Here is a 144179-nt window from a genome sequence, read left to right on the forward strand (position 1 = left end):
GAAGTGATGCAGAGCGAGAGGAGCAGAACCAGGAGAACATTGTACACAGAGACTAATACACTGTGGTATAATCGAACGTAATGGACTTCTCCATTAGGGGCGGTGTAATGTCCCTGAACAACTTTCAGGGATCCAGGAGAAAAAAAAACACCATTCATAAGCAAAGGATAAACTATGGGAGTGGAAACACCGAGAAAAAGCAACTGCCTGAATACAGAGGTTGAGGGGACATGACAGAGGATAGACTTTAAATGAACACTCTAATGCAAATACTATCAACAAAGCAATGGGTTCAAATCAAGAAAACATCTAATGCCCAGTGGACTTACGCGTCGGCTATGGGGGGTGGGGGGGAGGAAAAGAAAATGATCTATGTCTTTAACGAATAATGCTTGGAAATGATCAAATAAAATATATTTAAAAAAAAAAAAAAAAAGAATCACATTATTTCCCGCAGGCTACACCCAATCTCATTAGGTATTACATGTGTCCTTGATCAGAATCTATTTCCAAGTTGTTGGTGTTTGCAGTAAGATGTTCATTTAGAGTATACATTCCCAGTCATATCCCCTCAACCCATGTATTCAAGCAGTTGTTTTTCTTCAGTGATTCTGTTCCCACAGTTTTTCCTCTGACTGTGGATAGTGTTTTTTATCTTAGATCCCTCCAGATTGTTCAGGATCACTGCATTGCCACTAGTGGAGAAGTCTATTACATTCTATTGTACCACAGTGTATCAGTCTCTGTGTACAATGTTCTCCTGGTTCTATTCCTTTCACTTTGCATCAATTCTGGGAGGTCATTCCAGCTCCCATGGAATTCCTCCACTTCGTTATTCCTTTGAGCAAAATAGTATTCCATCACCAACAGATACCACAATTTGTTCAGCCATTCCCCAATTGAAGGGCATCCCCTCATTTTCCAATTTTTGGCCACCACAAAGAGTGCAGCTATGAATATTATTGTACAAATCTTTTTCCTTATTATCTCTTTGGGGTACAAACCCATGAGTGCTATGGCTGGATCAAAGGGCAGACAGTCTTTTATCGCCCTTTGGGCATAGTTCCAAATTGCCTTCCAGAATTGTTGGATCAATTCACAACTCCACCAGCAATGAATTAATGTGCCGACTTTGCCACATCCCCTCCAGCATTCACCATTTTCCTTTGCTGTTATGTTAGCTAATTTGCTAGGTATGAGGTGATACCTCAGAGTTGTTTTGATTTGCATCTCTCTGATTATCAGAGATTTAGAACACTTTTTCATGAGCTTATTCAGTTTTGATTTCTTTAACTGAAAATTGCCTATTCATTTCCCTTGCCCATTTATCAATTGGAGGATGGCTTGATTTTTTGTACAATAGGTTTAGCTCTTGATAAATTTGAGTAATTAGACCTTTCTCAAAGGTTTTTGTTATGAAGATTGTTTCCCAATTTGTTGCTTCCCTTCTAATTTTGGTTGCATTGGTTTTGTTTGTACAAAAACTTTTTAATTTGATGTAGACAAAATTATTTATTTTACATTTTGTGACTCTTTCTAAGTCGGTTTTAAAGTCTTTCTCTTCCCAAAGATCTGACATGTATATTATTCTGTGTTCACCTAATTTACTTATAGTTTCCTTCTTTATGTTCAAATCTTATACCCATTCTGAGTTTATCTTGGTGTAGGGTGTAAGGTATTCATACAAGTCTAATCTCTCCAACACTGTCTTCCAATTTTCCCATCAATTTTTGTTGAAAAATATATTTTTGTTCCAAAAACTGAGATCTTTGGGCTTGTCATAGACTGTTTTGCTGAGGTCACTTACCCCAAGTTTATTCCACTGATCCTCCTTTCTGTTTCTTAGCCAGTACCAATTTGTTTCGATGACCACTGCTTTGTAGTCTAGTTTGAGATCTGGGACTGCAAGGCCACCTTCCTTTGTATTTTTTTTTTCATGATTTCCCTGGATATCCTCGATCTTTTGTTCTTCCAAATGAACTTTGTTATGTTTTTTTTTCCAATTCAGTAAAAAAGTTTTTGGAAGTTTTATGGGTATGGCACTAAATAAATAGATAAGTTTGGTTGGGATGGTCATTTTTATTATGTTAGCTCATCCTACCCATGAGCAGTTAATGTTTTTCCAATTGCTCAGATCTAGTTTTAGTTGTGTGGAAAGTGTTCGTATAGTTCCCGTGTTTGTTTCAGCAGATAGATTCCTAAGTATTTTATATTGTCTAAGGTGATTTTGAATGGAATTTCTCTTTCTAATTCTTGCTGCTGAGATGTTGGAAATATATAGAAATGCTGATGACTTATGTGGCATTATTTTGTATCCTGCAACTTTGCTAAAGTTGTTGATTATTTCGACTAGCTTTTTAGTTGATTACCTAGGACTTTTTTTAAACCCTTACCTTCTGTCTTGGAGTCAATACTGTGTATTGGTTCCAAGGCAGAAGAGTGGTAAGGGCTAGGCAATGGGGGTCAAGTGACTTACGTAGGGTCACACAGCTAGGAAGTGTCTGAGGTCAGATTTGAACCTAGGACCTCCCATATCTAGGCCTTGCTCTCAATCCACTGAGCTACCCAGCTGCCCTCTGATTATCTAGGATTTTTTAAGTAGATCATCATATTGTCTGCAAAGAGTGATAGCTTGGTCTCCTAATTGGCAATTCTAATACCTTCAATTTCTTTTTCTTCTCTAATTTCTACTGCTAGTGTTTCTAATACAAGATTAAATAATAGAGGTGATAATGGGCATCCTTGTTGCACTTCTGATCTAATTGGGAATGCATTTAGTTTATCCCCATTGCAGATGATGTTGGCTGATGGTTTTAGATAGATACTGTTAATTGTTTTTAGGAAAGTCCAAGGATCTGGTTTGAACAGGGACTGGGTGAGCTAGAGAGAGCACCAGGGTAGGCCAGGAACAACAGGAACACAGGCAAGCAGGGCCGGGAACCGGAGCGGGCACCCAGGGTGGGCAGGTGAGCTGCAATCTGCAAACAAGTCTAGAGTGGGGGTTGCAGACAAGGACGCACGCAGGCAGGGAGAAGTGGTCGTCCAAAGCGGATGGTGGCGGCAGGCAGGCAGGCAGGCAGGCAGGAAGGCAGGCAGGCAAGCAAGCAGGCAGGCAGGCAGGGCTGGGAGCGAGCTATCTACTGGCTGGAACAATCAGCAGCTTTGCAAGGGTAAAAAACCTCTGCCAGAGAAATGTGCTTAAAAAAAATTCTAGGCAGTAGCTATGAAAAGCTGAACTAAAGATCAGTAAAGAAAAGAATAAGAAGATTGAGAGTATTTCATTTTCCTGACAACTGTAAAGATTAAAATTTTGGGGAAGCTGAGGCAGGAAGAAATTAGTTTCTCTCTGCAAGGAGTATGATATTTTAGAGGTCTATTAAAGGTTAAAATATAAAGAAACACAAGTAAGAAAGGCACGTGTCTAGGCCCAGAGAGCCTATTCATGACCACTCACATCTTGCCTGCTAGGTGGAGAGCCGTGTGTGCTCCGAAGTGGAAGTAGAAAAAAAAAGGGCAGAACCTATTCACAACCAGGTTAAATACTCCATCTCGCTCTTGGCCCAGGTGAGGTTTCAGTGAGATTAGAGGGCATTCTGGGGAAGTGGAGCAAGGACTTCTGGGGATTGAAGTCCTGGATTCAAGTCCATTTTTACATATATGGTCAATCTTTGTGAATGTGCCATGTGCTGCTGAAAAGAAGGTGTATTCCTTTTTGTCTCTATTTATTTTTCTCCATATATTTATTAACTCTAATTTTTCTAAGATTTCATTCACCTCTTTTACCTCTTTCTTATTTATTTTTTTATTTGATTTATCTAAATTTGATAGTTTTAGGTTCAGGTCTCCCACTAGTATAATTTTACTATCTGTTTCCTCCTTCAATTCTACTAGTTTCCTCTTTAGAAATTTGGGTGCTATACCATTTGGTGCAAACATGTTGATTAGTGATATTTCCTCATTGTCTACACTCTCTTTTATGAGGATGTATTTACCTTCCCTGTCCCTTTTAATCAGGTCTATTTTTACTTTGGCTTTGTCAGATATGATTGTAATTCCTGCCTTCTTTCTTTTCTTTTCTTTTCTTTTTTAGGCTTTTGATCTGAGCTTTTTTTTTTAAAACATCTTATTTGGTCATTTCCAAACAGTATTCATTAGAAACAAAAATCATTTTCTTCCCCCCCCCCACCTCCCACCACCTCTCCCATAGCTGACACATGATTCCACTGGGTATCACATGTGTTCTTGACTCGAACCCATTTCTGTGTTGTTGGTATTTGCACTAGAGTGTTCATTTAGAGTCTCTCCTCAGTCATATCCCCTCCACCCCTGTAGTCAAACAGTTGCTTTTCTTCAGTGTTTTTACTCTCACAGTTTATCTTCTGCTTGTGGATAGTGTTTTTTAGATCCCTGCAGATTGTTCAGGGACATTGCATTGACACCAAATGAGAAGTCTATTACCTTTGATTATACCACAGTGTATCAGTCTCTGTGTATAATGATTTCCTGATTCTATTCCTTTCATTCTGCATCACTTCCTGGAGGTTGTTCCAGTCTCCATGGAATTCCTCCACTTCATTATTCCTTTGAGCACAATAGTATTCCATCACCAACAGATACCACGATTTGTTCAGCCATTCCCCAATTGAAGGGCATCCCCTCATTTTCCAATTTTTGGCCACCACAAAGAGTGCAGCTATGAATATTCTTGTACAACTTTTTTTCCTTATTATCTCTTTGGGGTACAAACCCAGCAGTGCTATGGCTGGATCAAAGGGCAGACAGTCTTTTATCGCCCTTTGGGCATAGTTCCAAATTGCCCTCCAGAATGGTTGGATCAATTCACAACTCCACCAGCAATGAATTAGTGTCCCTACTTTGCCGCATCCCCTCCAGCATTTATTACTTTCCATAGCTGTCATGTTAGCCAATCTGGTAGCCTGCCTTCTTTCTATCAGTTGAGGCCCAATAGGTCTTGCGCCAACCTTTAATTCTGACCTCGTGAGTATCTAACCACCTCAGGTGTGTTTCTTGTAGACACCATATGGTAGGATTTTGGATTCTAATCCACTCTCCTATTCATCTACGTTTTATGGGTGAGTTCATCCCATTCACGTTCAAAGTTATGATTGTCACTTGTGAATTTCCTAGCATTTTGATATCCTCTCCTAATTCTTTTTCTTCTTCTAAGTCCTTTCTTCTTTTGCTATATCCTTTTAACCCCTTGGTTTACTTTTAGTCAATCCCCCTAATCCCCTCCCTTAATATGCTTCCCTTTCTGGTCCCTCCCTTTTTGTTCCCTTCTTTTTTTTTTAGGGTCTGTTAAGTTCCCTCCCCCCTCTCCTTCCCTCCCTTTTTTTGAACTCCCTTCCCCCTACCCCACTTAGTTTTCCCTTCTTTCTTACCCTGTAGGATAAGATAGACTTCAAGATGCCAGTGGATCTAGATGTTCTTCTCTCTCAGAATTGATTTCACTGAGAGTAATGTTTGAGTATTACCTATTAGCACTCTCTTCCTCTCCCTCTTATAAGAGTATTCCTCTCCTCCCCTTCCCATGTGTATCTTTGTGTGATAAAGATTATTCTATTTATTTTATTTCTTCAAGTATCTCTTGGTACCATCATTGATTCTCCCCACCCTTTTTTGCATATCATTTTATAGCCTTTAATGCCACAATCTTTTCCTATGAATGATTCTTCTATTTACTATAATAATGAATACAATTTTTGAGAGTTACAAAGAACATTTTGCCCATATATTAATAAATGCAATTTAATCTAATTGTAGCCCTTAAAGAAGAGAGTTTGAATGAAAACAAATTTTTTCTCCTTTTCCCTTTTTCATATTTACCTTTTCATGTTTCTCTTGATCTTTGTGTTTGGATATCAAACTTTCCACTTAGTTCTGGTCTTTTCTTTACGAATACTTGGAAATCTTCTATTTTGTTGAATGCCCATACTTCCCCCTGGAAGTATATAGTCAGTTTTGATGGATAGGTGATTCTTGGTTGAAGATCCAGTTCTCTTGCCTTTCTGAATATCGTGTTCCAGGTCTTGCGGTCCTATAGTGTGGAAGCTACCAGGTATTGTGTGATCCTGATCGGTATTCCTTGGTATCTGAATTGTCTCTTTTTGGCTTCTTGTAGAATTTTCTCCTGAGATTGAAAGCTTTGTAATTTAGCAATTACATTCCTGGGAATTGTCTTTTGGGGATTTAGTGTAGAGGGTGTTCTGTAAACTCTTTCAATGTCTATTTTGCCCCCTTGTTCAAGAACATCAGGGCAATTTTCTTGGATGATTTCTTGTATTATGATGTCAATATTTCTGTTTATTTCTGGCTTTTCAGGTAGACCAGTGACTCTCAAATTGTCTCTCCGTCCTCTGTTTTCCTGAGCTGTCACTTTGTCAGTGAGATATTTTATGTTTTCTTCTATTTTGTCAGTCTTTTGACTTTACTTTATTAATTCTTGCTGTTTTGCAAGATCATTGTCTTCCATTTGCCTAATTCTGGTCTTTAAAGACTGGTTTTCCTTTTTAGTTTGGTCTATCCTGCTTTTTGTGGCTTCCAGCTGTTTTTGAAATTGGGAGTTCTTGTCCCTTAGATTGTTGTTTTCTCTTTGAATTATTTCCCACTTTTCTTGCCAGAAGGCTTCTATCTTTCTGATAAGCTCCAATTTGAATTCTTCCAGAGATTGTGGACAATTTCCATTTTGGGGGGAAAGTTTTGATGTTGTTTGAATTTCTTCCTCTTTTTTCTCTGTAGCCTGGGTTTTCCCTCCCTAAAAAGTTTCCAGGGTCAATGCATTCTTCCTGTTTTTCTTGGAGGGTATTTGCTTGTCCTGGGCAGAATTAGCCATCCCTATGGTGGTTTTTCCTTCCCTTTTTAGTCAGAAATCTGAGTGAGATGGGCAGGGTCTCTATTTATGGAGTTAAGGAGCAAGGTTTTTGCCTGAGACAAGCTCTGGAATCTCCGCAGCCTCTGTTGTTCACAAGAGCACCCACAGTCTGCGCTCCTCAGTGCACAGGGGTTTCCAGTGTAACTGCTCTCAGGGGTATGCCTTAGGCAGTCCTACTCAGCTCCCAAGGACCTAGAGGTGCTGCCTTGCTCACTTCAGAGGTGTCCCTCCCTCACTCGCTGTTTCTGGTGTGTTCTGGCTCTGACTCTGGCTCCATAGGTGGGGTGGGGGAGGGTAGATCAGCTCATGTTTGGGTGGGAGCTTTTTTACCCTCTAATAGTGTGGAAATGCTAAAACCCCATGTACCTTCAATGCTGTGCCCTACTGTTGAGTCCCTCCATTCTTCTGAAAATGGTTTTTATGTTCTTTTTAGTTAGTCTATTTCATTGGGTGGTGGGGAGAGGAAGCATCCCACATCTAGACTGCCGCCATACTTACCTGGAAGTCAGCTATGTTGATTTAGATGTGCAAAATCTTTTGAATTTTATGAAACCAAAATTACATATTTTACCTCCTAATTTCTTTTTTTTTCTGCTTTGTCTCAAACTCTTACTCCAGCCATCTATCTGATAGATATTTTATCTTGTTCCCCCCCAATTTGCTTATGTATCATACTTAATATCTAAAAAATTTACACATTTTGACTGTATCATGATGTATAGTATGAGAGGTTAATCTCTTCCTTTTTCTGCTACATTACTTTCCAGTTCTATATTACCTTCCAGTTTCACCAGCAATTTTTGCCATATAGTGAGTTATGGCCTTTATAGCTGAGTTTGTTAGATTTATCAAACACTATGCTACTATGTTGTTTGCTTCTACAAATTGTGTAGCTAATCTGTTTCTCTGATCAACCTCAAGTTATTACCAAGTAACAACCATTTTGATAATGATAGCTTTGATTTGTAGTTTGAGATCTGGTATTGTTGGGCCCTCTTTCTTCCTACTTTTTTTTCATTGACTCCTTTGATATTTTTGACTTCTCTGTCCATGCAGATGAATTATTATTATTTTTCCATCCTGATAAAGTAATTCCTCGACAGTTTGATTTGTAAGGTACATAATAAAATAGTATTGTCATTTTTTGGAGATTGACTCTACCTACCCTTGAACAATTAATATTACTTCAATTATTTAGACTTTTACTTGTTTGGATAGTAATTGGCTGGACTGTAATTGTGTTCATCTAATTCCTGTGTGTGATGTGTTAGATAGACTCCCAGATCATGTCTATTGTTCTTTTAGTGGAATTTCTCGCTCTGCTTATTCCTGTTGGGTTTTATTCATAACAAACAAAAATACTGATAATTTGTGTGGGTTTATTTTGTATCTTGCAACTTTGTTTGTAATACTCACTGAAGTTTGTAATTATTTCAATTAGTTTTTTAGTTGACTCTGTATTTCTCTAAGTAAACTATCATGTCTTCAAAAAGTGGTAGTTTTGCTTCCTCATTGTCTATATTTATTCCTTCTATTTCCTTTTCTTGATTTATTGCCATAGCTACCATTTTTATACCAATATTGAATAGGAATTATGATGATGGACACCTTTACCAGAATCATATTAGAAAGGCTTCTTATTTATCTCCATTATAGATAATGATTTTTCTTGGTTTTACATACTATTTACAATGTTTACCAAAAAAACACATTCGAAATAGAAAAATACACAAAGTTAAAATAACGGGTTTGAACAGAATCCATTGAACTTAAACTACATAAAAAAGGCAGGAATAGTAATCATGATCTCAGATAAAGGAAAAGTAAAAAAACAGACTTAATTAAAAGAGAGAAACAGGGAAACTATATTAAAGGTACCTTGGTCAATGAATTAATATCAATTGTGAACAAATTTTCACCTACTGGCATAGTATTTAAATTCTTTTTTTTTTAAACCCTTACCTTCCATCTTGGAGTCAATACTGTGTATTGGTTCCAAGGCAGAAGAGTGGTAAGGGCTAGGCAATGGGGGTCAAGTGACTTGCCCAGGGTCACACAACTGGGAAGTGTCTGAGGCCAGATTTGAACCTAGGACCTCCCATCTCTAGGCCTGGCTCTCAATCCACTGAGCTACCCAGCTGCCCCCCCCATAGTATTCAAATTCTTTAAATAAAGATTAAATGAATTATGGGGAGAAAGTAGTAAAACCATAATAAATCACAATAGTGCTTCAATTTATTCTTCTCTGATCTAAACGAATCTAACCATAAAGTAAACAAGAAAGAAAGTAAGGAGATAGATAGAATTTTTTTTAAGTTGGATAGAATATCAGCCTCTGGAGAATGTTGAATAGAAAAGTAGTAATAGCTATTCTCATCTATATTTAACACCTTCATAAAAATTCACAAAATTTTAGGATATAAAATCTCACAAATATAGTATGCAGAAATGTTAAATTTATATTTTCTAACCACAGTGTGATAAAATTACATTTAAAAATGGGCATTCCAAGCATAAATTTCAACTTGGAAACTAAACAACTTAATCCTACAGAATGAGTGTGTCAAAGGCAAAAAAGGCAAAAAATGGGTCAATTATTTCATTAAAGATAGTTACAATAATGGGAAAATATACCAAAATTTGTGGGATGCAACAAAAGCAATACTTAAAATACTTTTGTGTAAACACTTACAACAATAAAAGAGAAAAAGAGCTGACCAGTGAATTGAGCATGCAGCAAAAAACAACTCCCTAAGAAAAACAACAAATTAACCCCCCCCAACAAAATACCGAAATGTAAAACCTGAAAAGAAAAGGAAAAATTAATAAAACTTAAAGAAAAAATCACATTGAACTAATAAATAAAATTAGAAGTTGTTTTATGAGGGGAAAAAACATAAAGTGGGTAAACCATTGAGCAACTGGATTTTAAAAAATATTTTATTTTCCAATTACATGTAATAACAATTTTCAACATACAATTTCTGAAATGGTAAAATCTAAATTATCTCCCTCTCTCCCTTCCCTTTCCTTTCTAGGAGACAGTAAGCAAGTTGACTGGATTATACATATATTTTCATGCAATACATACTTTCATAATGGTCATTGTTGTAAGAGAATATTCATAGAAAACCAAAACTCCCAAACCCCCAAAACATAAATAAATTAAAGTGAAAAATAGTTTGCTATAATCTGCATTTCAACACCAATAATTGTTTCTCTGGAGGTACATAGCATTCTTTGTTACAAGTCCTTCAGAATTTTCCTGGACTGTTGTATTGCTAAGAGTAACTAAGTTTTTCACAGTTAATTATCTCACAATATAGCTGTTACTCTGTACAATGTTCTGGTTCTGCTTATTTCACTCTATATTAGTTCGTGTAGACCTTTCCAGCTCTTTCTGAAATCATCCTGTTCATCATTTCTTACAGCACAGTAGTATTCCATCATCATCATATACCACAATTTGTTCAGCCATTGCCCAATTGATAGGCATCCCCTCAGTTTCCAATTCTTTGTCACCACAAAAATAGCTGCTATAAGTATTTTTGCACAAGTAAGTTCTCTTACACCAATTTTTAAAAAAGAAAACCAAATTATTAGTTTCAAAAATTAAAACAATGAATGTACCAACAATGAAGATAAAACAAAAACAATTATTAAGAGCTATTTTACCAAAATACATGTCACTAAAATGGATTGCTTTATTGAAATGAATATTTGTAAAAATATAAATTGCCCGGATTAATAGAAGAGGAAATAGAACATTTTAATGACCCCCAACTTGGAAAAAGAAGTGGAATAACTCAGATAAATTCCCTAAGGGAAAAATAAGACTCAGGACTTGATAGATTTCTAAGCAAATTCTACCAAATATTTGAAGTAAAATTAATTCTAATACTACATAAACTATTTGAAAAATAGATTAATAAATTATTTCTATGAAACAAATATGGTCCTGATATATAAGCCAGGGAGAACAAAATAAAGAAAGAAAGCAAATTATATGCCAGTTTCCCTAATGAATATTGCTGCAAATTTTTAAATAAAATATTATCAAAGAAACTATGGTGACATTGCAGAGATGATTCACCATGGATTTATTTCAGGAACTCAGGATTAGTTCAATATTAGGAAAACTATGAGCATAACTGACCATGTCTTATGTATTTATATATTTTTAAACTTTTACCATTTGTCTTAGAACAGATACTAAGTATTGGTTCCAAGGCCAAATAGTGGTAAAGGTTAAGCAATTGGGGTTAAGTGACTTGTCCAGGGTCACACAGCTAGAAATAGTTGGGAGGCTAGATCTGAACCCAAAGACCTCCTATCTCCAGACCTGGTTCTCTAGCCACTGAACCATCTAACCATCCTTTAAGTACCTATCTTTTCCTCCACCCTTGACAAGACTAAATTATTTTATTATTTATTTTAAATCATTCCCTTTTTTTCTTAGTCCAAGGTTTCAAGGCATAAGAGTGGTAAGGGCTAGACAACTGGGGTTAAGTGACTTACCCAGGGTCACACAACTAGGAAGTGTCAGAGACTAGATTTGAATCTAGGACATCCTATCTCCAGGTCTGGTTCTCTATTCACTGAACCACCTAGGTGCCCCTTCCTAACCCCAGTTAATTGTAGTGCCTGCTTTCTGTGGATTACTTCCTTTTTATCTTACATATAGCTTGCCATGTTTGCATATTTCTTCCCTCATTAGATTATAAACTCTTAGAACAGGGATTATCTTCTGCTTGTTTTTGTATTTGCTACATTTAGCACAGTGCCTGGCACCACTTAATAAATGTTTGTTGATTGATATCAATAACATAAAACAAAAATCATATATTTTTTTCAATAGATGCAGAAGAAGTTTTTGACAGAATACAATATCCATTTCTGCTTTGTTGTTGTTTTAAATACTAGAAAGAACTGGAATAAATGGAGCTTTTCTTATTGTGATAAATTATATTATCTAAAACTAAACAAGCATCAACCGCAAAGTAGATAAATTAGAAGCCATTCTAATAAGATTAGGGGTGAAGCAAGAATGTCTATTATCACCATTCCTAATCAGTATTGATCTATAAATGTTAGCTATCACAGTAAGTCAAGAAACGGAAATAGAAGGAATAAGCATACAACATTTTGCAAATGACAGATGGTTTACTTAGAGGACCTCAGAGAATCAACTAAGAAATTAATTAAAACATTTACAAACTTCAGCAAAGTTGCAAAATATGAAATAATCCATATAAATCATCACCATTTCTTTAGAGTACTAATCAGCAGGAAGAAAGAGAACTAGAAATTTCATTTTAAGTAACTACGGACAGTACTTGGGAGTCTACCTGCCAAAACACATAGGAACTACACATTAGTCCACCCCCTACTCCCTTTTATAGTGAAAACAGAATAGCTTTGCATTATTCAAATATTCTTTCCTTTGCATTTGAAGGTCTTGAGTATTTGAAAACCCTTAGGTTGTCCCTATGCATCCTGTCTTCTAGATCCATATGTTTTGCTGACATAGAGAAGATATTTTCTTTTATAGCTTGTTTTTTCCATCTAGATTGCCTTTTGTTTCTGTATATTTGCCATCCCAATCTATTCTTTATTTTGTTTCTTTGGTGAAGTTTCCCATTGCAGATCAAGTTTTTCTTTTCTGCTTGTTATTTTTGCTGTGCAGAACATAAATTCTGCTTCCATAAGTCATTTCTCTTTGACACTGCTTAGGAAACAGTGTGGTTTTGTTTCATATTCTTAAATTCTACCTAATTCTGTGTCATATCAAGTGTTAGATCTCTTTCCTTCATTTTGCAGTATTGATTCATAGATGCCTGATCTTGTTTAATAGATTTGGAAGCCATATTTCCTTCTTTTGTTACCTTTTTATGTTGATTTATCTATTTATTTGAAAGGTCTGAGATTTGTTTCTCCTGGAATCTTTGATATTTTCAATCCTCCTGCCCTATTTATTTTGCTTTTTTTTTTTCCACTTCTAACTCCCTTCCCTCTGTGATATCCTTAGGGGATTTCTGTCTAAGAAAATGATCAAATATTTAATGGGGTATATTTTGCTTTAAATTTATTTTTTTAATTTAATTTAAAATTTTGTTTTAAAAAATAAAATAAAAAATAAATGAAATAAACAAATAATGACAGTTGTGAGGGAAAAATTCAAATGATCTTGTAAATTCTAATTGTCTGTGAAGTTCTTTGAGGACTTGCCAGGTTCCTTGGGACCTTTTATTTGGAAAGGTAAAAAAAATACTATCAATTCTGTGGAGAAAGAAGCTTAAAAAATGACTAATGAGAAAGTTGTAAAATCTAAGTCACTAAATTAAATTACTAAACATAAATCTGTGGAATTTGAATTGGGTTTATCTTTATTTTATTTATCTTTAGTGTATATATACACATATATAAGAATGAAAGTTTTTTCCCCTTTTAGGAAGATCTTTCATGCGTAATGAATACTAAAGATAAATGTTTTTAGTAATTGTGGCTTAATTTAACTGAATGTTATTGCAACAATAAGATAAACAACCATACCTTGTGCTAAGCTGTGATTTAGGGAGTAAAAAAAATGGGAATTCAATTTGATCTGATTCTAATTTTGAATTTAGCTAAAAATGTTTAAATTATTGTGAAGCCAGTACTCTATCATTCAAGGGAAATGTCATGAGCTGTTCAAAAGTTGTGTGATCTGAGAAATGCTACAGAGGAATGTATGTACCTGGCAAGGGTAAGAATATGGTCTTATTAAGGTAATGACAGGATGCCATGGACTCATTCTTCCTATTAGGCTATTTCTTTTCTGAAGAGAATATTTTCCACCTTGTTGACTTTGACACTGGATTATACCCTGTGAATAATGTGGAATTCTGTTGAATGATTGGCTGTTCCATAAGGTATCTGGGATTTTTTTCTGAAATCAAACAGAGCTGAGGGACTTTTCCCCCTGGTATACATATAATTCAGTCTGTGACTTTTTGGCTTAGCCCAGAGGAAAAGTTCTGATTTTGTTACAATTGTGTCCTATTTCCTTACAAAGCAAATTTCTATAAACATGATTCTATAAACACTGTGAAATTGCATGCATGTTTCAGAATAAATTCTATTTATTTTTAAATATTCTTTTCTTTTTTAAATGTTAAGTTCTTGGTTCTCTCCCTCCCTTTCCCCCCTCCCCCACTCATTCAGAAGGCAAACAATATGTATGAAATCATAAAAAATATAATTCCATATTAGCCACATCCCAAAACAAACCAAAAAGAAAAAAAAAGGAAGAAAATGATGCTCCAATTTGCACTCAATCAGTTCTTTCTCTGGAGATGGATAACATTTTTTGTCATGAGTTATTTGGAATTGTCTTGAATCATGGAATGATCAGAGTAGTCATGTCTTTCACAGTTGATCATCATTACAACATTGCTGTTACTGTGTACAATGATCTCCTGGTTTTTCCCATTTCACTTTGCATCAGCTCATATTGGTCTTGCCATGTTTGTCTGTCATTTGCCCTTGTCATTTCTTATAGTATAAAAGTACTCCATCACAATCATATACCACTGCTAGCTCAGTCATTCCCCAATTGATGAGCATACCCTCAGTTTCCAATTCTTTGCTAATGCAAAAAGAGCTGCTTTAAATATTTTTGTACATATCATTTTTCCCCCTTTTCTTTTGATCTCTTTAGTGTGCAGATCTAGCAGTGGTGTTTCTGGAGGAAAGGGCATGCACTGTTTTATAGTCCTTAGGTCACAGCTCCAGATTGTGCTCCAGAATGATTGTATTAGTTCACAACAGTTTTATTGTGCACATTTTCCCTCGTCCCCTCCAGCATTTATCTTTTCTGAAAGGTATCATTTCTGAGGTAATACCTCTGAGTTATTTTTATGTCTTTCTCCATAGTGACTGCATTTTTTCATGATTATGAATATCTTTAATCATCTGTTCATGTCCTTTGACCAGTTATCAATTTGGGCCAGCCATTCCCTTAGCAGTCTCCAGGAGAGAAAGGCCTAGAGATGGCCTTCTAAGAGCTCTTGATTCCTCTAAAAAGCCTCCACTTCCTCCCACTATTCCCTTTTATTCTTAGTGAAATCTTTTCCAGTTGGAGGATTCTGACTTTACTCTGGGCAAGAGGTACCTCTTCTAGAAGCCAGGAGTCATAAGATTTTTAGAATGGTTGCAGAGTACACATGTTCACTTTCCTGTGCCACTATTTTTCCTCTACCCTACCATCTAAAGAGATTTATTTACAGATAAAGAGGTTTTGTTTGCATTCTTATTCAATGTGTGTGCGTGCATGTGTTTGTGTGTTGAGGGGGAGAAGAAATTTTGTAACTTCAATCTTAAAATGTCAACTTTCTCCCTTTTAAAATTCAACTTGTCTTCGGGTGCCAATTAAAGGGGCAAAAGTTAGTGTTCAATTTCCCCAGAGGAAAGGTTCTTTTTTTTATAAATGTAACTCAGTTCTCAACTTGAGAAATGAGACCTTTCTCAGAGAAATGCTGTAAAGGTTTGAGATATTTCTTCATTGTCTAAGGTTGCTGTTCAGTTGGGTCAGATTTTTTGTGACCCTATTTGGGCTTTTTCTTAGCAAAGACACTGGGGTGATTTGCCATTTCCTTCTCCAGCTCATTTTAGAGATGAGAAAACTGAGGGAAACTAAGTGGCTTGTCCAAAGTCACACTGATGTTAAATGTCGGGGGTCACATTTGAACTCAGGAAATGTCCTGGCCCTCTGTACACTGTACCACTTGGGGGCCCAAAGTATTTCATTAATACTCTTTTATCAAACACTCTGTGCAAGGCATATGATACAAATAAAACATTAATCTCCTGACATTACCTTAAAATTTTAAGAGCAGAAAAATGAATCAGAATTTGTGTCAAAGCACAATGGAGTCAATGATTAAAAAAAAAAGTCTACTAACTCGGCAAATTGAATTCACAATTAAAATTTGTTCCAGGGTTTTATATAAAAGAAATGCCATATAAAAACAGTTCTTTGATCCAACCACCATCTCGGTCAATAAATAACCAAGGACCCTTAGATACATACATACACACACAGATGAAGGATGGTGAAGGGGCGTTTAGGGTCCCCAGGGGTAGCTAACCCAAACCCCGCCCCAAGCTTAGAACAGAAACAGATGAGCACTTCGACAGCACAGCAGATGCTCTTCCCTCTCTGCTACTACCTATCCCAGATAGGAAGGCTAGGAGGATCCCTACTCAATTGCGCTACGTTGCTATTGGATGTTCTCCCAGAAGCCAATCAGGAAGAGCGTCAGTGCGCAAATTGAGGGGAGGGGAGCATTGTTTTTTACAAGTGGAGGTCTGCCTTTTTTTTCCTTCTGTCTCCCTTCCTCTCCCCTGTTGTTTTGTTTCTCCTAGATTTCTTTAGGAGCCTGAGAAGTGATGCAAATCTCTGTAGCTTAAAGAAGGCTCCAGCATCTCTCCCTCATCAATCTTTTCCTCTTCTCCCGCTATGGGGCTAATTTGGGGCTCATAGGAGTTAATGGGTTTCCCAAGTGCTCCCAGCCAGTCAAACTCCAGCCAGGAGATGGCTTAAGAATCAAAAGGAGTTAACAGACTGAGTTTGAGGAGGGAAAATTAGGAAAAAGAAAGACCAAAAATAAAAACCCCATTAAATACAATTTTAAAAAAGAGCAAAGAGAAGAAGGCGAGAGGAAGGAAGAAGATGAGTTTCTCCGAGGACGAGTTGAGCAGCCTTTGCCAGGAAGCGCTGCACATCGTCGCGGAGCTCTGCTTCGCGGGACAGGTGGAGTGGGAGAAATGCTCTGGCATCTTCCCCCCAGATAAAGCCAACCGGGGTGGAGACAACACAGGTAACAAAAAAAGAAAAAGAAAGAAAGAAAGAAAGAAAGAAAAAAAAAGAAAGAAAAAAATGGGCCGGAGGACGGGAGGGCTCTGCCTACTTCCTTCAGCATCTCTGTCCTCCCTGTCTCCAAACTCCGAGGTCTGCTTGTTGCCTTCCCTCCCCAGGCTCGGGTTTCCTTCTTTCTTTCTGTATTCTCTTCTGACATCTGCTCGCGGTTTGTCTTGCGGTTGAGCTTTTCTAAGTCTCACTGTCTTCCAACCTTTTCCTAGGAAGTTCTCGCCAGAATTAAATCGCCCCCCCTACTTTTCTTCAGGGTTCATTTTCTACTGCTTGGCTGAGGTGTGCCGCTTTCCCCTTTCCTTACATCTTTCGTGCCTTCCCCCCTGCGACTCAAACTAGAGCTGTCAAAATGATTTCCTGCCAGAGCGGGTGTGAGCACGGGTTGGAGGCCAGTGCAGTGGTTGTTGCCCAGATTGTACTCTGAGGTGAGGTTTGGGAAGTTTGAACTTTGTTCCTTCCTCTCTCCCTCTCGGATAAAAGCAGAGGGGCCATAGGTATGCAACTAGAGAACGCTCCAATACAAACAACAATAGCCGCAACAACAAAAATCCTTCCAAAATCGCAGAGCCCCGGGAGCACTCTTTTTGCCTCTGAGTGTAACCAATCTCTGGAGAAAAGTAGCTTTAGGGACTCAGAAGGGAATTAGGGACAGGTAATGTATTACAGCGATAATAGTGATTTACATTTCAAAAAGTGATTTTCACATTTTAAGATATTCGCAGGCACTAACTAACTTGCTTTTGACTGTAGCTTCATAGAAACCAGCAGGGTAGGTGCTACTGCCTCTAGGTTACAGAGGAGATTGAGGATCAGGTGTAATGTAACCAAGTGGACTTGATGCAAGTCACTTCCATATCCAGGCGTAGATGGTAAATGATGGAGCTGAAATAAGAACCTAGGTTGTCTGACTCCTGGTCTAGCCTTTCAGGAGCCCTAGTAGAAGGACAAGCAAGGGACAGCAGTGGGAAAAAGCACTAACTCTAGAATCAGAGAATCCAGGTTCAAATCTCACTTCTGTTGCAATCCCATCCAGGACCAACCACAGGCAAATCAAAAAGAGAAGTCAGTAAGTATTTATTAAGTGACTGCTATGTGCCGGATACTGGACTACATTGTAGTGACAAAAATAAAGACAAAATGAATTACTGCTAAAAAGAAGCTCATAGTACAACGGGAAAGATAAGATGAAAACAACTATCTACAAATAGGGTATCTACAGGACAAATTGGAGCTAGCCCTAAAGGAAAAACACTAGTATTAAGGGAGAAAGTTTGGAAAAAGACTGTAGAAGGGAAGATTTGAGCTGGGGCCTGAGAGAAGCCTAAATGTAGAGATGAGGAGGAGAGACAATGCACAAGTAAGGGGATTTTTAAAGAACAATAAGGAGGCCAGTGTCATTGCAAAGGCAGTTGACTTAACCTCTCTGGGCCTTAGTTTCTTCATCTATAAAATGAAGGAGTTGGATTAGATAGCCTTTGGAGGTCCCTTCAAAACTTGATGTATGATCCAGTGAAATAAGGCAGAACTTGTAGAGCAAATTGTGTTGTGCGGGGGCATAGAAGGAAGTAGGAGAGAATGAGAAGATAACCCCATAAAATACAAAGTTGCCTGGTGCTTATGGATTAGTACTTTGAAATTTTGAAAGTTACTTTTTGCATTAAGAGGCAAATTGGGTCTCAGCTTTTGCAGCACCATTCTCCAGAGCAATTTGTTGTTGTTGTTCAAAGGGCTTTGTTAAAGAACAGGATGAAGTAAATTACTGTGAAGACTTCTTTGTAAGGACATTTCCCTCCCTTATCACATCCTACCTATCTACCCCTGGGATGTTCCTATTGGTTGAGGTTAGGCACTAAAGTATCAGATTGTGTGAAAACATGACCTCAAAGCTGAAAATAGTATGATCATTTTAGGTAAATTTTGATACCCTTTGGAAAAGGAGGAAGGCAATCCTTTAAGAATTGAGTTATCTTTTGTTTTTAAGAGACAAATTGGTCATAAGTATTATTATTAACCTAAAATTCATGACTATGACAATAATATTGAAAAGAAATTTTTTTCTATACCTTAGCACTATCTAAACAACCTAATGAGGTAATGATTCCTGAGGTATATTGTTGAATCATATCTAATTGCTGTTATAAAAATATTTTATAAGATTAAACAAAATTTTAAAGCCCTTACCTTCTGTCAAAGAACCTAAGTATCAGTTCCAAGGTAGAAGTGCATTAGGTGCTAGGCAATTGGGATTAAGTGACTTTCACAGGGTCACACAGCTAGGAAATGTCTGAGATCATATTTGAACTGAGGACCTCCCCACTCCAGTCTTGTCTCTCTAGCCACTGAACCACCTACCTGCCTCAAGATTAAGATTATTTTTTAAGAAACACAGTTTAGGGTACTTTCCCCATTTCTCCTATACATTTTAAACACCCAGAAATACATGGGACAGCTGGTTGCATGATGCTTATGAACAGCAAATGTACGATTATGAATATACAACATAAACACAGAAGTAGCATGGCCTCAGAGTCACTAAAGTAATTTAAAATGACATTCAACTAAACAAGCCTACAGCTCTGTAGCAAAGAGGTTCATTTTTTTCTGAGAATTAAAAATCCATATTTGGTTGGGGGGAAGGGATACAGTTTGGATAGATACAAGGACTTCTGCCCGCCCCCCCCCCCAGACTGGAGGAAGGTACAGGCTTATGTAAGTATTTCAAATCAAAGGGAGAGGAGAATCTTTTAGGATTAGGGATTGTGGGAAATTTCTATCCAGCATATACTGTCACTCCTTTGGAATATACTAAAATGCAACTTCAGTGAGATTAAGGAAAACATGGTCACTCCTCAGGGAATACTGACTTGGGCCAGAACATTGCAAAGTTATTTCCAGTTGTAATCCTGATATTCCAAAGTAATTATAAACATCTCAAAAGACATTAGAAACTTGCTAACCCTTAATATTTCTCCCATTTCTTTCCCCATTTTTTTTTGAAAAAACTTGGTGAGACATAATTTTTGGTCACAATCCATTATGAGTATCTTGACACAATATCCTTGATAGGATATCCATGAAACCATTAAGGAATAGAAAAAGAAATCAGCAGACAAATGCAATGAAGTAAAAGACCAAACCAATACAATAATGAATATCAACATTAACTAACTTCAAGTCTATTTGCATTTTTGTAGCCAATTTCCACAAATTTTAGTTCATATTTCAGATGTCTTATGTGGTTGGTTTATCTTTAAAAACATCTTCTCTTGGACATCTTGGGATAGGTCTCACTAGTAGATTTGAGTCTTCAGTTCCAAGTTACTTGTAGAGATTCCTTAGCTATTATTGCTGAAATATTTTACAAGGCAAATCTCAATATAAATTAGTTCAACTTTAAACATTGTTCTTCTTCAACCTGTGGTTCTCAACTTATTAACAATAGAACAAATAAATTAAAATTTAGAGATTTTAGGATTTTACATGCTCATTAGAATCATTTACATTTAACATTCAGGATTATCCAGCCTATTTTTTTCTCAAAGTTTTTATTCCACTCCATTTCTTTTTGGGTTGATTAGATGCTATTAGGGATAGAATTCGATAATAAAAAAAAAAAGCAACAACATTTTTGCAAATAAATTTCTGTACCTTCTGGTTCAATGACTATACGAATGAGTTAACTTCCCAGAGACTGACTGTACTCCAATTGAAACAAAAACTTGGAGTGGGAAATGGAAACACTTAAGCAATTCCCAATTGTATATAGAGAACAATGCCTACCAAATAAGTTGTGTGTAGTAAAAGATGTTCAGTTGTTAAACACTTTCAGATGGACTTAATCTTATACATGACTGTGTATTAATAAGCAGATGACAAGTCCAAATGCTTATTTACTTTAATTGTTTGGGATGTGGAATGGCTATGCTTTCAAACTGAAAACAGCTTACATATTTGCATTGTTCTTATATCGTCTATTAAACACTTGCTCTGATTATAGAAACTTGCTTTAAAAAAGAAAAAGCAGGGGCAATATTAAACAATATCAAAACTGCTCCTCTTAGGCATAAGCTTTAAAAGCATTGAGTGATTCATCACAAGTATACTAGAATCTTTAGCTTTGAGTTCAGGTAAGAATCACAATTGACAATCAATCATACAGTAACAATTCCACCTCACAGTCAGACTCAGGAATAATCAGGTGGGGACATTGCTATTAAGAGAAGTCAGAAGGGTTCCCATCTCAGCTGTGCTGAGATGATCTCCTCAACGTTTCCCAAATAAGGACCTCCACCTATAATAATTCAGGATCATGCTCCTTCTGAGTGAAGTGCCCAGTTAATTGATGCCAAGGATGAAACAAGGACCAACAATGTAACATACAGGAGGGAGTTTATTAAACAAACTGCAGTTTGGGCTCAGCACTCTAAAAATGGCTGGGCCCCGAGACTGGGGCTTGCAGGCTTTTTATACACTTTTGTGGTAGGGGAAGTGCACAGGAATTCCTGGTGTTAGGGTCATTATGGCTCCTGGCATATGTCAGGAGGGGGAGTGACAGGAACTCCTGGGGTTAGGGGTCAGGGAGGGTAAAGAAGGGGTTTGGGAGATGGCTCTTCATGTGTAACTTCTGACTTTTTCTCATATGATGACAATGATCCATCAGACAACTATACCTGAATTCAAAACTCAAAATAATAAATAATTACAGTCCCAACAGCTTTTACCTCCAAAGACAAGTTTCAATAACCACAGCTTAGGTAATTCAATTAAGCTTGTTTTCATAGAGTAAACAGTAATAATAAAAGTTTGCCAGTGTTCACACACATATGAGAGATTTCACTTAGTTCTCTTCTCTTATTCTTAATTATAAACTCATCCTGGTATAAAAATAAATCACTAAAAATAATTCTACATTTAGAACAGATTTTATATTCTCAGTACAGTGTTTTAGAAATTCCACAACCCAAACAAGCTATTCCCCCTCCAACCCCCCTCCCCCCTGCCCCACAGGGCTGGTGACCTTGTTCACACTGATTGAAAACTTAAGAGATCAAGGAATTCCGCAAGGTTTTGCCATTTGGCTTTTCCACATAGTGATTATAAATTTTTCTTACTTTTCTTTTTCCAATATTTTTTCAGTCCTTACTGTGTCTCACCATTCAATAATGGAACTAACTGATAGAATTTTGCCCATGCTATTACTATTCATCTATCTGGGAATTCTTAGGAGGGCTTGGACTTCACCTCCTTTTTACCCAGAAAAAGTTTCTCTTTTTGCAGTGGGAACCAAGATGGTTCTTAAAACTCAATTGAAGAAATCACAAAATAAGTGAGAGTTAATAAATTAACCTTTGCTGAACACTTATTTTAACATTTAAAAACATTCAAATTTTTATAGTCAAATTGACTGTTCAAAGTTTACAACTTTCTTTCTGCCTTAATTTCTTACATCCCTACTTGTTTAGAACTTACACATTACATTTCTCCCAATGGACTTTAATTAAAAACCTTTTAATGTTCAAATGGACTTCGAGTAAAGTTCCTTAACCTGCTTCTTTCTTATTCTAATTCAAGACTTCTCTCCTTTTACATGCTTTCATCATCATGTTTCAAATAATCTTCACTTCACTTCAATTCAACACTTACAAAACTTCTTGTGACACAGATGTCTAAGAACTTGTGTTTTCAATGTAAAAACAGTATTAAACCTTTTACATTTCCAAAAAGGACAGTTTCAAACAATTTACACTATTCTTTCACTATTTAGAACTATAACAGTATAATCAGTAACCCAAAGGAATCCAGATTTTAAAAGAATTTACCATTCAACCACTATTTCCAAGAGAGACTAATCAAATTCATGTCAGGCATTAATTCTGTCAATAGTAATTCAACTGGTAATATGAAATAACTTTTTATAAGATCATATAATTAACAAAATTCCATATATATATATATATCATATTGAAAACCATGCAGAATTATCCAGTGCAAGACTTTTATATTTAATCAATAAAATAACACAGCAAAGATGTCTTATCATATTCCAGGTTCTGTGTTAAACAATGCACAATCGCCAAAGTGGCAGTCATATATTAAATGTTAATCTATCCCAGTTAGTGTTCTTTTCAAGCACACACAATTAAATTTAGTTCAAATTTGATTTTCAGAAGGAACTCAGTGATTTCAGGACAGTGCTAATTCAGTATACTTTCTACTTTATAATACCTTCAAATTAAACTGCAATCTTTAGTGCTATTGTCCCCAGTAATATAAGCATATGAAATTCCATACTTCCTGAAGGTAAAATTTCCATCAAATATTCTCCTAGCAATATTTTTTATTATAATAGCATTTTAAACTGACTAATAGATCTCTAATCTTTAGTTTACTTATTTTCTTCTCTATGATATTAGTATGCAATATAAACTTTTGAATTATTCCCAATTCTACTATTCACAAGATAGAAGAACCAAAATTATTTAGATGCATTTTAGCAAATATAAAAAAACTTTTAAAGGACAATTAACTTCTGAAAATTTATCAGTGGGAATAACAGAATTTCCTCTTACGGGAGGAGACAAAAATAATTCTTAACTATTTAAATGGATAATAGCCATATAACTTCCAGTAGAATCTCCAGTCAATATGAGAGAGTAATTTCTATTTCACTTCAGTGTTTGGGAAACATCCAATTAAATGTCTTAATGCAGAAGAATAATCTTGCTTTCTTGGCTGTTTAAAAAAAAAAACAAATCTAGCATTCGGAGAGTCTTTATTTCTCCTGATAAAATGATTTCACTTAAAGTTTAAGGAATATCACCTCAAAACTCATTATAGGGTACTTCTGATTTTATGCAAATCATCTCAAGCACATTTTAGGTATTTAAAGCTTAGCACCCAAGTTCTTTTTAACCCTTTTTCTCACTCTTGCTTTCTTGTCCTCCAGACATCCTTAGCATTAAAGAATACAAGGAGGGAGAGAAAGAAAAAAGTTCTAAAAGCAGATCATAAAACACAGAAGCTTTCCCTTTAGAAATCCTAGCTTGCATACACAGTCAGAATAAAACACATATTTACAAAGACAGACATGAAACAACTAACACTCTCCCAAGTCCTCCTTGACTAATTGACTTGATTTCTTTTAGGAAAAGTTTTACTGGCTATTTCCACTGACTGAAATAAACTTACACACAGATGCAAACAGACAGACACATATAAACAGATATGAATCTGCAGGTGTTTTTTATTTGGGGGTCAAATTTTAAAATATTCAATTTTCAAGAACTGAATTTACAGTTAAATTTTTTTTTAAATTTTATTTAATTGATTAATTTAGAGTATTTTCCCAGGATAACAAAAATCATGTTCTTTCCCTCCCCTGCCCTCACCCCCTCCCATAGCCAAAACACAGCCGACACACAATTCCACTGGGTTTTACACAGGTCATTGGTCAAGACCTATCTCTATATTATTGATATTTGTACTAGGGTGATTGCTTAGAGTCTACATCCCCAATCATATCCCCATCAACCCATGTGATCAAGCAGTTATTTCTCTTCTGTGTTTCTACTCCCACAGATATTCCTCTGAATGTGGATAGGGTTCATTCTTATAAGTCCCTCAGGATTGTCCTGGATCATTGCATTACTACTCATAGAGAAGACCATTATGTTCCATTGCACCACAGTATATCAGTCTCTGTATACATTGGTTCTTCTGGTTCTGCTCCTTTCAATCTGCATCAATTCCTGGAGGTTGTTCCAGTTCACATGGAATTCCTCCACTTCATTGTTTCTTTGAGCACAATAATATTCCATCACCAACAGATACCACACTTTGTTCAGTCATCCCCAATTGAAGGGCATCCCCTCGTTTTCCAATTTTTTGCAACCACAAAGAGCGCAACTATGAATATTTGTATACACATCTTTTTTCTTATTATCTCTTTGGAGTATAAACCCAGCAGTGCTATGGCTAGATCAAAAGGTAGGCAGTCTTTTAGCACCCTTTGGGCATAGTTCCAAATTGCCCTCCAGAATGGTTGGATCATTTCACAACTCTAGCAGCAATGCATTAATGTCCCAATTTTGCCACACCCCTTCCAGCATTCATTACTTTCCTTTGCTGTCATGTTAGCCAATCTGCTAGGTGTGAGGTGGTACCTCAGAGTTCTTTGCATTTGCATTTCTCTGATTGTAAGAGATTTAAAACATTTTTTCATGTGTTTATTGATAGTTTTGATTTCTTTTTCTGAAAATTGTCTATTCATGTCCCTTGCCCATTTATTGATTGGGGAATGGCTTGATTTTTTTGTACAATTGATTTAGCTCTTTCTAAATTTGAGTAATTAGACCTATGTCAAAGTTTTTGTTATGAAGATTTTTTACCAATTTGTTGCTTCCATGAATAAGAACTCTCTCAGCTCCAGGTATTTTCTTTGGCTATTCCTCATCCATTCTGCCTACTAACCTCCTTGGCTTCCTTGTAATTACTAAAATACCAGCTCCTACAGGAAGACATCTCTAACCTTTATTAATTCCAGTGCCTTCCCTGTTAATTATTTCCTATTCATCCTGCCCATAGTTTGCATCATATGTATTTTGTTTGCATGTTGTCTTCCCCATTAGATTTTAAGCTCCTTGAAGGCAGAGACTGCTTTTGCCTCTTTATGTATCCCTAATACTTAGTACAGTGCCTGGCACATAGTAGGTATTTAATAAATGTTTATTGATTGATTAATTTGTTGTGATAATGGATAAACTATTCTAAAATAATAGAAAATAAATATCAGAAGTTTAGTTAATTTTATAATGACAATAGTCAAAAGATCAAAAGGAGTTAAATTGTATGTTCTCAGAGGTGACCTTTTATATCCTGTAAATTGTAATGAAGGAGAGGATTATAATATATTCAGTATTTGTGCCATTCCCAGTTTAGGTAGGACCAACCTAATCATCACCATTAAATACTTACTTCTTTTTATATAATTTCATTAATATTTAACTTGAATGCCCTAACCAGATTTAGGTAATTTTGCCCATTTGATTTTAAGTCTTTCTTTTAGTATGCTGGCTTTGCCTAAACATGAACAAAAATATATTTTGCCCAGTATGAAAGTGTTCTTATGGAGTATGAGTAGTGATTGAATCTCATATGTGACTCAAATATCCACACTTTGGAGTCAAAAATCTCATTTCACATTTGTTAAAAAACAAACAAATTAAAAAAACTAGTTTAGAAAAATAAGTTTTTTTACCTTCTTTGTTTAAAAGGGAAAACTTGTATTTGTGTGTGTTTGTGTATATGTATGTGCCTATACATGTATACACATATACTCACCTACATACATATTGGAAGTAGACATATAATTTAAAAAGAATGTTACTTGAAATAATTTTGTATTAATTTATAGTATATATTAAGTATGGTATGGCAATGACTGACCACAAAAACCCTGGGAGTTATAGTTTTCTTGACTTGGGTAGAGAGGAAATTAACACAAGTTCAGGGCTGAGGGGAAAGGTTTCCCCCATTCTTCACAAGAAGAGCAGTGGTTTTGAAGGACTTTTGAGAGAGAATGAGGACAGGAAAATGGAGAAGTTGCAGATATCTTTCTGGAGCATTGTAACCATGGAAACAGGAAAGGATTCTTGTAGGTAATGATTGAGGTGAATCTTGAAGCTCTAGCTTCTCTAGATGTCAAACAAGAAGTGAAGAGGGACAGTATTTCAGACCAGTGCAAAGGTATGGATATAGTTGATGGAATGTCAGGTGTAGGGAACAGTAAGGAAGGCATTGCTCAATCATAGTAATATGTGAAAAAATGGAAAAATCATTAAAGACCAAATTGCAAAGATCCTTAAATGCCCAGCAGAAATTGATATTCGATCCTTGAAGCATAAATTAAAGGTTTACTTTGTTCTAACAAGGATACAATAGCTCATAGTTTTCCTTCACCTACCCACCCCTCATGACCCACAATATGGAAATAGTTCTGGTCAGCAGCAAGGCAAGTATACTGTGGATGACTCTCATGATCTTCAAAAATCTGTGAAGTAGATGTAGTTTTACTGCATGTTGGCAAGACCTTTTATGCTCTTTGGTGACTAGGAAACTCTCACACAAATAAGTCAGTTGGATCCTTGGAAAGATTTTGAAAACTAATTACTATCATAAGAGTTTCGGAAAGGAAGAGGCAAGGACCTAACCTATATCGTTCATAGATACTAGTCCTATCACATACCATTCCTTAATGGCAAGGTCCTAAGGATTTCTAGAGGACATTCTACTGTTTAAATATATTTAGGGCTTTTAATGGACAATCCCACTGGCAAGGGGGAAAAAAGTTTCAAAGATATCAACCACCACCACCACCACACACATAAAAACACACACACACAGTTTATAGACCTCTTCTCCCTACTACCCCAAGGAATAACCCTGATTAGAAAGGTGGGGGAAACACTTTGAAGGAGGGGAAAAGCCAGAGATCCTAAACTTTTCTTTCATCCTCCAAAGGGACCAAGTCTTAAGTTTCAACACACTGGTCCTTGTGTTGGGTGATGCCACATCTTTGAAATTCATAGTTAGTCTCAGTGTAAAGAGGTGATGTTATGAAGGTAAAATTGACAAGACTTAGCAATGGATTCATTATGGTTGGGAGAGTGAGAGGTCTAAGATGATAGCAGCTAAGTTGCAAGACTGAATAGAATAATTGGGTCCTCAACAGTTAATAGGGACATTTTAAAGGAAAGTGTTTGAGGACAAAGACAATAAGTTCAGTTTTGGACTTGTTGAATCCATTAAACATTTAGAGACTGAAGGTCAACGAGAAATTATTATTGTTGTCTGGTTATTCATTCATGTCCAATTCTTGGCTCCATGGTCTAAATTGTCCATGGAGTTTTCTTCACAAAGATACTGGAGTTATTTGCCATTCCTTCTCCAGTGGTTTAAGGCAAATAGATGTTAAATTACTTGTCCAGGTCCACACATCTATTAAGTATATGAGGCCAGATTTAAATCAGGTCTTGACTCCAGGCCTAGTGCTCTAGGTCATCTAGTGTTTTAAAGCCCTCTATCTGCCTCAATGAAGAAATTAGGGCTGGATAAATAAGGTTTTAAAATCTTATTTGAAAGTAGAAAACTAGAAAATAGAAATAGTGAAATAGTATTGTAAACCTCAAAATTCCTTAGACTTATAAATGTTGGAAATTTCACCATTGGGATATTTCATACTTGGAAAATTTCTTACTGATAGTCTATTGGAATGGGGAATTTTGAGGTTTACAGTATGAAGGGAGAAGAAATGGGATAGAGTCCCAGGGAAGGACCCCATGGTTAGCAGGAATGACCTGAATGAAGATCCAGCAAAGGGAAATAAGAGTAATTATAAATAATTAGGAAGAGAACCAGAAGAGCGGTATCCCAAAAACCTACAGAGAAAAGTTTGAAGGAAAAAAGGCTACAAAGAGGTCAAGAAGGATGAGGATTGAGAAATGTACATTAGATTTGGTGGTTAAGAGATTATTAGTAATATTGGAGAGAGCAGTTTCAGTTGAAGTTGGAAGCTAGATTGTAATAAGTTAAATGAGAGAAAAGGGAGTGGAGGCATTCATTATAGATGACTTTTGCAAGGAATTTAGTTACAAAAGGGTAAAGAGGTGTGAAATGATAGCTAGTGTTATTGGATAGATCTATTGAGTTTTTTATGAGGATGGGAAGACATGGACATGTTTGTAGGTAGCTAGGAAACTAGACAAGAAGAAAATAAAGTTAAGTGAGAGAGTGTAGGTAGAAGAGTCAATATGCTGGAAAAGACAGGAGAAAATGGGATCATGTTTATATAGAGAGGTTATTTGTCTAGTAAATATTAGCAGAAGGCATCTAGATGAAGTGAAAAGAGGAAGAGAGAAGAGGCAGTTCTCAGCTAGTAGACCTAATTTTCTTTACTTAAATACAAAGCAAGATTCTTAAAGAGTAGGGAAAGAGAAAGACATGGTAGATTTGACAAGGAATGAAAATATTTGGAAGAGCTAATGGTAGTGGAATAGGGAGTTAATCAGAAAGTTTTTTTTTTCATTTTCATTAGTGAGGGTCCAGTTGAGATTATGTAACAGATATTTGTATTGGATCCAGTCATCAGTTTTATGATTTTCTTTAACTTTATTCAGCTGCACATGAGTGGGAGAGTAATGTAGTAGATATATGGGTGGGAGTGAGGCTTTAGAAGGCAAATTCAATGATACAGTGGCAAGGGGCTCAAGAAAAGAGGACAGTATAGGGTTGAACCGATTTATCAAGGGTACAGAATAGGGAAGGGTAGAGAGTGTAACTAATTCCCAGGTGATGTTCTTGGAAAGAACTATGAGGCTGAAAGAACTAGAGATCATACAGAAAAGATAAAGAATAAGTCTTGGATTTGCAAAGCAGTAGGAGAGTTGAAATGAAAAATAAATTTCAGACCTCATGACCATGGATATGGTACTTTTGTTGGTGATGGTCATCGTTGAGTATAGCAGAGGTGTAGGTGTTGGCCATGAGAAATCAATATATAAAAGTATTGTGAAGCTAGAGTGTTTGAGGAAATATCAGTATATATTTTAAAGTTCTAAACTATGAGGTCATAAGTTGGAGAGGAGAGAAAGATTGAACCACAGGCACTGATTGAACTCATTGAGGAAACAAAGGCAATATCTTGGAGGTTGATAAACAACATCCATGAGAACTTTTATTGGGTGCTATTTAGTGAATCTTGAAGGGGGATGATTACCAAGTGATGGGGAGAACTTACAAGTGGCAATGGGGAGCAAGAAGTTTCCAATTCCTCCATTTTGAAATGTAGAATGTTAGGTAGAATGAGTAAAAGTGCAACCAGTTCTAGAAACTAAGGCAAGAGAGGCTATTTTATGAAGAACGAGTCAAGTTTCAGGAAGATTCAGAAGATGGAAAGAGTAGGAAAGAAAAAGATTTAAGATATAAGCTTATTATATATGGCATGTGGAAGGGGTTGGTAGTTTTTCAGTTGAATGGTGGGAGTGGAGACTTGGTTTGAGGGCTCTGGGAACAAGAAATCAGGTAATTGGAGTGGAGATTTGTGTCCTAATGATACTGGCTATGGTTGCAGAATCACTGAGGTGGAGAAAGTATCACTAGGTGGGAATTTATTAATCATTGAGGGATAAGTTAAAGTAGGTTAATCATTGAGGAATATATTTAGGTAGATTATTGGCATCCATAGGAATTTGGCCTTAGAGTGGAATCCTCTCAGGGTCTTAGCTTTTTCAAATGAGGGGGATAAGTGTGAAGTGCTGAAGAAATTTATGTTACTTCCTTTTGGCAGAAGGCAGGAGATGATGAAACTGTTAAATGAGGTCATCACAAGGAGCTATCTTGACCTCACTGACTTCATGGTTAGAGCAGGTCTTGTGATATCTCTGGAAACTTGCCTCTCTTAGCCTTTGATATCATCAAATGTCAATCCTATCTAGAGCCTCTAATCTCATCAGATATAATGCTATCTAGAGCCTCTGACATCATTAGGTGTTAATCCTATTTAGAGCCTCTGACATCAACAAATTTTAGTTATTCCTGTCTGTCAAGTTTATTTAAACCCTCTCCTTCTGCCTCCAAGTGAGCATACCTGTATTGTTTGGTGACTCCAAACTGCAGTACCTCTTCCCTGATCAAAGACCCTTGTCATTCCTTACTCCTTTGTTTGACCTCTTAATTTCAGGTAGACATATCTGGTGTCAGTGATTGGGATTCAGAGACCCTTGCCTGACCAGCCACAATGTTTGACCTCAGGTGGATGCACAGGACCCTTTTGTATCTAGTCCAGATTCAATTAGGTGACTCAGTTTGGGTGAGTCTCTCAAATTCCCAAACCCTCCTCTGTTTTTCAGTTGAGTTCCTGGCTTTTTAACTGAGGTTGTTAAGACCCCTGGGAAATTTTGGATCCATTTGGACAGTTGCCCCTAAAGGGAGAGCTACTGAATATATATTTTCAAATTATGGACCATGTACTTGCAAGTATTTGAAAGTTGTTTTACTCTGTCTCCTTGTTAATTCCTTCACTCCTGAATTCATTTTGTGGTGATATTTTAGTCTTGGTTGGAGAGGATTCGCATAGTGGCACAGAGCTGCTGAGGATTATTCTGCCATCTTGGATCCACTCCCAGAACTTTCCCCAATTCTAATTTTTAAGGCATAATTTTATTGAATGGGCTTTTGTATTTCTATTTGGCCAGGTCTAATTTTTTAAAAGTTCTTTTCCTCAGGGAATTTTTGGGCCTATTTTTCCAAAGGGCCAATTCTGTCTTTCAAGAAGTTTTTCTCTTTAGTGCATTTTTGTATATCATTTTCCATTTGACCAATCCTGCTTTTTAAGAAGTTCTCTTCTTTGGACTTTTGTGCCTCATTTACCGATTGGCCTATTTTATTTTTAAGGTATTAATTTCTTCAGTACTTTTCTGTGCCTCCTTTACTAAGCCCCCTTTTTTGATTGATGATTTTCCTGTTTCATTCTCATTTCTTTTCCTAGTTTTTCTTCTACCTCTCTTATTTGAATTCTGAAATCCTTTTTGAGCTCCTCCATTAATTGTTTTTGGCTTGAGAGCAATTCATATTTTTCTTGGAGGCTTTGAATGTAGTAGTATTGATTTGGTTGTCTCCTTCTGGGTTTGGGTTTTGGTCTTCTCTGTTACCAAAGTTTCTTTTTTTGTTGTTTGTTCATTTCTCAGCTTTTTTCTTTTTAACTTAAAAAAATAAAAACAAACAAACAAACCAACCTCTTAAAATTGAGCTTCGTAACTGTCACAAAGTGAGCACTATTCCAAGCTTCAAGTTCTTTGTGGAAGTGCCTTGGGACCTAGTTTTGGGGATCTATAAGCTTTCAGTTCTTCCATGGTGGTATGATGTAAGGAAATGTGTGTTCAATTCTCTTCTGACCTGTATTTTCTGTGAGTAACCACAAGCACTCTTTTCTCCCTTGGAAATGTGACCAGGATCCCTTATTCTCCTAAAGCCATAAATGGTGGTATGTAGTCATGCTCCTTCTCACTCCGAGAGTGAGACCCATAACTACAACCTGGATTTATGTAGGGCAATACTATGTATGAGAGTCTTGTACCCATAGCCAGCAAAGAAACCCTTGCAATCTCCTTCTGAGGTGGGATCTGATCATCCCCCTGCCCCCACCCCTACACTCTATGGTTGAGAGCTCCAAAAGCCTTTGCTACTGATTCAGTTATCCCCAAGGTCTATTGCTGAGATGGAGCTTGCCTTTGTAAGGGGTAAATTTAGGGGTTTTTGACTGAATATATTATACTAGTGGTCACCAGGGGTTAATTCAAATCCCAATAAAAATACTCAAGTCAGTTTGGGAATTTTATGGTGGTTTAATTAATATAGGGGGAATGAATTAAGAAGAAGAGAGAGAAAGGGGTATAAGGTTTCTCCAGCCCAGCCTAAGCCAAGGGAAGTTCAGGAAACTCAACCACAAGGCCTCCTTAGAAGATTAGGGGCTTCCTAAGAAGATAGTGTTTTGGAAGGAAAAGGACAAAGGAATCAGCCTAAACTCACTCACTTAGCACTCTCGCACCAAGCCACCAAGATGCCAAGACCCAAGATGCCAAACACTGCCCAGCACTCCCCACATTGCCAACAGAGACCACTAGTGAGAGACAGAGCAAGAGCCATGTCTCCGTGAGAGAACCAGAGCCATGTCCTGTGAAAGAGCGAAAGCCACATCTCCATGAAAAGAGAGCCAGAGAGAGGAAGAAACGTGAAATATATAGACTCATTTTTTACATCACTTCCTGCATCTCACATGTACCAATTGTAGCTTAAGTTTGATTTAGGACAGCCCAGGGGGTCCATCAGTTGTTTCTTATTTGTCACTTGCTAGCACATGTTGATCATAGGCCATCCTCCTCAACACTTAATCCTTAAGTAGGGGTGTAGACATTCCAGGTTGCTAGGATTTTAAAGACTAATCATGGTGGAGAAAATCTAAAATTCACACCTTTGAGTGTTGCTTTGTGCTCTTCTTCCACCCTAATGCAATAGATCTTTCATACTGGCCTTCTAAGATGTTTGGGGATGAAAAATTATTTTACCTCAACTTTTTGTGGAATATGCTGCCCAGAATTCATTTTGAAGTATTATATCATAATTTTTTAGAGATTAATTTGTTAGCGATCAGGTGGGTCCAGGTACTTTCTCTGTCATCTTTGCATGCTAAATTATTTTAAGCAGCTTCACCATTACTGTTTGCTCTCTTTGTGTCTATCCTTGTGGAGTGGTAATTGTGTTAAAGTGTATATGCAAATGTGTGCTCATCAGTAGAAAGAAAACAGTTTTTTCTCCCCTCTTCCAATCCCAAGCAAAAGGAATAGGGAGTAGGTGTGGGAACCAATGGCCTGATGCTCCCTTTTCTTTCACCTAGCAATTAATTCAAATAAACCCCTTACCTTTGCACTAAACTATACAAATCTTTGCCATTCTGCTTTAACTGCAGAGAGAGAGTGAGAATAACTACAACTTGATTTCTTTTTTACCTGCTTTTAAGTAATTTATTAAAACTTTAATTGGGAATTATTCTAAAATATTAGAAATTATAAATGCAGATTTAAATGAACCTCAAAATTAAAGTTTGTAGCTTATATACAGTTTAAATCTGGGAATTGTCTGGCTTTTTGGTCACCAAACAGTGTGCCTTTGAAAATGAATTTATTGATAATAAAGAGATCTCCTTTTCAAATGCTAACAATAGATGGGCCTTAAATAAGTTGTGAATAATATCATTTGGCAATATAGAGTCAAGTATAATTGAATTTATTCTGGTCTTATTTTAAAGGAAACGTGTCTCTCCTAATAAAATGCTTTTGATAAGTCAATTGATTGTGCTATTTGGTATTAAGATAAAGAGTTAAAAAATATATGGGTCTGGGCATTTGCTAATGTTAACCCTTAAAAAATGAAGATTCACAGACATTATACCTATTAGCCTTGAAGAACCAAATGAGCCAATGTGCTTAGTAAATTTGTTTATTTCCTTTAAGAGAGAGAATTCAAACACATGTGTGAGGGGTTGGATTTACCCAAGTCTGGAAAGGAGAAGGAGGTTATAGCTGTTACAGTGTTTGAACAAAGTGGAGACTGGGCAACAAGGGAGAACCTTCTGCCCAACAATAAGAGATGCTCTTCAGCAATTTGGAATGCAGACCAGACCATAACTGTGATAACATGGAAAAAGACAGCCCTTCAATTATCTGCCTTGCTGTTATCTGCAGGGACTGTGTGACCTTTCAGAGCTGAACTGGACTATTCTTATGCAGAAACATTGCAAAGTTACTTCCTTATGTGTCATTGTTTTATCAGATTAATCCTGATGTTCCAGTGCAATTCTAAATATCACAAGACCCTTAGAAACCTGTTAACCCTTGACAGGAATTGTGAGATCTCAGAATGAGTTGCTTCCATTTACAATAGGTAATGCAGATATTTGATGATTTGGGGTCAGTATTCTTTTGGATTATAGATTAAATTGTTATAAATTGTTAAAAGAAAGATGTTAAAATACTTGAAACTGCTCATTTTAAAATGCCATAGATATGTATAGTTTTTATTATGCATTTGGAATAGCAGGAATCTATTTAAGATATTCCCATCAGTGAAAAGTTGAGTCCTAAGAACTTACCAACCCTGATAATTAAGTACAGTGGTTTGATTTTAATTAAGGAGCGTTTTGAATTCTTAATAGCCTAGTCTATTACAAGTTAGTTGGGTGCTTAGTGATTCTGCCTATCGACCTTAGCAATGAGCTTTGCTCATATCAAATATCTTTTGACCAAACTCTTTACAAACTATTATTCTTAATGCTATTGGGCAGTTATGAGTTTGCTTCAGCTCTGTTTTTGATAAGGGATAAGGCTTCATAGTGCTTAAATCTGTCAGCTGTGAAATTTAGAGGTAGAAGAACTATGGGGAAATATACAAATCAACTCAATGTACACTTAAGAAAGTAAGCTCCACCTATATTTATTTAGCTGTACTAAAGTCTTGTCTTAATTTAAAAGCAAAGACCTCTCCCTGCTATATTTCCTTTCTTGAGTAGCTCTGGGGAAGAGGAGAGCTACTGGACTGGGAAAACTAGGCTGGTTTATTTCATCTTATTAAGTATTTATATGATAAATAGTTTTTAGGAAGCTGAAGGCTTCCAAATAGAATCAAAACCTGGGAATCTGAGCCTACCTTGCTAAGGTTATCAGGCATTGGAGAAGCCTGCTTGGTTTGGAGACTGAAGATAGTATAGAAAACACCTTGGTTTAAGTCTGTCCTCTGAGATACACATCTTGTGTGACTGGAGAAAACAGGATCTCAGTGTAAATAGTAAGAAAAAGAAAAAAGAAAACTAGAGGTTTCTTTAATAGGCCCAGAAAACTTGTATTCCATTTAGCCTTAACACTGTTTGACAGGATTTTGGGGGGAATTTTTTGGTTTGTTTTTTTCTCAAAAGCTCCGTTAAGAAATCAGATATGAACACAAATCTGAATTTCTGAGGACAAAATTTCTATTTAGAGCAATAAGGAATTTTGGTGCTAACTTATGTGAAGAAGCTTTTGATCTTTTACCCTTTAATATACTTGAGTGTCACATATTTTACCCTTTTATGTAAATGTGTTTGTTCTTTTCATTATGACTATGGGCAACACCATCCTCCAAGTCCCTCAGGCTTGTAATCATCTTGGATTCCTACCTATCTTCATATTTCCCCACATCCAAGCCATTGCTAAGACCTGCCAGTTTCACTTCGTAACATCTCAAATCTCTCCACTTTTATTCTCTGACATTGCCATCCCTCTCGTGTAGGTCCTCATCATTTCATGCCTGGACCATTATATTAGCCTGCTAGTGAGTCTTCCTGCCTGATCTCTCCCCACTCCAGTCTACCCTCCATTCAGTATTTAAAGTGATTTTCCTAAAATGTGAGTCTGATTATATCACCTCACACATACCCCATGTCATAACTTCAGGGATTTTCTATTGACTCCAGGTACAAATACAAAATGTTCTGTTTGGCATTCATAGCTCTTTATCCTTCAATCCCCTCCTACCTTTCCAAGCTTCTTACATTTTACTCTTTAACATGTACTCTTTGATTCAGTGATATCCAATGATATTGGTCTCCTGGTTGTTCTAAGAACAAGAATCCATCTCTCAATTCCTGGCATCCTCTCTGACTGTCCCTCATGCCTTGGAATGCTTTCCCTCTTTTCATTCCAACTATTGACTTGTTGGCTTCTTTTAAGTCGCAACTAAAATCTCACCTTCTACAGGAAGCCTTCCCCAGCCCCTCTTAATTCCAGTGTCTTCCCTCTGTTAATTCTATTTATCCTATCTATAGTTTATTTTATATATATTTGTTTGTATGTTGTCTTCCCCCATTAGTTTGTAAGCTCCTTGAGAGCAAGGAATATCCTTTTGCCTCTTTTGATATCCTTAGTGCCGTAGCACTGTGTTTGGAACATAGTAGGTGTTTAAGAAATGTTTATTGAATTGAAGTCTTCCAGTATATTATGGATATCAGCTATGGAGAGCCTCTGATCATTGCCTCCATTCAGCCATATCCTCAGGAACCATTCCTCCAGTGATTTAGCTGGGGTTTATTTGAATCTCAGCCAATACCCAATTCCTTGTTAGAGAACGTATGCTACCCCCTGCTCCCCAAGGGCAGGGAATCACCCTTTTTCTGGAAGTAGTTGTAAGAAAAGGCTAGAGCTCTCTGGTAGGAGTGGGAGTTGAAAGTCTTTGCCTCCTGTTTGATTTGTCTCCTTTTTGGGAAGTTTAATCCTCATTCTAGCAGTGAAGAAAATATTGGCTGAACCCACATGGTGGGGAAATTCTGGTAAATAATAGCCCTGATACAGTCCTGGAGGTAATAGGAGGCCATTGGAGTTTATTGAGCAGGATTATGAGCCATAATACCTATGCTTTAGGAGTTCACTTTGGTAACTAAGTAGAGGATGCCCTGGAGTGGGGAGATAGGAAGTTGGAATACCAATTAGAAGGTAATTGCAATATTTCAGGGAAGATGGTCAGAACTTGGGTAAGGCTATGAGAGTGAAAGAACATGTATAGGAGAGCTGTTGTGAAGGTAAAAATTGCAAGATTAGGTAATGGCTGTAATATATGGGGTGAATGATAGGATTTGAGGATGCCTTAAGATGCCACATCTGGAGGACTGAAAGGTTGGTGGTGCCCTTGCAAGTTCAGAAGAAGGGAAAGTTTGAGGGGAAAAAGTAAAAAGTTCTGTTCTGAGATACTTGTAAGATATCTCTTTTGAAATATATAGTTCTAGCTGCTTCCAACCCTGCAGCGCCCATCTCCCACTGGTGAGTTCTTCCCAGAGCTTCTTTTTTGAGGGAGGACCCCAGACATCGTGAGAATCAGGATTTGAACCTGGACTTCTGACTCCCAGGATAGTCCTTTCCCCATCGTACTCCATTTCCAGCCTGTGCTGGTCAAAAGATGAATTTTTTTTAGGCATGCATACTTCTGCTTGAGTTGTATAAACCCACAAAATGCTGGAGAAAGGTCAGATAAGCTTTCAATAGTCAACTGCTAAATTTTCAGTGTATTTATTCTTCAGAAATCAGTAAATGCTATAAACCAGAGCTTGACTTTTATTTTATTGATTGTTTAGACTTAAGGAAGTGATGGAGAAAACCTTAAAAGTATGTTTTGGGCAGATTTTTTTCCCCTGAGAAAACCAATTATTGAACATTTTGCACCCCTTCATGCACATGATCTTTTAAAATAACATCACATAGACTTAGCTACTCTCAGCAATACAATGATCCAGGAAAATTCTGAGGGATTTATAACATAGGATGCTTTCCACCTCCAAAGAAAGAGCTGTTGGAGTAGGAATAGAGATGAAAATGTATGACTTTTTCTTGTTTCTTTGGGAGTCTGTCTTTATATGATTTTTCACTTACAAAATGAACGATATGAAAATATGTTTTGCATGATAATACATGTATATCCCAGATTGATTGCTTGTCAGCTCTGGAAGGGGGAGAAAACAGAGGTAGGGCGACAATTTAGATAATAGAATTTCAGAAAATTTATGTGGAAATTTTGTGAAAATAAATTATATGTAATAAAATTAGTAAAAATAAAATAAAATAGCACCACAATTTTTCTTCTAAGTTTAAAAGTGGATAAGATATTCTAAATTATTTAGATAAGCATATCTAAATAATTCTAAATATCCTATAATCGGTGGACTATAATCATCACAAAGCATAAAACTTTGTAAATAATGGATACTTAATTTTTAAAACTAAATTTTTGTCTATATATTTTATATTTACATCCTCTAGATTTATCTGTTTATGCCTTCTAAATAATAAAATAAATGTTTGTACTTGAATCAAATGACAGTAAGAAGGTTTGATTTTTTTTTCACTGTTTTATCTCAATCACATAGACACAAATGGTATAATTCTAGTGAAGGTCCACTGAACTTTAGTGAAACATTTTCTTAAATATTTTAAGTTTTAAGAAAATGAATTTGAATATAGCTTTCAATCTCTTGTCATTTCAGAGGAACAGGTAGGACTTAATCTAACGAAAGAGAAAAAGTAATTTCTAATTCCTCTTCCTTTATTTTTCATCATCTTCATAGATGGCAAGAATATTGTTTCCCTCCCTTTGCAGTGTCATTGATAATAAACGTTTGCTATTTTGTAACACTGTAAGAAGATGAATAAATGCATTACATAGTCAAATCTCTGCAAACATCCATTTTTCTTAATTTAGGGTCTATCATTCTTTTGACAATATTTATTGTTGATTTTGTTCCTCAGACTTTTCTTTTAGTGAAGCAAGAGACTTGTTTTCATCTTTAAATGAACTGTCTGTCCTTTTCTGACATGGGTGCTTAAGGGAATTTTTTTAAACTAAATAAAATTTTATTGATATTCCATTTTGCTTAAAGGTGAACTATTATTATGTACTTTCTCATTTGTCATATCATTTTTGAGGAAGAATGTAATTCTATTTATAACTCAGGATTAAATCAGTCAAATCATTTATGCTAGACAACCAATAATGTATGATACAATATTAAATGGCTTAGATATTGGAAATCCAGCTCTGTTTCATGATGAAAACAAATCCTCTACAGATTTCTGTCTTATATTTGGAAGTCACTCAATAGATGTTTGTTGACAATTTCAGAAAAAAAAATGTCTGAAGATAAATATGTGACATAACATGTACCTAACTTTTAGAGAATAGCACATTTATATAAAGGCAACTGAGCAACCTATACCTTTTTATGATTTCCCCCAAAAATATATAAAATGGCAAATATATATATATAAAATGGCAAAATATCATGCTTTAAATTGTTTCAGTTATTATCATAAGTTTTGGTAGTTTTAGATAAAAGAACATGCCAGAAAAATGAAAAATCTAAGAAAAAGATAATCAGGACACAATATACAGCTAAGAATAGCAAGTGTGAGAAATGGGGATGTCTGGATTACCTTCCATTCAAAAAGAAACTCAAAGAATTAAAATAGTAACTGGTTTGGGAAAAGAACACTAAAAGTAAATAATAATAAAGTCCTCCTGTTATTTTCCCTAAGAAAAACATACATATGCTGACATTCCTAAACAAAGCAGTATTAATTTGTTTAATATTTTACGTTTTGATCATGTGTGTGGGAAAATTTTTAGCTGAACTTCCTAATATGAAATGCAGAATTTGTGAAATCCAAATTCAGACACTGTAAAAATGATTACAAATGATAAAGCTTCCTCAGAGGGGAGAGAGAAGCTTTAAGGTAGGAAGATAGAGAAAGGATAGAAGTTTTAGATACCACGAGGGGGGTGACAGAGTCGAAGTAGAGATATGAGGTGGCAGGAATGAGTCTTTATTAATTACCAATAAGCCACAGCCAAGCTCTGATCAAAGGACCCTTCCGAAGGCTTTTACCAGTCCAGAGATCCAGATTCAATACCACACAGGTCAGAGATGATAGAGAAAGATTAAAGATGGAGCCTGGCCCAAGGCCAGGCTCCAGCAAGGACAGCCATCAGTGCGAGCTGGAAGGGAGCAAGAGCAGAAGAGAGTGAGGTGGAGCTGGCTGGACCCTATTTATATGCAAATATACACAGTACATAGGGATGATCATCATTGGTTAATGACAAGGTATAGGTGTGGTTTCTCTTAACCAGGTGAGCACAAAGAAACCTGTGTTCCTGCCTAACCTGGGGGAAGCTGGGGTCAAGGGTCAGAGGCTTTCCCAGTCATGTGCAATACTGGGCATGCTCAAGACTGAGCATGCTCTCTTCTAAGACAATCTGTACATACCAACTGTTTCCCTTGCCCATAGCTAGGGGTGGATTGCTACAAATGACTTACAAAGAAAGAAAACTATATTAAAGGAATGAATTCTTCTTCTGAAGACCATCATAGAAATCAACATTATCAGCCTGGATCCAACAGCACCCAAAGCACAAAGCTATCTGAGCAGTAAGCTTTCATTTCCAGCTAGGTGCCTTGGCCACATGTGTTTCCTATATGTATGTCTCTCTCATCTCCAAGCTCTAAATCTCATTATCTATAGAATTGCAATCAGTTTATATCAAACTATTGTGGAGCTGTTATGGAAGAGTCCATGAAACCATCACCATTGTCATCATCAACATCATCGTATTAGTAATAATAGCTAACATTAATATAGCACTTACAATGTGCCAGGCACTGAGCTAAACACTTTACAATTGTTATCTCATTTGATCCTCACATCCACCCTAGAGGGCAGATGCTATTATTATCCTCATTTTAACAGATGAGGAAACTGAGACAAACAGAGATTAAATAACTTGCCAAGGACTGTGAGACCCAGTTATTAATTGAGGCTGAATTTGAACTTAGGTCTTCCTGATTCTAAGTCCAGTGAAGAGTGCTACCTAGCTATTCTTAATTAAAGTGTTAATTAATGCTGATTAAATCTTAATTAGTACTTTCTAAGATTATTATATTGTAGTCTATTAGCTAACAAGTACTGGTAGAATAGAAGGCCTTAGCGATTCAACTTGGAATGAGCAGTATGATCTGAATGGAATTTCTCCACTGGCCAAATTGCATATTTACAAGAATTACAAGAATTAGAGCAATAAGATGTATGTAATAAATACTGAGTCTCTTGTAGACTCAATTTACCAGCTCAGTGCAGAGACTGAACTGAAGAAAGTGGTGAACTCTAGGTAAAGAAAACGAGATGAGCAAAGCCACAGGGACTGTTTGGAGGTGGTTCAGTTTGCTTATCGCATGTATAATGTCTAGAAATCGATATGTAATTAATTAGTATATGTTAGACAGAGGCCCTGAGAGGAGGAAATAGGAAAAATCCTTCTATTTGATATTGTACTCTTGTACTTAGAGTATCAGTGCACAATGGATTCATCAAATTAATATAAATTTAGGTAACAATATAAAAATTATAAAGTATTTTCTGTGTTTATGGATATATGCATAGTTTTTTAAAAACAAATTAACCTTTAAATATAGTAGGAATGAATACCTCGGTGTAAGGCAGGTAGATGGGGCATTGGATAGAAAAGCAGGCCTGGAATTAGGAAGATTCGTCTTTCTGAGTTGGAGTACATCTTCAGACTCTGCATAAGTCACTTAACCTAGTTTGCCTCAGTTTCTTCATCTGTAAAATGAGGTAGGGAAGGAAAAGATGAATTACTTTACTATCTTTGCCAAGAAAACCCCCAAGTAGAGTCACAGAATAGGAAATGACTAAAGAACAACAAATGAATAGATACATTTTGTAAAATGTTTTAAATTTGCAAAACTTATCTCAAATAATTTTTTGTGGTAGAGAGTGCAAAGATTATCTCTCCTTTATTGATGAGGAAACTTAGGCCCTGAGAGTCGACTTCTTCAAGGTCACAAAGCTAATACGTTTTTGAATCAAGATTCCAAACCTAGGTCTGACTCTTCACTTTTCCATGCTTTACCAAATTAGGCAAAACAAAAACAAAGGGAACATTATATTAGGCAATACCCCAAGGAAGTTTGTGTCTGGGTGAAAGAGGAAAATAAACATGAATTAACTGTGTGATTGTTTGCTTCATTTGTAGCCCTGCCACAGGAAAAACATGGATAATTAACATTCATGGATAGTACTAAGTTCTCATTTGAGTCTAAAATTTCTAAAATTTCTCTCTTAACTTCTTATTAAATTTGGTAATAAATGCTTTATCAAATTGAGTTGTTAAAACTTCTATTTTCAGCCTAGATAGTTTTAAAAAGCAGTGAGTCAGATCGTGGGAGAGAAGGAAAAAAAGACATAAGAGCCTGATAAATCCATGAATTCAAATAGTAAGAGACAATAGAAGGTTGGATATCCAGAAAAAAATAACACATTTGTACACTTTTTTTTTTCTTAAACCAGGTTTGGTAGCTGGGTGCTGTAGGGGACAGAGAGCCAAAATTACAGGGAAGAAAGTCTGAATTAAAATCCTGACCCAGATACTAGCTATATGACCTTGGGCAAGTCATCTAAACCTCTATCACATAGTTTCTTCATATGTAGGTTAGACTGGATAGTCTCTGTACCTAGATTAGACACCTCAGGAAGCTGTCCTAAACCTGGGCATCTGGATAGCATAAATAATTGACTTGGCATGAGAAAGTATATGTATTTGGGTGTATACATATACGTGTATATGGTGCTATATATGTTTACACATTTTTAAAGCTTACTTAGCTTGTAACTTATTTATAGTATAGAATAATACTAACTGCAATATTTGCAGTTTGTCCCCCACAATGAGACTTTTTCTAGGTTGCAATTGTGATAGCCAGAAATACCTAAGACTCTCATCAGATCAGAAAAGCAATGACTTTTTCCCAGCAAATGTTTTTATTTCCAGATACTGGATGTTGTACCAACCACTGCTCAGTCAACTGATGAGACAAAGTCTACGTGGCTAGAGGATTACCTTTTATCATCTTGCTTTTCCTGACTCATCCCATTCCCACTATTTTACCACCTTTTCTCCTGTTCCAACTTCATTAAATTTTTACCATGCCCACTGCCCTATGGCTGGGAGCTAGAGCTTGGCTTTACCAAAGCCCACCACTTGGTCTCCATGGTAGGAGCAACGTCTATTTCATAGATGTTGGGCTGTTTTTTTAAGGGGGAAAGAAGGCTATTTTTCTTCCTTGCTGCCTGACCTATGAAAGATTTTGCCCAGGGAGGATTGTCAGAACTTTTAGCTTACTAGTGAATGCTTATCTGGATATGTCCTATGCTGATTCTGCAGAATTTAATAGTTTTATGTTAACCTTCTGTCCCTTTAAAGTGTATTGTTCTAAGTAGTACAGTGGCTCTTAATTGGATTTTAATTGGTTCTGATGGGTTTAGTGAGTTTAAACCTTGAACCTGCCGGATTAGCCCAATTTAGGGTTGGTCCATAATAGCCTCTCAACAGAAAAATGGAAATTAAAAAAGAGTACAAAAAAACATAAGCAATGCCAGGCAAATCGGTTTGGGATTAAATAAATCAACCAAATACAGATTGAATCTTACTAATTTTCACTTAATTTCCTCCCTGAATTTTTATCCAAGGTAAGTGATACATGTCTTCTTTCACAACATGACAAACATGGATATATGTACTGGATGATAACACATGTAAAACCTATATCATAATACCTGCCATTTTGGGGAGAGGTAGAAATGGAAGAAAAGAAAAGAACATGAATTGTAAAATGTTAGAAAGTGGTTTTTGAAAATTGTATCAACATGTAACCTGGGGTTAAATGAGCTCAGTTTGTGATTAAATCATTTGGCCTATCCATTTCTCTGAGGACCACCTTCATGCTGCTTAAAAATGTTATGTTCTGACTTCCAGTCAAGATGGCGGCTTAGAGAAAGCTAAAGTTCAGATCTCCAGAAACCCTTCCCGACCGATCTCAAACTATAAGCTCCTAAGGCGCCAAAATTCAAAATGATCAACAGCATAGACCCTGGGAATCCTCCTCCTGGACCTGGACCTGGATCAAAAGGTACGGCCCCCCTCAAAAGCCAGAACCCGAGATCACTTGGACCTAAGGGGTAGGAGCACAGAATCCAAGGCTCCAGGAAGCCGCAGCCCCACCCCCCTCAGAAAGCAGGGTCCTCTGAAACAACAGCAACCCTCAGGGCCGACAAAACAGCCTCACGGCCAGCTATTCTGAAGGCAACTTCCGGAAAGCAACCCGACCCAGTCCAGTCGAGGGGGCACCTTAGCATCAGGGAAACAGAGAGAGCCGGGGGAGAGTGTGGCCCCTTGGTCTGACCCTTCCATTCCAGTTCCAGTGAAAGTCATTGCCTTAAGGCATACTCAGTTTAACCCAGGGAAAGCTCATAGAACCGACAACCTGCCCAGGACTAAAGCCTCTGAACACCAGACAGAGATAAGAAAAGCTAATCCTCCACATTCAGAGATGGCAAACTCCACAGAAACACAGAAGGCCCAAAATCCCAAGAAAAATAAGAAGAAAGGGGTGACTTTGGACACATTCTATGGAGCCAAAATACAAAATACAGAGGAGATAGAAGACGATACACAAGAAAATGCTCCGAAACCTTCCAAAGGAAATGGAAACTCTCCACAAACCCATGAAGAATTTGAATCAGAAATGACCAAAAAGATGGAAGCCTTCTGGGAGGAAAAGTGGGAGATAATGCAAAAGAAATTCATGCATCTACAAAACCGGTGTGACCAAACTGAAAAGGAAAACCAGGCTTTAAAGGCCAGAATCAGGCAACTGGAAGACAACAATCATGTAAAAGAGCAAGAATTAATAAAGCAAAGCCAAAATACCAAGAAATTAGAAGAGAACATAAAATATCTCACTGACAAGGTGACAGATCTGGAAAATAGAGGGAGAAGAGATAATTTAAGAATAATTGGACTTCCAGAAAAGCCAGAAATAAACACCAAACTCAACATCGTGATACAAGATATAATCAAAGAAAATTGCCCAGAGATTCTAGAACAAGGGGGTAATACAGCCACTGACAGAGCTCACAGAACACCTTCTACACTAAACCCCCAAAAGACAACTCCCAGGAATGTAATTGCCAAATTCCAAAGCTATCAAACAAAAGAAAAAATCCTACAGGAAGCCAGAAAAAGACAATTTAGATATAAAGGAATGCCAATCAGGGTCACACAAGACCTTGCAAGTTCTACTCTGAATGATCATAAGGCATGGAACATGATCTTCAGAAAGGCAAGAGAGCTGGGTCTTCAACCAAGAATCAGCTACCCAGCAAAACTGACTATATACTTCCAAGGGAAAGTATGGGCATTCAACAAAATAGAAGATTTCCAACTTTTTGCAAAGAAAAGACCAGAGCTCTGTGGAAAGTTTGATACCAAAAAACAAAGAGCAAGGAATACCTGAAAAGGTAAATATTAAGGAAAGGGGAAAGGAGAAAAAATGTTATCTTCTTCCTTTATTCAAACTCTCTTCTATAAGGACTACATTTATATCAATCTATATATACTAACATGTGGGGAAAATGTAATGTATAAATAGGGGGTAAAGAAAGACCAACTAGAATAATCTTTCTCAAAGATTCACATGGGAAGGGGAGGGGAAGAAAACTCCTATAAGAAGGAGAGGAAGAGAGGGGTTTTTTACTTAAACCTTAATCTCAGGGAAATCAACTCTGAGAGGGAAAAACATCCAGATCCATTAGGATCTTGAATTCTATCTTACCCAACAAAGGTAGGGAGAAGGGAAAACCAAGGGGGGAGGGGGAGAGGGAAAACAAAAAGGGAGGGAAAGAGAGGGGGGAGGGGGAGGGAACAAAAAGGGAGGGACTAAAAAGGGAAACATCAAGGGAGGGAACAAGGGGGACTGATTCAAAGTAAATCACTGGACTAAAAGGTAGAGCCAAAGAAGAAAAGGTTAGAATTGGGGAAGGATATCAAAATGCCAGGGAGTCCACAAATGACAATCATAACTTTGAACGTGAATGGGATGAACTCACTCATAAAACATAGACAAATAGCAGAATGGATTAGAATCCAAAACCCTACCATATGTTGTCTTCAAGAAACACACATGAGGCGGGTTGACACCCACAAGGTCAGAATTAAAGGATGGAGTAAGACCCTCTGGGCCTCAACTGACAGAAAGAAGGCAGGAGTGGTAATCATGATATCTGATAAAGCCAAAGCAAAAATAGACCTGATCAAAAGGGATAGGGAAGGTATTTATATTTTGTTAAAAGGGACTTTAGACAATGAGGAAATATCATTAATCAACATGTATGCACCAAATAATATAGCACCCAAATTTCTAATGGAGAAACTAGGAGAATTGAAGGAAGAAATAGACAGTAAAACCATATTAGTGGGAGACTTAAACCAACCATTATCAAATTTAGATAAATGAAATAAAAAAATAAATAAGAAAGAGGTGAAAGAAGTGAATGAAATATTAGAAAAATTAGAATTAATAGACATATGGAGAAAAATAAATAGGGATAAAAAGGAATACACCTTCTTTTCAGCACCACATGGCACATTCACAAAAATAGATCATACACTAGGTCACAGAAATATGGCACTCAAATGCAGAAAAGCAGAAATAATAAATGCAGCCTTCTCAGATCACAAGGCAATAAAAATAATGATTAGTAATGGTACATGGAAAACCAAATCTAAAACCAATTGGAAATTAAACAATATGATACTCCAAAATCGTTTAGTTAAAGAAGAAATCATAGAAACAATTAATAATTTCATAGAGGAAAATGACAATGGCAAGACATCCTTTCAAACCTTTTGGGATGCAGCCAAAGTGGTAATCAGAGGTAAATTCATATCCCTGAATGCTTATATTAACAAACTCGGGAGAGCAGAGATCAATCAATTGGAAATGCAAAAGAAAAAATTCAAAAGTGATCAAATTAAACCCCCCCCAGCAGAAAACCAAACTAGAAATCCTAAAAATTAAGGGAGAAATTAATAAAATTGAAAGTGATAGAACTATTGATTTAATAAATAAGACAAGAAGCTGGGACTTTGAAAAAACAAACAAAATAGACAAAGTACTGGTCAATCTAATTAAAAAAAGGAAGGAAGAAAAGCAAATTCACAGTATTAAAGATGAAAAGGGGGACAGCACCTCCGATGAAGAGAAAATTAAGGCAATTATTAGAAATTACTTTGCCCAATTATATGGCAATAAATACACCAATTTAGGGGATATGGATGAATATATACAAAAATACAAACTGCCTAGACTAACAGAAGAGGAAATAGAATTCTTAAATAATCCTATATCAGAAAATGAAATCCAACAAGCCATCAAAGAACTTCCTAAGAAAAAATCCCCAGGGCCTGATGGATTCACCAGTGAATTCTATCAAACATTCAGAGAACAGTTAATCCCAATACTATACAAACTATTTGGCATAATAAGTAAAGAGGGGGTTCTACCAAACTCCTTTTATGACACAAACATGGTACTGATTCCAAAACCAGGCAGGTCAAAAAAAGAAAGAAAACTATAGACCAATATCCCTAATGAATATAGATGCAAAAATCTTAAATAGGATACTAGCAAAAAGACTCCAGCAAGTGATCAGAAGGATCATTCACCATGATCAAGTAGGATTTATCCCAGGGATGCAGGGCTGGTTCAATATTAGGAAAACCATCCACATAATTGACCACATCAACAAGCAAACCAACAAGAACCACATGATTATCTCAACAGATGCAGAAAAAGCCTTTGATAAAATACAACACCCATTCCTATTAAAAACACTAGAAAGCATAGGAATATATCACCTCTACTATTCGACATTGTACTAGAAACACTAGCAGTAGCAATTAGAGAAGAAAAAGAAATTGAAGGCATCAAAATAGGCAAGGAGGAGACCAAGTTATCAATCTTTGCAGATGACATGATGGTCTACTTAAAGAATCCTAGAGATTCAACCAAAAAGCTAATTGAAATAATCAACAACTTTAGCAAAGTTGCAGGATACAAAATAAATCCACATAAGTCATCAGCATTTCTATATATCTCCAACACAGCTCAGCAGCAAGAACTAGAAAGAGAAATCCCATTCAAAATCACCTTAGACAAAATAAAATACCTAGGAATCTACCTCCCGAGACAAACACAGGAACTATATGAACACAACTACAAAACACTCGCCACACAACTAAAACTAGACTTGAACAATTGGAAAAACATTAACTGCTCATGGATAGGACGAGCCAATATAATAAAAATGACCATCCTACCCAAACTTATTTATCTATTTAGTGCCATACCCATTGAACTACCAAAATACTTCTTCACTGATTTAGAAAAAACCATAACAAAGTTCATTTGGAAGAACAAAAGATCAAGGATATCCAGGGAAATAATGAAAAAAAAAAACACATATGATGGGGGCCTTGCAGTCCCTGACCTTAAACTATATTACTAAGCAGCAGTCATCAGAACAATTTGGTACTGGCTAAGAAACAGAAAGGAAGATCAGTGGAATAGACTGGGGGAAAGTGACCTCAGCAAGACAGTATATGATAAACCCAAAGATCCCAGCTTTGGGGACAAAAATCCACTATTCGATAAAAACTGTTTGGAAAACTGGAAGACAGTGTGGGAGAGATTAGGTTTGGATCAACACCTCACACCCTACACCAAGATAAATTCAAAATGGATGAGTGACTTAAACATAAAGAAGGAAAACATAAGTAAATTGGGTAAACACAGAATAGTATACATGTCAGACCTTTGGGAAGGGAAAGACTTTAAAACCAAGCAAGACATAGAAAGAATCACAAAATGTAAAATAAATAATTTCCACTACATCAAATTAAAAAGCTTTTGCACAAACAAAACCAACGTAACTAAAATCATAAGGGAAACAACAAACTGGGAAAAAATCTTCATAGAAACCTCTGACAAAGGTTTAATTACTCAAATTTATAAAGAGCTAAATCAATTGTACAAAAAAAATCAACCCATTCTCCAATTGATAAATGGGCAAGGGACATGGATAGGCAGTTCTCAGATAAAGAAATCAAAACTATTAATAAGCACATGAAGAAGTGTTCTAAATCTCTTATAATCAGAGAGATGCAAATCAAAACAACTCTGAGGTATCACCTCACACCTAGCAGATTGGCTAACATGACAGCAAAGGAAAGTAATGAATGCTAGAGGGGATGTGGCAAAGTAGGGACATTAATTCATTGCTGGTGGAGTTGTGAACTGATCCAACCATTCTGGAGGGCAATTTGGAACTATGCCCAAAGGGCAACAAAAGAATATCTACCCTTTGATCCAGCCATAGCACTGCTGGGTCTGTACCCCAAAGAGATAATGGACAAAAAGACTTGTACAAAAATATTCATAGCTGCGCTCTTTGTGGTGGCCAAAAACTGGAAAACAAGGGAATGCCCATCAATTGGGGAATGGCTGAGCAAATTGTGGTATATGTTGGTGATGGAATACTATTGTGCTCAAAGGAATAATAAAGTGGAGGAATTCCATGTGAACTGGAATGACCTCCAGGAAGTGATGCAGAGCGAGAGGAGCAGAACCAGGAGAACATTGTACACAGAGACTAATACACTGTGGTATAATCGAACGTAATGGACTTCTCCTTTAGTGGCGATGTAATGTCCCTGAACAATTTGCAGGGATCTAGGAGAAAAAAACACTATTCATAAGCAAAGGATAAACTATGGGAGTAGAAACACCGAGGAAAAGCAACTGCCTGAATACAGCGGTTGAGGGGACATGACAGGAGAGACTCTAAATGAACACTCTAATGCAAATATTATCAACATAGCAATGGGTTCAAATCAAGAAAACATGTAATGCCCAGTGGATTTACACGTCGGCTATGGAGAGTGGGGGAGAGGAAAAGAAAATGATCTATGTCTTTAATGAATAATGCTTGGAAATGATCAAATAAAATATTTTAAAAATATAAAAAAATGTTATGTTCTTTTAGTAAGTCAGAAATGGGCTTAGAGGTAGCAAGATGGGTAAAACAGAGAGATGAAAGCTGGGAAGATATCTTTATAACATTAACATTTTAAGATTCCCCCACATTTTTCTCGCCAGAAAATTTCACTCTTGGTAGCACATGTGCTACCACATTTTGTGGCACATCATATCATTTCTTATGCGTTCAAATGAATTGCCAAACCTCCTTATGGAGCTTCTGAGACAAAATGTGGTAGCACATGTGCTACCAAGAGTGAAATTTTCTGGATGTTAATGTTATAAAGATATCTTCACAGCTTTCATAAATTTAAAACTATTACAAAGTTTATAAGGAAGGAGTAATTCATAAGGGAGAGGGTTGTTCTGTGAAAGATCACTCCTAATTTTAACTACTCTTGAAACTAAAGGTCACCTGAGATTTGGGGGCTCAATAGCCTCTCTAGCACATTTTCTAGACCAGAGACTTGCCCAAGATCTCACAGGGAGTAGAATAGGGTTAGGATTCAAAACCAAGTCTTTGGAGGCCAGAGCCAACTTTCATTCTTTTATGTCAGATTACCTCCTGGATTAGTAAAATTTAAATTCCAGGAGGGTCATAATCTTGTGTTATTTAGATTTGTCGTATATTGGGATCTCCCCACATTCCTTGCACATTGATTTGAGTAATAAATATTCGTTTGATTTGGTACAACATGAAAATCTGGTCTTATTTCCTCAACTCCCTTACATCTTTACTTTTTGTACCAGCTAGATTTCAGTCTACCTGCTAAAGGATTTCACAAAAGTGAGAATATCAACAGAAAATGTATATTAAATAGATACAAGAAATGAATGGGCTAGAGTAGCAGCTTCAAACTCAAATAGAAATGGGGTCATTAAGTTGTAAGTAAGAATTCCTGTGTGCTGCCTATTAACCTAGAAACCCACATACTAATATTACCCATGTTCCATCATATTTTTATGGATTTTGTTAAATATTTCCTAATTACATTTTAATCTGTTTATGTCTCCAATGTTGGCCTATTTTCAACAACTCTAAGTTAGAGATATATGGAGAGTTGACTATAATTCTTGTTTCTCTCAAGAAAAATGATTTCTTTTACTGTAAATCATTAACCAAATTATCATAGTTTTCATTTATCTGTATTCATTCTCCATTCCAAAAGTCAATGAAATTGTAAAAAAATTTAATATCAAAGGAAAAGTAGTAGCAAAAGATATAGCAAATCCATACAAAAACTGTGTGCTATGTGCTTGACCTGATCAATCCCAGAGTGAGCCTACATCCAAACCTGAGGCTAGAATAACATTCTCAGGAGGTAATTGAATCAGCAGTGGGAAAAAGCTCTCAGAACTCTCTCTCAGGGCATCATAACATCTTGGAAAAGTTGAAACTTGCAGAAACCTAGAAATAAGGTTAAGAATAGCATGGAGGAAGAACTGAAGTTTAAGAGACTGTCATAACCTCCCAGAGAACAAAACCTACCATTAAAAAGGCTGAAAAAAATGAGCAAACATTAAAAAAAAAGGCCTACACACCTAACCATAGATAACTTTTATGGAGAAAAAGAGCAAGTAAGTCACAGACACAGAAGGGGACAGTGAAAGCAAAGCAAACTTATGCAAAGTCCAAAAGAAAAATATAAATTGGACCCATATTGTAGAAGAGAGAACTGAAAAGGGTGTCAAAAAGCATTTAAAAGGCAGAGGGAAAATGGGGGAAAAAAAGCAATATAAGAAGAAATGGACCAAATGAAAAAGGAGGCTCAAAAGCTGATGGAAGAAAATGCTTCCTTAAAAATTAGAATTGCGGGGGCAGCTGGGTAGCTCAGTGGATTGAGAGTCAGACCTAGAGATGGGAGGTCCTAGGTTCAAATCTGGCCTCAGACACTTCCTGGCTGTGTGACCCTGGGCAAGTCACTTGACCCCCATTGCCTAGCCCTTACCACTCTTCTGCCTTGAAGCCAATACACAGTATTGACTCCAAGATGGAAGGTAAGGGTTTAAAAAAAATTAGAATTGGGCAACTAGAAGCTAATGACTTCATGAGATATCAAGAAACAATAAAACAAAACCAAAAGAATGGAAAAACAGAAGAAAATACGACATATCCCATTGAAAAAATAAAACCTAGAAAATAAATCCATGAAAGACAATCTAAGAATTATTAAGACTACCTGAAAGCCATAATTTATTAAAAAATAGCCTGGACATCATAATACAAGGAATAATCAAAGAAAGTTGCCTAGATATTCTTGAATAAGAGAATAAAATAGAAATTGAAAGAATCCATAAATCATCTTCAGGAAGAAATCCACAAACAACAACTCCCAGGAATATAATAGTTAAATTCAAGATCCCTCAAGTCAAGGAGAAAATATTGCAAACATCCTGAAAGAAACATAAGAAAATGAATTTCTGGTTCTATGAAAAGGGATGGGGAGGCAGAGTCAAGATTGCCACTTAGAAGCAGCAAAAGTCCAGATGTCTGTGAAAACCCTTCCACACCAATCAAAAACAAAGTGCTTCAAGGGGACAGAAAAATAATCTAACAACAGGATAGAGCCAGGGACCCTCCTACCCAATTCAACTTCAAAGGTACTCAGAGAAGTCTGAATTTTGGGGTTTAAGGAAAAGGAAGGAAGGAAGGTCCTGGGACTCCTCCCCCACCTACTGTGCTGAGTTTCTGGTGTTTGCTGGAATCTCAGAGCAAGGGCTCCAGCCCAGAGGGAATGCCTTGCTGCCACAACTCTGCCAGGCTCAGGGCTCTAAACACAGCTGGCAGGAAGGCAACTGGAGGAGAAGCATGGAGGAGTGGGCAGCCTAGGCACAGGCACTAATCTCCATCTTGGGCCTCCACTTCTCAAGGTTTTGGCCTGGGAGCACCTCCAGTTCCACAGATCAGTTCCTCCCAAGCTTAATCTAGCCTATAAATAGGACAGATAAGAAACCATTAGAGGGCAGGGAAGCTCAATCTCCAACACCTGTCCCCCACTGACTGTGCTGAGAGCAGCCATAAGTATCCAACTGACTTGGATCCCAGGATGCAGGCTGCACCCATGACAGAATACCTTGATAACAGTGCAGGAAGCAAAGCTTCCTTCAACCTCCACACCTTCACCTTCACCTTGAACTTCTGCTGCCAGCTGGGGAATATCTGACCTCAGGTTTCATTAATACTCCATCAGCCTAACTAGTCAAGCAGCAGAGCAGAGAAGAAGCCCTTTCAGGACAGAGTAGCTCAAACCCACAGATCCAGCAAATGATCAGAAGAGCAAGATTACAGCCAATGACAGAGGCAAAGAAGGAAAAAATATGAGTAAATGACAAAAAAAAGAAAAAAAAGAAATTACAATCCACAGCTTCTATCCAAACAATGAACAAAGAGCAAATAGAACAAAGGAAGATCAATGAACACCAAGCAAAAACACAGAAACTCCAGAGAATTGGATTTAGGCTTTGGAAGAACTCAAAACACAATTCAAAAAACAATTAAGTAAGACTAAAGACAATTGAGTAAAAAAAACTTAAAAAGCAAAATAAGTCATCTGGAAACATAGTCATATGAATTAAAGCAAGAAAATAGTGCTTTGAAAGGCAGAATTGACTAATTTGAAATCGAGGCAAAGTGAAAGATGACCTACAAAGAAAAACCAAACAAAAGGAGAAGGATGACCAAAAATCCAGTAATGAAATCCAGTCTTTAAAAATTAGAGTCCAACCACTAGAAGCAAATGACTTCACAAAGCAGCAAGAGTCTATAAAACAAAATCAAAAGAATGAAAAAAATTAGGAAAATATGAAACACCTCATTGATAAAACTACAGACCTGGAAAATAGATCCAGAAGAGACAATTTAAGAATTATTGGACTACCAGAAAATCATGACCAAAGAAAAAGCCTGGACATCATTCTACAGGGAAAACTGTCCTGACATTCTTGAACAAGAGGGAAAAGTGGAGATTGAGAGAATCTACAGATCAACTCTTGCATTAAATTCCCAATTGACAATGTTCAGAAATGTTATAGCCAAATTCAAGAACCACCAGACCAAGGAAAAGATACTTTAAACTTCTAAGAAGAAAACATTCAGGTATCATAGAACCACAGTGAGGATAACATGGGAACTGGCTGCATCCACACTGAAGGACCAAAAGGCATGGAATATGATATTCCAGAAAGCAAAGGAACTGGGTCTAAAACCAAGAATCAATTTCCAACAAAATTGACTATATTCTTGCAGGGGAAAGTATGAGCATTTAATAAAATAGAAGACTTCCAAGAATTCATAAAGAAAAGACTTGATTTAAACAGAAAATCTAATGCCCAAACACAGAACTCAAGAATCACCAAAAGATAATTTAAAAAAGGGGAAAAACCCCACACTTTTTAAAAGGGATCCAATAAGGTCAAATGATTTGTATTCCTATAAGAAAAGATGATACTGGTAACTTTTTTTTTGGAAAATTTTAATTAGTTAATTTAGAACATTTTTTCATGGTTACAGGATTCATTTTCTTTCCCTCCCTTCCCTTACCCCTCCCATAGCTGATATGCAATTCCACTGGGTTTTACATGTGTCATCAATCAAGACATATTTCCATATTATTGATACTTGTACTAGGGTGATCATTTAGAGTCAGTATCCCCAATCATATCCCATCAACCCGTGTGATCAAGCAGTTGTTTTTCTTCTATGTTTCTACTCCCACAGTTCTTCCTCTGGATGTGGATAGTTTTCTTTCTCATAAGACCCTACAGAATTGTCCTGGATCATTGCATTGCCACTAATGGAGAAGTCCATTACATTTGATTGTACCACAGTGTATCTGAATCTGTGTATAATATTCTCCTGGTTCTGCTCCTTTCAACTCTGCTTGAATTCCTGGAAGTCATTCCAGTCTGCATGGAATTCTCCCTTTCAGCACAATAATGTTCCATCAGATATTGTTAACTCTAAAAAATTGTCATTATCATAAAGGTAGCTAGGAGAAGTATACTTAGAGGGAATACTGACAAATTCTATAGGCTGAAATGTCAAATATATATATATGTGTGTGTGTGTGTGTGTAAACTAGAGGTAAAAAAGAGGATAATGATAAAAGAAAAGGGAAAAGAAATAAAATGAGGTAATTTTCTATTTCATAAAGAAGCACATGGGGAGGGGAGAAGAAGACCAATACAATGGAAGGGTGAAAGAGTTTGGAGACAGAATACAAGAAAATTTTAATCATTACAGTGGGAAGGATCAGAAAGGTTCAAATGGAAGGAAAACCTCTAACTCCAAATTCAATCATTATCAACACCATCATAAACAACAACAATAACATCATCATCAATAGCAGCAGCAGCAATAACATCATCAATGTCATCAACATCCACATCATCTTCAACATCATCAACAGTAACAACGTCAACATCTTCATCAACAACATCATTATCAAAAACAACAACAACATCTAATTATCCATCTTTTCCTGGTTAAGGAAAGATTTTTGCTGGGTGGTCTAACCTAATAACATACTATACAAGGTACTGAATGAGAGCCAAAAACCTAAACTCTATCAATAGGGGTCTGTAGAAACAGAGCTCACATAACACCATTATCTATTTCTTCTAATGGTGCAATTCTCACATAGAGTAGGAGCAGGCAATTCATATTAATATTTAACTTGATTTCACCTACTAGAAGCAAGTTAGGTTTTGATTTTTAGATTTTGGAGGATAACCCAGGCAAAGCTTTTGTAGCAGAGCATTTTCTACTACATAAATCTGGTCAATAATCAACCTTTAGTTGATTTGTTCAAATTTTTCACATTAGTTCAAATTTTGAAATGAGTTTTGTTTGGAAAGGATCCTTGTGTATCTTGTGATTGCTATGCATAATCGAGGCATTTTTTGCTATTATCAAACTTCTTTCTCAAGAGATTTTTAAGGAAACTTTAAAAAGACAAAAGGAATAATTTTCTGTTTACAATGACTATATGAAAACTATGTGGCTTTTTAATTTGTTGTAAAGTCAATACAGTGGCTAGAGCTCTGGGCCAGGAGTTAGGAAGACCTGAGTTCTAATTTAACCTCAAATACTTACTAGCCATATGACCATGGGCAAGTCACTTAACCTCTTTTTGCCACAATTTCCTCAGCTACAAAATAGAGATGATAATAACATCTACTCCTATGGTTGTAAGGATTAAGTGAAACATGTAAAGGTGTCATATATAAATGTTTATTCTCCCCTATATATGTAAAATATTTTGCAAACTTTAAAGCGCAATATAAATGCTACTGTGTAATTAGGATCTGTACCCTAAAACTACAACTCCAAGCACTTCACTTTCCTCATATTATGTGCTGAAATAGGAAGAATATAAATTTTATGTAGCTCTACCGCTCACTCTCTCTTCTTCCTGTAATGGTGACTGCCAGCATTCTTTTTAAACAGGCAAGAGATGGGAGGGGGTTAAGAGGAGGGGAGGAAAAGAACATGATTTTTGTAATCCTGGAAAAATACTCTAAGTTAATCAATTAAATAAAATTTAATAAAAAAGAAAACACAAGAATATTGAAAAACACACACATACAAAAATAAAATAAACAGGTAAGAGAATTTAGTCATGTGGCATTTTTTGTTAGATAATTACTCTTTTATTCCTTTACTTCTAATGATTATTAATAAACTTTATAAAATATAACACTTGGAGTATTGGACATCAATTTAACTCCTACACTAGACATTAGGAAGAAAGCATATTAAAGGAAGTATTAAAGATTTATCTTTAAAATATCATTGTTTCAAAGTTTCTTCTTTTCCACACAGTGCCTGACATATTGTAGATGCTAAATAAATGTTTACCAACTGATTCCTATAAATTGTTGTTTTTTTCTTTTGTTACAGATATCTCTATCAGTCTTTTAGCTGTAATAGTCACCTTTTGTGGACTGGCCTTGGTGGTGGTCTCATTCTTTGTCTTCTGGAAGCTTTGCTGGCCATCTTGGAGAAGTAAACTTCTTACTTCCAATATCGGTACCCTGCCACAGAGCATCTCCAGTGCTCCAGTCTTGGAGATTAATGAAAAAGAAGAGAAAAATGAAAACATGAAGGTGTCCCCAAAAATTGAGTCTGCAATGAAAATTAGCCACACTTCTCCAGATATACCCACTGAGGTACAAAATGCTTTGAAAGAACATCTCATTAAACATGAACCTGTCCAGAGGCAAACAACTGAGCCCACATCTTCATCCAGGTAAGGAAAATCCAAATATATTGCTATCTTAATAGTAATTTTTAAGTTTCTCTAAACAACAGAGTTGGTGTAAAGAGGGAAAAAGGACCAACAGATGGAAAATGAGAATGTCAAGCACAAAAAAATGGAACAAACACTTAAAGAGTGGAAAAGAAGAGTGTAATGACAACTTTCAGTGAGAGGAAGGTACAAACAGGAGAAGGGAAGGAACGTAAGGGTAAAAGAAAAATGGTAAACAAAAAAGATACAGAGACAATAATAGCTGACGTTTATATAGTATCTTAAGAATTACATACCAGTTTGCATACGTTATCTGATTAGAGTCTTGGAAAAAAAAACTTGTGAGATAGATACTAATATTCTGAATGTTTTCTACATTTTGAAGCTGGTTAAACAGAGGGTAGGTATTACAGAGGGTTAAGCAAACTTGCCTGTGGTCATTCAGCTAAATAGAGGGTAGTGTTTGACCCCTAGTCTTTCAGACTCTTAAGACTAGCCAGCACTTCAGCTATTCGTTCCAGTGTGACAACTTATACTACTTCTGGACCCAGGAGAGCTGGAGTGGTTGTCTTCTGCCTTACTTGAATACCTTAGATCAGGACCCACTGACAGGGACTGGATTTAGGAAGCTTAGCCCCTAAGGGCAAGGGTCAAGTTCTTTTCCTCTAACTAGTTCCTTCTGCCTCACCCTGAAACCCACGGAAATCACTTAAAGCTTTAGTTTGGCTCACATCTAGGGATTCCCTAAAATAGGAGAGTAGAAAGGTGCCTAGCTATGACTTAAACAAGGTAGCAGAGCTATTTTCTCCACAAAAAGTGAATATTTGCTACAAAAAGTCTCCCAAGTACTGATAAAGACTTAACAAGAAACAGTAACACTTATGCTTGCTCGGGAGGTTACTCTTTATAACATTAAGCATGAAGACATTTTTCAAGACTGCTGATTAGGCATTTCAACTCTGTATAGTCTCCCTCATCCGCTGTGTCTTCTGGAAAGTCAAGAGCTAGACCCCCGCCTTGTTATCAGTGCTCATTTTTCCAACCAGGAAGCAGTACTGTAGATATGGCTTATATATATACATTCTCTCTCAATTTCTAGGATTCTAAGATTAGCTCTAAGACTAGAAATGCCCATCTCAGGATCAATATTCAATCATTTTACAGTCAAAGAAATTCAAAGCAGGAGCAGAAGAAGCAGTTTTAAGGTTCTGTCCCAAACTCAGCTCTTGTTCTGGATGCAACATGTAAGTAGTTTGCCATATTTGAGAGAAAGAGAGAGGGAAAGAAAGAAGAAAAAAGGGAGAAGGAAGAAGGGACAGAGGGAGAGACAAAGACAGACAGAGACAGAGAGACAGGGTCGGGGAGAAGAAGAGGAAGAGAGATGGAAAATGAAGAAGGCACCCTCAGGGTTTGGCATGTTACCCTGATATGTCAAATCTTTTAGGGATGAGCACATGATGTGGCCCTGGAAGAGGCCAGGGATGCAGGCTTATCATTCCATGGGTAATGCCCCATCTAAAACATGTATCATCAGAAGGGGTCAGGGCCCAAGCATGTCCCAATACATTCTCCATGAGATAGGCTTTGGTAGAGTGTCTTTTTAAATTCAAATTGACCATCTGAATCAATTACATAACTTACTTTGAAATGTTAATTAGTTGATTAACCTGAGATAGACATTTTGGAATATATGGAAGATTGTAAGAGACTCTGGATTTCCTTAAAGTTTTGGGAAATAATTTTGAATGAAAAGCATGGTGCATTAGATAGGATGCTAGACTTATTGACAAGAAAATCTGGGTTCAAAAACCCACTCTGATACTTATTAACTATGGCACTTAGGATGCATAACAACTTCTATGAGACCCAATTCTTTTTAAATAGTGACAGTAATCCATGTTGTATGTATTTCACAGAGCTATTATATTAGACTCAAATGAGAGAACATATGTAAAGTATAAGTGCTATAAAGGTTAAATGTTATTGTAAATAAGCCTATCCAATGGAAATTTAAAATATACATTTTAATAATTTCATTAAGCATTTCCCAAATGCATATAAACATATTTTAATAATCATTTAAAAATTTTTGAGTCCCAAATTTTCTCCCTCTCTCATCCCCAACTTGAGAAGGTAAGCAATTCAATACTAATCATACAAGTAGTCATGCAAAACATATTTCCATATTAGCCTTGTTGCAAATGAAAACAGACCAAGAAAAAGAAAAAAAACCCTTTTATCATGTATGCTTCAATCTGTATTCAGAGCTCATCAGTTCTCTTTCTGGATAGAGATAGCATTTTTCATGAGTGATCACTGTTGATCAGTGTAACTTAAGTCTTTCACAGTTGGTCATTTTTATCATATTTCAGTTAAAATATACAATATTCTCCTGGTTCTGCTTATTTTGATTTGTATAAATTCATATGTCTTCCCAGGTTTTTCTGAAACCATCCTACTCATCATTTCTTATAATACAAAAGTATTCCATCCAAAAACATGCCACAAACTGTTTGAGCCACTCCCCAGCTGATGAGCATTCCCTCAATTTCTAATTCATTTCCACCACAAAAAGAGCTGAAATAAATAATCTTTGTACAATCAGTCCTTTCCTTTTTCTTTGATCTCTTTGGGATACAGGCCTAACAGTGGTATTGCTGGGTTAAAGGGTATGCACAGTTTTATAGCCATTTGGGCTTAGTTCCAAATTGTTCTCCAGAATGTTGGACTGTTTCACAACTCCAACAGTGCATCAGTGTTACATTTTTTCCATCTCTTCTACAGGTTTTTGTCATTTTCCTTTTCTGTTCTATTAAACAATCTGGTGTGTGAGAGATGATACCTCAGAATTGTTTTAATTTGCATTTCCCTAATTGGTAGTGATGTAGAGCATTTTTTCATGTAACTATTGGTAGCTTTTATTTCTTCTGAAAGCTACCTGTTCCTATCTTTTAATGTTACATTTTAGTTCTGTTTCTGTAACAAGCTAATTGTATGAATCTGATTAAGTCAGAATTGATGGGAACAAATGAGATTATCAAAGGAAAAAGCTTATAGAGAGAAGACTGCTCAGGAAGGCACCTTAGCAAGGAGATGAATGCTAATCCAACAAAAGAGTCTATAAAGAAGCAGTTACATAAGGAGGAGGAGGAGAAGCAGAAGAAAACTGTGTTGCAGAGTGCAAAAGCCAAAAGAGAGGTGTTCAGCAGTGTCAAAAACCACAGAAAGGTCAAATCAAGTGAGGATAGGGAAAAACCATTGGAATTTGATTCAACAATTGCCCAAAAACTTGTTGGCAAGTACCTGCTGTTATTGATAAATATCAAGATGCTTAGAAGGATGGAAATGGAAAAAAGACACACTTTATTATATGCTCAAAACATATTCACTTAAAAAAAAAACAGGTTTTAGTTACATAGGCAGAATGGACACAGTGGAATTTTGTAGAAAGCAGAAGGGAAAGTAATGATTTGCACTTCAAATAACAGCAGAAGAAAAGGTTTTTTCAAGTTAAAGCAGGATGCTAGCTAGCAAGTATCAGGTCTATAGCTGGAATATAGTTAGGTATGTGCTTTGCTCATCTTAAAGAAATGGTAGCAAATTCTCTTATCAAAATTTAGCAGTTACAATGTCATTGGTTGTACTTGCCCTTTTATTCATCCACACCTTTTTTTAGTTATTTTTTAAAAAAGGTTAATTAACTAAAAGAGTTGATAAATTCCTGGACTATAGAGAAGAAATTCTGTTGTTTGTTTCAAAGAGGTCTCTCTTTACAATTGCCTCAAGCTTTTGCTACCTTGAATTTCTCAAAGCTTGTACTCTTTAAAGCCCTCCACAGGCAGTACTGATTTTTTTTGTTAGCCTAACATTGTTTTCTTCTTGCTCTCAAGGCATCTCCCCTCCCTTCTACTCCTCCTTTATTGTTAGCAAATTGCTAACGATGTGTAATAGAAGAAACTAGAAATGGATGAGGAGAAAACCCCATAACATCCAGAGTTGCTTAGTGATTAAGAAACAGTATTTTGGAATTTTGAAATTCATGTTTCACATTGAAGCAAATCGGGTCTCACACTTTGTAGCACCACTCTCCAGGGCAAATTTTTTTTTTTCATTCAGAAGGCTTGTTTAAAGAGCAAGATGAAGTAAAAGACAAAGTTTCACTCAAGTACTGCCTCCTACTTTCTTTATCTCATTGCTGGTAATGATTCCTCTCTCTCTCTCTTTCTTTCTCTTTCCCCCCCTTCTTTTTTCCTCTCCCCCCTCCATTCTGTTATTTTGATATTTGAGAAAGGGGGGAATAGGAGAGTTAAATACAAGGGAAATTACATATAAATAAATTTGAATTTATTAATAGAAAAAGGGATGAATTGGGAAGGAAAACAGGAGAGGGTGGTATCTAATTGCTTTACCCACTAATTAAACCCACTATCTAAATACCCTAACTAAATACATACATTTCCTAAAGGTAAGTCCACTAGGGAACCAGAATCTCACAAACAAAGAGGCCTTGGTGAGTTAGGTGCAGGAGTCCAGCTGGTGTCCTCAGATGTCCCAGCAAGGTAGAGATCTTTTCCCAGTCAGGCTGTCCACCAGGAAGACTGGAGCTATTCTCTCACCACAGCCAGTAAATCCTCAAGGCCAGTTGTTTGATGGATGGATTTCCAGGATGTTTCAGTCACACACCTTTCTCCTTCACCTTGCAGCTCCAGAGCGACAGTAGGTAATCTGTTCCTAGGAGTTCTGACTCAACCAAGCTCAGGAAGCTTCTGAGTCTCACACCCTGTCAATCATTCTCTTGCAATCTTTACCTCCCATTGCTACGATCCCCTCTCTCTCACAAACACACACACAAAATGAATCAATCTACATTTATTAAATACTTACTATGTGTCAGACACTGTAGTAAGTGTTAAGGATGCAAAAAGAGTTTGCAAAAGACAGTCCCTACCTTCAAGTAGCTTATACTTAATGCGGAGGACAACATGTAATTCTTAGGACTATTCCCCTCCCTTTTCACGTCCTACCTTTCCCTTCCCCTGGAATGTTCCTATTTGTTGAAATTAGTCACTAGAGCATCAGATTTTGTGAAAGCATGATCTTCCCACTGAATGTATTATGTTCATTTCAAGTAAGTGAAACTTTGGCTTTTATACGTTTCTGAATGCTTATAGATAGGTCTGCTGGAGGGCTGGGTGAATGAAAGTCATTAAAAATTGGTGTCAATTATTATGCCTTAAAAATAAGTAATGTTTTGGAATAGTTGAGCTTTTTTTCAATTATTCTGACATGTGAGGTAACTTTAGTGTATGAGCTGTCAATACTGAGGAAAACCAAAAATAAAAGTAAAATTATTTATGCTAGATTAGACTAGTAGAAAAAGAATTTACTAGATTTAGAATCAGGAGACTTGGGAGCAAAATCAGACTCTACCACATGTATTCTCTTTAGCAATTTATTTAGCCTAATCTCTCTGGGCCTCAGTTTCTCAACCTGAAAATAAGAAGTTGGACTAGATGACCTCTAAGATCTCTTTTAGCTTTTTAAGTGTGTGATCTCTAATGTATTTTACTTCTAAATTCTTTCACCCTATGAAAAATTGCAGATATATTCCTTTGGTGGGGTATTGTCCTTATTTTTTCTTTATGAGTAGCATCTATATGGGACTGTGTTTAGCTGTAAGTATATTCCTTCAAGCTGCAGAGTTCATTTGGGGAATGTTGTTTTAACCAGGATGATAAAGAACTTCTTGTTAGTTTCCCCTTTCCCCCCTCCCAGAGTTCTTAGAACCTGACTTTTGACACACTGGAAGCTTAATGTTTGTGTCCAATGTGTAAATTGTTTCCTAATCATGGCCAAGCAATTTTCATGAAACTTGGATATCTCAAAGATGGCAGCCTAGTAACAGAGGTAAAGGTTTTTCTCCCTTCTGCAATGGGGAGAATCTTAGCTTGTGCAGCATCAGGCTCCAACAATAGGAGAAAATTCTCTCCTAATGGTAAACCTGACTGCATTTTGATTGGCTGATATTTCATTTGAGTGAGAGTAATAGTCATACCATTGTCATTACCAAAAAGCCGGATGTGTTGCCATGGAAATGGTAAAGCATTGTAATAATTAAAGCTTCAGTTAACTGACACACTAATCTGTGATTTAGAACATATCCTTGGTACTGTGTAATTAGGGCACTGGCTTTACTAGAATAATACTCTTACTATACTTTGATTCCTAATAGGAAAGGGTGGATAGCTACATGATTGTATTCAGAGGTATTCAAAAGCAATTACTAGTTTTGTTGGAGAGGATTAATTGTTATATTACATCGAAAGATACTCGGAAAAATAGAGGGTGGTGTGGTATAGTGGGAAAAAATCACTTGCCCAAGATCTGGTCCTTTCCCCTACTCTTTGGGAAGCTGAGCCAGCATTCACTCTAAAACCATAGATCTGTCGATTGGGGACACTAGTATTTCCAGTGCCTAATTCACATTTGTTTTAGGGAAATCACTTATAAATTCATCACTGTAGAAATCTGCAATGTAGGCAATATAACAGGATTAAATTCTTGAAAGAAGCAAATTATGAAGAGCACATATATTTTTTCTCTAGTTTTTATTTCCAGCAACTATACAGTGATGGATGGGGTCCTAATAACTCAGGAACAGCTAATTTGGGATAGCTGGACATGATTTTTATAGCTTGGAGTTTTGTGTTCCAAGGGCCTGGGTTTGAATCTCAGCTCTACTACTGAATGATCCCATAGGTGCTCAAATTTGGAGCAACAGGTGTCCTGAGGAAATGTTTTATGAAGGAGATGCACTCTGATGATCGTATTTACTGGGATGAACATGATAGGCAATGCAAAGGTAATGTGAAACAGTGTAATGAAAGCTTTAGCCATATTCAATTAAATCCATGAGTTACATAGGAAGCATGATTATAAAGTCATAGGATTATAGGTCCAGAAAGGAGCAATAGTTCAGGAAGGAACCTTTTCCCATATTTCTGCCTTTGTGTGAAAGTGACCAGGTATTAAAGTATATGTTGATTTAATTTGAAAAAATAAACAACAAAAGAAAAGACCCCTGACCCCAAGTCATTTTATAGGGAATTAAATAGGAGCTTAGAAACAAAGTCATGTCATGGCTAGTTTAGAGGCAATTGAGATCTTAATGATCATTCAATCTGGTTTTCTCATTTTGTAGATTAGAATACTGAGCCCAACAGAAGTTAAGTAGCTTGCCCAAAGTTACACAGATCATCTGACTACAAGTCTAGTACTGATTTCAGTTAGTGATCTTTCTTCTAGATCACAGCTACGAATTTAAAATGAAACTGCTTTTCTTTTGTGGCTTTTGGAATTAATTTCTCTTAACTGAATTTTTATTTTGTATTTGCATAAAAATGGTGATATATGTACTAGTCACCAGGTATACATAACAAAAGACATCAAAAGGATGATATATCATGTAAAATTCATTCAATTTCAGCTACTGTTATTCCTTTCTACTCTAATAGTTTTATCATGTACCATCATGTTTGTTTTTCTCCCCTACTATTTTAGTTAATCCATGGTTTAACACATTTTGTTTCCTTCTTCTATATGAAGCATTTTCCAGGACTAGTTTTCTGTAGCTTCTTTTTTTTTCTATGAAGATGATTTGGGAGAGTTAAATTCCTTTTAGCTTTTTGTAGATACTGCATATGACTTGACCCTACATCTATAGGATAGGGTCAAAGTCAAGATCAAAGTAAAATTACTGAAATATGCTCAGTAATCATTTCAAAATTTTAATCTAGCATTTTAAATATGTACTAATTTAAATTCAAGATTTAAACAAAAGAATCTTATAAATTACCCTTTTATCCTTTTTAGAATACACTAGGAAATATTCTTCATTGGATATGGAAATAAAGGAGTTACTTTTCCTTTAAAACACTTAAGTTCTAGGCATACATGTCTAAAACATCTACGATAAAAGTAGTAATTATTTACCATTTCTGGTTCGTATGACCAGCAAAGTGGCAGATCTATCATTATCTGCTAATCACTTCAACACTATAATCTCCAAATAAAAGCATTAAGTGCCAAATGTAGAGTAGGAAGATCTAAGCTATCAAGACAAGAAAACTAAAGGTCAGAATAAGGTAGGAACCTTATGAAAGAAGATAAAAAACACCAGTACTTAAAAGTCCTCCTTCCCATTCCCTTCCTGCCTAGAATTAAGTAGAAATCCCAAGATTGTGTCAGCCAGCCCTAAAGTAAGAACCCCAACTGAGCAGAACCTATTCTACCCAGTTTCATGAAGGAGAGGAGGAGGAGAGCAGAAAAAATAAATTAGCTACCCTGAAAATGCTAGAGTTGCCTTTCTATGTGTGATGAAGATTGTAAGACTGACTCTATTTACCTGGGATTCAGGGTGATTTGAAGAAGCTGATTGTCTTTGTGACTTAGAGTAATCTAAAGAAACTATCTTTGAAAATTACAGCCTGGCTGAAGTCCATCTTCTACTGGATCATTCCATACCAGCTCTCGTGGTCTCTCCAAGATGAACTAACCAAAAGTCCTTGGGCTTTGATTAAACACATCTGGTCCCAGAATCTCTGTCCATGATTGAGTTTATCACTTGGCCTCAGCTATGGGATCTGGCCCTAAGACTCAGGGGATCATTGTATTGCTGAAACCTTGAGACTGAGTCACTTGATACTCTTTTCTTGCTGTCTTATGCTAAAAATATATACCAGAGATGTCTTTGTTCCCTCTTGCACCTGGATGGCCAACACCCTGTTGCTGAGAACTCTCCACCCAGACCATCTCAGATCTCTCCCTGCATCAACCCCTTCCAACCTTTTTCCATCCTTTACTAGGAATTATAAAACTGCTGGCCAACTGTACTTTGAATGCTTATTGATATTAGGCCAACTAGTCCCTGTGAACATGTATGTTGTAGCATAATAAACATTATCTTGATTTTAAGGCATGTATCTCTTGGTTATCTCTGAGTTCTAGGTAAGCGAGATAGAGGTCTCTATTGTAGCATCCCAAGCATATTCACATCTATGAAATATAAATGACTGTATGGCTACTGTGTCTCCAAGCATAAGGTTATACCAATGAGGTTTGTGAATGTAACCTTGAACTGGCCATGTGGCCCTTGGCTAAGACAAACTCATTAACATGCTCGGACTCAATTCCCTGGGAAAGCACCAAGGTTTGCAATCTACACGCCCAAAAGTGTTCCCTCTACCTTGCCACCCAATCTTAATTGTCTATACTTTGTGATGTGGGTACTACGTCCTTGGGAGTACCGCCCAGGCAGGACAGGAATAAATTCAGAGGCAAACCCATGAACTTCCTCTTGGCCTTTCTCCCTTTCATGGAGCTCCACTGGGCTCCTCAATGACTCTGTCTCTCTCTCCTCCTGACCTTCTCCTTCCCCGAGGCTGTAACCATCTTGGCCGGCATTTCCTACCTTCTCCTCATCCACCTCGTGTTCCTTTGTACTCATACTCTCCTATCAAAGGGAGTATCATAGGGTTTGCCTGCCCTATTCAACCACTGACTTGTCCGTGTCTTTCATTTCCACCCTGGTTCTCGGTTCCTACCTCTCCTCGAGTCCCATCACAAAGGTGAGCCCCTTCCCTTGTGGGACCCTGCTGGTCAGGAAAGTCCATTAAGGAAAACCCCACATCTATCTTAGTGCTTCAGGGTGTTTTCTCTCCCTTAGGGGATAGAGAGACCTAAGTTCTGGTTTATAATAAAGAATAAATAGGATTCTAGACATGGAATCAAGAAAAAGGTTAATTTAGATGGTCTCTGAAATATCTTTTATTGTTGTTTAGTTGTTTCATTCATGTCCAACTGTTTGTGACCCTATTTGATATTCTCTTGGCAAAGATACTGGAAAGGTTTGCCACTTCCTTCTCCAACTCATTTTATAGATTAGTAACTGAGACCAATAGGGTTTGTAACTTTCCCAAGTTGCACAGCCTGTAAGTGTCTGAGGCCAGATTTGAACTCCCAAAATTGAGCCTTCCTGACTCTGGACCTAGCACTCTAATCACTGTGTCATCTAACTGCCCAAGGTACCTTTCTGTTATAAATAAATAAAAAGAGAAATAAGTAATTTAAGTAAATTCAAAGAATTTAGGATAGGGTAGGCAAATAGGAATAAGATTGAGAAGAACCAATGGGAAACAAATATGCATCATAGTAGAATAAGCACAAATAATTATAGAGGTAATAAATCCTGTGGGATGAAAACACAAAATAAAATATTACAAAAAACTGTGGGGAAAACTAATAATAAAAAACCTTGGCAGAAATTAAGTTTAGTCCTAACAGCTTGAGTTATATAAATATGAGTTTAAAATATTTATGTGACCTGAGTATTAAAGATACCCTACTTTAGAAAAATATAGAAAAGAACCAGATTAGATATATTTTCCATCCATAGCTAAGGAGATAATTCCTAATTGAACAGGGGATGGAGAGAATCACAAAAAATAAAATAGACATTTTTGATTATATGAAATTAAAAAGCTTTTGCACTATCAAAATAAACAGAACTAGGATCACATGAGAAACAATACATTGGGAAAATATTTTTGCACCCAATGTCTTTGATAAGGATCTAATATGCAAGATGGATAGATAATTCTTTCAAATATATGATTCAACTAGGTTATAAAGTTGAGTAAGCATTGGACTTGAAGTCAAGAAAATACTAGGACCTTACCTAATAGGATTATTGTGAAGATAAATTGAAGAAATATATCCAAAGCACACTGTGTGGAAAGGGAAACAAGACTGACAGTTTGTGGGGGAAGGGGCCAACTGGGAGTGGCAGTTGGGTCTTGTGACTAGCACTTCCTTCCTGCTGGGGTGGGATTGGCTTCCTGGTGTTGGAGGAGGTAGGAGCTTGTTCAGCCCAGTCTGGAGTGGCATGCTCTTCTTGGTTCAGCTGGAAGACACAGGATTCTGAAGGTCAGATCTGTTCTTGTTTGCTTTCTGTCTACTGCTAAGATTCTAAAAAGACAAAACTGGACTGATATAGAGTAGATGGGAGTGGGAGAACCCTCCACCAGACTCTGGCCTGGCCTCAACTCTGAAGCTGAGGAAAGAACTCCAATCCCAACTGGTTATTAAACTTTATATTATTTGAATTCGCAGTCAGATAAGTGGACTATCTTTTCTGGTCATAGAGGGAACTGAACTTCAGTTCAGTCATTCCAGGACAAACAGTCCTTATTGGACCCCTGCTGTTTCCTCTCAGCAAGGGGCATCTCCCTCCCTTGCCTCACCGAGCAATATACCCTCTCTCCCCTCTCTCCTCCATATCCCCATACAAACCTCCCATTATTCCCCATTTTCAATCCTCTCTTTCCTTTCCTAATAAATATTACAACTGTAAATCTCAAAGTATCATACAAATATTAATGATGATAAGGATGAGGATAAACAAACAGTTCTCAAAAGAATGACAAACTACTAACAATCATGTGAAAAATTATTTTAATCACTGTGGCCCTCCAGAATCATCCTCCTTCTCCTTTGCCACATTTCTATGCTGATAAAAACCCATGTCTGCAGCCCCTCCTCCCTTTGATTATTCCCTCCCTTGGAATTTAAGCTCCTCAAGGATAGGAACTATTTTAATTGCACTTGTTTCCCTAGCAATTAGCACAGTGCATAGTAAGTGTTTACTAAATGCTGTCTGTCATCTACCTACCTATCAACAGACGGAAGAAAGGTGACATCAAGAAAACTGGCAAAGATGATGAAAGATGGGTATGGTCAAATTTGGAGGAACTTGTTGAAAAGCATGTACAGTAATACACTATGGGTGAAGCTGTGAATTGCCCGACCATTCTGGAAAGCCATTTAGATCATATGTTGTTTTTCAAATGTTCTTATACTTTGACCCAAAGATGCCATTGTCAGGCATATAGGATGGTCAAATACAGAAAGATTCAACATATTCTAAAATATTTAAGGTACCACTTTTGGTATTGAAAATTGCTTAAGTAGCCTTCTGGTACAGGAGGTTTGTTTTTGTTAGGTTTTTCCATTGGGAATTATTTGTGGCTTGTGCAATTCCATTTTCTAATACTGTTATTTAGTTTGATTTCTTAATGAAGGAGATAGTTTCAGAAAAATCTGGGAAGAATTATGTGAACTGAAATAAAGTGAAATGGTCAGAACATGGAGAACAATTTTTACAATAACAATATTGTAAAGAAAATTAACTTTGAAAGGCATGGGGGGGGTGCAACTAGATGGCTCAATAGATAGAGAGTCATGCCTGGAGACCAGATGAACTTGCCTGGGTTCAAATATAGCCTAGCTGTGTGTCCCTAGGCAAGTCACTTAACCTCAATTACCTAGCCCTTATGCAGTTTTGCCTTGGAACCAATATTTACTATCAATTCTGAAACATAAATTAAGGGAGAAAGGAAAGAGAAAGAAAGAAAGAAAGAAAGAAAGAAAGAAAGAAAGAAAGAAAGAAAGAAAGAAAGAAAGAAAGAAAGAAAGAAAGAAAGAAAGAAAGAAAGAAAGAAAGAAAGAAAGAAAGAAAGAAAGAAAGAAAGAAAGAAAGAAAGAAAGAAAGAAAGAAAGAAAGAAAGAAAGAAAGAAAGAAAGGAAGGAAGGAAGGAAGAAAGGAAGAAAGGAAGAAAGGAAGAAAGGAAGGAAGAAAGAAAGAAAGAAAGAAAGAAAGAAAGAAAGAAAGAAAGAAAGAAAGAAAGAAAGAAAGAAAGAAAGAAAGAAAGAAAGAAAGAAAGAAAGAGAGAGAAAGAAAGTAAGAGAGAAAGAAAGAAAGAAAGAGAGAAAGAGAGAAAAAGAAAGAGAGAGAGAAAGAAAGAGAGAGAGAGAGAAGAAAAAGATGAAGGAAGGGAGGGAGGTATAGGCGCTATAGTTAACACAATAACCAACTACATTTCCAAGAAACATGCTATCCATTTCAAGAAAGAGAAGTAATGAACTGAAAGTATAGATATAATCATTTCTTTTTTTAAAGGTGAATGAAAGGGGAAATGGCTAATGAAGGAATTTATTTTGCTTGACTATAGTTATTTGTAATGGACTGATTTTCTTGCTTTCTTAGCAGGTAAGGGTGTAGGGGAGGATGCAAGGAGAGAATTTGGAACTGAAAGTAAAATTGAATTTGAAAAAAATAGTTTTTTCCTATGTTAGCCTGAACACTGTATATTTTTGTAAGTATTAATCTATTTTCACTAAGTTATTGGGTTTTTTTTAGCATTTAATTGACCTAAATTGATTCTAACAATGTGCTTCATTTCCTCTTCTAAAGCTTTAAGTTCTTTTTCATTTTTGATATATTAATATACTCCCCCCCACCATTTTAAAAACTTCCTCTCAACTTTATATATCAATTCTGAGTGGTTTTTACTTTTAATTTTATTTATATCTTTGATTTTTTAGATTTTTCTATTTTGTTATTTTCAGGAATTTCTGATTCATCATTGTTCAATTCTTTAATTATATGCTAATTCATTGATTTATTCTTTCTTATTGATAAAAATATTTAGAATTAATAAAAATATTTAGAGATAACAATTTTCCCCTCAGAACTTCTTTAGCTGCCTCCTATATATTTATGAATTTTTTTTCTCATTATTGACATTTTCTTTGATGAAATTTTCTATTGTTTCTAGTTTGTTCATTATAATTATGTAATTTAGTCTCTTCTTTAAAATTTATTCTCTAGAAATTATTTATTAAATATAATTTGTTGCATTATGATCAGTAAATGATGTGTTTAGTATGTCTGGGACAAATTCGTATTCCCAACATATGTTCATTTTATGGAATTTCTGCCATAGGGAGTTGAGAGATGTAAAGTCCTTTTTATTTCAATTGAGTAATTGCCAGAGACCTATGATCTCTAGTATTCCTAATGCTCTATCCAGTTCCTTGACTCCTTTCTTATTTATAATTTGGCTAGATTAGATCTCAATAGAGTACATTGGGTTACTAGGTACATATATTAATTGTTGATATTGATTCATTATCTATGATACTGCTAGCCTAATATAATGGGTAATTTTCCTACCAATCTCTTTTTTAAAAAATCTTTTCTATATTTACTCTAGCTTTGTTGAAAATAGTGATTGCTACCTCTAAATTTTTTAGTTCAGCCAAAGCAAAACAGAATTTGCTCTAGTCATTCATTTTAGTCTTTTCCATTGCTTGCTTTATTTGGGACTTAAAGGAAGCCAGGGGCATCAGTAAACAGATTGGATGGGGAAAATAATCCAGGCATAGGGGACAGTTACAGAAAATGCCTGAAACCAAGAGATGGAGTGTCTTATTTTTGGAACAACCAGGAAGCCAGTGAAACTGTATTGAAGAGTACATGTTGAAGAGTGAGGGCAGCCTGGAAATGTAGAAAGGAACATTTTAGGAAAATGAATGGAGAATGGATTGAAGTAAGGAGAGCCTTGTGGTACACTGACCTACTAGGAGACTGTTACCACCATTGCCAGAGTGGTGGCAGTGTCAGAGGAGAGAAGAGGATGTATATGAGATGCTGCAATATTGAAATTAACAACAGTCTGGATATGGGGAGTGAGAGATTATGATGAGTCCAGGATGATTCCTAGGTTGTGAGCTTGAGGGACTGGGAGGATTGTAAAAGGGCATTTTGGAAGTAGAGAAGGTTTGGGGGGAAAATTTGAATTCTGATTTGGACTTTTTTCATTTAAGCTGTTGACTGGACATCCATTTTGAGATGTCTGAAAGGCAATTACAGATAAGAGATTGAGAGTTAGCAGAGAGATGGGGAAATTAAAGGTAGATTTGATAATAGTTAGCATAGAGAAGAGAACTGATCAAATGAATCAATAAAGGGGGAGAAGAGGACAGAACTCAGAGATACCTACAGTTAAAAGGGTATGATCTGGGAGAAGATCAATCAAGGGAGACAGAAAGAGAGGTCAGATGGGTAGAAGGAAAACCAGGACCCAAAAAGTACCATAAATGTTAAGTAGACATTCCTTAGAGGACCCTCTTTACCCCCGGAATATTCCTTAGAAATATCCAGGTATTAAGAAAATGTCAAACTTCAATATTTTATTTGAATCTTACACGTTTGAGTGGAAAGTATTCCTTTTGAAAATTGTTTTAGTAAGTGCCAAAAACTTATAGAAAAAGCCATATAGTCTGATTTGTAAAAATATCTTGCATGCTATATTTCTGCTTTTTAAAGAATTGCTTAATAATATAAAATATGAAAAAATCATTATATTTGTGTACCTTTTCTTCTAGATAATCTAAGTGGTGTTTGTGTTTGTGTGTATGTGTGTGTGTATGTGTGTGTGTGTGTACATACATGCAGGCATAATTCCTTCAGGAGACATCTACCAAGGCAAAAGCAAGTGTCCAGTGTTGATTTTTCTGTGGGCACAGAACCATTTTCATGGAGGGGAGAGACAACCACCAGCATTGGGAGAATAAAGCCTGAGCTCTATAAACAGAAATCAGTTGACTCTGAGGGCAGCAGGAAAGAAGATGTCAAAACTTGTGGGAAACTTAACTTTACTCTCCAATATGATTATGAAAATGAACTACTCATTGTTAATATTATCAAAGCCTTAGATTTACCTGCAAAAGACTTCACAGGAACATCTGATCCTTATGTGAAAATATATCTTCTTCCAGATAGGAAAAAGAAGTTTCAGACCCGGGTACACAGAAAGACTTTAAATCCCCTATTTGAAGAAATCTTTCAGTTTCCTGTAGCCTATGATGAATTGAGCAACAGAAAACTACACTTAAGTGTATATGATTTTGATAGATTCTCTAGACATGACATGATTGGGGAAGTGATTTTGGATAATTTTTTTGAAGTCTCTGATCTTTCCAGAGAAGCTTCAGTGTGGAAAGATATCCATTGCGCCACTACCGTAAGTAATGATTTTCTTAAATGCATTCTTTCCAGTAAAATGTTTTCACTGCAATATAAGAACATTTGAGGTGATATTTTTTTTATTACTTTTTACCCTTGAACTGGATGGAAAGATGAGACAATCATCTGAACATCTCCAACATAGTTATTACATATATATGTTTATGGTTTGTGTGTGTAAATATATGTATATATATATAAATATATATATGGGTGAATATATGGTGTATTTTTTAGGAAGCTATTCAATAAGAATCTTTATGTGGGCATCTAATAAGATTATCACAATAGTGATAGTAAAATTAGATCTTTAATGCTTTTTTGTGAATCTTAGGTCACAATACAACCAAATTAAAATTCACAGCATTGAATTTAACTATACATTTTACATTTCATTCTAATTTTGATGTCATACCAAATACCATTAAAATTAATGAAAAGCTATGAATGGATATGCAAATTTTAAACTTTTAATATTAATATATATTATAATTAATTATTTTTATTTTAGATTATGGTGAACCCAAGATGAAACTTGCTACTTTTTAATATTGTATCAAAATGGAAGGGTGGAGTTGAGTTAGCAATCATTTAAGTAGCTACTGTATGCCAGATGCTATGCAGAACTCTAGGAATACCAGTACAAATAAAAAGAAAGATAGTCCCTGCTATCATGAAGCTTACATTATAATGGAGACCAGCATATAAGAGGAAGCTGGACAGAGAAAGAGGACGTTATACAGCTTGCAGGCACTGCGGAGAAAGTAGGGAGAGTCAGAAAGGAATGAACACATTGGTGGCCTGAATGTCTGGATTAAAACAACCCCAAATGAAGAAGGTCCTTTCATTTTATAAAGTTTAGGGCTAGAGTCAGCTTCCAAGATAAGAGAGCTTTCTGGACCCTTGTAGGGCAAATCATTTCCTTCAAAAGTTGCCATAGAAGAGAGATACATGAATAAACTTGAAATTTACAACAGTTGGCTTTTTTATGGTGTAAAATACTGCTATAGTCTAGGGATCTACTGATTGTGTGTTCATCAATTTTAAGGAGTTTTAAAACATTGATCTTCTATAGGGACATAAAAAAATCAGGAACAAAGAAAACCAAAAAGGTTTTTTTTTATCGAAAATTGCTTGGAAGTATGCTTCTTTATTATGCTTATACTCAATACTTATTATTTCTCATAAAACCAGTATAGACAAGTTGCTGTTAGTATTAACACACTTCATCAATTAAGTAGAAATGTTTTACTATACTACCACAATATTGTCAGTTTTTTAAATTTCATTTTTATTTTCATAATGAGAGGTCAAGATTTGAAAAGAAATCACATTTCATATTTTACATGTAGAGGAGCTTATTGAGTTATGCAAAAAAATCTCTTTCCTTCTTCAGTAGAATATTCCCTCTATCATTCTCACTTTGAAATTTATCTTCATTTTCTCTCCCTCTTCTTCCCTTCTACTGACATATTGTTTCTCTCATCCTCAAAAAAATCCTCACTTGCATCTTTCTACACTAGCAATCATTCACTATCATCCTAAGTCTCTTCTCTTTTTAAAAGCATATTTATTTTTTACATATAATATAATAATACATTTCATTTGTTATATGTACGTTATTATAATAAATATGCTTATTCAAGAGAAACATATTCTCACATTATCTCTGTTAAAAATTTTGTCTCATTCTTTTTCCCCTTTCTCCCCCTTCTCACCTCTCCAAGAAGGCAAGTAATATTATATAGTTGTAGATATACTATCAGATAATACATATTTCCCTATTCATCATACAGGGGAACAAGAGACATATTGCTTACACTAGAGAAAAATTAATGGAGGAAATAAAGTGAAGAATGTTATGTTTCAATTTGTAGTCAGACTCCTTCTATTCCTTCTATGGTCATGGATACCTTTTTTTATCATGAGTTCCATGGAGTTGTCCTGGATTCTTCTTTTGTTGAAAATAGTTAAGTCAATCACAGTTGATCATCGTACAGTACTGATGTTACTGTGAACAATGCTCTCCTACTTCTGATCACTTCAATTTGCATCATTTCATATAAAACTGCCCAGGTTTATTTGTGATCACATTGATTGTCATTCTTTATGGCACAATAATATTTCATTATAAGTATATACTGCAGCTTGTTCAGCCATACCCCATTGTCCATCCCTTCAGTTAATCTTCACTTTTTCTTTTTTTTTTTTAAATTCTCTGTGGTCTGGCTTCCAATTTTAGCATCTAAGTGAAACTACTGAGAAATTGTTCTCTACAAAGTTACCCATGATCTCTAAATGACCAAATACCCAATCAATTTAACAAGCAATTAAGTGCCTACTATAAGCCATGTTGGATCATCTCTGCCAACCCTGATATTAAAGTCACCCAGAATTACTAAGCACTGAGGATAGAAATTAATATAAAACTAGTCCTTAGTTTGAAGGATCTCACAGGTCATTAGAGGTAACTTGCAAACAATTATGTGCAAACAAAAGCAAAAAGCCCATTTGGTTTTCAAGTCCCTTTAAAACCTGCTCCCCCTCTCCCAGTCTTCTTTTACCTCCCCCCTTCTGTGTACTCTATGATCTGGTGAACAAGCAATGCCCACCCTCCATTTGCCCCCCCACTGTAAAAACTCTTACTTTTATGCCCTTTTTATGTAAGAAAATTTCCACTCTTCTACATCCCCTTTCCTCCTCCAAGTACACCCCTTTTTCTCACCCTTTCATTTTGGGGAGAGATAGTCCAATATAATCGATTCATATTCATGCCTTCTGTCCATATAAATTCCTTTTAACTGCCCTAATAAATATAAAGTTCTTAAGATTTATAAGTAGCATCTTCCTATATAGGCATGTAAAAAGTTTAACTTTATTGAAACCCTTATGTTTAATTTTTCATGTTTATCTTTTAGTTTCTTGTGAGTCTTATGTTTGAATGTCACATTTTCTATTCACCTTCAGTCTTTTTTTCAAGTCCTCTATTTCATCAAATATCCATTTTTTCCCTGATATTTTTCAACAAAGTTTTGCACTTCTACCCATTTTGCTCACTTTTCCTTGATTAATGAAATAGGAACAACCTCATTTGCCTCCTCACCTGAAGAAAACTTCTCTGCCACTAGCTGTTGCTGCTCCCTTTGAAGTTCCTGCAACTTCCTAGTTTTGAGCTCTTCTTTATGTTCCTGAACTAACATGTGATCCTTTGTTTCAACTGGAATAGACATATCCTTACTGAGATTGCAATGCCAACAAGTTCTAGCAAGCACATTAAGTGCCAAGCAAATGTCAAATACCACAACTTTTTCTCATCAAAACATATCAAATACCAAATTTGATGGGTTTTAAAACCACCCAGTACCAAGGCTTAACTGTATATATAACCAAATTCTAGAATAAGTCAAGAAGAAAATACTTCAAGGAGCCAAAAGACTATGAAGACACAGTTACCCAAGATTCATGAACTCCCTCATTAAAGGAGTAAAGACCTTGAAATATGGTATTCCAGAAGGTAAAGAAACTAGAATTACATCCAGGAATAATCTACCTAGCAAAACTCAGTGTAATCCTTCAGGGGGAAAATGGATATTTGATGAAATAGAGGACTTGAAGAAAAGACTGCAGCGGAATAGAAAATGTGACATTCAAACATGAGACTCACAAGAAACATAAAAAGATAAACATGAAAAATTAATCATCATGGACTCAATAAAGTTAAACTCTTTACATGCCTATATAGGAAGATGCTTCTTAAACAAGCTTCTTAAGATAGTGAGGTAGAGAAATTGGACATGTGCACTGTGTAGCCACTCTAAATGCCTCAAGACATCTGGCTGCTAGAAAACTCTGATCTCTTGTCCATGCAACTCCCTGTCATCTAGAAGAACCTCCCTTTGTCCATACAAGGTCAGAGTTAGAGTGCTCTAATAAGAGGGACTTCGGAAAGGGATGTCTCAAAAAGTATAAATTGGAGTTCCGGGAGGAAGTGGGGACTTTTTTCCTACGAATCTAGAGTGAATAGGTATGTGTCAGTCTGGCTACACATGGCTTGTAGATTCTTTTTTTTCTGACTTGCTTCTTATTAATTAATAAATAATTATAAATTAAGACAGTCTCCAGATAATTTTATTCATAACAATCCACTGAGCCACCTAGCTGCCCATTTTAATTCTCGTTCTGTAATTTTCTTTCATCACTTTCATTTCTTTTCCCAATTTTTCCTCTACCACTCTGCCACCATACTAGCTTTTTATAATCAAAATACCTTTTGTTGTTGTTGTTTGGACATTTTTCCAGCCTATTAATTGACTTTGAATTTTATGTTCATAAACTTTATTTTAAGGTTGAGTTCTGCTCATCTGGTGTTGGGGAAACATTATCCCAAACTTCAAGCTTTCTCATCTTGCTGTTTTCAGATATAGTTCTGGGAGCCTGCAGATTTTTGAGCTTCCCAAGGTGGTGTGATTCAGTGAGAATTGTGGGCATTGCTGTACTGATCTAGTTTTTTAAAAAAGGAAAACCAAATTATTAAGTATTAAAATGAAAAGGATGAATATACCACAAATGAAGATATGAAAGTGATTATTAAGGGCTATTTAACTAATTTATATGTAGTAAAATCAATAATCTGATTGAAATGGATGAATATTTACAAAAATGTAAATTGCACAGATTAACAGAAGAAGAAATAGAATACTCAGATAACCCTGTCTGAGAAAAAGAACTTGAATAAGCCATAAATGAACTCCCTAAGAAAAAATGAAGCAGATGGATTTACAAGTGAATTTTACCAAATTTTTAAGGAAAAAATAGACACTGATCTATTTTTAAAAACTGATAAGGGAAGATTCCTACCAAAATCCTTCTGTGTACATATATGGTTTTGATTACTAAACTAGGAACAGCAAAAACAGAAAAAAATGCCAGTTTCTGTAATGAATGTCAATATAACTATTTTAAATCAAATACTAGCAAGGATATTACAGTATTAGGTCACAAAATGTATGCACTGTGATCAGATAGAATTTATACCAGGAATGTAGGGTTGATTCAATATTAGGAAAATGATAAGGCATAATTGATCATATCAATAAAAATATCATATGATTATATCAAGAAATGTAGGGAAAAAACCTTTTGACAAAATACAATCCCCATTCCTATTAAAAACACTGGAAAGCACAGGAATGAACACTATCTATCTAAAACCAAAAACAAACATTATGTATAATGGGGGTAAACTAGAAGCCTTCTTAGTAAGACCGGGATGAAAAAAGGATGTCCATTATTATCACTTGTGTTCAATAGTATATTAAAAATGCTAGCTATATTAAAACAAATAAAAGAAATTGAAATAATGAAAATAGGCAACGAGGAAACAAAACTATTACTCTTTGTAAATGACAAAGACTAACCAAAGACACCCTCAAAGTTTATGGATGCTCTGCCACACAAGGAAGCCAGCAGCTGGGGAATGGACCCCAGGAAGAGCATCCTAGAGTGGGAGTACCTTGAGCCCTGTAAAAGGAAGAGGAAACTATACTTGGCCAAAGGGGGTCATCAGGGAAGGAAGAGGAAAAAGAGGGAAATCATTCTATATTGAGGTACTTAAGACGAAAGATATGATAATTGAAGGGATGAGTATCTCATGAAAATCTTTTCTTCTAAACTGGAAAGAGAATGACTGAAAACAATTATTACCATATCCTACTCCTTTCCCACAGATATAGATTTTAATATAGAAATACATTAAATTCAAAAGAGATATAGTTGTGGATAGAGACAAAGAAAAGGGAGAAAAGGGTCTAAGAGGAAGTACAGAGCAGACAAATGAATAGTCACAAACAATTTCAAATGCCAGAGACAAGAATTTGAATAAGGGATGAAAAGAGAAAGGAGATAGTAAAAATTTAGGATCAGGGGCAGTTCAAAGGGAAAGAAAAGAGCCATTTCAATTAAAGATCATAACTATCAGGCAAATTCCCTCTTTTTCCACCTTCTTATTTATAAAGAGAGGAGTGGCAATAAATATTTTTTAAAATGTTAAGAAGACAAAATAGAAAAACACATTTGTCTTTTTAGTTTTGTTACATTTTTTAACATTTAATTTTATTTACATTGACATTGCTGCAGTTATTCAGTATATTATTTTCATGGTTCTGCTTACTTCACTGCATCAATTCATATAGATGTTTATATTCTCTTCATTTTTCACAGACATCATTTCTTACCTCATAGTAATATTCCATTACATTTAGGTAACACAATGTGTTTAGCCATTCCACAAGGGGTGGACAGGGCAGTAGGTAACACAGTGAGTAGTGTGTTAGGCCTGGAGTCAAAAAGATCTGAGTTCAAATGTGGATTCAGGTCTCACTATCCATGTAACCTTGGGCAAATCACTTAACCTTGTTTGCCTCAGTTTCCTTGTCTATAAAATGGGGTGGAAAAGGAAATGGCAAACTGTTACAAGGGAATCACTTTAAAAGACTGATATATATTAATTTAAGGTCGCCAAGGAATCAGCTATGTAATTCCTAAATGAAAATCTCAAGTCAGCCGTCAGCCTTTTTTGGAGTTTAATTACAATAGGAGCAAGAAAGGAATTAGAGATATATATAGAGAGAGAAAGGGGAGAGAAGGGAATAGGGCTTAAATACCCCTTCTGTTTAGGCTGGGCCAAAAGGCCCAAGCCCTTAGATAGCTGGGGCAAAGAAAAGAGATCAGTCCCTTTCACTCACGTGTCCAAAATGGAGAAACAGTCTCAGAGGCCCCCACCTTCAGCTTCCTTCAGAGCAAGCTTCCTCAGACCCCAGGAACAACACCGACCCAAAAAATCCTCTCTCCCGAGTCTCCAGACCCTCCTATCTTTAAGGACACCATCCAAGTTGCCTCCCCTCAGTCCTCACATCTACCAATCACTCTTCATCAATTTCCCTGTCAATGGAGGCTCTCGCTTAACCCAGGACCGCCCAGAGGTTTCTGGCTTTTGCACATGTCTGTTGAAGGTCATATTTTTCAAATGATTAAATCTTTACTCTTTTGTTACAGCCCTTTCTAAATCCTGTTAACTTGAGTATGGTAGAGATTGGAATAATTAAATTTTGATCTAGGCTGCAGCCCTTACTCAATCCTATTAGGACTGAATAGGGTGGAGATTTATTCCAAGTATCTCCATTGTATCAATTCTAAAATCAATCAAGACTCAAAGAAATTCCTGTTCTATGCTTAAGCATAGGTCAAAGTCCTTTCCATTGTTCAGCAAAGGGTTTCTGTCCTAAAGTAATCTTAAGAAGGGAAGAGAAGGAACCTCCCATGCCAATGGAGTTCCCATTCCAATAGACTATCAGTAAGAAATTTTCCAAGTATGAAATATCCCAATGGTGAAATTTTCAACAATTATAAGTCTAAGGAAATTTGAGGTTTACAAACCATTCCAGTATCTTTGCCAAGAAAAACCCAAATGGCAGGCATCTGGGTGGCTCAGTGGATTGAGAACCATGCCTAGAGATGGGAGATCCTAGATTCAAATCTGGAAGTGATAAAGTCCATTACATTTTCAGAAAAATTTATCAACTTTTATTAAATTACCAAGGGAATATTTTATAGAACATCAAAAGTATAATTTTGGCAGCATTGTCATTTTAATTGTAGTACATGATGTATTTGTGCGCAATGACTATTTCTCCAATATTTAAAATGTTTTTAATTTCTTTTTAGGAGAATTTTACAATTCTAGTCTTTTGAGAACTTTACAGACATTACTCCCTAGATAATGTTTGAATTTTGTAGTTAATTTGGAATGAGATTTCCCTTTTTTTGATTAAACACTTTCAGTAGTAGTTTATTTTCCCAATTACAAGTAAAAACAATTTCTAACATTCATTTTCTAATATTTTGAGCTCCAAAATTCTTCCCTCCACTTCTCCCCTTCCTCCTCCCTGAGGCAATAAGCAAATTGATATACACTATACACGTGACCATGCAAAACATTTTCCTATTAATCCTGTTGTGGAAGAAGACATGTATCAAAAAAAAATCAAAACCCATCAAAGAAATAATGTGAAAAATGGTCTGCTTCAATCTGCATTCATAATCCATCATTTCTTTCTCTGGAGGTGAATAGCATTTTTCATGATAGATACTTTGGAGTTATCTTGGATCATTCTGTTGCTGAGATAGCCAAGTCATTCACAGTTGATCATTGTACAATACTGCTATTACTGTGTACAATATTCTGGTTTTGCATGCTTCACTTAGTCATATAAGCATTTCCAGGTTTTTCTGAAGTCATCCTTCTCAGGACTTCCTATAGCACAATAGTATTCCCTAATAATCATATACCACAACTTATTCAACCATTCTGCCGGGCATCTTCTCAATTTCCAATCTTTTGCCATGACAAAAAGGGCTGCTATAAATGTTTTTGTATAAATAGCACTTCTTCTCCCCCGGCTTTTAATCTCTTTGGGGATATAAACTTTGGGCAAAGAATCAAATTATTATCCAGAAAGATTAGATCAGTTCACAACTCCACCAGCAGTGCATTAGTGTTCCACTTTTCCTGCATCCCCTCCAACATTTCTTATTTTCCTTTTCTGTCATATTAGCCAATCTGGTGGCTGTGGTACCTAAGGGTGATGCCTAAGAGTCATTTTAATTTGCATTGCTCTAATTAGTAGGCATTTAGAACACTTTTTTCATATGACCTTGGATAGTTTTTATTTCACCTGAAAACTGCCAGTGCATATCCCTTGACAATTTAGCAATTGGGGAATGACTTGCATTCTTAAAATTTTGACTCAATTTTCTATATCTTTGAGAAATAAGGCCTTTGTCAGAGACAATAGTAAAATTTGCTCTTCTTATCTTGGTAGCATTGTTTTGGTTTTGCAAAAAAATTTTAAATGTAATGCAATCAAAATTATTCATGTTATATCCTAGTGCTCTCTTATTTAGTAATAAACTTTTCTCTTATCATAATCCATGCTCATGTAATTTGCCTATTGTGTCACCTTTTATGTCTAAATCATATACCTATTTTGACCTTAACTTGATATATGGTATGATTTTGGTCTCTACCTAGTTTCTGCCAAACTACTTTCCAGTTGTCCTAGCAGTTTTTGTCAAATAGTGAGTACTTGTCCCCAAAGTTGAGATCTTTGGGTTTATCAGACTTTAGATTACTATGGCCATTTACTACTGTGTGTTGTTGTGATCTATTCTATTGATCCACTATTCCATTTTTAGGCCTTATTAGAATGTTTTGATGAATACTACTTTATAATACAGTTTGAGATCTTTGAGATTTGGGATTGCTAGATCAGCTTCCTTTCACTTTTCCCCCCCATTTTTCCTTTGATATTCTTGGCCATTTGTTCTTCCAGATACATTTTGTTATTATTTTTTCTAGCTCAATGAAATAACTTTGTGGCAGTTTGATTGGTATGGTAAATTAATTTAAGTACAATTAATATGGCAGCAAAGGAAAGAGATAAACATTGGAGGGGAGGTGACAAAATTGGGACCCTGATACCCTGCTGGTGGAGTTGTGAATTGATCCAACCATTCTGGAGGGCAATTTGGGACTATGCCCAAAGGGCGCTAAAAGACTGTCTGCCCTTTCATCCAGCCATAGCACTTCTGGGTTTGTACCCCAAAGAGATAATAAGGAAAAAGACTTGTACAAGAATATTCATAGCAGCACTCTTTGTGGTGGCCAAAAATTGGAAAATGAGGGGATGCCCATCAATTGGGGAATAGCTGAACAAATTGTGGTATATGTTGGTGATGGAATACTATTGTGCTCAAAGGAATAATAAAGTGAGGAATTCCATGGGAACTGGAATGACCTCCAGGAATTGATGCAGAGTGAAAGGAGCAGAGCTAGGAGAATATTGTACACAGATATTAGAACATTGTAGCACAATCAAATGTAATGGACTTTTTTACCACTAGCAATGCAATGATCCAGGACAATCCTGGGGAATATATGAGAAAGAACACTATCCACATCCAGAGAAAGAACCATGGGAACAGAAATGCATTAGAAAATTATATGATTAATGTAGTGAATAAGGATTTGATTAGGGTTTTGATGTTAAAGGATCACTGTCCTGCAAATATGAATGACATGGAAATAAGGTTTGAACAATGATACATGTATAACCCAATGGAACTGCTTGTCGGCTTTGGGAGAAGGGAGGAGATATTTGGGGGAATCATGAATCATGTAACCATGGAAAAATATTCTAAATAAAATTTTTAAATAAATACATAAATACATAAAAAATTAAAAAAGAAATGGTCCTATCTGCCTTGGGTTGGAGTGGAATGGAATTTTCCTTGTAGTTATTGATTCATGAATTTAAAAAATACCTATTATTTTGAAATGCTGTTGTAGTTTAAGGATTCTGTCACTTACATTTTTTGCCAAAGCTATTAAACATCTCAGGTTATATATACATATATATATATATATACACACATATGTATGTATATATATACATATATATATTTGCTGATTTCAAAGAACTTTCTAAGTAAATCATATCAACTATAGTTTTATCCCCTTTTTATCTATCTTTATGCCTTCAATTTCTTCCTCTTATCTTATTCCTACTGCTAGCATTCCAGAGACAATATAAAATGATAGTGGGAAAAGTGTGTATCCTTGTTTTACTTTCATATTTGTTGGAAAGGATTCTCAATGTATTCCCAATCCATTTGATATAATTGTAGCCTTAGTTTTAAAACCTGGCTTTAGTTAGATGATTTTTACAATAATTTTAAGAAAAGGTCTCTCTCTGTCTATACTTCTCAGGAGTTTTGCCATAAAATAATATTGCATTGTCAATGGTTTTTTTCTACAACTGGAATCATGTGTTTGGGATGTTTTGGTTTTTTAATATGATTTATTATGTTGATTATTTTTTCAAGGTTCCTATTGCATTCCTAATATAAATCCTACTTGATCATAATATAATGATTAACTTTTTTTTTTTGCTAAATTGCTGTAGTCTTTTAGAAAGTATTAAAAAAATTAGTCAATAGTCATGAATGATACTGGACTATAGTTTTCTTTGAGTTTTGTCTTTAGCAGGTTTATGTATTAATACTATATTTATCAGGGATAGCCAGGTGGTGCAGTTAATTGAGAACTAGGCCTGGAGATGGGAGGTTCAGGGTTCAAAACTGAGTGTTTGACCCTAGATAAGTCACTTAACTTCCATTGCCTAGTCTTTACCACTCTTCTGCCTTGGAACCAATACACAGTATTGATTATAAGTCAAAAAGCAAGGACTTTTTTAAAGACTATATTTGCTTCATAAAAGAATCCTGGTACTTTTCTATCTTTTTAAATATTTAAGAATAATTTGTGAAGTATGGCTACAAATTTTCTTTAAAATATGATGGAATCTTTTGTGAGTACATCAAAATCAGAAGGTCTTTACCCTCTCTTTGGTAGTTCTTTTACAGCTAGATCTAATTCTTTTTCTAAGGTTTGGTTATTTAATGTTGCTATCTGGCATAGTAATCTGAGTATTTTATGTTTTTAAAGTATTCATTTCTTTTGTGTTCTATTTTGCATATGTAACTGCATACATAATATATTCTCATTATTTTTATTTCTTCTGATTTCATCTTGCTTACTCTATATATTGTTGATTTGATATTCTGCTCTTTAAAAAAAAAATCAGATTGCCACTGCCTTGTAGGATATGCCCCATGAATTCCCCCTTTCTGTTGCTCCTTACTCCCAGAACAATATCAATTATTTATATGTCAGAAAGGACACTGCCCCCAGGTAGGGCCTGTCCCCCACCATAACCCTGATTATCAGCTATCACTGATCTCTCCTATAGGCTTTTCACTTTCTGAGACTTAAGTTGCCATTCATTGCTAGCTCACTCCTCTCTATCCTCCTTATCCCTACCCCTTTCATTCACCCAACTATGCTCTAATGTCATCCCACAAAATAGCATCAATTTACCTATAGGCAGTTGCCAAATTCTCTCCATAATGCCCTATATCTACCTCTTCACTCCTCTAGCAAATTTCTTTTTTCATGACTGCCTATATACATTCAGAAAGAAGTCTTACTGACCTCTGGATTGCCACTCTCTTGCTGTTATTCTTCTCACCTGCTACTTTTAGTCATGCCTCTTACATATCTGTTGTTTGGGGTGTTTAAGAAGCAAACAATCTCTTCAGATCTGATTTTCTTTTTTAAAAGGTTTCAAACATTTGAAACTATGCCCAAAGGACTCTAACACTGTACATGCCTTCTGATCTAGCAGTACCAAATACCAATATCATATCCCAAAGAGTTTAAAAAAGGGAGAGGGAAAGATCCATTTGTACAAGAATATTTGTTGTAGCTCTTTTCATGGTAACAAAGAATTGGAAATAGAGGGATTGTCCATCAATTGGGGAACTGCTGAACAAATTGTAGTATATAATTTAATGGAATATTATTGTGCTATAAGAAATAATGAGCAGAATGATTTCAGAAAAACCTAGAAAGACTTATGTGAACTTATGCAAAGAGGAGTGAGCACAACCAGAGCATCGTACACAGCAATAAGTGTTTGTGAATGACCTAGTTCAGTGGTGGTGAACCTTTTAGAACCTTATAGAGGCCACATGACATGCCCCATCACCTTAACTGAGTGCTGTCCCCTGCCCCCCCAAGACTGAGTGCCCCCCCATTGCCACCTTGCTCCAGAGAGGGGTGAGGAGAAAAGGAGAAAGTGGCCTGAGAACTCCACTGAGGGGAGAGAGTAAGTGCAGAGAGCTGGGGAGGTGGGGTAGAGAGGGGTTAGGGAGCAGCTCCACTGGATTCCCTCCACCTTTCTAGTAATTAACTTTGCCAGGTTCAGTGCACATGCCCACAAAGAGGTCTCTGTGTGCCATCTTTGGCACAAATGCCATAGGTTCATCATCACTTATTCCCAGCAATAAATGATCCAAGACAATTCCAGAGCCTCACAATGAACATGCCAGCTGCATCCAGAGAAAGAACTGATAGTGTTGAGATGAGAATGTGATAGTAATATTATAACTAACTAAATTACTTTTCATTTCCTCTACTTCTGGATGATTACTTTCATTAACCCTGAGTAGAATAGCTTCTTTAAAATAAACTTCTAGCAGTGCTAGCACTGCAGTTTTAAATGATGTGAATAGTATATGAAAAGGATATATAATTTTTCCCAATATTTGATGTTCTAGTCATTGACATATTTGGAAAAAATATATAACTGTGTTTTCCTTTTTAGGAAAGTATAGATCTGGGTGAAATCATGTTTTCCCTTTGTTATTTACCTACGGCTGGGCGTATGACATTAATAGTCATCAAGTGCAGAAATCTCAAGGCAATGGATATCATGGGATCATCAGGTGTGTACACATCCAGCCATTAAATCAAGATGCCCACTTCAAAACAAAACATACCACTAGTCTGTGTTCTTGATCTAGCTATCATTCTACTGAGTACATATTATTTCTGAAGCATAATAATAGCAGTAGAATAAATTGAAAACTGAATTAAAAATTTTTAAGTTTGTTTAAAATGGAAGCCATATATAAAATATATTCCAGCTCTATGGTTCTGTCTTTCCAGAATTACAATTTTTGTTTTGTTTTTGGAACTCTGCTTGTAATGTTTTCGTGCTCATATGTTTTAGTAAATTCTCAGGAAGAAATATTTAAAACCAAAAGAGCTATTTAATTGCTTGAAAGTAAATTTCTTTACTTCCTGATTTACATTACTATATGTGAGAACCTCTTGACAGCATACTTAGAATGAAACTATTTCCTTTTTCTGAAATATAGGATAATGAGTTTACTACTAAATCCACTGTTTTCATTTGTATTTTTGTTGCATTTCCAAGCCAGGAAATTGAACAAGGAGTGGCAACTGAATGCTCAGTAGAACATTAAAAAAAAAAAAGCTAATAATGATGCATGAATAGATATAATCTAAATTCTAGATGGCCTCTGTGGGGCAGAAGAGAGCCAATATGATTGTGGGGGTGTAGGCAGGTCAACCCCAGAATAGCTCAAGGCTAAGATCCCTATGTCCTTTTTCTGGTCCCTGAATATATAGTATATTAGAATGTTTGTTCCCCCAAATGTTACCAGTTTAAGATATACAGTTTCAGCATAAAGCTGTGTTCCTAACTGCTATCCTTTAAAGGGAGAGAGTTCCCCCAAACTTGTACCCACTAAGTTACTCCCTTCTATTTCACCCCAACACTGGTTACAAAAAAGAAAATCACAAATGGTGAATAGCAAAAAAAAAATCCATTTAACCAAACAAGGAACAAATAGAAATTGGAAAAATTATATAGGTTATAATATGCCAGAACTCTTTAGATGGGAACAAGATGAAATATCATCTCATCCAAGGGAACTCTTATCTTACCCAAGGGGAAATTCCCCAAAGATTTTTAGGCAGATAAGCTGGAAATCAAGGACATGTCAAAGATCCGGCATTTCCTCCATGCTTGCATCTTCAAAAGTTTCTCTCTCCACCTTCTCTGTCTCCCTGTCTGTCTCTTTCTGCTTTGTTTCTCCTTTTCACTATTTGCAGGAGTTGGTCCCACAGAGCACTTTCCACCACATGTGTCTAGATGCTGAGTTTACATTATTGTAGTAAAAATTAAATATGAATCTCACATAATTAGCCTGATTGTTTAACATCTTATTGGATCAGTCTGTTCCTGCAGAAATCAAAATTATCCAAGCCCTTAAAGTTGCCTTTCTTAAATAAAAATAAATATTCTTCCATTTTTATCAAAACTAGTCAGATCAAATTAATTCAAAGATTATTTAATCCTGATCAATTAATAATACTAAAATACACAATTATATATATTATCTCAACCTGCTATCATTTTTGTAATTGAAACTGTTAATATAAATCCTGCTATACATTTTTTCCTGGTCTAACCTGCACATTCTTCACTGTGGTGGACTTAGTATGACATTCCTTCCAACAATCCAGCTAGTAACTGAGCTGCAATTTACAGTATTACAAAGCTCCCTGAAGTATTAAAAGGTTAAGTGTATTACCAATGGTATAGAGTTATTAGGTGTCAGAGGGGGGTTTAAGCCAGGTCTTCCTGACTCCAAAACAGGAGCTTTATTTGCTTTACCATTGCTCTCATAAGCAATAAGACTGGAAAGCCTAAGTGTTACATGAAAACCATTCTTCTCCTATATTAAATATTAACAGTACTGAGCTATACTTTGATTGGAATTCCATAATCTCACAGTTTTATAAAAATATTGGTTTTTTTCAGATCCATATGTAAAAGTGTCATTAATGTGTGAGGGCCGAAGATTAAAAAAAAGAAAAACAACTACTAAAAAAAATACTTTAAATCCAATTTATAATGAAGCCATAATTTTTGATATTCCTCCTGAGAATGTGGACCAAGTCAGCCTTTTGATTGCTGTCATGGATTATGATAGGTAAGTATGTCTTCCTGTCTAAATGGTCTTTCCAGAACTGCATTATTAGATTTTAGGATGTAGGTATTTGGATTTGCAGGTTTATTTTCTCTTATCACAAGGTTTTAAATTTTTAATAGATTAAGTGAAATAGTAGACATACACATGTGAACATCTTTTTTAAAAATTTAAAGGTAAATTAATGGCATTAATTTTTAGCAGTATTGTTGAGTGGGGAAAGCACCGTGCTAGAAGCTAACTAGTTATGTTGGGCAAATCACTCTCACTAGAATTTCTTTTTTCATCTATAAACGAGGTATTACTCATAAATCTTTTATGATGGTAAGAAACGGAAAAGAAGTAGAGGAGCCAAGGATAAATTCAATCCATTCTATAAACTACCAAACTGGCTTTAATGCCATTTTGCATGTCATACAACATGCTAAAAAAATCCAGCCCATGACCTAACCAAATAAGACACACACTTTTTGGCTTAACATTTTAATTGTAACATATCTTTTACTACTTTCCTCTACAAACTCTCCTTCCCTTCAGAAAATTGGCTGATTTACTGTCCTCCAAAAGGCCTGGAACCTCTGGACTTTTGTTCATGGCATTTCCTCTGTTTAGAATATTTTTCTCTTTTCCTGCCTCTAGCCCACTCCTGACAAATACACACATAGGAATGGACATATTTAAAGTGAGGCCAAATTGTATTAGATAATATTGCATACGAAGGGTACAGCCCAGTTTGACTAATTTATTCTATATAGCATACATATATGCCTATATATGATACCTATGATATATCTATTACATATATGTATATGCAGTATGTATATATTTATAAATGAATGAATTCATTCAACTTAGATCATGTGGTGTTTTCTACAAAATAATTTACCATTCAGCTCTTAGTCAGAAAATAATTTGCATTACAAACTATTTCTATAGAAAGAAATCATATTACATTTGTATTATTAGATTTGTCAGTACTTTTTCCAGGTGAATATTTTGTACTTATATTTTTCATTTTGAAAATATGCATAATTCAGGCACAAGTAAAAGGTTCTAGGTACGGTGCATATTACACATAAATGATTTTCTGACATTACAAAACTTATACTACGTAATACATTTTGGAATCATTTGACTTTGTAGATTTGGTATTACTTAAATGTTAATATATTAATTCTATTGCAATAAGATAAACTCACTATAGCAAAATCTTAGTTTTGATCATGAATTTGCATATGTTATGATGTATGATAATTCATTTATATTTGAACATAAAATTAAAAGCGTAATCCTCAATTATTCATAGGGTAGGACACAATGAGGTAATAGGAGTATGTAGGACAGGACTGGATGCTGAAGGTCTTGGACGAGATCATTGGAATGAAATGCTAGCCTATCACAGAAAACCAATAACTCATTGGCATCCATTGCTAGAAGTAAGTCTACTTTTTTTGTTTAAAATCCTTACCTTCTGTTTGAGAATCAGTACTGTGTATTGGTTCCATGGCAGAAGAATGGTAAGGGCTAGTCAATAGTTTTGTTGAACTATTATTACATGAATTATGTCATAAGTTGAAATATAATTTATATTTTAATACTTTACCAACACCTTCCCATGTGTCTGGTGCTATGGATCAGAGACAAACAGAGAGAGACCGAAAGAGAGACATTGAGAACCAGAGGGAGAGGCACACTTTATTCTTCTAAGCAGAATGGCATGCATGCAGCATTCCTTTCCTAAGAAAGGAGCCCACCAGCTAAAGGGTTGAACTAGCTTTTATTTCTCAAAACTATATAACTCAGGAGGAGGGGTGCAACTCCTATCAGTTCTTTCCCTGGAGGCAAATGGCATTTTTTATTCTGAATTCTTTGGAATTCTCCTGGATTATTGTATTGTTGAGATTAGCAATGTTTCAGTTGTACATCATACAATATTGCTGTTTTTGTGCAGTGCTCTCCTCATTCTGCTTCCTTCACTCTGTATCAGTAGGTCTTTTCCATTTTTTTTTCCAAAATCATCTTGCTCATCATTTCTTATGACAATATTTCATCATAATCACATAATCACATACCACGACTTACTCAGCCATTCCCCAAATGATGACCATACCCTCACTTTCCAATTTTTTGCCACCACACAAAGAACTGCTATAAATATTTTTGTACATATAGGTCCTTTTCCTTTTTGTTTTTTATCTCTTTGGGGTACAGATTGAGTGATAGTATTGCTGGATAAAAGAGTATGAGTCTTTTGGGCATAGTTCCAAAATGGTCTCCATAATGGTCAAATTAGTCCATAACTCCCCCAAAGTATATTAGTGTCTCAATCTTCCCATATCCCCTCCAACTTTTATCATTTCCCTTTTCTGTCATATTAGCCAATATGATAGGTATGAGGTGGTTCCTCTGAGTTGTTTTAATTTGTTTTTCTCTAATTAATAGTAATTTAGGTTGTGGAGGTAGAAAAATTTTAATCTTAAAAAGCATTATTTCATCTAATAATAGATAACTTTGATTACTTCATCTGAAAACTGCCTGTTCTTATCCCTTGACCTTCATGGGGAATGACTTGTACACAGATGGATTCATTTGATTCATTTCTCTATGTATTTGAAAAATGAGATCTTCATTAGAGTAACTTGTATTATACTTTATCCCAACTCTCTGCCTATCCAACTCTCTCTCCTTTTACCTTGTCCATCCTCAAAAGTGTTTTGCTTCTGACTGCCACCTCCCCCAATTTTCTTCCCCTTCAATCAACTTCTTTTCCTCCTGCTTTACCTATCCCCTTTCCCTCCTACTTTCCTATAGGCCAAGATAGATATCTATGCCCAACTGAGTGTGTATATTCTTCCTTCTTTGAGAAAATTCTGATGAGAGTAAAGTTCAAGCATCCTCCTCTCCACTTCTCCCATCTCTCCCTCACTGTAAAAGCTCTTTTGTACTTCTTTTTAATAAGACAATTAACCCAGTTCTAACTCTCCCTTAACTCTTCTCCCAGTGCATTTCTCTTTCTCAACCCTTAATTTTAATTTTTGTATATATCAACCCATCATAGTCAACTCATTGTTCTTTATGTATATTCCTTTAAATTGTCTCAATAATGATAAGGGTTTTAGGAGTTATCCTCTCTCTTATGATTTCTCTTTCCTATTAACCTTTTTAAGACTTCTCTTAAGTCTTGTACTTAAGAGTCAGATTTTCTATTTAACTCCAGTATTTCACCAGGAATGCCTGAAAGGCCTCTATTTCACTGAATTCTCATTCCTGGCCCCCCCTCCCCAAGGATAATACTTGGTTTTGCTAGGTAGGTAATTCTTGGTTGAAGTCCTAGCTCCTTTGCCCTCTGAAATACCAGATATCATATGTGGCTCCACATTATTGAAATTGTTTCTTTTTGGATGCTTGCAATATTTTCTCCTTAACCTGGGAGCTCCAGAATTTGGCTATACTCTTCCTAGGAGTTTTCATTTTGGAATTTTTTTAGGAGGTGACCAATAAATTCTTTTGGTTTCTATTTATCCCTCTGACTTTAGAATATCAGTGAAGATTTCTTTGATAATTTCTTGAAAGATGATGTCTTGGCTCTTTTTTTTTTTGAACATGGCTTTCAGTTAATCCAATAATTCTTAGATTATCTCTCTTGGATCTGTTTTACCAGTGAGATATTTCACACATTCTCTTATGTTTTCATTCTTTTGAATTTGTTTTATTGGTTTTTTTATGTCTTATGGAATCATTAGCTTCTACTTGATCAAGTCTAGTTTTTAAAGAATAGTTTTCTTCAGCAAGTTTTTGTACCTCCTTGTCCATTTGGCCAATTCTGCTTTTTAAAAAGTTTTTCTCTTAAGTGCATCTTCATGCTTCTTTTACCATTTGACCTATTCTGTTTTTAAGATGTTATTTTCTTCAGCATTTTTGTGCCTCCTTTTCTAAGCTATTGACTTTTTCATTATTTTCTTACATCACTAATTTCTTTTCCAAATTTTTCCTGTACTTTTTTATGTTGTTTTTAAAATCCTTTATTAGCTCTTCTAAGAATTATTTTTATACCCTAATACTATGATCACTATATCTGTTCCTGCTTAGTTTTCTTTCTCACTCTAGAACCACAACCAAGAACTACATCTAGGCAAAGCAACAGTGTCCTGCACCCAGTTTCATCAAAGGGTCTCCTGTAATCTCCTTCTGACTCTCTTAACCATCTGCTGGCTGAGAGCTATGGAAGTTGCTTCCCCCAATACACATGCCCCTTAGGTCTACTGCTGGCTTTTTGACATTAGGCCTGCTCTGAGATCTACTTTCACTCCAGTGAATGAAAGAGATCTTTCCTGCTCACCTAAGTTGTCTTGGGAAAGGAAATTCTTTTACTTTTTCCTCTTGTTTATTTTCCAGCTCCAGAATTCATTTTGAGCTGTTATTTTAAAGTTGTTTGGAAGGGAATTTGGAAGAGCTCAGGTAGACCCTGGTTTAACTGTGCCATCTTGGCTCTGCTCTCCATAGAACAACATTTCACACAATATAATATAATATGGAAGCTGTTAAATCTTGTGTGATCCTTATTGTGGCTTTGTGATATTTAAATTGTTTCTTTCTTTCTGCTTACAATATTTTTTTCCTTAACTTGGGAGTTCTGGAATTTGGTTATATTATTACTGAGAGTTTTTCATTTTAAGATCTTTTGAGGAGATAATCTGTGAATTCTTTGAATTTCTATTTTACCCTACATGAGATATTAGAGAAAATTTTCTTGATAATTACTTAAAATTTAATGTCTTGACTCTTTTGACAAATGGCTTTCAGTTAGTTCAATAATTTAATCAGATTTAGTTTTCCCCCAATTACACATGAAAGTGATTATTAATATTTATTTTAAAATTTTGACATCACCAATTTTCTTGTCTCCTCCCCTCCCCTCATTGAAATGGTAAGCAATCTGATATAGATTTTACATGCAAAGTCATGTAAAATATCTTTCCATGTTAATCTTTTTGTGGAAGAAAACTCAAACCCCACTCCACCCCCCAAAAAATGAGGAAAGAAAGTGAAATATAGTAGGCCCAGATGGGAACTCTTTTGGCTCACTGGTTGGGCTCCACTCCCAACCTAGTATGATTGACCTTTAATGATGACTTTTTGAATTGTCTTAGGTTGAAAAATTGTTTCATCCCTTCATTTTGTGAATTCTGCCCATACTCCAATGGAAACAACTTACAAAAAGAGAAACCTGGTCTGCTCAATAAACACTCCACAAAGCATTTTTTTTTCCAAATTAGGCTACATTGACTCCATTCTCTTCTCCGTTTGCTTTGCTTCTTTTCTTTTAGAATCTGGAACTTTCTGATTCTTACAACATTTCTTAAAATATTAATGTAAATTTTAAGCACTACTGGCTAACATTCTAAATTGATGGCATTTAAGGCAACTATAGAGAAACCTCTCTCTAAGTATAACTTAGAGATGCAATATGAGCAAAGCCTAGAAATTAAGCTCTCAACAAACAAAAGCTTTTTACAAACCATTACCAAAAAGAACCTTGTTATATTTCATATTATTCTAACTGTTCCGAAAAGTTTCCTAGACTTAAATTAGATATAATTTACAGGTATCAATTTGAAGTTCAACCTAACCTAGATATACAATCCTAAGATCAATTTCAAATTAAAATTTTAGTTAGTTACTCCAACTTATTTTTTCTTACTGCTAATTGTAGCTCACAATGATCTCAACCACACCCACTGCTCATAATGCAAGGGGGAGAAGAAAGAGAAAAAGGTGTCTTCTTTCACCCTTGGGTATTCATACACAGAAACATATACATGTTAACCACAAAAAAAAATCAAGTCAAAAATAACATATTGCCTGGAAGCTGCCCTTTGAAATGAAAGGGCATTTCAGAGTGGCCAAGAAGGAACTGCTGGATCACAGCAAACGTGATCACCAGGATTGGAATAGTAAGAGACCTGTTCCTCTCCACTTCTTCTTTGAAGACAGACAGGAAGGAATGGGTTAGATGAATCCAGCTGAATCTGGAATGGAGGTAAGTTAAAGAAGCATCATTGGAAGAACTAGCCTCCCAGAGGAAAGGAGGGACTTCAAGGGATGGAGATGAAGGAAAGTGAAGCCATTTCCAAATACCCACAACTACATAGTCCATAACTAAAAATATATAGATCACAGCCATCCTTTCAGTGGGGACTCTTAGAGGAACCTGAAATTGCTCATGGGTCTTTTACCAAGGCATCATAGCATTTGGAGTCTCTAATGAGATACAGAAAAAGAGGTTACTAAATAGTCCAGTGGAAGGTGGAGTACATCCTGGTTATGTGAGTTCTCAGAAACCTGAGCACAGTTGCAATAGATAAAGGCTAGACTGAGCTGGAGAGTGGGTTTCTTGTTCTTTAAGTCTGATTGTCCTCTTTTCAATTCAGTTCAGACAGTGAGGGTAGTTTCTGAGAATGAGGCAAGGCCAATTCTATCAATTCAGAATTATTATCTTCCTTTTGATTTGATTGTTCTAGCACTCCAGGAAAGATGCTAAAGTTCACAGGATTATAGTCTAAAAAAGGTGAATTTAATATTTCTTATTTTATTTGCAAGGGTTTTATGCTCTCATTTATGTCTGTTTTTATTGAGGTGCCATGCATAGTTGAGATAAAGGCATATTCCTTTCTATTCCCACTGGGTACTCTTCAGAGGTCTATCACCTCTAACTTTTCTAAAATTCTATTCATGTCTTAACTTCTTTTTTGATTATTTTTATATAAATATATCTAAGCCTAGGAGAAGTAAATTGACGTCTCCCATAAGTATAGTTCTTTTGCTCATTGGTTCAGTGGATAGAATGCCAGACCTCTAGTCAAGAAGATTTGTCTTTCTAAGTTCAAATCTAGCTGCAAACACTTAATAGTTGTCTGACTCTGGGTAAATCATTAAGTCTTATTCACCTAAGTTTCCTCATCTGTAAAATGAGCTGGAGATGCAAATGATAAACCATGCCAGAATCATTGCCAAGAGAATGCCAAATAGATGTCACAATTACATGAGACTAAAAATTACTAAACAATAAAAGAATATCATTTTAATGTCCATTTCTTTCTATAAATCATTTTAACTTTTCTAGAATTTTAACATTTTAACTTCTAGAATTTGGATATTACTTCGTTTTGTACATATTTGTTCAGTATTGATGTTACTTCATTGTCTATTTTATATTTTGAATGAATAAATTGCTGAACATAGATGCACCAAATTGCATGGTGTCCAAATTCATTTGTCCATGATATCTTTTATGATGTAGCTAGGTGGTTCAATGGATAGAGTGCCAGATCTAGAATCAAAAAGAGTCATCTTCCTCAATTCAAATCTGGCCTCAGACATTTGTTAGCTATGCAACCAACACAAAGTCACTTAACCCTTTTTGCCTCAGTTTCCTCATCTCTAAAATGAGCTGAAAGAAAGATATGATAAATTACTCCAGTATCTTTTTCAAGAAAACCCTAAAGAATCAGACACAATTGAAATGAATCAACAACATAGTGCCTTTTGGTAAAATACATTTTCCTTAAACATCTCCTTTTATTGGATGTGCTATTCCTTTTTCTGAGATTATGATTGCTACCCCCTCCCTTTTTTACTTCAGTTGATGAATAATAGATTCTACTCTAACCACATATTTTAACAATGTTTCGTTCTTGTTCAAGTGGCTCTCTTGTAAACAATATATTATTGGATACTAGTTTCTAATTCATTTTGGTATCATCTTCCATTTTGTGGGAGATTTCATTATATTCACATTCACATCTAAACTTGTTAACTATTCTCCTGTTTATCTCTTTTTTTAACCCTTTCCTTTCCACTGAAGATAATTCTGGTTTTCTTCTGATGACTTCTTCCTTTAATCTTCTCTCACTCTTATCATCTCTTTTTCTCAGCCACTTTCCCTTCTATTTCCAAGTTGGATAAGATGAATATCTATAGCCAACTCTGTGTGTGTGTGTGTGTTTGAATTAGAACCAATTCAAATGATAATGGGATTCTATTGTTACCCTTTGTGCATCTTTCTTCCTTGCATACCACTTTTAGGTAAGATAATTTCCCTTTCCCTCTTCTCCCAGTGCATCCCTTCTTCATCCATATCCTTTGAACCAATCTCTGTTACTAAGCTTATATTTCAATGAAACCGTTGATAAAAAAAATTCACCATATGCTCCAAAATATTTATAAGTTCACTCTTTGTGATAACTAAGAATTAGAAACAAAAAAGATATCCATTAAATTGGGAATGACTAAATAAATTGTAGTATATGAATGCAATGGAATATTACTGTGCTGTTCAAAATGATGTGTATGATGAATATAAAGAAACATGGAAAGGTGTATATGAACTGATGTAAAATAAGGTAAGCAGAGCCAAGAAAACAACATATACAGTAACTACTGCAATGTAAATGGGAAGGACAATGACACCAAAAATAAAAAATGAATGTAACAAATTTATAAAGATCAAAAGGAACCTGGATGAAGAATTAGAAGAGGACAACCCAAGTTATACCATGTGTAGAGTTGGGAGGTCCACAGGTGTTATGCATTACCCTTGTGTGTCCACCAGTTTTCCTGACTTTCCCCCCTCTCTAAACATACAATTTATTAGGGGCTTAGTGGATAGAGAGCCAAGTCTAAAGATGGGAGGTCCTGGGTTCAAATGTGACCTCAAACATTTCCTAGCTGTGTGACCCTAGGCAAGTTATTTAACACACACACACACACCCCCACCTAGCCCTTAATGTTCTTCTGCCCTGGAACCAACACCTAGCATTGAATCTAAGACTGAAGGTAAGGGTTTTTATAAAAGCAAACAAAGAAAAACAACAACAAAAATACTATTTGTCCCATGGGATGGCTTTCTATGAGGGGTGGGCAGAGGGATTAAAAAATAATAAAATTAAAAGTTACATAGGTTGTATTTCTTCTTTTCTCTGAGATGATTTAAAGGATCTTAAAAATTTTGAAGTGTTAAAAATATTCATTTTAATTGTACTTATCAGAATTTATCACTTTTTCTAAATGTTATTATATTATGGCCCAAAATAAAAATTTCTCACTTAGAATTGACTATATGCAGTTAATATAGAAATTTATACAATTGGTTAGCAAGCAATTGTTAAGTATCAGTCTTATCTAAGTTTGAGGCTTTTTCCCCATATAAAAGATCCTCCTTAATAAACACTTCACACCTGAATCAAGAGGGATGCAATCACTTTTTTATCTCAAACTTTATACTGAGCAATTTTCTTTCCATAGTAACCACTCTAAATCAAAAACTATTTCTAAAATATAAGACTAATCCCCAAATAGGATTAAGTATGCCTTATTTGTATATTCCATATTATGACATATATGCACCTAATGCCACTTCAAAGGGTAGGCACCACGTTGTATATATATGTTCTATGCATCAAATATCAGATTTGAATGTTAAAAATATTTAGCACTCAGCTAAGCAAAGCCCAACTAACTATATTTTTGAATTTTGTCATGCTGTTTGAATTTTCTTTCTTTCAGTTACCTGGACGGGCGACTAGTTTTGATAGTCAAGGGTCCTGTTCATCTCCCAAAAAATCACCTTAGTATCTTCAGGATGAACTTCAGATTGTCAGCACCCAGAAGCCTATCTTCCTCAAGTCCACAAAGAGATATGATTTAGCTTCTTCATCTAAACCATAAACATAGTTCTGTATAAAATTAAGGTTGTTCCTATTTTGCTGTTGTCTTGCTGATTATTATAATTTAATATTTCATATAAGTGAAACATTTCTTCCTTGTGCAAAGACATATATTGGTGTCTATTGTTATGCCTATCATGACGTTATTATTATTGTGACAGGACCATGCTCTATCTGTCTAAATATTATTTCTAGAAGTCATCCTTCTTTATATATATTCATCAAGTGCAAATAATAAATGATCATTCAGTAAAATACGTAACTTACTGATTTTGTTAAAGCTATAATAGTTGTATGTCTATGAACACTAGATTCTGTAATTGTATGGACAATTTCAATTGAGGGAACTTTCAAAAATCACTTAAACTTTCTGAAAGGAGTATGTTTCCTTGTCCTTAAGTTGAAGACATTCTTCTCTATAGTCCTTTCTTCTGTCCTATGTAATTTTGTACTCTGCCCTACACTAGTAAATAATGGATGCTTGGAGTTTATTGTAAAATTCTTCATAGTTATCAGCTCCTTCTGGAATAATCTTGATGTTATTTTTGTAGCATTATATTGGACTTTTCATCCATTCTAAATAGCAGCTTTTTATTTTACTGTGTTTGGTGGTGTCACTGCCAGAAAGTTTTGAACTTCAAGAAAGAGAAGTATTTGAAGAGTAAAAGATTTTTTAAAATCTTCATTATTAATTTAAGGACTAATCAGTAGCTAGAAAATGAAAACAAAGAAATTTAAATTTAAAGAAAAGTTAGTATCCATTTCTTTGGTCTGTTTCAATTAGTCATTTTGAATAAGCATTAATGTTTTTGAGATTAATGAAATCAGATTGTTTACCTTTAAGATTGCTCTTATAAAGTTTTCAATGCATCTAATGTAAAATTTCTGTAATGTAACATTTACTACATATCATATATTTGCATACGATAGACATTTATAGTAAAATATACTTTCAGAACAAAGCTCTCACAATGCTATCTGTACCCTTTCTTTTCTATGAGTATACAAACAATGATAGTGGCTTTTAATACCAATCAGGAAATAAACTATGGAATTATGTATTTTCTTTTTGTAATAAAAACAATAAATTACATTTTTACTATATTATAAAAATGGACCATAAACTATGTGACTATAGAATCAGTGAAAACAGTTAATAACTATGTAGACCTCAGATCTAAAATTCTTTCATGATTGTTGTTTCACCTTCATAAGGAACATGAATTCACCTACTGGTGATGTGCAGAGTTTATCTGACATTGGAGGTCTAATAGGAAGGAGCTGTTTGATGGGACTATTTACCTTATTTTTTAGGCATGCACTATGGACATAATATATCATGATCATCAAAATATTGAATTTTCATTGCTATAACTGATTGAAAGGAGAAACAAATGGTAAGGGAAAACATGATAAAAAATGATTCTTCTAATATAAGCCAGAAAGATTGAGTCTTACCCATAGTAATGACAAAATGTTCATTTAGAAAACCCTTCATTTTCTAAGTACTAATACACATATGCACATACACCCCTTGAAATATCCTCAGGGTATTCTTTGGTCAGTTCATTTAGATTATATCTCTAATGGAGAGTACGATTAAAGAGAAGTGTTATTTTTTTTTAAAGAATCTTTGAACTGTGACTATAGTTCTGTCCATAAAACACTGAAAATTGTGCTATTCTAAAGAAACACTTTGTATAAATATTTCCACTTTAGATTTCCTATTCAAAATATGTGCCTAACTTTGTGCAGTCACAGTGATAGAATCTAAAATCTTTACCCTTAGGAACCATTTTTGTGCATCTGCATGTGAAATAAGTATTTTAAATTGGGAAACAAAAATTGCTCTTGGGATATGCCAAATACAAAATTCTCTTTCCTTAAGGAATGTTTTATTTTCAGATATACCTGCAGTTCATAATCTGAAAGCAAACAAATGGATACATTTCTTGAGCTGCATGTATTTCTGTCATCAGTATTTCCAACCAAATTTGCATTTTTCAAGGACAGCCTAAAATCTCATTCTTGAAAGTTTAGCTTTTTAGTCTCTCATTCTTAGTTTACTATTTCTATTCTTATCCAGTTTCTCTAGTAGCTGGAAAGTATGTTCAATTCCACATATATTTATGAAATATATATAACAATTGCATATACCCAAATTCTGGAGTGGATATATTTAGGTACTTATCACATCTAGGATAGGCCTGGAAGAAAAGGTATGATTAATATGAAAAAGATATTGTTACTCATTTTTAAGATTTTCAGTCACTAGCTTTTTTTCAAGGGGAAAGGGGTAGGGGAGTAAGAATAAATTAAGTCAGAAAAAGAAAAGAATCTAAAAATATTTAATCCTTATTCTGTTTTAATTGTTAAGAGAACATTAGTAAAAATGGATGAAAAGTAGTTTGCAGGCACAGTCATTACATTTTCTATTCAGAAAACTTAACTAACACAGATATTTGAATATCTAATATCTTTTATTCAATAAGTTTCCTGAGAGCTTTTCTTTGGAGATTTAATTTTTCACCTATAAGCCTGGTGACATTTCTGACATTTATAGGTATAGAGATAATCACATTGTGTCATATAAAAATACTAAACAACATTTTAACATGTGAGAGAAATTACCAATAGGTAAACTGAAAAATATATATGTCTTATAGAACAGTTGAAACTAACACTTCCAAATGCATGTTTTAGAAGAAAGTAAACTCATTTGAACTATTTTGTTTCATGCTATAGGCTAGGGTCCAGCCCCACTCATGACTCCAGGGGTTCTTAGCAGGTGAATGAAAGGTTAGGTGAAAAAATAAAAAACAGAAGACAGCTGTGCATATAAATCAGCCAGGGGCAAGCTTTGCATCTGGTGGCTGCTCAAACATGCCCAGGCTTGGTGTTTATTCTTATACCCATTTTCTTGGCACACAGATACAATTTTCAACACACGTTTGAGTAAAGATAATTGGAAAAGTGATACATTAACTTTTAACAAATAACTCGATTAATATTCTGAGATCATTCTATATTCTTGTATTGTGAATACAGATTCTGACAAGATGAATAAAGGTTCTACTTAAGATAAATGATTTCATCATAGGTGGCTTAATTTTCTCATTAACCACTGAGGAGCTTGAGCTTATAAACAATCAAGGAAATTTACTTATTACTTTTAATAAAAAGAGATAATTAACCAGAAATTCTTAAAGATAATTCAACAATCATAACATTGGGGTTGAGAGATCAGAGAGGCATTGAGAGCACAATTCAGATTAATCATTTGGCTGATCATTTTTTGGGGTTGGCAGGGAGCTTCTACCAAGGAGAGTTTCTGGTTAGTGAAATTGAGTCACTGAGGCATGATAAAGCTTGGTGTACTTGTACATTTAGTATGGGCCTTTATAATTGATTTATATTTTGACTTTAGAAGAATAAGTTTCTATGCAGGGGGAGTGGGGAGATTCTGGGCTTGGCTTGTGGTTAGTTTGCTGGGAATGATGTACCAGAGCAAAAGTTAACTCATGATAGTCTTTTGGGGTTTGGATTTTAGAGTCTGATCTTTTGGTGATATTTTGGGGAAATAAAGTGCAAGCATTTTGCTCTTATATTATTCCTTCTGAGGCTAGGCAGGGGATAACAATCATGTCAATTTCATTAGCAAGGGATGTTAATGAGAGAAGTCATACAGAGGGGGGTGAGTGGGCAAGTCCATCCTGCCAATGAGCCACTTTGTGACTTCTTGGTTACCATGAGTGACTTTGTAAAGGTATCATGGCCTGATGGCTCCCAGCAGTTTCATATTTAATGGCTGTTCACCTTAGGTTTATTGTTAAGTTTAAATTTCATTTAGTCTTCAGAGCTATGCACCTGAAAAAAAATAATATGATTTTACTATTACCATTTGTTTTGGAATGAGCATTGGAATGGGGATAGAAACTTCTCACTTATTTGAATATGAGTTTCCATAATAATCAAATAATATCTCCCCAAATCCTCCTCTAAGAGATTCATCAAACTACTTGATTTCTGTAAGAACTGGAAGGATCTACAGGAACTGAAGTGGAATGAAATAAGCAGAACCAGAAGAACATTATACACAGTAACTGAAACATTGTGGGAAAATCAAATGTAACTGGCTTTGTTACTAAAAGCAATTCAATGATCCAGGATAATCCTGAGGAACTTATGAGAAAGATTCTATCCAAATCCATAGGAATAACTGTGGGAGCAGAAATGCAGAAGAAAACATGATTTATCACTTATTTATATGAGTGTATGGTTTGGGGTTTTGGCTTTAAGGGATTAGGATTTGAGTGATAACATATGTATAACCCAGTAAAATTGCTTGTAAACCCTGGGAGGGGGAGGAAAGAGGAGAGGGAAACAAAAAGAATCATGGAATCATGGAAAAAATTAAAAAATAAAATTTAAAAGACTCATCATCTTTCAAGGTGAAGGCCGAATCCAACTGAAATAAGGGACTTAAAAAATATATTATAGGTAGTTGTTAGTAATCAAATGACATTATAATTTGCATTCTGTATCATTCTTTTTACATTATACCCCAAGATACACCTAAGTTTATCATAATCCAAATTTACTCTTCCCCAATTCATTGAGAACTGTTTATAACACTTAACTATGAATATTAGAGATTAAAAAAAAAAAACCACTCTACCAAGGGTAAAGTCTTAAGTTGTACATCAGACCACTATTAACTCACAATTTATTTAAAGGGAAAATCTTTAGAATTATAGAATCATAAACTCTTAGTATTAAAAGGAATCTTATACCATCTAATCTAAACTATATCTGAACAGGAATAGCCTCTATAGTATCTCTTGTGATAAGTCAGCATTGCTTGGAGATTTCCAGGCATAAATAACTCACTATTCCCTAAAGCAACTTTGGGGCATTTCTATTTGTTAGGAAGTTTTCCTTTTACCAAACTAAAATCCAAATGTTTCAGCTTCCACTGATTATTTTTTCTTCCCTACTCTCTGCCCTAGACTCACACTCACAGATCATGTTTAAGATTATAAAACTTTCCCTGTGACAACTTAAAGGATCCAAAAGTTTCTTTAGGAATTCTTTAGACATGTAGATATTCTACCTAGAGGTTCAGAAAAAGTTATCAGGTTTCCCTTTCCACATAGGGAATATCCAATTTTCTCCAGTGGTCCCTGCAACAATCCCCTTAGGGGTCCACACAAATTTCCTTCGGTCCCTTTGGCATCCCAAATTTTCCTCAATAGATCCTGTCACTTGCAAGGACAATCTAAATGGATTCCAAATTCACTTAACAATAAAACAAACAAGCCCAGTTCAAGAGAAAAAGAAGATGATCGTGTATGTCCCAAATACATGTGAGGATCTCAAAAAAAGTAAGCATTTGAAGTTGGTCACTTGGGGTTTCTAGACCAGCAGGTAAACTATCCCGTTTATCCATAAGAATCTTACAATAAGAGGGAAAGTCTAGATTTGCTAAGGGGTATAGCTTGCTTTGGCAGCACGTATACTAAAACTGGAACTCTGACCAACCAGCTCATGAAAAATTCTAAGTCTTGAGACCTGTCAATCATTCTTGTAACTTCTACCTTCCCCTGCTAAAGAGGGGAGGAGGAGGAGCAGGAGCAAGGAGAGAGAGAGGGAGAGAGAGAGAGAGAGAGAGAGAGAGAGAGAGAGAGAGAGAGAGAGAGAGAGAGAGAGAGAGAGAGAGAGAGAGAAACACCTTAGAGAAGCATAATCTGTACTTCTCATAGTAATTGCAATATTTATGCTCCATATAATACTATAGCAGATATAGTCTTATAAGCATTCAAATAAGCAGAGATCACACACACACACACACACACACACACACACACACACACACACACACACACACACACCTGATCTGATTTATAAGGAAACACACCAGAAAAAGTAATTGCTGTACAATTGCAGGAAAAACAAAATAAAATATCAGTTTTTCTCTAGTGGATTCTCAAAATTAGGGAATCCAATAAAAAAAATATCCTACATAGAGAATCTTTCCAGTGAGTCCTCACAAATGAAAAGTGTCGGTAATTATCCCAGTTGAGGTCTACATGTAGTACAGAGTCTCTGAAGTTCTGCTCCTGACCCATACTCTCACAAGGAGATCATTTGCCTAGAAAAGGCAACTTGCTCAGAGTTCTAGAGGTAACAACAGGAGGCTTGAAAGTCATTCTTCTCATAAGTACCCATCCTCTATATTCTCCCCATAATCAATGGTTTTCCTCAATATATCATGTAACCAGTGAAGATACTAGTCAGCTCTACTGAGAACACATTGCAAGATTTGAAATATAAAACCTTCCCAAGTAGAATGGAAAGTTGATCCGGGTAAGTCTCTAATGTGTGCGTGGCTCCCATAAAAGGAATTAAACACTTGAAGTTGATTACATTTGGTTTCCAGGCCAGTAAGCAAACTTTATCCTTTGGATCATAAGAATTTTACAATAAGGAAGAAATTTTTTTCTTCTACATATTCAGGTCCCTTGGAAGAATCGACTCATATAAAGGGTAACTACCAGGATCTCATCCGCACCAAGTTCCCACCTGGTGGTCACATAACTAATAAAATGAATTGCTCCCATACTTGCATGGCATGGTCTCAGCTTCTGGGCCAATCTGCTGCTTGACTACATTAAGCAAATCACTCCTCAGGTTGATTCCACCCAACTCTAAGTGAAGCAGCATGGATTCCAGGTACTGGAATCAGAAAAAGTTATCAGGTTTCTCTTTGTCCTTGAAATGAATGAAATGAAATGTCCTTGTCCTCCCTGATATTAGCTGAAGCAGCTGGATACCCCAAAAAGGAGACAATGGGCAACATGCACCTGGCAAGTCAGACTGCCACCACCACCTTGATCACATCTCTCTTCAGACCCTTCCAGTGAAGGAGCAGTCTGATACTTTGAACCCAAGAGCCAGAATTGCTACAAGTCATCATTGAGGGGAAAGATCACTGGGGAGAAGGGGCCTCCCCCAACTTCCATTTGTTCCAACTTCCCTAGTGATGCTTCTTGACCCTACAAAACTCGATTGCCCCAGCCTTCTGACCTAATTTATTGACCCATGTAACCAAGAAAATGTAGTTTGCCAAGACTGTGAATTGCCAAAACTGTAAAGGTTTTGGCCAAACTGTAAAGATAACTTTTAGTGACTTGATTAAAAATCTAAAATTAAGTGGTCACAATGGGAAAATTCCCAAATATGAAAATACCCAAGTCAGCTGGGTTTTATGGATATTTTAATTAATATAAATGAAGGAATTAAGGGAAGGAGAGAGAGAGAGAAAGAGAAAATAGTAGAAAGGGCCTATGCCAAATGGCCTAGGCCTGAGCCTAAGGGAGAGGAAGTCAGTCTGTATCACTCACCACAAGATTGTCTCAAGCAAGTTCCAGTCCTCCATTCAATTCCTGAACTCCAATTCAGCTTCCAAACTGAACCAAATTCTCCTTTTAAAGAAATTTTCTCGTATGTCACCTCCCCTAAATTTTCACATCTACAGTTGATGCTTTTCCCCAGGACTGCCTATTCTTAGTTCACACCTTCTTTTGTTCTCACCTTCTCTGGTTAGATAAAATCTACTGAGTACTTCACACCTCTTTTGTTAAGCTTGCCTTTTTGTAAGTTGCTTGACCTTTTAGGTACTAATTTAACCTTTAAAGGTACTTAGTACCTTTTTGTATTAGATCTAAAAATAGACCTAGCTTAAGGTTCTAGCTTTACTATAAGTATGAGTTAGGGACTTTTCATTGTTCAGTCAGGAGTTTTCAACTTTATCTTCCCCTAAGGCACTGTCTAAGTAGGGTGGAGTAATTTTAAAAGTTCTCAATACATTCCTGATCAAGTACCTCCATTGTTAAAAATGGGGAATAGCTTAACCAAATCTTCTGAAGTAGAGTCTTAGCAGTTTTAAGATTCATACCCAAGGCCAATAAAGAGACTAAGCTCTGTAGACTGCAGGTCTTTCACATGTGGTGGGCGCCTCAGACCATGGAAATCACTATTCTTTGATCGCTGCTTAGAATAGTTTCCAGGTGGAGGAGATGAGAAGCTGTGAACAGAAAAGCTAGAAGCCACAGCATCCTTGCTGTATATCCTCATTGCTTTTCTTTGCTTTGTTAGGGGAAAGGAAACCTCCTCCTTTGTTAAGTGTTCAGTGACTCAAGTAGCTCATTTCATATCAAAACTGAGCTGCACTTAGAGCATTTGGCCTCACCAACAAGGTCAGGACAAGAATAACTACATATCCCAAGAGCCCACTGACTTCCTGTCATTACGTACTTCCTGTAAACAGAGGATAAAGGGTGTGGGCTTTGGAGGCTCCTGCTCTCTGATGTAGAATCAGCAGTGATGGTGGTGAGTGGGGAAGGCTAAAAATGACTAACCAGCCATGGGCACATGGTCTTTATTTTGTATCTTCTTTATTCCTTGATTTCTAATGATCTTTAATAAACCTCATAAAATATAATATTAGTGAGATTTAATTTTAACTTTTACCCTGTGTGTCAACCCTTTCCATCAAAGAATGATGGGGATTGCAGTAGGTCAAATAGAAATCTGAGGAGACCTTGGAGCAATGGTTTCTGAGAGTGTGATCTGATGAAGGCAGTGCTGAGAGTCTCTCTGCTTTAGACTTCCATGGCCCCACCTATAATAGCCACTCAGTCCCTGATTGCCCTATTCTTCTTGGCTATGTGTTAATTGTAAGAATGGCAAGGGGACCTGAATAGGATCTTGCATGTGTGATAGACAAGCAGCTTGGTGGCAGTTGAGAGAGAGAGCAAAGGATTGTGGGTAGAGACTTGTGAGCTAAGGAGAATTCTGGCCAGCCCCAGGACTTCCAGCCCTAGAAGGGGAAGAGAAAGAACTTTTCCTGGGTAGCTGAGGAGATCCAAAGCCATGAGAGGGAGAAAAGCCAGATTTTCCTGCCTGCCTGTGAACCTGCTTCCCTCAAAGAATTTTCTAATACCTTTCCTCCATCTGCCTATAAGAACCCTTGACTCAGAAGGAGTTTGGTTTGGACTCTCATCAGATCCAGCCTACCTCTTCCCTTCTGGGTCTCTCTTTTGCCTTCTTTGAATTTGACTGGGACTTAAAGAGAGAAGAGATATTAGTTTAGAAATAAAGAAGACTGACAGCTGGAAGGAAGCAGAGGCCTTTGGGACTCAGACTCAAACCTCTAGACCCAGCTGTTGGGGGGGGATAGCTTGTCAGGGCATCCTTTTTCCCTTTCCTTTCAATACTGTCCTTTCCCTTTTCCAAAATAAATTTAGTTAAGTCAAAGCTGGGTTTGGCCCATCTTTATTAACAGAAAGGGGTTGAGAGATAAGGGACAGAATCCAAAGGGCATCCCATCTGTGACAAACTAGATCTGGTCTGCCATCACCCTCCATAGAACACAGAATGACTACAAACCCTTTCTCTGAAACAGCTGTCTGTGATACAAAGATCTTTCCCTGTAGTTGTGCCCACATTAGGACTCCAGGGATATAGTTTGTAAAAATAGGAAAGATTCTTTCTGTCTCCCCAAGACTGCCTCAAGCTCTGGTGTCAGCTAACCCCAGGGAGGGAGAGATCTTGCCATCTTTCCCTCCATCCTTCAGCTTACACCTCCATATTCCCCTTACCTCATTTTCCCTCAGCTGTTTCACTGGAATTTACATCTTTCCAGTGAGGCAAACTATTCACCCATCACCATTTTAAAAGAGAAGGGAAAGAGTCATCACCTTTCTCTAACAGCTGGCAGTGAGCCAGGTAGGAGAAACACTACTTCTTTCCACAGCCTGGCTCACAATAAAAAAAAAAAAGTCATACTATTCTGGTCTGATAACTTCTATATCAATAACTGTCCCAGGAAGAGGATTTTGAAGTCTTCCTCCAAATTGTGCAAAAAATCTGGCATTCACTCGTTTCTTCACCACAATTATTGCTAATCTTGAGTTGTAACCTTTAAACATGCAGGATCCTATCCAGGTCCCCCTTGCCATTCTTTTTTTTTATTATAATATTTTATTTGATCGTTTCCAAGCATTATTCATTAAAGACAAAGATCATTTTCTTTTCCTCCCCCCTCTCACCCCCAGTAGCCAACGTGTGACTCCACTGGGTATCACATATGTCTTGATTCGAACCCATTGCCATGTTGTTAGTATTTGCATTAGAGTGTTCATTTAGAGTCTCTCCTCTGTCATGTTCCCTCAACCACGCTCAGGGTTTCTACTCCCACAGTTTATCCTCTGCTTATGAATAGTGTTTTTTCTCCTAGATCCCTGCAGATTGTTCAGGGACATTACAACGCCCTAATGGAGAAGTGCATTACATTCGATTATACCACAGTGTATCAGTCTCTGTGTACAATGTTCTCCTGGTTCTGCTCCTCTTGCTCTGCATCACTTCCTGGAGGTTGTTCCAGTCTCCATGGAATTCCTCCACTTTATTATTCCTTTTAGCACAATAGTATTCCATCACCAACATATACCACAATTTGCTTAGCCATTCCCCAATTGATGGGTATCCCCTTGTTTTCCAGTTTTGGGCCATCACAAAGAGCCCAGCTATGAATATTCTTGTACAAGTCTTTTTCCCCATTATCTCTTTGGGGTACAGACCCAGCAGTGCTATGGCTGGATCAAATGGTAGATATTCTTTTGTCACCCTTTGGCCATAGTTCCAAATTGCCCTCCAGAACGGTTGGATCAGTTCACAACTACACCAGCAATGAATTAGTGTCCCTACTTTGCCACATCCCCTCCAGCATTCATTACTTTCCTTTGCTATCATGTTAGCCAATCTGCTAGGTGTGAGGTGATACCTCAGAGTTGTTTTGATTTGCATCTCTCTGATTATAAGAGATTTAGAACACTTCTTCATGTGCTTATTAATAGTTTTGATTTCTTTATCTGAGAACTGCCTATCCATGTCCCTTGGCCATTTATCAATTGGAGAATAGCTTGATTTTTTGTACAATTGATTTAGCTCTTTATAAATTTGAGTAATTAAACCTTTGTCAGAGGTTTCTATGAAGATTTTTTCCCAATTTGTTGTTTCCCTTCTGATTTTAGTTACATTGGTTTTGTTTGTACTAAAGCTTTTTAATTTGATGTAGTCAAAATTATTTATTTTACATTTTGTGATTCTTTCTATGTCTTGCTTGGTTTTAAAGTCTTTGCCCTCCCAAAGGTCTGACATGTATACTATTCTGTGTTTACCCAATTTACTTATGGCTTCCTTCTTTATGTTTAAGTCATTCACCCATTTTGAATTTATCTTGGTATAGGGTGTGAGGTGTTGATCCAAACCTAATCTCTTCCACACTGTCTTCCAGTTTTCCCAGCAGTTTTTATCGAATAGTGGATTTTTGTCCCAAAAGCTGGGATCTTTGGGCTTATCGTATACTGTCTTGCTGAGGTCGCTTTCCCCCAGTCTATTCCACTGATTTTCCTTTCTGTCTCTTAGCCAGTACCAAATTGTTTTGATGACTGCTGCTTTGTAATATAGTTTAAGGTCTGGGACTACAAGGCCCCCATCATATGTGGTTTTTTTTTCATTATTTCCCTGGATATCCTTGATCTTTTGTTATTCCAGATGAATTTTGTTATGTTTTTTTCTAAATCAGTAAAGAAATATTTTGGGAGTTCAATGGGTATGGCACTAAATAGATAAATAAGTTTGGGTAGGATGGTCATTTTTATTATATCGGCTCATCCTATCCATGAGCAGTTAATGTTTTTCCAATTGCTCAAGTCTAGTTTTAGTTGTGTGGAGAGTGTTTTGTAGTTGTGTTCATATAGTTCCTGTGTTTGTCTCGGGAGATAGATTCCTAGGTATTTTATTTTGTCTAAGGTGATTTTGAATGGGATTTCTCTTTCTCGTTTTTGCTGCTGAGCTGTGTTGGAGATATATAGAAATGCTGATGACTTATGTGGATTTATTTTGTATCCTGCAACATTGCTAAAGTTGTTGATTATTTCAATTAGCTTTTTGGTTGAATCTCTAGGATTCTTTAAGTAGACCATCATGTCATCTGCAAAGAGTGATAACTTGGTCTCCTCCTTGCCTATTTTGATGCCTTCAATTTCTTTTTCTTCTCTAATTGTTACTGCTAGTGTTTCTAGTACAATGTCGAATAGTAGAGGTGATATATTCCTATGCTTTCTAGTGTTTTTAATAGGAATGGGTGTTGTATTTTATCAAAGGCTTTTTCTGCATCTGTTGAGATAATCATGTGGTTCTTGTTGGTTTGCTTGTTGATGTGGTCAATTATGTGGATGGTTTTCCTAATATTGAACCAGCCCTGCATCCCTGGGATAAATCCTACTTGATCATGGTGAATGATCCTTCTGATCACTTGCTGGAGTCTTTTTGCTAGTATCCTATTTAAGGTTTTTGCATCTATATTCATTAGGGATATTGGTCTATAGTTTTCTTTCTCTGTTTTTGACCTGCCTGGTTTTGGAATCAGTACCATGTTTGTGTCATAAAAGGAGTTTGGTAGAACCCCCTCTTTACTTATTATGCCAAATAGTTTGTATAGTATTGGGATTAACTGTTCTCTGAATGTTTGATAGAATTCACTGGTGAATCCATCAGGCCCTGGGTATTTTTTCTTAGGAAGTTCTTTGATGGCTTGTTGGATTTCATTTTCTGATATGGGATTATTTAAGAATTCTATTTCCTCTTCTGTTAGTCTAGGCAGTTTGTTTTTTTGTATATATTCATCCATATCCCCTAAATCGGTGTATTTATTGCCATATAATTGGGCAAAGTAATTTCTAATGATTGCCTTAATTTTCTCTTCATCGGAGGTGCTGTCCCCCTTTTCATCTTTGATGCTGTTAATTTGCTTTTCTTCCATCCTTTTTTAAATTAGATTGACCAGTACTTATGGGTCCTAGGACCTTCCTTCTGCCTGCCCCTTAGGTCTGAGTGGTCTCCGGTTCTGGCTTTTGGGGGGGGGGGCCCGTACCTTTTGATCCAGGTCCAGGTCCAGGAGGAGGACTCCTGGGGTCTATGCTGTTGATCGTTTTGAATTTTGGTGTCTTAGTAGCATTTGGTTTGAGATTGGTAAGGAAGGGTTTCAGGAGATCTAAACTTTAGCTTTCTCTAAGCCGCCATCTTGACCAGAACTCTCCCCCCTTGCCATTCTTACATAACAAACTACTGCTTTTGTGATTCAGTAACAAATTCTAGTAGGAAATAAACTTGGATTCATAGGCTGATGAATTGAAGGTCTTTTTTACAAAAATAGGGATATTTGTTTGTCTCCAATCCTGAAACATTTCACTTCCTGCATGTTTCCTCAAAGATCATGGGTAGTAATCTGCCAATGCTTGCGTCATCCAGGAATATAATTCACCTGGGCAGTTTACTTGAAGTTGACATTGAGTTATAAGTCGTAAGAACTGCATCCACATGTTGTCTCTGACACTTATTTCCTGCACAACCATTCACTTAACTTTAGTCTTCTCATCTATAAAATGAGAGATGTAGACTGGAAGATCTTTCTCGGCTCTTTCATCCAGGTGTTATTTGATCACTTTTCTGCCCTCTGAAGTCTCTCTAAGATTTTATGATTCTATAATTCTCAAGTGCAGAACCTTTCTCACTATGATCTTATATTCACCTTACTTTGTTTAATGTCAATAAACTATGTTAATCTTTTGTTCTATCTTTTGTAACCTAAAGACTTCTTTGATAGAGAAAACAGAAGCAAAGAAAGAATAGAGTAGTTTCTGTAAGTTCTATCTCATTTGTCTTCATCTTTTCTCTCCATCTTATAATCCACATTAAATTTCCTTCTGCATTTATCTTATATAAAACATAAACATATCTTGCCCAAGAAAGAATTTTAAAATTGTACTAGCAATCTTTTTTTTAAGTTTTCAAATTCCCCCTCTGACTATATTTGGGTACAATTTTCAATAATCATTTTCTAGCATTTTTTGATTCACGTTCTCTCCTTCCATCCCATCTCTCTCCCTTCCCCTTCCCTTCCCACAAGTCAGCAGGTAATATAATATAGATTGTACATGTCTTATCATATAATATACATTTTCATGTACATCATATTGTAAAAGAAGAAAAAATTCTTGGAGGAAATAGAGTGAAGAAGAGTATGCTTCAGTCTGCATTTAGACTTTGTGAATTCCTTTTATAGCAATGCATAAGTCTTTTTCTTTCTTTTTTTATTCTATTGCATTTTTATTTATTCTTTTAGTTATTTGATCACCTTTCTGCCCTCTGAAGTCTCTCTATGATCTTATGATTCTATAATTCTCAGTATTTCCCAATTACAATTTTTTATTTTTTAATTTTTCCCATGATTACATAATTCTTGTTTTTTCCCTTCTCCATTCCCAAGGTTTATAAGCAATTTCACTGGGTTATACATATATTATCACTTAAATCCTATTTCTATATTAGTCATTTCTATAATATAATAATCTTTTAAAACTAAACCCCGAATCATATGCCCATATGAACAAGTAATAAATCATATGTTTTCATCAAGATTTCCACTCCCACAGTTCTTTTTCTCAATGTGGATAGCACCTTTCTCATACGTGCCTCAGTGATGTCCTGGATGATTGCATAGCTTTTAGTAGCAGAGTCAATCACACTTGATTGTCCCACAATGTTTCAGTAACTGTGTATAATGTTCTCTTACACTCTGCATCAGTTCATGTAGGTTTTCCCATTTCTTATAAAAATCAAGTAGTTCATTGTTCCTTATAGTATAATAGTATTCCATCACCACCATATACCACAATTTGTTCATTCATTCCCCAATTAAGGGCATCCCCTCATTTTCCAATTTTTGCCACCACAAAAAGTGCAGCTATAAATATTTTTGTACAAACAGAGCCTTTCCCATTTAAAAAAAATCTCTTTGGGATACAACAATGGATAGCCTTTTTCTTCATGAGTCCCTTGAGTCGTCTTGGATCCTTACATTGCTGATAATAGTTGTCATTCACAGCTAATCATTATTGTTGCTACTGTGTACAATATTTTCCCAGTTCTACTCACTTAACTTTGCATCACTTCATAGAAATCTTCCCAGGTTTTTTTTGGTGATCATCTTGTTTGTATCAGTTCTCATGGCACAATAGAATTACATTACAATTACATACCACAACTTGTTCAGCTGTGCTAAGCAATCCTACTGACTATATATACTTAAGACAGGAGAAAAATTGTCTGGATCTTCTGCATAATGAAAGCAAATTCCTTATGTGCCTCTTGTTTTGGCTCTGAACTAAAACTATCCTTTTTGTTGCCCTAAGCATTCCTGATCTGCCTCAGTTTGGAGTTTTAGCCATCCTGACATTACTTATACACAACCAATATTACTTTTTCATATTCATTCTCCAATCAGTAAACATTTATTAAGTGCCTACTGTGTGTCAAGCACTATCTAAAAAGAGGCAAAAAACAGTTCCTGCCCTTGAGGAGCTTATAATCTAATGGATGAGACAATAAGCAAACAAATATATAATAAGCAAGCTATATACAAGATAAGCAGGTAATGATAACAGAAGGGAAAGCATGAGAACCAAAAGCTATTAGGAAAGGCTTCCTGTAAAATATAGGATTTTAGTTGAGACAAAGGCAACTAGGGAAGTCAGTAGATGAAGTTAAGGAGGAAACACATTTCAAGTGTGGAAAATTGCCAAGGAAAATGCTAAGAACTAAGAAATGGAATGTCTTCTTTGGGAAACAGCTAGGAAAATAGTGTCATTAGATCAAAGAGTACATGTTGAGGAGTAAGGTGAAAGAAGATTTGAAAAGGATAAGAAGAGCTTTGAATGCCAGACAGAGTATTTTGTATTTGATCCTGTAGGTAATAAGGAGTCATTGATGTTTACTGAGTAGCGAATAACATGGTCACACCTTAGGAAATCACTTTGGTGGCTGAATGGAGGATGAATTAGGGGGCATATATGAAAGATGTTGCAGAATTAAAATTGACAGTCCTTAGCAATAGATCAGATATGATAGATGAAAGATGAGGAGTTGAGGATAACTTCTAAGTTGTGAATCTGTGGGACAGAGGGATAGTTTTTCCCTTTGCAGTAATAGGTAAAGTAGAAGGTAGAAGGATTTAGAAGAAAGAAAATGAATTCTGATTTGGACATGGTGAGGTTAAGAAGTCTAATGGATATCCAGTCTGAAATGTCTGAAGAACAGTTGGAGATGAGAAACTGGAGGTCACCAGAGAGATTAGGGCAGGAAAAGTATATTTGAGAATCATCAGCCTAGAAAGAGTAATTAAATCTATGGTAATTGAGATCACCAAATGAATTTCGATAGAAGGAAAAGAGAAGAGCATCATGAAGAACTCAATAGAGGATGTGATCTAGAGAAGTGTCCAGCAAAGGAGACCAAGGAAAGGACAGATAGATAGGAGGAGAACCAGGAGAGAGTGGTGTCCTAAAAACCTATAGCTGAGTATTGAGGAGGAAAAAGATCAACAGTATCAAATGCTACAGAAAAGTCAATGAGAATGAGGATTGAGGAAAAGTCATTTAAAGTCAACCAAGTCAACTTAAAGTAAAAAAAGTCAACTAAGAGATCATTGGTAAGGTTGCAGAGAGCAGTATTGGTGCGATAATAAGAAGTGAAGAAAGAAAGTGGAGGTACCTATTGTAGATAGTCTTTTGGGAAATGTTTAGCTACAATGGGTAGAAGAGATATAGGATGAGATTGGTGGATGGTTAAAAATTCTGAGATACTGGATTCCAGGTAAGAAAATCAATTTATTGATCAGGCTACAAATAATCAATAAATTAATTGGTCAGTGATCACTCTCAGTGAGTAAAGACAAAGACATTCAGCATCTTGAGTCATTAAATATGATTTTAGAAGCTCATTATTCAGTCCTCCCCTAGACATCTCTCATTGGTAAACACCTAGTGAGGTATGCCTAATGAAAAGGAATAATTTTATAACCCCTCCCTGATTCCTTCATGATGATAAAAAATCTAATGCATGAACGTAGGATTCCAATATCTAGAAGAAATCATGTTATACTTGATTCAGAGTGACATTGTCAAATTTACTCCAAATCACTTCAATGGGGGAATCCAAGGATGTTGCCCTGCTGCCTACAGACTTACTTGGCTTAAACTAGTTTTTGGTTGCTCAGAAAGAAGGAGCTCACAATCTCTTTTTAAATCATACCAATCTAGAGGATGCTCTGGAGCAGAGGCTGTAAGATTATTAAGACAAAAGAATCAAGGAAAAAGACCTACCCTCAATTACAAAATTATACAAATTATTGCTTGAAAATAGGATGCAAAATGAGGAATAAATCTCATTCTCTCTGATTCACTGAGGAGCACAGTCTCCTCAGTGAATCACTATATGATATGGCAATTATAAATTTCAGGGTCCACTCATCAGGACACAAAAATACCTAAAGATACCATACAGTTCATGGAGGGTTTAACCATGAAGAGATTTGAAACAATGAGAAATTGCCATTGGGGGTAAGCCCCTCTGGCACATGGAGAAGAACTGAAAGAGATAGGTAATCCAACCTCCCATCGTTCAGTTCATTAGATTTAGGACTCAGAGTCTCAGGATGCAGTTCTCTGATTTCTGGGGACATCTTCAATTGCTGTAATTTCCCCCTTCTTGGGCTTCCTGGAATTATGCTGGCTCTCAAAGCAATTTATCTGGCAGATCTGCTTTTCCCCATCCAGGCCATTAGTAACATCTTTCTCTAAAATTTTCTTGAAAAATAGATTTTAAAACAATTTAATTCAGGCATTCTAATTTTGCTTTGTCAAAAGCAAGATCATATTTTAAGAGCTAATTCAAATCTTACAGGTCTAATCTTATTAATATGAAGGAAGAACATGCAAATATGAACTTTTGCACCAGAGAATTTATATAATTTGTATTTTCTATACTCCTTTCTGCTCCTTGCCTCTATCTGAACCAGATACTTGACTTAGAAACTGCTAATAGCAGATTGAAAAGAGAATTTAAAGAACCTTTGAGGATCTAACCTTTAGAATCAGCTTTTCTAGCTAAAATTTTTGATATAGATCACATTTTTTACAAATTAGTATTAGAACATGCCTTTGGGTCCCAATAGAAACAATTGTATTTTACATAAATAATCATCAGGGTTTTCTATTTTTCAAAAAATTTCACTCCAATTATTTACTCTAATTGTTCACTTTTAGCTGCTTATTCCCCCCTCTCTCCTCAACCCTGCCCCACCTCCTGAAGGATGAGATACTGCTAAGACTCATTTTTTTTAAACCCTTACCTTCCATCTCAGAATCAATACTGGGTATTGTTTCTGAGGCAGAAGAATGGTAAGGGCTAGGCAGTAGGGGTTAAGTGACTTGCTCTGGGCCACACAGCTAGGAAGTATCTGAGGTCACATTTGAACCCAAGACCTCCTGTCTCTGGGTCTGACTCTCAATCCACTGAGCCACCCAGCTGCCCCCTCTAAGAATCTAATTCTATACATGAGTATACAGATGACATTTTTTGCAAGCAGGTGGCTTCTATGCTTAAGTTTGATGGTTACTCAGATGAATTTAACCAATTTAACTCATTGTAATAATACACTTGCAATGGAATGAATTAAAAGCTAGAAAAATTATTCTATACTGTATTAAATAAGTTATTTGTAGTCAAACATATTCAGTGACTAACTATGTTCAAATAAGCTAATTACATTCACAGATGATTACTCATAGATCCTCTCCAAACCCTAATGTAATTTTCTTGTATTATAGAAAATATCCTACATACAAGTCTTGACGTGGTAACAAATCTTAGGAAGAATTAGATGTCACTTAGAGATAACAAATGATAGACTATAAATCATTCTTCTCTAAGTAATTGCATGAAAATTCTTTTAGTACAGAAGATAAAATATTTCTGATTTATCCTCACTAGTAGAATTATATCCTTGGTTTACAAATTCCCACATCATCGTTTAATTATTCCTATAGCATTCTGAAATGTTTGAAATACCATAAATAATTAATAACAGATAACAAGGGGAAATATTCATCCAGTGGGTTCTTTTTAGGGTATAGAAAAGACTCCATTTTCAGGTGACAGGGTAAAACCAAGTAGGGCCAACCATCCCACTCAAATGTGAATGAGGCAAAACTAGCCTGTTGCTGGTATAAAGCCTTAATTCAAGAACAAAATTTGGAGATATAAATAAACCAAAGAAGACACAAATAAATATCAATGATTCTATGAGACAGCAAAAAATATTAGAGTAAAATTAAAATGTTGAGAAAAAGAAGAAAATTCCCTCCAGAAATGCATATTAACCTGATTGAACAGAAAGTCTACAGTAAGAAACCAGTCTAGTTAAACTTGTGTCTAACTTGTGTTTTCCCTTGAATCTTTGTAGATGTTTTGGAGTTACTCTCTTCTGAGCTTGTTATCTTGACTATAGCTTTCATCATAACAATGCTTTGATGTTTGTTGCAGTGGATAGAGTGCTAAGCCTAAAGATGGTAGGTCCTGGGTTCAAATTTGGCCTCAGACACTTCCTAAGCTGTAGGACCTTTGGGCAATTTACTTAACCCCCCCCCAATTGCCTAACCCCTTACCATTCAGTATTAATTCTAAGACAGAAGATAAGCATTGGGGGGGGGGGATTAATGAAATGAGAGTGATAAAAGAAAAAGTGGGAAAAGAAGTGAAAGCTATGGAAGAAAAAAGAAAATTGAACTTGATGAAAAAAGTATAAAATCACATCCAATCAACAAACTCCCTGAAAATTGGAATTTCCCATATAGAAATTAATTATTCCATAAAACAATAAATATTAAAACAAAAATTGAAAAAAATAGAAGATTTAAGTACTTGATAGTAAAAGCAACTGACCTGGCAAAGAAATCATAGAGATTACTTAAAAATTATTGAAAATTATGTAAAAATGGTTGAAAATTCATAACTAAATAAAATGAACCCAGACCTTACTGGTATCTGCATGAACTGGGTGACCTTTAAGGCTCGACTTAATTATTCTTGTAGAGGAATAGTGAAGAGTCATTCTCAAGGCATATATTCATTGTTTTTGTCAGATTAATCCTGCATGGGATAAAAATAATGACTCACTCAAATAAACAAACCTGGAATCAGAAGGTCGGAGTAAAGAAAGGCAATTTATTCCCTACATGAAAGGGAACACTTCAATGATGGACTACGAAGTGCCAACTGTCTAAGTAGCAAGCAGGCATTATATATACAAGGTGGCTCCCACTTCAACTGCACTGAACCTTGACTCCCAATCTAAAACACCTGTGACTGGGCTGGAGCTTCTTCCAACTCAGTTCAGGTGAGGGGACAATCAAGCTGTTCCATCAGTCTTCCTCCTAATTTGTCTTGGGGTCTTCAGTCAACAAAAGGTAACAAACTAGCCTTAGAATAGCACACTCAATTCTATCTCATTCAATCTCAATGTTCCAGGGAAATTCTAGACATCTCAAAGCCATTATAAACCTGTTGACCATTGACATTTCCCCCCTTTGGCCAATGATTCCAGAAAGGACTCCTGATTGCCAAAGAGGAAAAACTTGGTGGGACATAATTTTTGGTCACAATCTGTTGTGAGTATCTTGACTCAGTGAAACTCATGAAAATGTTAAGAAACAGAAGAAAAACTTAATGTACACACACAGCAAAATAAAAAGTCAAAGCAATACAATAATGAATATCAACATTAACATCAAGGTTTGTTTTGTTTTGTTTTTTGCATTTTAGTGGCCCATCCTCAATTTCTACAAATTTCATCTTAGGTTTAAAATGGCCTATATGATTGATATTCAAAAACATCTTCTCTAGAACATCTAGAGATAGATCTCCTCTCTAGTAGATTCTTTAGTTCCAAGTTACTTGTACAGATTCCTTAGATGTTCCTACTAAATCAGATTTTAATAAAAACTAATGCAGCTCAAATTTTATTTCTCCAATAACTAGTTAATGTGGTAAAAAAAAAAAACAATCCAAAACCTTGATCTTGTTAATACTAGAACTAAGTGACTCAGTGGATAGAGAGCCAGACTTAGAGACAGGAGGTACTGGGTTCAAATTTGACTTAGACACTTCTGGTGGTGTGACCCTGGGCAAGTCACTTAACCTCCATTGTCTAACCCTTAGCACTCCTCTGCCTTGGAACCAATACTTAATATTGTTTATAAGATGAAAGATAAGGTTGTTTTTTTTTAATTAAATAGAACTATCAAGCTCTCAACAATGCACTTAAAATTCAGAGATTTTAGTTTTTTACATACCCATTAAAGTAATTTACATTTGACATACAGGATAGTGTAAGGACTCTAACCTGTTGCTTTCTCAAAACATTACATTCCAATTAATTCCAATCCCTTTACGAGGATCAGATAGAGATCTAATTCTATATACAAAAACTTAAGTAACATTTTTTGCAGATAAATTTCTTCATCCATAGGTTCAATGATTGCACAAATGAATTAACTTATAAGAGGCCAATTATTCTCCAACTGAAACAAAAACTTGTAGTAAGTTGCAAATACATTTAAGTAATTCTCAATCGTATACATAGAACAGTGTATATCAAATGAGTCACCTGTATAAGAACACGGTCAGTTGTTAGTCATTCAAATGCAAAAGATATTAAACAAACATTATTTACACTCTGAAGATATTTCAGGGACTTAATCTTATACATGACTATGTAAGTATTAAAAGGTATATAAGTTTAAAAAACTAATTCACTTTATTCTTTTCTTTTTAAAAATTTAGTTTTCCCAACTACATTTCATAATTTCAACATATGTTTTCTGAAATTATAAGATCCAAATTGACTTCCTCTCTCACTTTCCTCCCCTGTCCCAGAAATGGTAATCAATTTGATCTGGGTTATACATGTTTTATCAGGTGAAACATACTTCCGTATTGATCATTGTAGTAAGAGAATATTCATATAAAACCAAAGCCTCAGAAAAACCCACAAATAAGCTAAATTGAAAAATAGTATGCTTTGATCTGCATTCCAACTCCAGTGTTTTCTCTGGAGGTGGATAGCATTCTTTGTTGAAAGTTCTTCAGAATTGTCTGAGATCATTGTATTGCTGAGAGTAATTGAGTCTTTCAGAGTTGATTGTCCTGAAATATTGCAGTTACTGTGTACAATGTTCTCTTGGTTCTGCGTGTTTTACTCTGCATCAGTTCATGGAGGTCTTTCCATCTTTAAAAAAAAAAAATCATGCTGTTCATTATTCCTTATAGCACAAAAATATTCCATCACCATTATATGCCACAATTTTTTCAGTCATTGCCCAAATGATGGACATCTCAATTTCAAATTCTTTGCCAATTTTATGAAAAAAAAAAACCCAGAACAATAAAATAGTTAAAGCACTCATTAATTTACTTAGGAAAAAAGACAACCAAACTAAACAATATCAAAAATTAAAAGATGAATTCACCATCAAAGAAGAAATCAAAGTAATTATTAGGGTCTATTTTGCCTATGGTATGCCAATAAATCCGAGAATCTAAGCTGAATGGATGAATTTTATGTTTATAAAAATATGAATTGCCCAGATAACCGAAGAGAAAATAGAACACTTAAATAAACCCATTTCAGAAAAAGAAATTGGTTGTCAGTGAATTCCACGGGGCCAGATAGATTCATGAGTGAAATCTACCATTTATTTTTTAATCATATTTTATTTTCCCTCAAATGCGTGTAAAAATAATTTTAAATCATCATTTTAAAAATTGGGGTTCCAAATTCTCTTCTTTTCTATTCTTTCTCCCTTCGTTTCCTCCCACTTTCTCCTCCTCCCTCAGATGATAAGCAGACTGATATAGATTTTACATGTGAAAGCATGTAGAACACTTTCCCATTCTATTTCCATTTCATTTTGTGGAATAGAATGTAAACAAAAAAAAAAGAAGAAAGTGAAATATAGCATGTTTTAGTCTGCATTCAGACTCCATATGTTCTGTCTCTGAGTGCAGATGGCATTTTACATCTTGAGTCTCTGGGACTGTCTTTGATCACTGCATTGCTGAAAATAACTATGTCATTCACAGTTGTTCATCAAAAACTATTGTCACTATGTACAATGTCCTTCTGATTCTGGTCACTTCACTTTGCAACAGTTCATGTTAGTCTTTCCAGATGTTTCTGAAACTATTCTGCTTGTCATTTCTCATAGCATGATAGTATTCCATCACAACTATATACCACAACTTGTTCAGTTATTCCCTAAGTGTGATGGACAATGTCTTAATTTCCATTTCTTTGCCATCACAAAAAGATCAGCTATAAATATTGTTTTTATAAATAGGACTTCCCACCCTTTTAAAATTTCTTTTGGGATAATAGCAGTATTGCTGGATAAAAGGGTATGCACAGTTTTAGAAGCCTTTGGGGATAGTTTCAAATTGCTCTCCAAAATGACCAAAGCAGTTCACAGCTCTACCAATAGTACATTAGTGTTCCATCTTTCCCACATCTCTTCCAGCATTTTTCATTTTGCTTTTTGGTCATATTAGCCACTCTGCTAGGTATGAAGTGGTACCTCCAAATTATTTAATTTGCATTTTTCTAATCAAGGATGATTTTGAACATTTTTTATTTCTTTATTGAAAAATGCATGTTCAATGCCTGTTCCTTTAGCCATTCATTAACTTTGGCTTAACTTTCTGTATATTTGCAACATGAGACTTTTATCAGAGATACCTGCTGTAAAAATTTTCCTCCTAGCTTTCTGCTTTCCTTCTAATCTTGGTTGCATTGGCTTTGTTTGTATAAACTCTTTTAAATTTACTATAATTAAAACTATTCATTTTATATTCTATAATGCTCGTTATCTTTTGTTTGGTCCTAAATTCTTCCCTGACCCATAAATTGCACAGGTAAACTATTTCATGTTCCCCTAATTTGCTTATGATATCCCCTTTTATGTTTAAATCATGTACCCATGTTGACCTTATATTGGTATATCATGTGAGATATCGATCTATCCCTAGTCTATGCCATATTATTCTACCAAACCTTTTAAGAGTAACTAATTGCAATACTACATAAACAATTTGGAAGAATAGGCAAAGAAGGATTACTACTAAATTTATTTCATTACACAAATATAATGCTATTTCCTAAACCAGAAAGGGGGAAAAGAGAGTAAACTATAGAGCATTTTTCCTAATGAATCTTGATGCAAAATTTTTTAATAAAATATTGGCAAGGAGGTTCTAGCAATATATAATCAGAATCATTCACTATGACTAGGTGGGATTTATACCAGGAATACAAGATTGGTTCAATATTAGGAAACTATTGGCATCATTGAACATATCAATAACAAACCAAACAAATTATATGATTATCTCACTAGATAAATAGAAAGCTTTTGCCAGAATAGAACTAACATCCATTCCTATTTAAAAAAACACTAGAAAGTATGGGAATAAATGAACATTTCATTAATGATAAATTGTATCTTTCTAAATACATCAAGAAGCATTATCTTTAATGCTAGGATCCTTCCCAATAAGATGAAGGGTGAAGCAAGGGATGTCCATTATCGCCATTATTCTTCATTATTGTACAAGAAGTGCTAAGGCAACAAGAGAAGAAAAAGAAATTGAAGGAATTAGAAAGCAATCAGAAAGAGAAAGAAACAGAGAGAGAGAGGAGAGAAAGAGAGAGAGAGAGATAGACAGACAGAGAGAGAGACAGAGAGAGAGATAGACAGAGAGAGAGAGAGAGAGAGAGAGAGAGAGAGAGAGAGAGAGAGAGAGAGAGAGAGAGAGAGAGAGAGAGAGAGAAACATATACACCAAGACAGAAAGATCAGGCTGAGAGAGACTAGAAAAATGAGACAGACACACTTGTGAGGACAGCCAGAAATATCCATTGAAAAAACTCTGGAAAACCTAATACTCCATCCACCAAAACTGTAGAGATGGTAGGCCCCAGTAAAATCACAGCCATAACTTAGATACAGTCAGACATGTAGCCTAGGCATCATGAGGCTCCCAAACCCTTCCTTTCTACCCCTCCCTGAAGAAACTAAACGCTCTTTTAAAAAACCACTGGTGTACACATTCCCTGAGAAACTGAGGTACATGGTCATATAGTGACATATTGATTTATCAACCTATAGAAAACATTGTCTAGATTCGATGAGGTCAACTAAGTCTATTGTAAATGAATGGTGAATTATCTACATTCATTGTGTATGTGAAACGCTTACCTAATCCCTTAGCATACATCACTTTCTCTACAAAATACTAGCTATGATCAATAAATCTCATGCCTGGGGGCAGCTGGATAGCTCAGTGGATTGAGAGCCAGGCCTAGAGATGGGAGGTCCTGGGTTCAAATCTGATCTCAGACACTTCCCAGCTGTGTGACCCTGGCCAAGTCACTTGACCCCCCTTGCCTAGCCCTTATCACTCTTCTGCCTTAGAACCAATACATAGTATTGATTCCAAGACAGAAGGTAAGTGTTTAAAAAACAAATAAACCCAATGCCTAACTGCTACCAGCTTCTATGGCCTTTTTGACCCTTAAATGTGTCTGTGTCACTTTCCTTCCCGCCTTTTGGGGACCCTAAATGATTTTGTCAGGCTTGTCCATTCTTGACTTAATACATACTGATACAGACACACAGAGATGCTAAGAGACAGAGGCATATACTTAGGTACGTTGAGAAACAAAGGTATTTTTAGATGGAGACAGAGATTGGTACGACTACACAGAGACAGAGACACCAGCTAATTTACAGAGATACTGACATACAGAAAGAAAGACCGACACACAGAGAAAAACAGATATAAACTAACACAGACACAAATCTCTCTCTTTTCTCCTGCCCCAGGAGAGAATTCCAGACCAAACCATCCATAACCCCAGCATTCCCCTGCCAGAGAGTTATCACACTCAGTTACTGATGTGCAGGACTGCGTCTCCCACTCCCTCCCTCCTTGGTCATCCCTGTTTCTCCTTACCAACTAGATGATGTCTCCTTTGGACCTGTGGCTGCCCTCAGACAACCGGAGGACCAAGAAAGATGGGGGAAGTCAGGAAACAGTTTTATCCTTCAGAAGCCTCTCTTCAGGGCTGGCTTATGTTCAGAGCTGGAGTCAGACCCAGGGCCCCCATGCAGTCTCTACCCACCCCTGCCCCATCCTTGATGAAAGCAAGACCTAGAAGAGAGAGAACCATTTGGTTGTTGAATGTCTCAGTGGGAACTCATCACCGAACTGGGACTCAGAATGGGAATTAAGGCCACGTCTAGGGTTCAATTCTGCCCATTCCTGCTCCAGTCACAGGGTGGGAGAGGTAAAATCTGTTTCTCGTTTTCTATGAGAGTATTCCTCCTCCTCTCCCTTGTTCCTCCATTAGTGCTACTGCTTGAGAAATCTGACACAGGTCAAGCCTGATTTCAAAAGAAATTTGTGGAGAAAGATAAAGGTAGTGCTCACTCATCTCCAGGAAAAATTTTTTTAAAGGGAGGCCACATTGTGTGTAGCAAAGAGGTACTTGATTAAAATGCTGATTCTCCCATTTATGTGTGAGCTTAGGAAAGTTAGGAAAGTCACTTAGCATCTCTGGGCCTGTTTCCTCAATTGTAAAATGGACTGGGGGGGGGGAGGGGGGGACCAAATGACTCTGAAGGTTCCTTCCATCTCTAAGTGCATGTTTCCATGGCAACGATTCAACATGGGATCCTAGCAAAGTCAAAATTTCCCCATGGTTCCCAGCGGTCAACAGGGAAATTCATAGCCTGACCTCTTACCCCTTGTTCAAGCTCCAGCATCCTCCCCTTGACTAACAGGCCCACAGCTGTGTCACTGGTCTCTGTATGTGTGTATAGGGGAAAGGTCTCAGCCTTTCAGCCCTGGAACCATTGTAAGTTATTCCCTCTGGTTATTCCTTTGATCTTACCTATATCTGCCCTCAACTGCTGCCCTGAAGGACATCTGAATTGGGGGAGCTCCGGTATTTCTGGCAGACCCTGGTCATCAGTTCCACAAAGATTTGGATCCTCTACCCTGAGGAACCTTCCCTCCTGATCCCTGAACTAACCAAAGAGGCAGGGGCTGAGTCATGGAAGACTGGGGTGTTCTGGGAGTTGAACCTCAGCCTCCACATTCCCCCAACTCTCTTCCTCATGCCTGATATTCTTTCCAGAGAAGCAAACTAATGGAATGAGAAAGAATATCTAAACCCTAGCTGGGAAGGATTTAAATAAACAGACACTAGCTTGCTGTGTGACTCTGGGCGTGCGCGCACACACACACACATACACACACACACACACACACACACACACACACACACACACGAGCAAGACTGAGGCTTATCTGTGTAAGGGAGATGCATGCACACTCTGGGAGAATGCCAGAAGCCTCAGGACTTCCCAGCATTGGGAAGATGCTTGCCTCCTGTCCCATGTGACTCCTGGCAGCTGCCCCACACAAAGGTCAAGTCTGGTCAGTCAGAGAGACCCAAGAAAGTCATGTCACTGAACATCTAAGTTTGAATGGAGAGAAGAAATTGCTTTATTTCTGACCATCATGTCACAGTATGCAGAGGCATGTCTGTCGAGGGACCACACAGACGGCTCAGAGAAGCATGGCTAAGGGAGAAGGCTTGGGAAGGGAACAAATGGCTACATGTGGTTGGTGCCTTTTCTTTCTCTGACTTACTTTCTATTATTTAATAAATAATTATACATTAAGATGCAGCCTTCAGAGAATTTTAATGTTAACAATTACCATCTCACATTATATACCAAGATAAGGTCAAAATAGCTATATGAATGAGACATAAAGGGCAATACCATGAGAAAATTAGGGATCATAGTTTATCTGTCACATCTATGGATAAGGGCAGAATTTATGACAAACCAAGACAGAAAGCAACATGAGATGTAAAATGGATAATTTTTATGAAAATAAAATTTAAAACTATTGCACAAACAAACCCAATGCAACCAAATTAAAAGGAAAGTAGAAAATTGGAGGGGAAAGTTTAAAGCCAGTTTCTCTGATAAAAGCCTCATTTCTCAAAAAACAAACAAACAAACAAACAAACCAGATCCAAGTCAAATTTATAAGAATATAAGTCATTCCCCATTTGATAAATTGTCAAAATATGTGATCAGGTTGTTTTCAGATGAATAAATTAAAGGTATCTAGAGTCATAAGAAAAAACACTCAAAATCAAATATTGATTAGAGAAATGCAAATTACCGCTCTGAGGTACTATCTCACACCTAGCAGAATGGTAAGTATGTCATAAAAAAGAAAATTATAAATGTTGAAAGGGATGTGGGAAAATTGGAAAACACATTACTAGAGTTGTGAACTGATCCAACTATTCTGGAAGAGAGTTTGGATCTATCCCCAAAAAATTATAAAACAGTACATACCCTTTGATCCAGCAATATGACTACTAAGTCATATTGAAGAAATTTTTTTAAAGCTATAGATGAGGACCTCTTCGTACAAAAATATTTATAGCAACTCTTTTGGTGATAGCAAAAAATTGGAAACTGAAGGATGTCAATCAAATAAGGAATGGCTGAACAAGTTATAGTGTATGATTGTAATGGAATACTATTGTGGTTTAAGAAATGATGAGAAGAGGGGTAGTTGGGTGGCTCAGTGGATTGAGAGACAGGCCTAGAGACTGGAGATCCTCAGCCAATACACAGTATTGACTCCAAGACGGAAGGTAAGGGTTTAAGAAAGAAAGAAAGAAAGAAAGAAAGAAAGAAAGAAAGAAAGAAAGAAAGAAAGAAAGAAAGAAAGAAAGAAAGAAAGAAAGAAAGAAAGAAAGAAAGAAAAAAGAAATGATGAGCAGAATGACTTCAGAAAAACTTGGAAAAACTTATATGAATTGTTAAAAAGTAAGGTGAGTAGAAGCAGGATCATACATATCCTAAACAGTAACAGCAAAATAATATGATAAACTGTAAATGACTTAACTCTTCTAGGCAATACAAAGATCCAAGACAACTCCAAAGGACTCAGGATAGAAAAAATGCCATTAAGCTCCTGAGATAGAACTGGTGGAGTATAAATGCAACTTAGAAGAATACCATTTTTTATTTTATTTACTTTATGGGTTTGGGTTTTTTTTTTAATATGTCTTCTTCCATGACCTTACTAGTAGGGAAATACATTTTGCAATAAAGAACATATATGTAACCTATATCAAATTCCCCCTTCAGGATTAGGAATTGAGGGTGGAAGGGAAAGAATTTGGAACTCAAAATGCTTTATGGAAATGAATGTTAAAAATTGCTTTTATGGGTAATTAGGAAAAAATATTACCCAAAAATGTTGGCAAGCTTGCAAGAAGATCTTTATTTAGTTTACTAGAATCAAAATGACTTCAGTGCCTTGGAATATTGATTGACAAAGGGGTTTTTGCTATAATCCTCATGATTCTATTCATATTGCTTGTGACTCAAATCAATGCATTGGTCTGTGACTATTATATAGAAAATAAGAAGAGTTAATATGGTGTTCTTGAACCTTGTCCCAGTTGAGGTATCATAAAACTATCTACTCATTGTGATCAACACAGCCTTAAAAATAAAAGCACATTCGGGCTGCAATAAAGTAATTGGCATGAAATTCACTGGTTTCATTCAAATTAAAATAAAGAACATTTTTGCCATTAACAAGACTACTAGTATGGGAAACCTCTTGTTTTTATGGAAGGACTTTTTAGCTTGCTCTAATGAAAAAATAAATATGTTGCAGGGTCGTCTTAACCACAGTTTCAATATCTGAAATTTCATATATCTAAAGTCAGCAGCTAAGTGCTGCTGCCTACAAAGCATCCCAGACCTTCAAAGTGCCACTGGGGGCCAGCCAGGCTATCAGTCTGTCCCTGGTGGAGATCTCTTCTGCTTTCACTTTCATTTTTTCCTTCCTTCCTTTCTTCATTCCTTCCTTCCTTCCATTCTTCCTTCCTTCCTTCCCTCCCACTCTTTCTTTCTTTCTTTTATTTGATTGGTTGTTTTTGCTGTTGTTATTGTTTTCCGGAAGTTCAGGATAGGGGAAAGACAGGGAACACCAAGCTAAGGGACAGGAACAAGGAGAGAGAATATATCTCTATAGGGTCTGCAGGTGTTTGCTTATATCTGTGCTTTCTGTCATCTGTAGTAGGTCTTGGAATAGATCTCCTTTGGATATGAGGACCCTTCTGCATATTATGGATAAAAGAGGAAACTTTTGAAATAAAAGCCATTCTGTGGGTAAATTTTTACTTCAAGATTTAAAGATTTTCATTAAATTCAATGCATTACAATAGTCCTAAACTCTTGCAGTTTTAAGTGTTTTTGATAAAATTAAAAATAGACTTTCTATATTATTGGCAGGGAGGATTTCCATTCTGTGGAAAATTTACTGAAGGATCTCTTTCTTGGGACAAGAAACCCTACTGGAATGGAATAGATTCATTGATGATAAAAGGAAAAAATATAAAGTTAACAAATGCCCTGAGGTACATCAGATTTACTGCCTCTCTATGGAACTATTTCCATTTACCAGGAAACCTAATGTCTGTATATAGACCAGCTAGCTTTAAGGGGAAAGAAGATGCAGAACTCCTTTTCACTTACGTTAACACCAATGCAATATTGGGGCAAGCGAATTTCTTTCCATATATGTCACAATGCAACTTTAAAGGAAAATATTGGTAAGTTTTCAAGAAAATCCTCATCTAGTCTACTAGAATCATGAAATGGCTTCAGTGCCTTGGAATATTGATTGATAAAGGGACTTTGCTATACAGTATTCCTCATGATTTAGTGCATATTGCTTGTGACTCATTTTAGTTCAATGTACTGTGGATATTACATAAAAAGTAAAGAGATTTAGTGTGGGAATTCTTGATTCTTCTCCCAAATGAACCATTCCCAACCTATCTGTTTATAGCAAAGAGCAGAGCCTTAAAAAAATAAGTATATTTAGGATGCAATGAAGTAATTGACATGGAATTCAGTGATTTTATCCTAATTGAATAAATACATTTATGATATATACTGCAACAAAGGATGCTTTGGAATATCCTTGTTTTGTGGGAGCATCTTTTCATTTTAACTTAATCGATATCTATTATAGATAAAAGAAGAACCTTTTTATAGATAATTATAGATAAAATTTTATAGATAATTATAGATAAAAGAAGATAAAAAAACCCTTCTGAAATCAGAAAAGTCATTCAATGGGTATGATTGTATTTCATCAAGATTCAATGACCTTTGTTGAATTAAATATGTTACAATGGGCCTAAACTGTTATGAAAGGAAATTCTTGGTTCTCTTTGTCTATTCTGAGTTTACACTTGTAAAAAGGGAATCTGTTGGTTAACAATAACTTAAGTACCTGTATTTAGTACCTCACTAGATTGTGAAAACAGGATTAACTCTCCTTTGTCTACCTTTTGATTGAATAAACACAAGCTTGAAAACCACACCCTCAGAAACTCAATCAGCTAGAAACTATGAACTCTTTTGATGAGAATTCATGTCTCCAGAAGGTGAGAAGTAGATCCCATAGACACTGACACCACCACCCCTCCGGCCACTATAAAAGGCCCTGAATTGCTGGAGCTGGGAAGTTGGACTTCAAGAAGGAAGTCAGCTTCAATAAGAAGGTGGACTCAAGGAAGAAAGTCAGCCTCAGGAGTCACCTTCAGCTCAAGTCATCATCTTCACCTGCCTCTTGAAAGGAACGTGGGTGGGTGGATAGCTGGCTTTCCCTTCCTGTCTTCTGGAGAGAATTTAATTCTAGTTGAAGGTCAACAAGTCCTTGCTAAGTCAAGCACTGGAGCAATATTCAGTTAGATTGGCTAATGTCTTCTCTACCATTTTGTTTTTCTATGTTTTCACTCCTTCCACCTCTTTTGTAAATAAAAGCTATTAAAGTCATTTCAACTTTGAGCAATAATACTTTGAATTGATGAACACAATTATTATTTATAATTTTCATATATCTAGTCAAACATTAAATCTGATCCCTACACTCTTCCAGGTTGGAATATTTATGGTAAAAATAAGAACATATTCTCTATCTCAGGAAGCAAGTAGGATTTCTATTGTGTAGAAAAACAAAAGGGCATATTTTTGTGGGTGAAAACCCTATTGGGATCATTTATTATACTAGGGGAAAATATGAAGTCAAACAAATGCCCTATAAAGATCAGATTCATTGCCTCTCAGGGGAATCATTCCATTACTAAGAAATCAAAACTCCATATAAAACCTTTGTGGGATATTGGGGCTTTAGCTGCGTGACCAGGTTACCAGAAAACTTCATTGCTCATTCACCCCATTGAATAACAGATAGTATGCACACATGTGGCTCTTGTAGACACATTGCTATATCTTTTTGATCCTAGGATTTACATTGCTGGATAGGAACATGTCCTATTAGGTCTAGAAAGCAGGTCTTGCAGACCCCAAAAACATCCTTACCAGCACAGTCCCCAAACAGCCCATTTGAACACCTGGGTCCTGTTATATTTATTTCCTCTATAAAAATATGCCCTCATAGGGAGGATCACCTGGAGATAGATCCAAATGTCCACTCACCATCATGGATTGCCAATATCCAATATAAGTTACTTATAATCAATCTCTTTTCTTAGCCACCCTGGCTTCTCTAGTCTCATTCTTTCAGTATCATCTTGACCTTGTATGGGAAAATTTATTCTCTCAGACTTCCTCTGGCATCTAACAATTAGTGTAGTTGGTTATTAGGGCACTTAATTAGATGTTTCCCAAACTTTGAAGTGAAGTCGAAATTACAACTATATTAATTGAAAATTCTGCCATAATCATATGGCTATTGAGAAAAAATATTTGGAACTAAAGGCAACACTTACTTGGGGAAAAGCTTGGACAGTAGTCTCCTCTGTCACCCAATAAATTTCATCCAACTTTAGGGGAAAGCAAGACACAGAACTCCTTTTTATTTACTTTTTTAAAAAACTTTTTTCTTTTTTAAAATACATTTTATTTTTGTCCAGATTACATGTAAATGCAAATTCATTTTCTGATATTTTTCAATCTATGTTCTCTCTTCCCTCCCACCTTCTCTCTCCCCAGAAGGCAGGTAATATGCTATAGGCCATACACATTATTATATAATACATATTTTCATGTTCATCAGGTTGTAAAAGGAGATATAAATGGGTTGCACTAAGCAAAAATTCATGGATGAAATAAAGTAAAGACTAGCATGCTTCAATTTGCCTCCAGACTCCATCTATTCCTTCTATGGCAGTAGAAATCCTTTTGAGTTGTGTTGGATCCTTACCTTGCTAATAACAGTTAAGATATTCATATTTGAGCATCATCTATAATTATTTTTAGGGAACTGGGCTTGATATTATTCTGAGTCTGATTTTAGGTCTGATCATCAAGAAATGTTATTGAATCAATGACCCATAATGCCAACAGTCCTTTAGGAATGGCATCTGTGAACTGCAGGTAGTGTTCTGTTTTAAGGGAAAACTAGAGAGTGATTTTGGGCATGGTACAATTCTCCTAATTTGATCCCCTTGTTTAACATTTCCTCTTAAATAGAAAAAAGGTCCTACCTGACTGATTCTAAGCCTGACTATGACATACACACACAAACACACATACACACAGATATATATATAGCTATACCTATATATATCTGAAGTTGATATCAAGCTAGGGAATCATCTTTCACTTACTATAGCTATTTTCTTCTTTTTCCTTTTATGGCAACTTTCTATAATCATGGTAGATGTTTAGTAGAAACTATTAACATAATTTAAATATTTATCTCATAGACTAAGGCTGGAACACATCTAAGTTATGATAAATGAGATATAAGTATATAAGACTTAAAGTATTCAACCTGAAATTATAGTTCTTGCTTCTTCTTTTTTCAACTTTTTCAGTTAATGCTTTTATTTCCTTCTTAATGCCTCCACTAAGTCAGTGTTATCTTCATCTTTCTTTTCATGTCCATCAAAAACACAAACTATCATTCTTCTTAATTCCTTGAGATTCATATTAGCCCAGTTTGGGCAGTTAATCTTAAAATAATCCTTAACCACCTTACTACAGTTTTTTTTTTGTTTTTTGTTTTTTTTTTTACAAATTGTCTCCAGATTTGTCTAAAATCCCTTTCCCTGAAAGATCCAAGTCTATATATCTACCTCCCAGCTCAATAAGTCTATGTATAAACTGGTAGGGGTTTTCATCATTTTTCTGTTTTAAATTTTCAAATTTAGTCCACATACCGGGCCTATCAGAACAAGCTCTCATTGCTTTTAGTAATGCCTCCCTAGACTGGCATAGTTGTAAATAATCGACTTCCACATTTGGGTCCTATCTCAGGTCTTCTTTTGGCCACTGAATTGTGTCCCTTCCCTGGGCCTCATTAACAAGATAGAGAAAGTCTTCTTTCTTCCTCTTTCCTTAGAAAGGCATGGAACAAACATTCCTCTTCAATCCATTTGGGACTGGTAAATACTTTCAAGCTTTTTTTTTTATGACTACAATGGGTTTATCTTCAGAGGAAGGGGTATTTACCTTGAATCTCTCAATATCTTGTGGAGTGAAAGGTACATGTCATTTAATGTTCATTATATTCCCTTGTTTATTATAAGTGGGAACTTCCCTTAGTGAAAATAGGCCCTTAATTGAATTATCTTTGATTACTGCTGCTTGACTTTTTGTTTGGGTTGCAATGGAGTAAGTAAGGGGAGAGGGAGGAGTGGTAGGGTTGAGGAGAGGAAATGAGTTGGGTAGAGTGAGGGGTAGTTTGGGAGGAGTGAGAGATGGTTTGGGTAGAGCAAGAGATGGGTTGAGCAGGGTGAGAAAAGGTTCAGATATGACAAGAGATGAATTGGACAGGGAGAGGCAGAGACTGAGTAGGCTTAGATAGTGATGGGATTTAGGGAGATGAATTTCCCTTCTGAGTCTTGAGATTATTCAAGTTATCTTTCCGTTGTTTTTTCTTGGGGAGGAATGGGTAAACTGCAAGGTAGCCTATCAGTACAAGTACACCGAGAAATGGTACTAAACAAAGACAATCTAAAATTGTGAGCTGTGCGAGCTCAGTAATTCTCTCTGGTAATGGGAGCTGTTTGATATAGGCAGGAAATTGCTCTTTCACAGGGTGGGCCATGCTTTTCAGCACCATACTCAGTCACCTATTTATTTTTAAATTTAATTATTAAATTGTCTGCAATTATACTTCCTGTGCATAGGTGGCACTACCCTAGTGTGTACTGGCAATGGGTTAGAGTCTCACAAGACTAGAGGGTGGGGTATTCTAAAGACTTTAGAGAAAAAATTTGGTGCAGATATAGACACACCCTAATTATTTAACCTTTGAATGGAGGTTGGCTAGAAAACCTTAGCCAGAGGCAATATTTGGTAGGGAAAGCAAGAAAAAGCAAAAGATTTCTATTTTAGGCAAAATAAAACACACTTGTTTGTAGATAAAAACCTTCAGGGTATAACCTGAGTTTAGCTAAGAGGGGATGAAAAGTTCTCTACTTTCACTTCCCCCCCTCACAGGTAAAATGCTGGAGGCCACATACTTCCAAGGCCAGCAGAGAACCACTTCACTGAGCTGGCCTGGGAGGGCAAAAAGGTTTGGGTGGAGAGCACAGGCTGTGGGCTTCTGGGATTTTTCCCCTAGTAGACTCTGAAAAATTCTCAGGGTTAAGGGAGCAGTTTTAGTTTTCTTTACTGCTGTGTTCCCTAACTGCTCTCCCCAGTGTTCCACCTCCTACTTAAGCTAATGCTAGAGGCAGGTTGGGGTAGGTTAGCCTCCCCAGGAGGCAGGGAGTTAGTGGGGGTGTTTGGGGGGAAGAGGTGGAAAGTGTATTGGGTAATTAACTTGAGGGTTATGTTAATGGAAAGATCAGATCAGCCAACCTCCTCTCCCTCCTTCTCCCCTTCCTTTCCTTCCTCCCTTCCCCGAGTTGGTTCTTCAATTGTTATCACTGAAAATCAGCTCTGTGTGAGTATCTTGATATATCAGACAGATGACTCTCTTTTTTTGATAAGTTTAAACAAGGGGGTTTATTTAAGAGAAGGGGAAAGGTAGGGAAGTTGATGGTAGAGAGGGTTTGGGTTTCCCTCATGCTACAATACTCCTAAGTTGAAGGATAGTGGAATAGAGCCTTTGAATTGGGACTATGGCTAACAAGTTTGGGGATTTTAGTCACTTGAGAATGAAGGGAGAAATCAGTAAGAGCAGGATATTTTCAGTCCTTACTCCTTCTTGTCCCAAGAGCAAGAGACCAACTCTCTCAGTTTTACTATTCCTTGCTTCAATCATCTTTTCCAGTCACCATTCCATTACAGAATGCTTTCCTTGATTAACAGTTTGGCAGTTCGGCAGTCCCTTAAGCTGTGCTGCACGCTTTTCCCCATTCTCTCATCCACAATAATCCCCCATTTTGTCTTTGACCAGGATGCATCCTGCATCCTGTATTGATGTTACTTACCTCTTCCATTTGTCTTGATAAATTCCCAACTATCTATTCTTAACCCAATACTATGTTAAATATTCCTTTACTCTCCAAAATAATAAATCCTAGTCTGTCTTAACTATCTCTATGCTAAGTTTGGGTTTAGGAAAATGGCTTGGATAATAGGAATTTTATATGAAAATATAACATCAATGGTTTACATAATAGTAAACCATGTAACAATATGAACAATTTCAACAGTATTTTGACCATGTAACTGTCTTATCTCCTAATGTCTGTAACTTATACTAGGTAAAGGTTTCTATGACTAATAATTATTACTAACATTATTATATAACCTAACTTCTATATTTAATTCTGTATGTCTGTCCCTACATTCCCTAAGAATTTGAACAATTTTTCTAAGCTGTCCCTATTGTTAGTAATTAGGCCATTAAGAAATTACTCTAATAGTCTGTTAGGACATTAGTATCTACATATGTACATAGGTTTGTATCTGTACAGATTTACATATGTACAAATATAATATACTTTTTTGATTTCTGTGCAAACTCATGCAAATAAGAAATTTTCTTTGTTTGAATTTCCCACAGAAATTTATACATATATCGGTATGAATTTTGTATATTGCAATTATGCATGTGTTGTGTACTTCCATTCCATGAGATTTTCTTTCTTGTGTTTCTGTGTAGCATATGTGTGTATGTATGTATGCATATGTTAAATTAAGATGTATGCCACATTCTTACATGACCTCATGAACACCAGTCCAAAATTTCAAAGTCTTCCATGTCTTTTGATGTTGATTGTAGAAACACAAGTGCCTTGGTTTTTTCATCTGTGCTGCATACAATTGTTGCCTATCATGTGCTCTTGATTGAAGTCCTGTGTTCTTTCACATTCAGGAATATATAGGAACATCTAGGAACATGCATGCATATAAGACTTTACATGTGCATGTATATAAGATTAAATTTGTTTCATTGTGCATGGAAGTAAGGTATGAATTCTTCATGCATGCTTGTCAGTCTTTATGAGACAGTTCTTCATGCATGGAAGTAGGCTTTTCATATGGTCATCTTCACGTGTGGGTGAATGTAGTATGTTGTATTGTATAAGTTCTTAGATGTATGTTGTGAATATAAATTTGATGTTATCTCAGTTGACTTGATTTTCATAAGAGGTTTTTTATTGGTATTGTTTGCTTCTCTTTGATGTTCATATTAAATTTTGTTGACTTTTGAGGTTTCTTGGAGAGAGAATTCTATTATTGGCTTATGAACAATGATTACATATGAACAGGTATTACATTTAGTTCATAGAGTTATACTTCTTAGTCAATTATTTTGTTACTTTTTCTTTGTTGTTACAATTGTTTTTATAATTGTTGGCAGAGACTTTGTAGAGACTTTTTTCATTGGAGCTAATTCTAAAGTGCATATTTTCCTGTCTGACTGTTTTATTATCCATCTTTCTATCTGGAGCCGTTTCATTTGGTTTTGCAGTGCTTGTTTCTGTTTCAATTTGTATTCTTGTGTGCTTTCCTTTATACTAAGATGTGCAATGCTCTCTTGTCTGTTTTTGATATTTTGTCTTTCATAGCTTTCCATTTATAGGGACTGTTGTTGATTATTGCTAGGGCTATTTGTTTCAGATGTCATATTTATGTATTTTCATTGCTGGTAATGTCATGGGTGTGATGCAATTTCACATGTGAACGTGATCACATTGTTGTTTTTTATGAGATGTCTGAAAATATGAGGTAATGTCTTCATGATATACCCTCCCTCTCTTCCTCCCCCTGGTAGAGATTTGTTTTAGGATGAAGGTTGAGAGATATGGGTAACCTATTTCAGTTCTCTTCTATAACTTGATGTTAAAGTCTTTGATAACAGATTCATCCAATGTGGATAGATGCTTCAATAGCATCCTAGGTGTTTCCCACCTTCCATTACTGTGTGTTTGTACTTGCCATAGTCATGAAGTTAAAGTTTGTCAGTGAAAGTTTAGGGGTTTTCTTGATGTGATTAAATTCCTTAATTTTTCTTTTGTCAGATTTCATACCCAGGATTAGTCCTTGTTCACAAGGTTTTGTGTTGTATGTTACCCTATGGAACTCAAACTATTCCTGGTTTCAATCTTTCTCCACAGATGGTATTTGTCATGTTTTTGAAGTTAGAGAATAGATGTGAAATTGTATATCTATCTCCCCTTCAGTTTGTTCTTTAATATATTTCTTCCCATTCACTGTCTGTATAGATAGATACCTCATCATCATCATTATTGTTCTCAACAAATATTTTATCTAACAATTCTTCATAACTATTAACTCCAACCATGGCAAATAATTTCTCTACTTTCTCTTAGCCTTTCCTGTCCTCCATGATATCATCATCATCTACATAAGATTTTGTTTGTTCTGGGTCTAAGTATTCACTTTGCTCATTTGTGTTCCACACATCCCAATCAAAAGCTTGACAAATTCATATGGTTCTTGTTCTTGATCACTGTTTTTGTCCATTATTATTACACTATCTGGTATTAAATCATCTTCTAAATCTGATTCTTGATCACTGAATTCTGTAATCCTTGTTTTTTCATTGGATTTTGTTCAGTACCATGTAAACTTGAGTCAGATGTGGTTTAACTCAGAGTTTCTGTTTTGATCTAACCCTATGTCACCAGATTTTATCTTTCCCAACCCTGTTTTTAGTTGTTTCTCATTAGTAAGCTCTAGATTTGTGTTTTGAGGTGATAAACGTGATGTTATGGGGTCAACTGCTTCTTGCAGATATGCAATGCTGTTACTAAAATTCACAGGTTCTACACTTTCTTCAGCCTTAAGATTTTGTTCATCTAATCTCTCTTTTAACTGTGTGGAGGTAGAAATTTTTCCCTCTATGATGTTATTTTGTGGGAATGAGTTTAGTAAAGCTGCATTTTCCCCTGTATCACTGGGATGTGTACATTAATTTTTCCCCACAGTACTTCATACATATGTTTCTGGCTTTTGTGTAGATATGGAATTTATTGTTAGTGATTCACTCTGCACTGCACTGTTATATTCAGTCAGTTGTATGGTTGAACTAGTTAAACCTTCTTGGCTTAAATCATTTCCTAAGTGATCTTCATCTAATTTGGATTGTATTATGTCATCTACTTCATTGGAATATGAATTTAAACCATAGTTATGTTTAATCTGATATATTCCTTCTTGGTCAGACCTCCCTCAACCATTTAGAATGTTGGCTTCATAACTGTACTTTGAATCCTTGACTGTCCTAATAGTAGCTAAGTTTTGCATGCTATTCATATTTTCAAATTTAACTGTTACTTCACTTCCATTGCACTGAATATGATTATTCTTTTCAAATGTAATTTCATTTTCATTTAAATGTTTAATTTCTAAATTATTTACTGTAGGATGAAAAAGTTCAGCTTCTGGGTTCAAGCTGGATGGTCTTTCTAAGGAAGCCTGTACCTTATAGCTATTTCAAGTTTTAACTATTTGAAGTGGGGTTTTCTGTTTATCTGTAAGTTTTTGTGAATCTTTTACAACTCCATTAACATTATTTGCAACAGTAACCTTTTTCTTTTATATTCTACTACAGTTCTTTTGCTGCAGGGAATTGAAATTTTGTTTCACTGTGTCTTTTACCAGTTCCTGTTTAGGTTTATGTGAGTTTTTATGACGGTTGTTTCTACAAAATTCAATCCCGGAGCCCAATCTGCATTGAAAAAAATTTTGTAAGTATGGGTTTTTTTTTTTTGCTTTTTTCATGAGTGGTTACTATGCTACTTCTGTCTGAGTCTCTTATTTCAGTTTTTATCTGAGCAATGATATTTTTTAATTTCTTCAGCTAGTTCCTTCACATGTCTCTGCATTTCATTTGATATTTTGCTTGATTTGCTCTCATCATTACTCACAGATTTAATACATTTGGTTTTCTGCATCACCATTGCATTGTCTCTTTTCTGCAATATAAAGGGTGAATATTATGGTTGAGACTGAAAAAATCTAAATTTAAATGGTCACCAAGGGAAGTCCAAAATAATAAAATACCCAAGTCAGCTGTCAAATTCTTATGGTCATTTAATTACTACAAGAGGAAGAAAATATTAGAGGGGAGTGGGGGGAGAAAGAAAGAGGGAGAGAAGGAAAGGAGTTTAACTCAGAACCACTCTGGCTCAGGCTGAGCCAAAGCGGGCGTTAAGGCTTTGGAAAGCCAAGGCAAAGAAAGGGGTCAGTCCTTATCACTCACATGACGGGTCTGAAGGAAAGCTGTCTGAGGGGCTCCTCCAAGCTCAAGCTCCAGGTTCGAACTGCACTCTAGCCCTCTCCACAGGAAGTACCGAGAACTCCAGAGGCTGTTCTCTACCTCACTTTCTGTGTCTCACATGTGCCAATGGTGGTTCAAGCTTGACTTAGGACAGCCCAGAGGTCTGTCCTTTTTTTGCACATGTCTGTTGAAGGTCACCTCCTCAGATAATTAAATCTTGAGTTTATTGCAGACCTTCCTAATCTTGTTAAACTAAGAAGGGCGGAGAAATGATCTGATTCTGTTATTCCAAGTATCTCTATTGTTATTGATCAAGAAATAGCTAAATCAGATCTTCTAAAGAATGGTCTTATTAGGGTAGAATAGTTTTTTGAAATGTACAGCTCTTTCTCTTGCTTTGTAACAGCATGTCTCTCACTATTTTCAACTCATTAACTATACTCTTTCTGTCTCCATGCACCAAACTAAATAAATTATGCTTCTGGCTTCATAAATCCCTTCTTACAACATCTGAATATTTGGGTTTAGTTCCTACGTTAATAGCTACATGCATTTCTTCAAGATTTGATGCTTCCTGATTTGACTTCAAACTACAATGATTACAGCAACTATTTCTCTTCTCTTTGTATTGTTTTCAATTCTTTGTTCATACATTCCACCTGGCCTGAACTTTGGGGTCAATGTGCAGTGTGATAATTACAGTTGATTCCCAAGTTCTTGTAGATTTCTTGTAGGACTTGGGAAGTGAAATGAGACCCCTTTCCAGGTCTATGGTATTGGGAATACCATGTCTAGGTATTATCTCTTTTAATAGAAATCTCACTATTGTGGCTGTGTCATTTTTCTTGGCTGGACAAGCTTCAACCCATCTTGTCAGTCTATTCACAATAACCAATGCATATTTGTATCCCTTATCTTTGGCCATGTTAATATAATCAATATGAATACATTGGAAAGGCATGTTGCTCAGAGGTCTGCCTCCCAATGCTATGTTCTTAAAATGTCCTTGATTATATTTTCTGTATGTTTCACATGCCTGACAAGTTCTAATGGCATTTGTTGTTATTCCTGGTGCTGTCCAAAAATGCTGTGTTGTATCCAGAATACCCTGCACCCCATAATGTCCTTTTGCATGAATTATGGTACATAGATGTTGATATAATTTTCTAGGGAGAATAGGTTTACCCCCTTGAGCAATCTTGATGCCTTTGATTAATTTAGCACCTAGTTGATCATTCCATGATTATTTCATCTCCATTGTAAGCTTCGGTGAGACTATGCTTATCAACCAGAGAGAAATTCAGCACATTGTGGGGTCCAAACCTTGCAGCATATTTTGTGGTTCTATCTGCTCTATCATTCCCTAAGGATATTCTGTCCTTTCCATGAATATGTGCCTTGAATTGGATTACAGCCACCTCTTTTGGAAGTTCTACAGCTTTTATAAGATGGTCTATTAATTTGCCATATACAATTGGTTTCCCAACTGATGTTTTGTACCCTCTGTTTTTCGAAATGATTGTAGAAGAATGCAAGGTAGAGAAAGTATAGTTCAAGTCTACAAAAATGTTAACCCTTTTTCCTTTTGCTAACTCCAGAGCCACAAGCAGGGCCTTTACCTTGTCACCTTGAGTGCTAACACGACTTGGCAATGATGCATGTCAAAGCATTTTATCATTGTCAACTACAGCAGCTCCTGTGACCCTATGTCCTCCGTGAATGTACAAGGATCCATTAGTGTATAATTCTATCTCAGGATTAATAAGAGGTGTGTCTTTAAGATCTTTGTTAGGTTTATGCATCATTTCCATTACTTAGATGCAATCATGCAGTGGTTCTCCACCTATTGGAAAATCTGGAGTCAGAGTAGCTGGGTTTAGTGGCACACATCTATGAATAGTGATGTTATCATTGCCTAATGAAATTATTTAATACTGGGATATTCTTGCATCTGTAAATGAATGCATATTCTGTGATCTTAGCAGTTTTTCTATTTGGTGTACAGAATACACATGCAACTTGCATTCCAGTACTATATCATAAGATTTCTTCATCATAAGAGCTGTTTTACACCATGATCCTGAGGCAATGCACCATTCCTTGTGTGACAGAATCGAGGATAGAACCGTAAAATGCTATAGCCCTTAAATTCAGCCCAAAATACTGTGCTAACATTCCAGAAGCAATGACCTTACTTTCATGGACATATAAGTGGAAATCCTTCTTATAGTCTGGTATTCCCAAAGCCGGAACTGATAGAATGGCTCATTTCAACTGTGACAAAGCATGCAGGTGTTCTTTGTTTAATCACAATGGTTCTTTAACTTCTTTCTTTGTGAAGTCAGTTAAACATTTGGAAATGTGAGAATACCCTACTATGTATTATCTTGAGAAACCAGCAACCCCTAGAAATGCTTAGTTCTTTCTTGGTCCCAGGGATGCCTAGGTTCTATATGTCTGCTATCCTTTTATTAGAGATTTTCCTGGTGCCCTCCCTCTAGGACAAATCCAAGATAGTCGACTTTTAGGAGAATCCACTGTATTTTCTTTTTAGAAACTTTATGTCCTCTCTTATGAAGCTCTATTAATAACTTCTTTGAATCTTCCAAACATGTTTTTGGGTCAAGTGATGCTAGCAGCAAGTCATCCATATAATGTATTAATTTGCTACATTTAAAAGTTATTAGCTAGATCTGTCTGTTGAAGTTGACAAAATATGGAAACTGATTCACAATATCCTTGCACTAATATTGTGTAACAGAGCTGTTTATGATTGGTTTTATGCCTTCTTTTGCCTCTTTGCTTAATTTGTAGTGAGGTATCTTAGGAGGAATTCCTTCCCTGACTTCAATTTTCACTGGTGTCACTGATTTTATTCTACCCACGTCATTCTGATGTTTAGCAAACACCCCTGGTAATGGAATGGTGACCAGAAAAGACAGTTGAAGCAAGGAACAGTAAAATTAAGAGATTTGGTCTCTTGCTCTTGGGAGTTAGTGGGAGTGTTGGGGGGAGGGGGGAGAGGTGGAAGGTCCCCCTCAGGTGAAGCCCTGAGGGCCAGCTGGTTGTTGCTAAAAAATACCCAGCTTACTGGGCAGCAGAAAGCACTCAGCTGTTCTCAGTTAAAGGGAAAAAAATTTAGAACTTACCCTTCCCTGCAGGAAAAACAAGGTTTTTTAGATTGTTTTTTCAGTATCAGACCTACAACTGTAGCTTGTAAGGCTAATCTGCCCTTTTATCTATTTTGCTCTACTAACTCAGAACAGAATAAGAACTCTGAACTAATTAGCTACTAAATATCTGACTTAAGGATAGTTTTAGAGGGAGTGAATATTGAACATACTCATCAAATCTTTGTGGTCTGCCAAAATTATAACAATAAAAATAGGTTTGACAAATATAAGAATCTTTTAAATTGTTGTGGTTGCCATTTATAAAAAATAACTCTTAAAGCTGTTAATAGCTTTAGTAGCTTTATTACAGCAAGTTAGAGGTAGAAAATATTGCCTAGCTAAATACTCTAATTCCAGATCTGAGATCCTCCAGACAGAAGAGAGCATTCCACTGAAGACAGGAGAAGAGCTGAAGAGCCAGTGTCTCAGGTCAGGGTCTCCTCAACCCATCAGAGTCATCAAATTCCTCAAGCCACCAAGGCCAAATCCAAGTTAAAATTGAATGCCTAATCAAACCGAGCCAGCAAAAGAGCCTGAGGGTCCCAGAGACTCCGCTCATATGCAGTTTTCTTCACCTATCAGCTCTCCCCTTCCCATCTCAGGAATCAATCAAAGGTTCTTAATTTGCCTGGCACTGTCCAGAGGGCTTGCCTGTTGGATCTATCTCCCATCTTCTAAGGGGTGTGAACTTTTATCAAAAGGATTCTGATTGATTAAGTTAAAAGGGTGGAGCACTCCAAGTACTTGATTAAGTTAAGATTAAAAAAATTCCCTTTCACAGTAGAAACAACCAAAAAGCTAATAAAAAGGCCATCATATCAGTTAGTGATTCATTGAGGAGACTGTGTCTCTCAGTGAATCAATCAAAAGGGTAAATCAGGAAGATTAATTTTAGATTGTATCATTAATTACCAAAGATTATTTGGGTTTGTCATCTGCCTGTTATTAATTGTGTATACATGGATCATAATTCATGTGTAAGGCAAGCTTCTTCAAATATCTCAGGATGGTACAAAAAATAGAAAATGGTGTGAGAATTTGACAAAGCAGGATATAATTCTACTATTTAACGAGGTTAAAAATAAGGTGAAATTTTCTGTTTTGTGTTAACAGAATTTCAGCTCAAATAGTTATTTTGGGGCAAGTAACATATGGTCTAGCTTGTGTTAACCTCAAAGAGACATCCAATTTTACTTAGATTTGTTATTTAATAAAGGTTTAACACTTGCATAAAGGGCATATTCTGAAATGCAATCAAATTACATAAGTTTGAAGCAATGGTCTCCTGTGGGCATATTTAGTTCATTGAGCATGGTTGGAAACTGAATTTGTTTTACTATAGATAACTCATTTGATACAATTTAGAATAATTTAACAAGTTAATTTATATGTCCCATTCTAAGTCTTTAGTTACAATGAAAGTAAGTATCTTTTGGGTAAATTCATTTGTGTGACATCAAACTTAGGCATAGAAATTTCCTACTTACAAAGAGTGCTGTTACCTATGCATTCATGTGTAAGATTAGATCTTTATCAGCATCACATCCTCCTAAGATGGGGAATGAGCAGATAAAAGTAAATGACTAGAATGAATAAATGAAGTAAAAATTTTTTTAGAAATGAACAAGATCAGATGATATGTACATCAGATATAATTGTTTCTGATGGGATAATGAGGTCTTAAACATGTTCTATTCACAAATTGCAAAAAGTGGGTTCAGAATTTTCCAATTTCTCAATTGTCATTTCAATTTCCTGAATATATTAATATAGTGATTTGTTCGTTTAAATTGCAAGGAAATTATAGTTAAGAAACTAAAGTTTCCCTCCTTTCTGGGACTTGAAACCAAGATAAAGAATGAAAAAAATGAATGCTAGATGTTAGTAAATATAAATTTTTAAACCAGAAGGGCTCATTCTAAAAGATATGA

The 144179-nt window shown here is 36.0% G+C and overlaps 1 protein-coding gene across 1 annotated transcript; it reads left to right on the forward strand.

Annotated features, from left to right (window-relative positions):
* Positions 1 to 15570: 15570 nt before the first annotated feature.
* SYT10 (synaptotagmin 10) lies at positions 15571 to 99220 on the forward strand. Its single transcript, XM_001375190.4, has 7 exons — positions 15571 to 16752; positions 56780 to 57128; positions 72484 to 73051; positions 86337 to 86457; positions 88365 to 88536; positions 89840 to 89969; positions 98098 to 99220. Exons 1-7 carry the CDS (start codon positions 16605 to 16607, stop codon positions 98161 to 98163), a joined length of 1554 nt encoding a protein of 517 aa, XP_001375227.1. The 5' UTR covers positions 15571 to 16604; the 3' UTR covers positions 98164 to 99220.
* Positions 99221 to 144179: the final 44959 nt, after the last annotated feature.

This window comes from Monodelphis domestica, chromosome 5, assembly GCF_027887165.1.
Source record: "Monodelphis domestica isolate mMonDom1 chromosome 5, mMonDom1.pri, whole genome shotgun sequence".
NCBI classification, from domain to species: Eukaryota; Metazoa; Chordata; class Mammalia; order Didelphimorphia; family Didelphidae; genus Monodelphis; species Monodelphis domestica.

Excerpts from the sequence above, each read along its gene's own strand:
- SYT10 (XM_001375190.4), top strand. The coding sequence starts at position 16,605 with ATGAGTTTCTCCGAGGACGAGTTGAGCAGCCTTTGCCAGGAAGCGCTG. Across the intron at positions 16,753-56,779 it reads CCGGGGTGGAGACAACACAG|ATATCTCTATCAGTCTTTTA; the intron begins GTAACAAAAAAA and ends CTTTTGTTACAG. Across the intron at positions 88,537-89,839 it reads GCTGTCATGGATTATGATAG|GGTAGGACACAATGAGGTAA; the intron begins GTAAGTATGTCT and ends AATTATTCATAG.